At 47.2% G+C, this 141511-nt stretch overlaps 5 protein-coding genes, 2 long non-coding RNA genes and 1 pseudogene across 11 annotated transcripts; 4 read left to right on the forward strand and 4 right to left on the reverse strand.

Moving 5' to 3' along the window:
- Nucleotides 1-10263: 10263 nt before the first annotated feature.
- On the reverse strand, nt 10264-34309 carry GML (glycosylphosphatidylinositol anchored molecule like). Of its 3 annotated transcripts, none has more exons than XM_081505145.1 (4): nt 34198-34309; nt 18049-18127; nt 17339-17446; nt 10264-10726 (listed from the first exon to the last, which is right to left on the reverse strand). In XM_081505145.1, exons 2-4 carry the CDS (start codon nt 18107-18109, stop codon nt 10428-10430), a joined length of 468 nt encoding a protein of 155 aa, XP_081361271.1. In that variant the 5' UTR covers nt 18110-18127; nt 34198-34309; the 3' UTR covers nt 10264-10427. The 3 variants fall into 3 exon arrangements, with proteins under 3 accessions (XP_081361271.1, XP_081361269.1, XP_081361270.1); XM_081505143.1 differs by having other exon boundaries at nt 34188-34309; XM_081505144.1 differs by having other exon boundaries at nt 34171-34309.
- Nucleotides 34310-40993: 6684 nt separating this feature from the next.
- LOC145508752 (cytochrome P450 11B1, mitochondrial) lies at nt 40994-48675 on the forward strand. Its single transcript, XM_081496055.1, has 9 exons — nt 40994-41275; nt 41636-41791; nt 42611-42810; nt 42904-43107; nt 43378-43532; nt 44958-45124; nt 45475-45553; nt 45629-45826; nt 45957-48675. Exons 1-9 carry the CDS (start codon nt 41037-41039, stop codon nt 46068-46070), a joined length of 1512 nt encoding a protein of 503 aa, XP_081352181.1. The 5' UTR covers nt 40994-41036; the 3' UTR covers nt 46071-48675.
- Nucleotides 48676-57396: 8721 nt separating this feature from the next.
- Nucleotides 57397-73972, forward strand: LOC145511598 (glycosyl-phosphatidylinositol-anchored molecule-like protein). 2 transcript variants are annotated; one of them, XM_081505146.1, is made up of 4 exons: nt 57397-57518; nt 65531-65609; nt 66202-66309; nt 73512-73972. In XM_081505146.1, exons 2-4 carry the CDS (start codon nt 65549-65551, stop codon nt 73805-73807), a joined length of 465 nt encoding a protein of 154 aa, XP_081361272.1. In that variant the 5' UTR covers nt 57397-57518; nt 65531-65548; the 3' UTR covers nt 73808-73972. The 2 variants fall into 2 exon arrangements, with proteins under 2 accessions (XP_081361272.1, XP_081361273.1); XM_081505147.1 differs by having other exon boundaries at nt 57397-57508.
- Nucleotides 58711-59256, reverse strand: LOC145511597 (ubiquitin-ribosomal protein eS31 fusion protein pseudogene; annotated as a pseudogene). Its single transcript, XR_014057983.1, has one exon. The product of XR_014057983.1 is annotated as a ubiquitin-ribosomal protein eS31 fusion protein pseudogene (transcript).
- Nucleotides 73973-76668: 2696 nt separating the features above from the next.
- On the reverse strand, nt 76669-84307 carry LOC145508624 (cytochrome P450 11B1, mitochondrial). The gene is made up of 9 exons (XM_081495612.1): nt 84069-84307; nt 83553-83708; nt 82534-82733; nt 82237-82440; nt 81812-81966; nt 80220-80386; nt 79791-79869; nt 79518-79715; nt 76669-79387 (listed from the first exon to the last, which is right to left on the reverse strand). Exons 1-9 carry the CDS (start codon nt 84305-84307, stop codon nt 79274-79276), a joined length of 1512 nt encoding a protein of 503 aa, XP_081351738.1. The 3' UTR covers nt 76669-79273.
- Nucleotides 84308-89139: 4832 nt separating this feature from the next.
- Nucleotides 89140-93622, reverse strand: LOC145511602 (uncharacterized). Its single transcript, XR_014057985.1, has 2 exons — nt 91739-93622; nt 89140-91391 (listed from the first exon to the last, which is right to left on the reverse strand). It is a non-coding gene; the product is annotated as an uncharacterized LOC145511602 (long non-coding RNA).
- Nucleotides 91277-118505, forward strand: LOC145511599 (glycosyl-phosphatidylinositol-anchored molecule-like protein). The gene is made up of 4 exons (XM_081505148.1): nt 91277-91348; nt 105940-106030; nt 106624-106731; nt 118009-118505. Exons 1-4 carry the CDS (start codon nt 91334-91336, stop codon nt 118299-118301), a joined length of 507 nt encoding a protein of 168 aa, XP_081361274.1. The 5' UTR covers nt 91277-91333; the 3' UTR covers nt 118302-118505.
- On the forward strand, nt 93681-96150 carry LOC145511601 (uncharacterized). Its single transcript, XR_014057984.1, has 2 exons — nt 93681-93736; nt 94229-96150. It is a non-coding gene; the product is annotated as an uncharacterized LOC145511601 (long non-coding RNA).
- Nucleotides 118506-141511: the final 23006 nt, after the last annotated feature.

Consider the following 141511-nt stretch of genomic DNA (forward strand, 5'->3'; position numbering starts at 1 on the left):
CGGATCCTTGTTGGCTCCTCAGAGAGCAGGTGGCAACCAAGCGGAGTAGGCGTGGTGGTCCCCAGGGTGTGGACTGTAGCCAGAGCTTGCTGACTCTAGATCGAGCCTTTGTCTGCCACTGGTCTAGTGGCTCACATTCCATGTGCTCGCTGTGCAGTCTGTCTTCAGTCTCTGGCCGGGAACTGAAGCCCTGCTTCAAGCTGCTGCAGGTCAAGGCCACCTGAGATCACCAGTACAAGACACACTGACTCCTCACCCCGTTTAGAAATAAAGCGCATGACAACTACAGCCCAAAGTAGAAGAGGTAATAGAATTGAGATGTGGAAATGGCTCCGTTTGTATCAGCTAGTGTGAACTTCAAGGTGAAAAAATGCTGCGAGAGATAAAGGAGGATGGAGATTTTGCATACAGAAGGGATTTTGAAACTCAGAGTACCATTCCTAAATGTATTAAGTAAGAAAAGAGTCATTTCCACTGGTTGCAAATTAAGAACACAATTTCAGATATCAATACCATCCCTATTTCCCACCCCCATTATTCCCTGTAGAAATAGAAAATGTTTGGGAAACGTGATAAGAAAAGTATTACAAAACGAAACCAGACCTTGCAGGATAAGAAGGAAAACAACCATACAGAAATGCTACAGACCAGGGATCTCATTTCCCAACTCAGAAAAACCAGGAAATTGACAGCAAATTCAACCCAAAACAAAGGGCCTAAAACAGAAACAGCAGAGAATGGAATAGGGACGTATCGCCATGTGTCAGGTGGAGGTTCCTGTACCCAGGGGTGGGGCTGCTAGATGGACTGGGGAAGCACAGGAACCCCATGGGTGGGGGTGCTTTGGGGTTTGGTTAGCAGGGTTGTGTCGGCAGAATTCTGCAACCTTGTTCTAGGGGAACAGGGTCAAATACTAGGATCTGAAAACACTGATCTGAGGCCAAGTCTGGGGCTCTAGCCCCCTTCCACCCTTGACCTGCCCAACTTTCTAGAACATTCGACACTCCTCGTGTTCTGCCCAGAACTTCTGGGACCTACCCCCTCCCCAAGCCCCTGACTCACTCCCCCTAACCCCTTCCATCCTCTTTTCCAGAGCATCTATAATATTTTGTCTCCCTTTTCTGCCCAGATCTTGTGGAAGTTTTCCCATGGCAACCATATCTTGCCCCACATTCTGGAAACTTCCCAGTTGTGTTTGCTCAGATTACTGACCTTCCCTGTGGCCTCGGTTTCTGCTTAGACCTTCTGTAACATTTTCCAACACACCCTTCCACCCCTATTCTCCCATGTCCTACCTGGCCTTCTGAAACCTTCTCCAGGATCTGTGTTCTTTGAAGACCTTCTGGAGCCTTCCTTGAGACGCATCCTGCCAAGAACTCTGGATCCTTCTGGTCATCCCATGTCCTTCCCAGACTTTGGAACTTCCTATCGCCACCCCCTACCCCGTGTCTTGCCCAGACCTCTTGTAAATTTGCCTGCCTCAACGTCCTGCCCAGACCTTCTGGAAACTTCTGGACATGCAAGCCTTCACCGAGCCCTAGAACCTAGGCATTAACCTCCACGTCCTCAGTAGACCTGCTTTCCAGTTTTCCTTCACAGTAATCATCACGGGATCTTTTCACTCTTCGACATCTCATCCTATTTGAAACAGTTTTCTTTGGTGCATATAACTGTCTAGTTCAGTCCAGATACAAAGTGTGTTATGACGTTGCAAACTTCTGATATGTGTTCTCATTCATTCAATATTGTCTTGCTAGCTAGTCCTTCTATCTTTGGTCATCCTTCTCATTGTGTGTCCTGTGGTAATTCTGTCCACCGTTAGAAATTCAACTGTATGATTGTAAGCAAAGGGGACATGTTCTCTCTGTTCATATTTATTGAGCTAATATGTGAATGAAAGGTAAACTGTCGTTTATGTCACTCATACAATTCAATTGGGTGAATGTCCCACTTTCTAAAAATTGGAGTGGATGTATGATACCACTTAAGTTACAGGTGTACAATATAGTGACTGAAAATTTTTAAATGTATAGTCCGTTCGTGGTTACTATAAAATATTGCCTCCATCTTCCGTCTTGTACAATATATGTCCCTGTAGCTTACTGTATACAGAAGAATTTCTATCGCCAGTCCCCCACCTCTATACTGCCCCTCTCCTTCCCTCTTCCCACTGGTAACCACTAGATTGTTCTGTATATCTGTGAGTTGGTTTCTTTTTTGTTGTCGTCACAAGTTTGTTTTATTTTTCAAATTCTGCATATGAGTGACAACATAACAGTATTTGTCTTATTCTGTATGACTTCCTTCTCTAGCACAATGGCCTCCAAGTGTATTCATATTATTTCACGTGGCAACATTTCATTGTTTTTTTACGGCTGAGTAGTATTTCACACATAGTTCTGGTGGCTCAGGCAGTAAAGAATCTTCCTGCAATGCAAGAGACCTAGATTGGATACCCTAAGTTGGGAAGATGTCCTGGAAAAGGGGCATGGTAATTCCAGTGTTCTTCTCCGCAGAATTCTATGGACAGAGGAGCCTGGTGGGCTTCAATCCATGGGGTGGAAAGAGTCCGACACACTGAGTGACTAACACTTTCACTTTCTATATATAGGTTATATATATATTCGTATATATATATATTCATATATATTTCTATATATTCATATATATCCACATATGTGTGTCTGTGTATATATATAAGTATGGATATACGCCACATGTTCCTCATCCATTCATCTGTTGATGGACGCTCATGCTGCTTCTTTATCTTGGCAGCTGTAAATAATAGCTGTAACATCTTCCCAAATTAGTGTGTTTCCTTTTCTCAGATATGTACCCAGGAGTAGCAATCCTGAGACATTCCTCATGTTTTTCTATTGCACACAGACTGTTACTAACAGCATGGACCTTGCAGATGCTGAGGTCTGTGAGGTCCAGTGCATCAAGAAGGGGGCCCCTGCCTCCTCGAGGAGGTGCCCCTGGCTATCCTGGCTGGGCTCACACTGCGGTTGGCAGTCCAGCCCCCTCAGGGGACAGCAAAGAGTTCAGATATCTGGGCCAGAGGATCCTGGGGCTCTACCTGCGTGGGCAGGTTGAGGCAGGGGCTGGGCCACTGCTGGGGTTCTGGTTGACTTCCCAAGGCCAGGGAAAGAGGGGAAGGAGTTTGAGAACTTTATTGGGGCACAGGCTCTGAGCCTGGAGTGGGGATAGGAAGTTCCAGGGATGAAGTGTGGAGAATTCCGGACGCAGCACGCGGGGGAGGAGAAGGGTTCCGCTTGGGAACTGCCTCTGGATCCGGGCTCCCGGGCACTGACCTTACCCTGGGACGCCCACTGACCGGCGCTCTTCTCCGCAAGACCCTGGCCTGGGCCCACAGGGGGAGACCATCAGGGCAGGGGCGCCCCTCTCAAGACCCTGGGCCTTCTGGGGCCGGGCTGAGTCCTCACCCACAGCTGTGTCTTGGGGGAGACAGCCTGGCTGGCTGGCCCTCAGCACAAGAGGCAGTCTGCGGGGAGGGGCTGCCAGGCCCCTGCGGGAGGCAGAGCCCCAACATCGGCGACATGGGGACCAGGGGCCCTGAGAGCGCTCTCAGGTCTTCCTCTGTGCGGAGTCATTGCGTGACGATTCCCCTGGGACCTGCACCCCGCTCTCAAGCTTGGGAGGTCTAGGAGGTACCAAGAGCTCGGCACAAGTTCAGGAGCCTTTGGTGCTAGTGCAGGCGGAGGGCACACAAGCAGGAACAGGTTCAGGAGGCTGGCCTGGGCTGAGGCAGCGGCACCCCAAGGGCAGGCTGGGACTCCAGGCTGCGTCTCAGCCCGAGGACAGCTCTTTCGCCACCTATGGCTGAGACCCATCGTGCATCTCGGCTGGATGAGGGGCCTTGGCAGTTCTGACTCATGGCGACAGCTGACTATCCCCCAAGGAAGTGTCAAGAGAGGGAATGAGTGAAAGTAGAAGGACAAGGAACACTCAGATCTTCAGCCACCCTACTAAAAGCCCCACACACTCCCTGTGCAACCTCCAGAGCCTGCACGGCAGTGTCTTCAGGGCACCATCCCCAAATCAGGGCCAGGGCTGCTGGGCACCTCTGCAGAGGCCCAAGCATGAGGGCCCTGGGGCCCCTCTGACACGTGGTGGGCCTGGAAGGGCACAGAAGACCTGCTGTCCATCTCCTGCTTGAAAGTGGGGCCAGGGACAGCAACACTGACCTCCCGGGAGAGCTGCCAGGGGCGGGTGAGGCGACACGGGGTCTGAAACTATGGACCCCAAGCACAGGGAGGGCTCCAGCTGTGTGCCTGCTGGGTCCCTGGGAGGGTGGGGGGCCCAGGACCACGCCCCTGTCATAGACTTTCCCCACCCTGGGAGCTGCTCATGTTCCAGGAAGAAAGAAGGATGCGGGCCTTGAGCACACACCCCACGGGGGCCGGGTCCTCTCACCTTTCTGACTGAGGAGGGGCTTGCAGGCCACCCTCGCCCTCCCTGCCGGTGACCCCGTCTTCTGGGTTCTCTGCTCCTCAGCTCGATCAGCCAGGCCAGACGGAAAGGCCCTCGGCCACAAACTGCCCTGGCCGACAGTGTGCCAATGGGGTCTTTGGATTCCCCCAAGTGCTCCCCGTGGGACTGAAAGCCCCCATTGGGAGGGAACCTGCATGGCTCCTGCCTCCACCCCTGGACCCAGCATCTGGCCTGGCCAAGAGTAGGCAAAACCCGGGGCTGCAGGAGATGAGAGCCCAGCCCTTCCCACTGCTCCCCGCTCTGGTCCTTGTAGAAGAGAGAGGGACATACCCAAGGTCCCCTTTCATCCCTTGCGCAGATAAGGCACCCATCCATCTTGCGCGTGTCCCGCGCTGGTGGGGGAGGGGGCCTCTTGCCCCCACCACCGCCCCTTTGGCTCCCTGCTCCAACCCTGCCCTGCTCCCAAGAGCCACCCGCCAGCAGGCCTGCGTCACTGCCGGACCCGGCGCCATCCATCTCCCTCCTCCCGCTGGAGGCCTTCAGCCTGACAGCCGCCCCGGGCTTCCTGGTCTGGCCCAGAGCCAGCCTGGCCTGTGACGTGATTGGGTCGCCTGGGCCAGCAGGCCCAGTGAGATAAAAGAAAGGGGCTGAGGGGGCGAGGGGCAGCAGGATGGCGCTGTGGGCAAAGGCCAGAGTGCGGGTGGCAGGGCCCTGGCTGTCCCTGCACGGGGCACGCCCACTGGGCGCCAGAGCTGCTGCAGCCCCCAAGGCAGTGCTGCCTTTCGAATCCATGCCCCAGTGTCCTGGCAACAAGTGGATGCAGATGCTGTAGATCTGGAAGGAGCAGGGCTCTGAGAACACGCACCTGGACATGCATCAGACCTTCCAGGAGCTGGGGCCCATCTTCAGGTAAAGCTCCCCCCGCTCACGTCAGTGAGAACACCCTCACGTTCGGTCCCCCTGGTGGCTGAGTTCCACTGGGCCAGGGCTGTGCGACATCCCGGTGGGGGCACCCGGGGCTTGGGAAAGGGGCAGGGAGGGGGCTCCTTGGGGCAGGTGTGCACCTCGGCTGCCACAGACTGGGGCCCTTGGTGAGCAGGAGCCCTAGGCAGCTTGCTGCTGGGAGTACAGAACGCAGACCCCAGAGGAGGGGAGGCTTCAGGGAGACCGTGGGAGGGCCCGCCTGCTCTGAGCCAGCGCCTGGCTCTGTGGAGCAGGGGCCAGGGCAGGACACGGCCCCCCAGCAGGCCGCAGAGCTCTGCCCCACAGGTACGACGTGGGAGGGAGGGTGTTTGTGACGGTGTTTGTGATGCTGCCCGAGGACGTGGAGAGGCTGCAGCAGGTGGACAGCCGTCACCCCCAGCGGATGCTCCTGGAGCCCTGGCTGGCCTACCGACAGGCTCGCGGCACAAGTGTGGCGTGTTCTTGCTGTGAGGGCCGGTGGGGGTGCGGAGGGAGGGGCTGGGCGGCCTGGGTGCAGAGAGCATGGGGGACGGGGAAGGACCTCAAAGCGAGCCTGCCTGGGGCCCACGTGGGTGTGTGGGCAAGAGTGCCCACTGTCTCCGGATCGGGCCCGTGCCTGGGGCAACCTGTGTGCCCTGGAGCTGGGTAGGGGGCAGGCCACGGTGGGGACCCTCCCTGCAGGGCTAGAGGAGGGAGGTTGACGCTTGCAGGGGCCTCCGAGGGGCCTGCCGGCAGGGTGGACTTCTCCCCTCCTCCAGGCCCCCGGAGGCCCTGCCAGCAGCCCCCCAAGGGCACTGGGCTCTGTGTGGGGAACACCAGGAGAGACACGATTGGATTCTGCCATGAGGGGCAGGGGCTGTGAGGGGAAGGGAGCAGGCGGGCAGCATGGCAGAGGCCTCGCCCACGCTGGGGTGCCATGAGAGCAAGCTGGGCCAGCTCCTAGGGGCTCGGCCTCCTTCCTCACAGAAGAAGCCTCCAGGCCCGGAGGGGGCCTGGAGGGGCGGTTTGTGTAGCAGGCAGGGGGCCTGTCAGTCTGCAGACACCCTGGCAGCAGGCTCAGCCAGAGGCCCCTATCTCAGGAGGCAGGGAAGCCACTCCAGGGGAGGGCCGGGCCCAGGGTGTGCGGTGCAGCCGAAGCGTCCTGCCTCTAGATCGAGCCTCCCTCTGCCAGGGTCTCTGAGGACCAGGCAGCCAGGCCCTGAGCAGAGGCGCGGGCTCGTGGTGGAGACACTCCCTGAGCCAAGGCTGTGATGCAGCCATAAGGTGAGAGAGGGCGGCCAGGCACGTGCCTGCTCTGGGAAGCCTTCCCGGAGAAGGAGGACTTTCACTGCAATTGCAGGGACCACACAGAAGAGGAGGCCTGGAGGGCAGAAGGCCAGGCCCTGCAAGTGCGGAGCGTGACGAAAGGCTGCTTTCCAGATCCTCTCCTGGATTTCTCTGTTTCTCCAGATTTCCGCTTTCAAGTCTGTGGAGGGGTCCCTTTCTCTTCATCTGGCTTGGAATTTCCCGTGTCTTCCAGCGTGAAGCTCCGTCCGGCTCTTTCTGAACACCTTCCAGGTTATTACCGTCTCGACAGTCTACTGTGTGATCCTCATGATTCTTACGCCTCTTCGTGTCTTTCAGTGTAGCAGTAGTATTGCCTTTAAGAAGCCCGATGCCAGGAACCGGAACGCCCTCTATGTTCCCCGTGCCACTGAGGTCTGGTTTGAGGCCGTGTCATCTCTTGCCCAGGAGCTGTCGCTTTCCTAGAGCCACTCTTTGTGTTCATTGCTCATCCCCGGGTTTCCTCTGGGGCGTGAGTAGTGTAAATCCTAAACCACCTTGAGGGCCTCGTCCCGGTTCCCGGGAGGGATCGGGGATTTGGGGGTTCGTCCTCATCCCACCTTGGAAAGCTAAGCTCGCTGCTCACCGCCTGACAGTGCTGAGGGCAGTCTGCCGTGTCAGTGTAGTGCTTTCAAGGTCTCGCCTCCAACATGGGGCTCTGTGACAGCCTAGAGGCGAGGGAAGGGAGGAGGTGGGAGGAGGTTCAAGAGGGGGGGAACCGTGGATACCTGTGGCTGATTCGTGCTGAGGTATGGCAGAAGCCAATGCAACACTGGAAAGCAAGTATCCTCCAATTAAAAATAAATAACATTAAAAAATACATGCAGCTGACAGGCATTTCAAGCTCAGCCCTCTTTTAAAAGCCTTGCCTCTCTGCGGGGTTCCAGTTGCAATTTCTAATCTTACTTTTGTCCTGTGCTTCAAGCCTTTCCCTGGGAACTGGGGCCAGCAGACCATCAGGCTCGGTGGCTTGGAGCCAAGCCTCCCCTGGTGGCGCTGTACTGGCTTCCGTGCTCCCTCCTCCCTGCTCCTGGTCCCGCGTTGCTTCCGGATCCTGAAGACATCCTGCCCTTTTCCAAGCACGGAAATGCACTTTCCACATGTTCTGGATTGTGTAGAGTTGCTGGAGTGGGGGTATTTTCAGAGTATTAGCTCGGGAACCTTGCTCGAACCCGAGGACCCTCAGGGGCTCCCTTAAGCACACAGTTGGTGTCTGGAAGCTTTCTGTCTGTGGCCGCCCTGGGGGATGACCGAACATCCCACAACTGTCAAGTCTCCACAAAATGTTCCTCAGCTTTCTTGCGGGAGGAGTTGCCTACCTTGCAGGAGGGGTCTTAGGTGCTTGTAGAACACTGGACACCAGTCGGATTGTGGGCCAGTTTCAAATGGCTAAGTAGCCCCTTTCATTGATCACTTAACACGTGCCTATCAAGATCCAAAGGTCCGCTCATCATAAGAGGACAATGACCCCATTAGTAGCATAGAAAAGAAAATTCACGTCCTCCCCACCTCTGTAGACACAGAGGTGCATTTAACCAAATCCATTACCATTGTTGTGCTAAGAGATACGGCACAAACCAGGAGTGGAACAAGGGCATCTATGGAGAACCCAGGGCTAACACCATACTTCACTGTGAAAAACAGGCTGTTTTCCTCCTCAGACCAGGAACAGGATGTCTGCTCTCACCACTGCCAGTCAGCTCAGTCCTGGAGGTTCTACCAGAGCAGTTTGGCAACTAGAAGTCATCCAGACTGAAGAGGAAGGACAACTGTCTGTACGGATGGATCAGATGATCTAGTTTACAGACTATCCTAAGGAAATCACTTCAAAAGGATTATTTCTAATAAAGCTGTGCAGCAACATTTCAAGATCCACGTGCAGGGTATAAAAATCTATTGCACTTCTCTTCACTTGTAATGATGAAGGAAATCCGTTCCATTTACAAGAATGTCAAAAAGAGGGAAACACCTAGGAATTAGTTCAGCAACAGATGTTCAAATCTGTCCTGGGAAAACCACAAAGCACCCCTGAAGAAATGAAAGATGGCTAGAGTTGTAAAGCCTCCTGCATCCATGGATCAGAAGAGAGCATATTGGTACCAGGACAATTCTCCTCACATCACTCTCCAGATTTGATGTAGTCCCAGTGAAATTTCCAGGCTTCCGGAATGGCAGCTCAGGGGTAAAGAATGCACTTGCAATGCAGGAGATGCAAGTTAATTCCCTGGTTTGGGAAGATCCCCTAGAGGAGGGCAGGGCAACCTACTCCAGTATTCTCGCCTGGAGAATCCCATGGACAGAGGACCCTGATGGCCTACAGTTCACAGGGTCGCAAAGAGTCGGACACGACTGAAACTACTGAGCACGCACGCATGCTCTGAAAATTCCATGTCCTTCTGTGTAGAAAGTGCCAAGTTGATTCTGAAATTCACATGGAATGCAAGGAACCTAGATAGCCAGTGTAATCCTAAAAAAGAACGACAAGGCAGGAGGACTCACGTTTGCAGATTTCTAAGCTTACTGCATAGCAAAACTGTTCAAGACAGGATGGTACTGGCACAAGGACAGACAGACCAATGGACTTGAACTGAGAGTCCAGAAATGAAATGATAGGTCTGTGGTCACTTGAGTTTTTACAGAGGTGCTACGGCCACTCAACAGGGAGCATCTGTTTTCGAGGAATGTTGCTGGGACAACTTTCTACATGTGGGAAAAAAAGAAGTTGGACCTTTATCTCATTCAGACAAGAACCGACTCAAATACCCAAAGACCTAATTATAAGAGCTAACAGTGTAAGAGCCTCAGAAGAATACATGAAGCGAATTCTTCATGATCCTGGATTTGGCGAAAGATTCTTAAACATGGCAGAGAGTGCTGTTAAAATGTGAATTTGAGGCACTGTTTTATCTGTCATTCCAACTCAGGTTGATTTAAAGGAGTAGAAGGAGGAAGAGAACAGAGATGGTCTGAGTTTCTGTTCTGTCAACACCTTTTTCTGATACTGACCTTGGGAGCACGGAGCGTGACAGCAGTCGCCTGGACATCTGTAGCTGCCACTTCAAGGCAGTCAGAAGCTGGCCTTAGGGCCCTCACCCTTCTCAAATGGCAGCATCTGGAGAAACGTCCTGTCACTCTTAGGAAGCCAGGCGCCACCGTGGAAGACGGCTCGAGTCCTGCAGAAGGTGTCTCATGGCACCACGCAGGGCGATGCACAGTCTCCGTGGCAGCTCTGACTGTCCTCATTCCACTGCATCGCCAAGCACACTCTCGACTTCCGCCATCCCCACCTGAACACTGGGAGCGTGCAGGCTCGGGTGCCTCAGGGGCATGTGGTCTGAGCAAACCTGGGGCCACTCTTTAGGTGGGCATGTAGACTAGGCCCTGTGACGCTTTTGCTGTTATTAAAATACTCCGCCTCTGCTCCCTAAAGTGGCAAGAGGTTGTTGATTATGTGTGAGGTGACACCTACTGAGGGGAAGAAAGATCAAATGTTAAAACCACAAAGAAATCTCCGAATCCATAGTATCTGAACAATTCTGATGTTTATTTCTTTCTTGAAACAATTCCTAAATGGGGAAATCATCAACCGGGGACTCTAGGGGTCAGTGTCTTTGGCTCACAAGAGAGTAAAGGACAGCTAACTTGTGAGAGACGGGGAGATGATCAGCCCCTCCAAAGGGGGCTTCTCAGGTCAGCGTGTTGCTGACTAGGATGGAGACAATGCTCAGAAACAAAGTTGATTCCCCCAATCGCACAGTTCCTTCGATATCCTCTTCAAGTGTATAATCGATTGTGATGTCCCTTTCCAGATTAGTAGGTCCATGGTAATTGCACTGGTTCCCGCCACAACAACTAACCCAATAGAAACTGTTAAATCTATGAGTAGTCTTTCTTCTTGGGGCTTCCGGAGGCTCTTGGGCTCTATACAGAAATGTGCAGTTCCATGTACAGTTCTTGAGAACGAATATTTCCCGAGAATTCAAACCTAAAAAGAAATAGAAATGAAAATCACAGATTTCATGCTTTCAACATCCAAATATCAAAGCACAGTTATCTTAACTAGCTCCATCCCTAAATATTGTTGTTGTTGTTCTGTCATGCAGTCATATCTGACTCTTTTCGACCCCATGAAGGCAGCATGCCAGGCTTCCCTGTCCTTCATTATCTCCTGAAGTTCGTTCAAACACCTGTCTACTGACTGATGATGCCATTCAAACCATCTCATCCTCTATCCCCTTTCTCCTCCTGCCTTCAATCTTTCCAAGCATCAGGGTCTTTTCCAATGAATCGACTCTTTGCATCAGGTGGCCAAAGTACTGGAGCTTCAGGGTCAGTCCTTCCAATGACTATTTAGGGTTGATTTCCTTCAGGACTGACTGGTTTGATCTCCTTGCCATCCAAGGGACTCGCAAGATCTTCTGCAACACCACAGTTCAAAAGCATCAATTCTTTGGTGCTCAGCGTTCTTTATGGTCTAGCTCTCACATGCATACATGACTATTGGAAAAACCATAGCTTTGACTATAAGGACTTTTGTCAGCAAAGTGATTTCTCTGCTTTTTAATATGCTGTTTTAGGTGTGTCACACCTTTTCTTCCAAGGAGCAAGCGTCTTTTAATTTCATGGCTGCAGTCACCATTCTCAGTGACTTTGGATTCCAAGAAAATAAAATCTGTCACTGTTTCCATTTTCCCCCCATCTATTTGCAATGAAGTGATGGGACTGCAGGCTATAATCTTCATTTTTTGAATGTTGAGTTCTAAGCCAGCCTTTTCACTCTTCTCTTTCACCTTAATCAAGAGACTCTTTAGTGCCTCTTTACTTCCTGCCATTAGGGTGGTGCCACCTGCATATCTGAGGTTGCTGATATTTCTCCTGGCAATGTTGATTCCAGTTTGTGATTCATCCAGCCTGGTAGTTTGCATGATGTAATCTTTGAATAAATTAAGTAAGCAGGGTGACAATATACAGCCATGATGTATTCCTTTCCCAATTTTGAACCAGTTCGTTGTTACGTCTGGTTCTAACTGTTGCTTCTTGACCAGCATACAGGTTTCTCAGGAGGTGGGTAAAGTGGTCTGGTATTCCCATCTCTTTAAGACTTTTCCACAGTTTGTTGTGATCCACACAGTCAATGGCTTTGATGTAGTCAATAAATCAGAAGTAGATGGTTTTCTGGAACTTTGTTGCTTTTTCGATGATCCACCAGATGTTTCTAAATACACCTTGTTAAAATCTTTAAAACAAAAAAAACCCCCAACTCTCAAATGTTAACTAAACAGTTACCCAACTTGGATGAGAGAAGATTTAATACTTTCTATAGACCACCAGTAACTACTGATCTATTTATTCCTATTTTTTATGAATCAGGAACCACTTTTTAGGTTGCAGATAAAAAAAAAAATAAATAAATAAATAAATACACCTTGTATATCTGGAAATTCTGGGTTCCTGTAATGTTGAAGCCTAGCTTGAAGGATTTTCAGCATCAACCTGCTAGCATGTGAAATGAGTGAAATTGTGCAGCAACTTGAACATTCTTTGGTGTTGCCCTTCTCTGGGACTGCAGTGAAAACTCCCCTTTTCTAGTCCTGTGACTACTGCTGAGTTTTCTAAATTTGCTGGCATATTGAGTGTAGCACATCAACAGCATCATCTTTTAGGATTTGAAATAGCTCAGCTGGAATTCCATCATTTCCAGTAGCTTTGCTCGTAGTAATGGTTGCAAAGCCCCACTTGATCACACTCTTGCATGTCTGGCTCTAAGTAAGTGACTATGCCATTGTGGTTATCCGGGTAATTAAGACCTGTTTTGTATAATTCTTCTGTGTATTCTTGACGCCTCTTCTTTGTCTCTTCTGCTTCTGTTAGGTCCTTGCTATTTCTGTCCTTTATTGTGCCCAGCTTTGCCTGCAATGTTCCCTTGGTATCTCTAATTTTCTTGAGGAGATCTCTAGTCTTTCCCATTCTGTTGTTTTCCTCTATTTCTTTGCATTGTTCACTTAAGAAGGCTTTATTATCTCTCTTTGCTATTCTTTGGAACTCTGCATTCAGGTGGATACATCTTTCTCTTTCTCCTTTGTCGTTCACTTCTCTTCTCTGTTGTTTGTAAGGCCTCCTCAGACAAACATTTTGCCTTCTTGCATTTGTTTTTCTTGGGGATTGTTTTGTTCACCACCACCTGTACAATGTTATGAACCTCCGTCCATAGTTCTTCAGGGACTTGGTCTTTCAGATCTAATCCCTTGAATCTATTTGTCTCTTCCACTGTACAAAGGATTTTCTTTAGCTCACACCAGAATGGCCTAGTGGTTTCCCCTAGTTTCTACATTTTAAGTCTGAATTTTCCAATAAAGAGTTCATGATCTGAGCCACAGTCAGCTCTGGGTCTTATTTTTACTGATCGTATAGAGCTTCTCCAACTTAGACTGCAAAGAATGTAATCAATCTGATTTTGGTATTGATCATCTGGTGATGTCCATGTGTGGAGTCACCTCTTGTGTTGTTGGAAAGAGGGTGTTTGCTATGACTAGTGCATTCTCTTGGCAAAACTCTGTTAGCCTTTGCCCTGCTTCATTTTGTACTCCGAGGCCAAAGTTGTCTATTACTCCAGGTATCTCTTGACTTCTTACTTTTGCATTCCATTCCCCATGATGAAAAGGACATCTTTTTATTTGTTAGTTCCAGAAGGTCTTGTGGGGCTTCCCAGATGGCACTAGTGGTCAAGAACCTGCTGCCAATGTAGGTGATGTAAGAGATGTGAGTTTGATCCCTGGGTCAGGAAGATCCCCTAGAGGAGGGCCCAGCAACCCAATCCAGTATTCTTGCCTCAATAATCCAATGAACAGAGGAGCCTGGCAGACTACAGTCCACAGAATTGCAAAGAGTCAGACACAACTGAAGCAACTTAGCACACACATATGCTAGAAGGTCTTGTAGGTTTTCATAAAACAGTTCCACTTCAGCTTCTTGGGCATTAGTGGCTGGGACATAGACTTGGATTACTGTGATGTTGAATGGTTTGTCTTGGAAACAAACCAAGATCATTCTGTCACTTTTCAGACTGCCCCTAAGTACTGCATTTCAGACTATTTTGTTGACTATTGGGGCTACTCCATTTCTTCTAAGGGATTCTTGCCCACAGTAGTAGATATAATGGTCATATGAATTAAATTCTCCCATTCCCATCCATTTTAGTTCACTGATTCCTAAAATGTCAATGTTCACTCTTGCCATCTCCTGCTTGACAACATCCAATTTACCTTGATTCATGGACCTAACCTTCCAGGTTCCTATGCAATAGTGTTTGTTACAGCATCAGACTTTCACTGCCAAACATCTATAACTGAGGGTTGTTGCTGCTTTCGCTCAGCCTCTTCATTCTTTCTGGAGCTATTTCTCTGCTCTTCCCAGTAGGATATTGGATACTAACCTAGGAGGTTCATCTTTTAGTATCATATCTTTGCCTTTCCATACTGCTCATGGGGTCCTCAAGGCAAGAATGGTGAAGTGGTTTGCCATTCCCTTCTCCAGTGGACCACGTTTTGTCAGAACTCTCCACCCTGACCTGTCCATCTTGGGTGGCCCTGCACTGCATGGCTCATAGTTTCATTGAGATACACAAGGCTGTGATGCACGTGATCTTTTTGATTAGTTTTCTATGATTGTGGTTTTCATTCTGTCTGGCCTCTGATGGATGGAGATGAGAGGCTTGTGCAAGCTTCCTGATGGGAAGGACTGGCTGTGGGGAAAACCTGGTCTTGCTCTGGTGGGCAGGGCTTTGCTCAGTAAATCTTTAATCCAATTTTCTGCTGATGGGTGGGGCAGTGCTCCCTCACTGTAGTTTGGCCTGAGGCAGCCCAGTCCTGGAGTCTGTAGTGTCTATGATAGGCTGCAGGCTCTATGGTCAGGCTAATGGTGAGCTCCTCCAAGAGGACTTATGCCAACATGCTACACCTCCCAGGACTGCTGCGGCCTGTGCCCCTGACCCCACAGCAGGCCACTGTCAACCCACACCTCCGCCAGAGACTCTCAAACATTCACAGGCAAGTCTGCCTTGGTCTCTTATGGGGTCACTGCTCCTTTCACATGAGTCCTGATGCGCACAAAATTTTATTTATTCAGTTCAGTTGCTCAGTCATGTTCGACTCTTTGCGACCCCATGGACTGCAGCATGCCACGCTTCCCTGTCCATCACCACCTCCCGCTGCTGCTGCTGCGTCGCTTCAGTCGTGTCCGACTCTGTGCGACCCCATAGACAGCAGCCCACCAGGCTCCCCCGTCCCTGGGATTCTCCAGGCAAGAACACTGGAGTGGGTTGCCATTCCCTCCTCCAATGCATGAAAGTGAAAAGTGAAAGTGAAGTCGCTCAGTTGTATCCGACTCTTAGTGACCCCATGGACTGCAGCCTACCAGGCTCCTCTGTCCATGGGATTTTCCAGGCAAGAGTACTGGAGTGGGTTGCCATTGCCTTCTCCACACCACCTCCTGGAGCTTGCTCAAACTCATGTCCATTGAGTCAGTGATGTTATGCAACCATCTCATCCTTTGTCGTCCCCTTCTCCTCCCATCTTCAATATTTCCCAGCATCAGGGTCTTTTCCAATGAGTTGGTTCTTCACATCAGGTGACCAAAATATTGGAGTTTCAGCTTCAGCATCAGTCCGTCCAATGAATATTCAGGACTGATTTCCTATAGGATGGACTGGTTGGATCTCCTTGCAGTCAAGGGACTCTCAAGAGTCTTCTCCAACACCACAACGCAAAAGCATCAATTCTTAGGTGCTCAGCTTTCTTTATAGTCCAACTCTCACATGCATACATGACTACTGGAAAAACCATAGCTTTGACTAGGTGGAACTTTGTTGGTAATGTCTCTGCTTTTTAATATGTTGTCTAGGTTGGTCATAGCTTTTCTTCCAAGGATCAAGTGTCTTTTAATTTCACGGCTGCAGTCACCATCTGCAGTGATTTTGGAGCCCCCAAAAATAAAGTCTTTCACTGTTTCCACTGTTTTCCCATCTATTTGCCATGAAGTGATGAGACCAGATGCCATGATCTTGGTTTTCTGAATGCTGAGTTTTAAGCCAGCTTTTTCACTCTCCTCTTTAACTTTAATCAAGAGGCTCTTTAGTTCTTCTTCACTTTCTGCCATAAGGGTGGTGTCATCTGCATATCTGAGGTTATTGATATTTCTCCTGGCAATCTTGCTTCTAGCTTGTGCTTCATCCAGCCCAGTGTTTCTCATGATGTACTCTGCATATAAGTTAAATAAGCAGGGTGACAACATACAGCCTTGACGTACTCCTTTCCCGATCTGGAACCAGTCTGTTGTTCCATGTCCAGTTCTAACTGTTGCTTCTTGACCTGCATACAGATTTCTCAAGAGGCAGGTCAGGTGGTCTGGTATTCCCATCTCTTTAAGAATTTTACACAGTTTGCTGTGATCCACACAGTCAAAGGCTTTGGCATAGTCAAGAAAGCAGAAGTAGATGTTTTTCTGGAACTCTAATTTTTTCAATGATCCAGCGGATGTTGGCAATTTGATATCTGGTTCCTCTTTATTTGTTACAAGGCCCTAAATACTTTTGAAAAATGTTTATGTATCACATGCTTTTGGCCACATCAGGTCTTAGATGCAGCATGTGGGAGCTTTCCTTGCATCACCCAAGCTTCTCTCTCCTTGTGGCCCATGGGCTCCAGAGGATGAGGGCTCAGTAGTTTTAGAAGATGGCCTTAATTGCCCTGCCACATGTGGGATCTCAGTTCCCAACCAGGGACTGAGCCTACGTCCCATGCATTGAAAGCAGATTCTTAACACTGGACGACCAGGTAAGTCCTCAGTGCCTAAACTTCTTGAGTAAGCAAGAATATTCAAGTCCACTAGAATTTTCATTACTCCATGAACAACTTCACCTGGGGATGATTTTCCATCTACACTGCCAACTTATCTAGGCATCTGGCCTCCCTAAGTAAATGTACAGTCCCTTGTCAGGAAGCTATACAAAGGAGTCGCTCTGTTCATTATTTGTGGTAAGGAATCTAGGGACCTAGAAAAGAATGGAGACCAGGAAATACATTTTTGCTGACGTCCCAAAGATCAAACAGACCATCAACCAGCAAGTCCCTATAGTATGGCCTTCAGCTGATATTCTGCAGTTGCCATGGCCCTTCTACATCAGCTCCTTGTGCGGTAAGCCCTTTCCTGAGGGATCTAAGGTGCATTCATGTTTTGGGCCTGCTTTGTTGGAAAACCTTGCCAGAGGACCATGCTCCTATGGAAAACAAGGAATTGGCTAAGCTGCACTGGGGAATCTACCTACTTGACGAGGGATGGCCAAGGAGTCAAGGCCTTGAGTGGCAGCAGTCCTTCCAGCCCCTGGAGACGCGGCAGGACACCTACGGACACAAGGGCTCACGTGGCAGGCTATGTGTCTCTCCAAGAGGCTATTACTACCTGCCCTTTCCTGGGGCTGAGCTTTGTCCTAGAAACATGCTCTCAGGATGGGTACAGAGAGAGAAAAGAGTGGCCCTGTCCCCTGAAACTGCCGATGTGGCGTGACTCATTAATAGGAGTAAGAAGGTAATCTGGTACTTACGCATGGAGACAGTAAAACAACGCCTAATTTCATAAGGACACGTTCTAAGAAGTGGACAATTGAAGGTGTTTTTCACTGCACACTCATAGCACTGTACGTTATAGGTCCCTAGATAAAAGAGAGCAGAGTCAGACTCCTTCATTGCCACTCACTGCATCTGCCCAGCAGCCGGCCCCTTCCCTCGGCCTCAAGGACTCCCTGAGGCTGCACAGCTCAGTCACCAGTGGGCTCTGAGCCTGGGCAGCACGAGCTTCCTGGACACCAAGAAGTTTTAGGTACACTCCAGGTACACCCAGGAGTTTTCTTCTCCTCAGAGACAGGTTCTCAGGAAAGCTCCCAGGCGGCCAGGTGTGTGAGCCTCTGCTCTGTTGATGGACCCACCTTTTCACGCAGGGCCTGTAGTCATAAGGGGCCAAAGCCTCCCTGAGTTCCCTGTACCCAGCCATGCCTGCCTGTTCCAATGAGGAAGGGCCACAGCCAGAGACTCCCCCGGGTCCACCCTGCGGCCCCTGCGTCCATTGGTCCTTAGAGGAGCCTTCCTCCATTCTGACCCTCCCCCTGCTCCTGGACACCTTGTGCTCACCAACTGCACAATTGCTAGATGGAGATCTCAGCTGGCTAAGATGGCAAAAATTCCATTCAGACCCTTAAAATGACCCCGATTAAGTCAAGTCTCATCTTCTTCAAGAAACAGAAGCACTGATACTCACAGGGCTCAACGAAGCCCAGTGGCCATCCCATGAAGAGGAGGAAGGCAAAGAGGAGCATCATCCCTGTGGGGGCTTGAACCTGTAGGTGAGGAAAGCCGGGGCACAAGTCAGCAAGTGTGTGGTTCTTGTAGCCACTTCTGGTCTCTCATCTGAACAGCACAAGTCCTGGCCACCCTTCCCACCTTCCAGCACCTCTGGCTCTTGGCTGAGCACGGCTCTGGGCAGTGACGGGCTTGCAGCCTTTTCCCACACACAGTGGCTTCGCCCCGCTCAAGCCTTCATCCTAGATGAAGACATGCTCCTGCTCTCCAACAGGCAGAGCACGAGGCTCAGAGTGATCTGGGGCTGTCTCCATGTGGCCCTCACACTCCACATGGGTCCCCTGATCTCCCTGTGGTGTCCCGATCTCAAGGCTGACCTGTGTGAAGAGCTGGAACATTCTCCATTCAGGGACTTCTAACTTGTCTGAGCTCTGAGACAAATGTAGAGGGCAGTGACAAGAGCAGAGGAACTAGTGGAGAAGAAGCCAGAAGCCCAGTGCCTGTGCTAGGGAGCATGGACCACATGCCATCATGTCTCCCGGGGACTGGGCATAACATGGCCCCATATTACTAAAGGGGAGGCTCTAGGGCTCGTCACCTGAGCCCACACACCAGCACTTGCTGGAGGGAAAGCCCCCCAGCCCCAGGAGTGCTCGCATCTGAAACATTTCCTTGTGGGAACTCAGCAGCACCCTTGAAGCTGCCAATGTCTAGGGTCCTTCTGGAAATTCTCTCCCCGCCCCCAGGGGCCCCGTCTCCCTTGTCAACCGGGGGATTTGCCCTTTCTGCTCAAGGGCTCCTGTCTGAGGGACATGCCTCGCCTGTTGCTGCCTGTCACCCTGAGGAGACCCAGGGGCAGCCCCTGACAGGTACCTGCCACGGGACCAGCTGAGGCCTAGGATGGGGGCTGACTGTGCACCAGCCAGCCATGCCCCTCGGGTGAGGACCATCAGTGTCCTGCCCCTGGGCCCCTGGCTCTCTTCACGTGTGCTCTCTCAGGGATGGCTGGCCCTCAACGTGCTTATGGCCAAAGGTCCTCCCACTCGAGGTGAACACTGGCCAAAGCACCGGGGTGCAGAGGACCAAGACTGAGGAGGGGGTCAGAGCCAGCGCCCTCAGGGGCTGCTGATCTTCCAGCCAGTCAGCCTCCCACGTGGTACCACCCTCTCCATGTCCAGACCCCTTCCCACGCGGTGCTGTCTGCTCTTCTTACATCTGTCCCTTCCCTCAGGCCACCCATGCTCCCACTGCCAGTCTCGAGAGCAGCTCAGACCCAGAACCACCCCAAGTGCTCCTGGAATAGCAGCCTCAGATAGAGAAACTGAGGAGCCTGTCCTATCTACCATCTCATCAGGACAGTGAGGGAGAGAACAAGATGGTGGAGGAGTAGGTGGCCCTGGAGTACGTCTCTCTCCACAGATACATCAGGAATACACCTTTAGACACAGAAATGCGTCCAGAACACCAGCTGAGAGTGGACAGGAGTGCCTGACCAGTGGAAAAGAATATACAAAGCCACGCAAAACTCAGTAGGACAACGGAACTAGAGGGATAAACAGGACTGTTAGCAGGTCTGGACCTGCTCTCAGCCAGTGGGGGAACTGAAGCAGGGGTCTAATCCCCACACTGGGGCAACTGTCTGAGTCAGAGCAGAAACATTTAAGGCTGAGACTGAAACAGCTGATCTGTGGCAGCCTAAATGGAATGAGAATCAGACAGTCCTTGCCACAGCCATACATACCCCGGACAAGGACGCAGGTCCCCTGGAAGGTGCATCAGCTGGGAGCTGGAGCTTAGGGATTGTGTAGAACCCCAGGGCGAGGACTGCTGTTGACTGTGCGAAACATAGCGAGCAGATGTGAGGGGGGGAGACTGTGGTGGGAAACGCCTGTGGAAGAAAGTCAGGCAGCCATGGAAGCAAGGCGATACTGGTGAGTCAAATGTAGGGGATGAAGCCATCACCATAGCCTCTCTCTCTCCACACACCAGCATCGGCACCTCAACAATAGAGAGGTTGGCCCATCTAATGCCTGACGCACTGAACCACAGAGTAGGACCCCACCCAGGGTGCCTCTCTAAGTGCCTGAAGTGCTGATCTACAGAGTAGGACACCAGCCAGGGGGGTCCCTCTATGTGCGTGATGCGCCAAACGAGAGAGTAGGACCCCAAGCAACAGAGCCCTCTAAGTGCCTGAATGGGCAGAGCCACGGAGAAAGACTGGTCAAAGAGGCCTTCTGATCGCCAGCTACAAGAGGATGTAACAGAAGACTCTGATAGGGCTATAACTCCTGCGGCAGAGGCAGTCCATGTCCCTGCACACTTGGCGCTTTCAGGGTCATCGCAAGCCATGCAGCTGTGCCACCTTCATGTTCAATTGTTATTGGGGCAGAGCTGCCGCAGGCCAAAAAATCTTGCGTCTACACACATAGGGTCACATCGGTAGTTTCCAACTCTTTGTGATCCTGTAGACTGTGGCATGCCAGGCTTCTCTGTCAAGGACGAGGGTTCTCTAGGCAAGAATACTGGAGCGTACGGGCTAATACTGGTTGCCATACCCTTCTAGAGCACTATGTTTTCTGCTGCCCTAGCCGCCAACTCCCCTGAGTACCTGGTGCTACCAGGACCCCTGTGGCCCAAGTAGCTGCACCACCTCCACACCTGGCCCTCATAGGGGCAAACCCAAGTCCTCCAGGGCAGCCTCAGGAGCAAACCCCAGTGGACAACCCACATACAGAGGTGGAAATGAAACCACAAATGAAACCCAGGGGCAGTGTGGCTAAGGAAGAAGACCCACAACCTTCCCACCAGCCTTACAAGCTGCAGATCAAATCCACACGATCAACTAGCCAGACTCTGTGTCTCTAGAATATATAAAAGGACACTGAGAGCTCCTACAAAAGAAAATGCACTAGTTCTGATAGCTGTGGACATTGAAGGCAAGAACACACAGGAGTAGGACCAGACTAGAATCTGATCTGCCCCCACAGCAGGTCCAGAGACCAGCACAGTCTTGGAGGGCATCCTAGGGAGGTGAGGTGGACTGTGACTCCCAGCAAGGGAAAGGATTCTGACAGCAGTGATTCAAGAAAGACATTTATTATTCTGATGTTTTGACTTCTTCTGTAGATTCTTTTGGATTTTTCTTCTTTTTTTCTTTTCCTTCCCCTCTCTCCATTGTAGCTGTCGATTTTGTTGGCACTATGAAATCTAATTAACCTCTTGAGCTTTTTTTTAGTCAGTCACATTTCTTTATAGTTGTTATAAACCTCTGCCTCTACATTGGGCTTTTGCAGTTCTGTGGTGTTTTCTTTTCTTTTTTCTTATCTTTTTCTAATTTTAATTTTTTTAATCTATTATTATATTTTCTACATTTATTCCTTTGCTTTTCCTACTATTCTTTTTCCCTTGCAGTTCATCTTTAATGTATATAAATCTTCTTCATCTACCTCTGTTTAACTTTGCACATCTATTCTTTCTTTCTTTCTTTCCTTTCCTCTCAACATATGTGTTAGCTTTATTTTCATTGCTTTATTCCCCAATTGGCACCTTGATTTAGTTTTGCTTTCCAGTTTGTGCTTTAGTTAGTTTTGTTCTGTTAGATATAATTTTTGGTTTCCTTTATTTGCTAGGTATATCTATTGTACTTTATATTTGTTAGACTGTTTTGTTTATGAGTGTATATGTACATGTGTATATTCAGTCACACTTTTTATTGTTGTTATAAACCTCTGCTTCTATGTTGGGCTTTTGCAGTTCTATGGAGATTTCTTTTTTTTCTTTTTTCCTTTTCCCTTTTTTATAATTTTAAATTTTAATTTTTTTAAACCTATCATATATTGTCTACATTTATTCTTTGTCTTTCCTACTATTCTGTTCCCCTTGCAGTTAATCTTTAATGTATATAAATCTTCTTAATCTACCTCTATTTAACTTTGCATATATATTCTTTTTTTTCTTTCTTTCCTTTCCTCTCAACATATCTGTTAGTTTTGTTTTCATTGCTTTATTCCCCACTTGACACCTTACTTTAGTTTTGTTTTCCAGTTTGTGCTTTAGTTAGTGTTGTTCTTAACTGGTAAATATAATTTTTGATTTCGTTTGCCGGGTTAACCTACTGTACTTTTTGTTGGACTGTTTAGACTTTGCTCATGGGTGTATATGTATATGTGTACATTCCAATATTTTAATCATTATTTGCCTGATTTTGTAACTGCCAAACCCCATTTGTCTGGGGTTCATCTTTGGTTTCTTGTTTTTGGATATTTGCTTTAATCTCACTGAATGCCATAACAAACCACTTGTGGAATCATTGTTCCTGACCAGAGATCAAGCCCTGAGCCTTTGGAGTGGGAGCACTGACTCCAAGATCTTAGATTACCAGAGACCTAACCCTAGGGAGTGCCAAATAGTGAGAATTCACACAAAGGAAACCACTTGAATACAAGACCAAGCATTACCCAACCACCAGTAGCACCATGTGCAGGATGTCTCATCTATACAACAAACAAAACAAAAATACAACCCAATCATCAGCAGACAGGATTACCATCTCACTCAGGCTTGCCCATCAGAGGCAAAACAAACAAACAAAAACTCAGCACAAATCTCACCCTAATCAAAGCTTACACAAACCACTGGACCAACCTTAGCAGGGCAGAAACCAAAAGGAAGAAAGAATTCAACCTTGAAGCCTGGGAAAAAGAGACTTCAAACACAATAAGTTTAAAAAAATAATGAAAAGGCAGAGAATACTACACAGATGAAAGAACAAACTAGAAACACAGAAGTCCAAATAAATGAAGAAGAAATAGGCAAACTACCTGAAAAAGAATTCCAAATAATGATAGTAAAGATGATCCTTGAAGACACAATGGAGAAGATGTAAGATTCAATCAACAAAGACCCAGAAGAATTAAAGAATAAACATATAGAGACAAACAACACAATACTGAAATTAAAAATTCTCTAGAAGGAATTAACAGCAGAATATCTGAAGCAGAAGAACGAATCAGTGAGCTGGAAGACAAAGTGGTGGAAATAACTTCTAAAGAGCATAATAAAGTAAAAAGAATGAAAACAACTGAGGACAGTCTCAGAGACATCTTGGACAACATCAAACTCACCAACATTCAAATTATAGTGGTCCCAGAAGAAGAAGAGAAAAAGAAAGGGTATGAGAAAATTTTTGAAGAGATTATAGTTGAAAATTTTCCCAACATTGAAAACGAAATAGTGAATAAAGTCCAAGAGGCACAGAGCCCCATACAGGATAAACCCAGGAGAAACACACCAAGACACATTCTAATCAAACTAACAAAGACTAAACACAAAGAAAGAATATTAAATGCAGTAAGGGAGAAGCAACAAGTAACATAGAAAGGAAACCCCACACGCTTAACAGCTGATCTTTCAGCAGAAACTCTGCAGGCCAGAAGGGAATAGCAGGATATATTTAAAGTACTGAAAGGAAAAAAAATCTATGACCAAGATTACTGTACCTGGAAAGGATCTCATTCAAAATTGATGGAGAAATAAAAAGCGTTTCAGATAAGCAAAAGTTAAGAGAATTCAGTACCCACAAACCAGCTCTACAATAAATGTTAAAGGGACTTATATAGTCAAGAAATACAAGAGAAGAAAAAAGATCTACAAAATCAACCCCAAACAATTAAGAAAATGGCAATAGGAACATATATATCAATAATTGCTGCTGCTGCTGCTAAGTTGCTTCAGTCGTGTCCGACTCTGTGTGACCCCATAGACGGCAGCCCACCAGGCTCCGCCATCCCTGGGATTCTCCAGGCAAGAATACTGGACTGGATTGCCATTTCCTTCTCCAGTGCATGAAAGGGAAAAGTGAAAGTGAAGTCGCGCAGTCGTGTCCGACTCTTAGCGACCCCATGGACTGTAGCCTACCAGGCTCCTCCATCCATGGGATTTTCCAGGCAAGAGTACTGGAGTGGGGTGCCATTGCCTTCTCTGATATCAATAATTACTTTAAATGTAAATGGATTAAATGCTCCAATCAAAAGATACGGACTGGCTGAATGGATACAAAAAGAAGACCCATATATATACCATCTACAAGAAATGCACTTCAGACCTAAAGACACATACAGACTGAAAGTGAGAGGATGGAAAACTATATTCCATGCAAATGGGAAGCAAAAGAAAGCTGGAGTAGCAATCCTCATATCAGACAAAACAGACCTTAAAATAAAGAAGATTACAAGAGATAAGGAAGGATACTACATAATGATCAAGGGATCAATCCAAGAGGAAGACATAACAGTTGTAAATATCTATGCACTCAACATAGGAGCACCTCAACACATAAGACAAACACTAACAGACATAAAAGGAAAAATTGACAGTAACACAAGAATAGTAGGAAACTTTAACACCCCACTCTCACCAGTGGACAGATCCTCAAAACATAAAACTAACAAGGAAACACAAGTCTTAAATGATACATTAGATGAGACAGATCTCATTGATATCGTCAGGACATTCCATCCAAATGCAGAAGAGTACACCTTCTTCTCAAGTGCACATGGAACATTTTCCAGGATAGACCACATCTTGGGTCACAAATCAAACCTCAGTAAATTTAAGAAAATTGAAATCGTATCAAGCATCTTCCCTGACCACGACACTTAAGACTAGATGTCAATTAAAAGAAAAAAACTGTAAGAAACATAAACACACGCAGATTAAACAACACGTTTCTAAATAACAACCAGGTTACTGAAAAAATCAAAAGGGAAATCAAAAAATTTCTGGAAACAAATGACAATGAAAACACAACTCAAAACCTATGGGAGGCAGCAAAAGCAGTTCTAAGAGGGAAGTTTATAGCAATACAATTCTACCTCAAGAAACAAGCAAAACCTCGAATAGACAACTTAACTTTACACCTAAAACAACTGGAAAAAGAAGAACAAAAAAACCCCAGAATTAGTAGAAAGAAAGAAATCATAAAGATCTGAGCAGAAATAAATAAAAACGAAATGAAAGAAACAATATAAAGATTAATAAAACTAAAAGCTGGTTCTTTGAGAAGATAAACAGAATTGACAAACCTTTAGCCAGATTCAACAACAAAAAAAAGAGAAGAATCAAATCAACAAAATTAGAAATGAAAAAGCAGAGATTACAACAGACAATGCAGAAATAAAGGATTATAAGAGACTATTATGAACAAGTATAGGCAATAAAATGGATAACCTGGAAGAAATGGAGAGATTCTTAGAAAACTTCAATTTTCCAAGACTGAACCAAGAAGAAATAGAAATTATGAACAACCCAGTAATAAGCACTGAAACTGAAGCTGTGATCAAAATCTCCCAAAAAACAAAAGCCCAGGACCAGATGGCTTCACAGGAGAATTTATCAAACATTTAGAGAGGAGCTAATGCCTATCCTTCTAAAACACTTTCAAAAAATTGCAGAGGAAGGAACACTTCCAAACTCTTTCTACAAGGCCACCATCACCCTGATACCAAAACCAGATAAAGACAAGACAAAAAAAGAAAACTACAGGCCAATATCATTGATGAACATAGATGCAAAAATCCTCAACAAAATTTTAGCGAACAGAATTCAGCAACACATCAAAAAGCTCATACACCGTGACCAAGTTGGGTTTATTCCAGGGATGCAAAGATTCTTCCATATATGCAAATCAATCAATGTGATACACCATATTAACAAACTGAAAGATAAAAATCATATGATCACCTCAATAGATGCAGAAAAAGTCTTTGACAAAATTCAGCACACATTTATGACTGCTGCTGCTGCTACTAAGTCGCTGCAGTCGTGTCCGACTCTGTGCGACCCCATAAATGGCAGCCCACCAGGCTCCACCGTCCCTGGGATTCTCCAGGCAAGAATACTGGAGTGAGTTGCCATTTCCTTCTCCAGTGCATGAAAGGGAAAAGTGAAAGTGAAGTCGCTCAGTCGTGTCCGACTCTTAGCGACCCCATGGACTGTAGCCTACCAGGCTCTTCCGTTCATGGGATTTTCCAGGCAAGAAGTACTGGAGTAGGGTGCCATTGCCTTCTCCTCATTTATGACTAAAACTCTTCAAAAAACAGGCACAGAAGGAACCAAGCTCAACATAATAAAGGCCATATATCATAAGCCTACAGCAAACATTATTCTTAATGGGGAAAAACTGAAAGCATTCTCCATAAGATCAGGAACAAAACAAGGGTGTCCACCTTCACCACTATTATTCAACATAGTTTTGGAAGTCCTAGCTGCAGCAAACAGAGAAAGAAAAGAAATAAAAGGAATCCAGATGGGAAAAGAAGGATTAAAGCTCTCACTGTCTGCAGATGACATAATACTGGACATAGAAAACCCTAAATATAGTATCAGAAAATTACTAGAGCTGATCAGTGAATTTAGCAAAGTTGCAGGATACAAAATCAACACACAGAAATCACTTGCATTTCTATATACTAACAATGAAAAATCAGAAAGAGAAATTAAGGAATCAATCCCACTCACCATTGCAACAAGAAGAACTAAGTGTCTGGGAATAAACTTACCTAAGGAGACAAAAAACTCTCTACTGAAAATTATAAGACACTGATGAAAGAACTCAAAGATGACATAAAGAGATGGAGAGATATTCCATGTTCCCCGGGAGGAAGAATCAATAATGTGAAAACGACTGTACTACTAAACGCAAACTACAGATTCAATGCGATCCTTACCAAATTACCAATGGCACTTTTCCACAGAACTAGAACAAAAAATGTCACAATGCATATGGAAACACAAAAGACCCCGAGTTGCAAAAGCAGTCCTGAAAAAGAAGAATGGAGCTGGAGGAATCAACCTTCCTGATGTCAGATTATATTACAAAGCCACAGTCATCAGGACAGTATGGTACTGGCACAAACACAGAAATACAGACCAATGGAGCAAGATAGAAAGCCCAGAAATAAACCCATGCACCTATGGGTAACTTAGTTTTTGCAAAGGAGGCAAGAATACAGAATGGGGCCAAAACAGCATCTTCAATAAATGGCGCTGGGAAAACTGGACAGCTACATGTAAAAGAATGAAATTAGCACACTTTCTAACACCATACACAAAGATAAACTTAAAATGGATTAAAGACCTAAGTGTAACACCAGAAACTATAAAACTGTTAGAGGAAAACAAAGGCACAACACTCAATGACATAAACCAAAGCAAGATCCTCTATGACCCACCTCTTAGAATAACAGAAATAAAAACAAAAGTAAACAAGTGGGACCTGATTAAACTTAAAACCTATTGCACAGCAAAGGAAACTATAAGCAAGGTGAAAAGACAACCATCAGAATGGGAGGAAAATAATACCAAATGAAACAACTGGAAAAGAATTAATTTCCAAAATATACAAGCAGCTCATACAACTCAATACCAGAAAAACAAACAACCCAATCAAAAAGTGGGAAAAAGACCTAAACAGACCTTTCTCCAAAGAAGACATACAGATGGCTAACAAACACATGAAAAGATGCTCAACATCACACATTATTAGAGAAATGCAAATCGAAACTACATTGGAGATATCATCTCACACCACTCAGAATGGCCATCATCAAAAAGTCTACAAGCAATAAATGCTGGAGAGGGTGTGGAGAAAAGGGAACGCTCTTGCACTGTTGGTGGGAATGTAAATTGATACAGCCACTATGCAAGACGGTATTGAGACTCTTTAAAAACCTAGGAATGAAGCCACTATATAACCCAGCAATCCCACTCCTAGGCATGAACCCTGAGGAAAGCAAAATTGAAAAAGACACATGTATCCCATTGTTCATTGCAGCACTATTTACTATAGCTAGAACGTGGAAGCAACCTAGATGTCCATTGACAGATGAGTGGATAAAGAAGTTGTGGTACATATACACAATGGAATATTATCCAGCCATTAAAAGGAACACATTTGAGTCAGTTCTGAGGAGGTAGATGATCCTAGAACCTATTATACAGAGTGAAGTGAATCAGAAAAAGAAAGATAAGTATTGTATCCTAAAACATATACACGGAATCTAGAAAAATGGTACTGAAGAACTTTATGCAGGGCGGCAATGGAGAAACAGACATAGGGAATAGACTTATGGACATCGGGAGAGGAGAAGAGGGTGAGATGTATGGAAAGAGTAACATGGAAACTTACATTACCATATGTAAAATAGACAGCCAACGGGAATTTGCTGTATGGCTCAGGAAACTCAAACAGAGGCTTTGTATCAACCTAGAGGGGTGGGATGGGGAGGGAGATGGGAGGGAGGTTCAAAAGGGAGGGAATATATGTATACCGATAGCTGATTCATGTTGAGGTTTGACAGAAAACAACAAAATTCTGTAAAGCAATTATCCTTCAGTAAAAAAAAAATTGAAAAAAAAAAAAAGACAATGACACACCAGGGCTTCCGTGGTGGCTTAGGGAGTAAACGGTCCACCTGCCTATGCAGGAGAAACAAGTTCAATCTCAGGTCCAGGAAGATCCCGCATGCCACAGAACAGCTAAGCCTGTGTGTGCCACAATTACTGAACCTGTGCTCTAGAGACCAGGAGCGGCAACTACTGAACTCTTCCAGACCAAGAGCCCGTGCTCTGTAAGAAGACATGCCACTGTAATGAGAAGCCGATGTACGACAACTAGAGACTAGCCCTCCTTGATGCACCTATAGAAAAGTCTGCAAAGGGACTAAGACCCCATACAGTCAAAAAGAATAAAATAACAGTGAGAAAAATGAGAATGAAAATCCTAGGAATAAACATACCTAAGGAGACAAAAGACCTCTACTTTGAAAACTGTAAGACCCTGATGGAAGAAACCAAAGATGACACAAACAGATGGAAAGATATGACCATGTTCTTGCTTTGGAGGAATCAATATTGTCAAATTGACTCTCATACCCATCTACGTATCCAATACAATCCCTAGAAAATTACTAATGGTATTTCTCAGAGAACTAGAACAAAAAATGTTTGAAATCTGCATGGAAATACAAAAGTTCTGGAACAGCCAAAGCAATCTTCAGAAAGAACAGTGGAGCTGGAGGAATCACACTCCCAGACTTCCCACACTCCCAGACTGTAACCATACGTCAAAGCTACAGTCGTCACAAAGAGTAAGGTACTGGCAGAAAAAGAGAAATACAGATCAGTGGAAAAGTATAAAAATCCTGAAATACAGCCATGCACCTATGGTAAATAGGTGTATATTATACAGTGTAAGTGGAAAGGATATAAAATGGAGAAAAGACAGTCTCTTGACTAAGCGGTGCTGGGCAAATGGGACAGTTACATGTAAAACAATGGAATTAGAACATTTTCTCATACCGTATACAAAAATAAATTCAAAATGTATTCATGACCTAAATATAAGACCAGACATTATAAAACTTCCAGAAGAAAACATAGGCAGGACACTTTTGACATCAATCACAGCGATACATTGTGGATCTGTCTACTAGAGTAATGGAAATAAAAACAAAATTAAACAAACCAGGCCAAATTAAACTTAAAAGCTTTTACACGACAACTGAAGCCACAGTCAAAATGAAAAGACAATCTAGAGAATGGGAGAAAACATTTGCAAACAATGAGACAGAGAAGAGGTTAATCTCCAAAATGTACAAACAGAATCAACATCGCAATATAGATATTAAAAAAAGAAAAATGGGCCGAAATCCTACAAAGGTATTTATCCAAAAAAAATAAAGGTGGCCAAAAGGCACATGAAAGATGTTCAACATCACTAATTATTACAGAAATGGAAACCAAAACTCTAGTGAAGAAATATCACATCACACTTGTCAGAAAGGCCATCATACAAAAATCTACAAATATTACATGCTGGGGAGGGTGTGGAGAAAATGGAAGCCTCCTACACTGTTGATGGGAATGTAAATTGATGCAGCCACTCAGGAGAACAGAATGGAGGTTTCTTAAAAAATGAAAATCACAGCTGTATATCATCCTGCAATCCCCCTTCTGGGCATAGATCTGGGAAAACCTGTAAGTCAAAGAGATATATGTACCCTAATGTTCACTGCCGCACTATTTACAATAGCTAAGTCATGGAAGCGGCCTAAATGTCCATTGACAAAGGAAGAGGTGAAAAAGATGATGCAATATTACTCAGCCATAGAAAGAACTAAATAACGCCATCTTCAGCAATAGAGATGGACGGAACTAGAGATGATCATGAGGTTTCCTTGGTGGCTCAGCGGAAAAGAATCCACCTGCCAATGCAGGAGATGTGTGTTTGATCCCTGAGTCAGGAAAATCCCCTGGAGAAGGAAATGACAACCCACTTCAGTATTCTTGTCTGGGAAATTCCATGAACAGAGGAGCCTGGAGGGCCACAGTCCACGAGATTGCAAAGAGTTGCATGTGCCAGAACGACTGAGCCTGCACCCAGCTTGCTTACAGGCTTCTGGCAGTCTCCTCAGGTCATTAAGGAAGGTTACTTCCTGACAAGCAAAGGAACCTCAGGATGATCTGGGACCCTCGAGAAAGGACAAATTCACCCAAACCTTAGGTATTGCAGACAACGTCTGATGGCAAATATCTGATCTGGATCCTCAGCCTCGAGCGAGCTTTAGAAGTCCAATCAGTCACTCCTTATGAAAAGTTCCAGAAAAACAGTGTTTTAAATTCTACATGGTCGACCTCTATTCTTCTTGCACTCATTGGAATGATCAAGACAAGTTGATTGCAACTAGACTAACTGGCAAACACAGTCTCACTATGGTTGTCTCCAATACAAATGGGGTAAATGAGGAGAGAAAAAACTATGTTTTGGTAATACAGCTGAATGAATATCAGGTTCTACTTCTGCTGTCTACCTTTAAGATTATGTTTCTGAACTGTAAACTGGACTAAACCCTGAATTCTTCTACTCTTGTTCCCTCAAAATTTGGCTACATCCTTCCAAATGAAAATTTCGTGTTTTCCTCCAACCCTCTTTTTTTTTTTAACTTTATATTTTATTATTTTTTTAATTTTAATTAGTTTATTTTCTATTTTTTAACTTTACAATATTGTATTTGTTTTGCCATATATTGAAATGAATTCCCACCCTCTTGACTTGCAGTCGTTAAGAACTAAAGCTGCCCTTTTTTGAAAGCCATGCAATATAGATGGACAACTCTGTCTAAACTTCTCAGAAATTACCACAACAGCTCATGTATAGACAGTCATGGTGCCTGTTGCCATGTGGCCCATTCAGGAACATCACTCAAGGCCTTCAAACTGCAATCCAGGAAAACCTGATAATTTGCCACCACCTGCCCTCTAGGTAAAGGCTTCAAATCTGATATGAGAGCTCTGCTACCCTGGCCGCCCTCAACACTCAGAAACTGATTTATCATTGGCTCCCATCATTCACCATTACTTCCTTTTGTTTCCATGGCAATGCCTCATCAAGTACCCAGCTTCTCTCACAATGTAGGACTAACTTAGAATGTCAGCTGCATCACTACATCCTAGAATGAGACACAATGACTTAAGTGACTTCTGTTCAAGATTAAGAGAGTAATTCAATAAAAATTGTGGTGACCTACCACCTCAGCTTTAATGTGTGAACATTCCAGGGAAGGTGAAGAGGGTAGTAAGAGGGCTCGAGGCAGGTCTTCACAAAATACATCAACTCTGCATAATGATTACGCTGGTTTAATATGACTTGAGAGATACCTAGTATAAGAGGAAATGCTCTGACCCTATGTTCCCCAGAAATCAATAGGCAAAATTCCCAGGGGAAGGTATTCCACCTATGTGAGGAGGATTGGAGAGCATCCATATTGTTGAAGACAGGGAGATACTGAGACTGAGCAGGGGCACAAACAAACTTTGTTACTTCTTCATTAATGTGGTACACCAAGGAGAAATCCTTCTCTCTTCTCAATTCTTCTCAAATAATTAATTCTTTATCTAAACGGTTACATAAACAGCTTTCTGTGGTCACTTCTTAAGTCCTATAGCTGTGGGGCCTCCATACCTACAAAATTAAATTGGTTTTCCTTCTGTTAATATCATGGCTGACATCAACTTAATTAGACCAGGCAAAGAAACCTAGAAGGCATTACAACCTCCAGAAAGAGAAAGAAATGAACATCCTAAGATAAAAACACAAAATATCTGAAAATGAAAACTCACTGAATGGGATGAACAGCTAAATGGATGCTAGAAAACAGAGCAATAGGAAATGTGAGGAAAGGTTTACACAAAATAGCCAAACTGATACCCAGAGAAACAAAAATAAAGGAATGAACAGAAGTACCAAAGGGGGACTCATAGGTGAGAGTCCCACACCTGGTATCCATGTAACCAGAATCCTAGAATGAGAGGACAAAGAGAGAGAGCCAATCTCTGAAAAAATAATGCCAGACACGACAATTTCCCAAGATGACTTGGGCCATCAGCCCACAAACCAGAAAGTTCAGTGTGGCAGGTCAATAGTAAATCTCACACAAGAAACATCAATCTTAGACGGACCACAGCTGAACTGTGGAAAACGGTTTTTAGTCAGGGACAATCTGAACGTGAGCCAGAGAAAACCCAGGCAGTACCTAAGGCAGCAACCATCTCAGCCGTGTCTGGTCTTTCCACAAAAAGCCAGGAGAAACAGAAATCCTCAGGGACAATCGCTTCCAAATGCTGTAGAGTGAAGACACTGAGCACCAGGACCTCTGCTAATGAGGCAAATGATACTTCAAAATGAAGGGAAAATGAATATGCTTCAACACAAGAAGCGTTCCCCTGTCTACTTAACCAGCAGATCCCACTGCTGCTGCTGCTGCTGCTAAGTCGTTTCAGTCGTGTCCGACCCCTAGCGACCCCAGGGCTGCAGCCTACTAGGCTCCTCCGTCCGTGGGATTTTCCAGGCAAGAGTACTGGAGTGGGGTGCCATTGCCTTCTCCGCAGATCCCACTACAATACATGTTAACTGCACATCCCAGTTAGAAATAAAACACATGAAACTAGAGCCCGAAGCACAGAGTGTAATAGAGCTGAGATGCGGAAACTGCTCCATTAGCATCAGTCAGTGTGAACTTGAAGGCAAAAAAGATAACAGGAGAAAAGACAGTAAGAGATGAAGGAGGATGGCGATTGCATGTCCATATGGGACTGTGAACCTCAATCAGAGTACCATTCCTAACTACAGGGATATTAAGCAAGACAGGCGTCATTTCCCCTGTTTGCAATTTAAGAACACAGTTCCAAAATAATAATGCCCTCCCTACTTCCCACCCCCTTCATTCCGTGTAGAAAACCGAACCTATTTTGGGCACCACGATAAAAAAAATATTACAAAACAAAACCAGACCTAGACAGCCTCAAGACCTGGCAGGAAGAGTAGGGAGACAAGCATCCATCAGAAATGCTGCAGACACGGGATCCCATATTCCATCTCAAAACCCAAGAAAGTGACAGCCAATTCAACCCGACACGAAGGCCCTGAAAGCAAAACGAGCCGAGAATGGAAAGGGGAGGGAGTGTTATGTGTCAGGTGGAGGTTCCTGTACCTAGGGTTGAGGCTGCTAGATGGATTGGGCAGCCGATGGGCGCGGGGTGCTTTGGGGTTCTGCGGTGGGAATGGCGCCAGCAGGATCTCACAACCTTGTTCTAGGGCGCAGTGCCAAATCCCAGAATCTGCCGACACTGATCTGAGGCCGACTCCGGGCCTGTAGCACAGCCCCCACCTCCCGTTCGTTGCGCAACCTTCCAGAACCTTCAACACTCCCCGTGTTCAGCCATGAGCTTTGGAGACCTATCTCCTCCACAAGCCCCTGACTCCACCCATCGTCTTGTTCTGTGCTACAACTGTCGTGTGCTGCTAGAAACGTCTCCACGCTCCATGCCCTTCCCAGGCCTCCCTATCGTTCCCCGGGGGCATTCCATGTACCGGCGGACCTTCTGGAACCTTCAACCCGGTGCTCTGTGAAGACCTTCTGGAGTCTTCCCTGACACTCGCGTCCTGCCAAGAACCGTGGAACTTTCCCGCCCCCGTGTCCCAGCCAGACCGTGGAATTTCCTTTCCACTTCTTCCTGAACCAACCCTTGTCTTGTCCAAACCTTCTGGCACCTTCCCGGACACGACCTCCAGGGGGTTCCACAGGCTATACGTAATGTAACCGCCACGGGTGTGTGAGAAGAGTTCGCTCAGGCTCGGCGCCTACACTCCACCCGGAAGCACTGAGCGGCCTCTCCCATCAGGCCTTGCGCGGCTTCCAGAAGGTTTCGCCGCGTTCGTGGGAGGGAGCGGCAGTCTTGTCAGAGCGCCTGGCAGAGGTCAATGCCCGAAAATGTTAGAGGACACGGAGCGGGGAGATGGTTCCAGAAGGTCTGGGCAGGAGCAGGGGTGGCGGAGGCGGTTCATGCCATGACATACCCCAGCATCACGAGTGTCCCATGACTGACAGTACTAGTGTTCCTTCTCTGTTACAGTGAAACTGAGGGAGAATCATTACTCAAGAGAGAACCAGCAAATCCCCAAATTCTTAGTAACTAGTCCTAAACCATTTACACAGAAGAGAAGCCCCAGCAGAAACTGGGTAATAGTAAGGTCTAAAGGACTGTGAGGTTATCGCAAGTTAAAAGTACAGGGAAAGGAGCGAAAAAGGTCCTAGTGAAAATATATCACGTTGCAGGCATCTAGTAGAAGATCAGGGTGAAAATTTTCTCAGCCTGCATTCAGGAAGTAAGATAAGAATAGAATACCTACCCAAAGAAATGACGAAGTCAGTATAAAGAGGATAAGAGAAGTGAAAAGGAGGTAAACCCACAAAGCCAAAGTTGGTTATGTGGAGGGATTCAAAGTATTGGCAAAATAGAAGATGACATAACAAAGAAGAAAAGTAAATTCTCATTCTCAATATCAGAAACGGAAAGGGAAGCATCAATCAGCTGTCACCCACCTTATAAAGAAAATGAGTGGCTGCGATGAGGAGGCTTCCTGTGATAAATGTCACATTCCTGATGAAATGGACTAAAACCTGAAGAACACTGGGAACCAAAGCTGACTCACAATGAGAGTGTAGGCTGAAATAATCAGACTCCATTTTGAAAAACTAAGTACCAGGTCTTTTGTTGACGTTAAATCCTGAAAAAATAGAAGGATAACCGAGCTGATGAATGCTAATTCCCAATACAGTATGGATAAATCTACAAATTCATTGAAATTTCATTCTGAGGCTCAGCAGGGTGTAGGTGTGTTTGTGTGTGAATCTATGTGTGTGTATGTGTTTATCCGAGATGTAGAAGCGGGAGGGGGAGGCTCTGGGGTGTGACAGAAGCCCAGGGCATCCATTACTTCCTTGAAAATGGGAATGGTGACACCAACATGCACCTTCTGGGAAAGCTGCCAGGGGACGGTGAGACAACTCGTGACCCCAAACTATGGATCCCCCATACTATGGCTCTCCCAAGCACAGGGAGGGCTCCATCTGTGTGCTTGCTGCGTCCCTGGGAGAGTGGGGAGCGCACGACCACACTCCTGTAATAGACTTTCCTCACTCTTGGAGCTCATGTTCCTGCAGGAAAGGAGGATGTGGACCCTGAGCACACACTCCATGGAGGTGTGAGGGGCTGGGGGTGAGTGTGCTTGGCATCTCTCACTTTTCTGACTGAGAAGGAGCTTGCAGGCCACCTTCCCACTCCCTGCCAGAGACTCTGTTTTCTGGATTCTCTGCTCCTCAACTGGATAAGCCAGGCCAGACAGACAGGGCTTCAGCCACCTTACTGCCCTGGCCACCAGTGTGCCAATGGAGTCTCTGAAGTGTCCTCCCGTGGGATGCAAGCCCCCATTGGAACGGATCCTTGTTGGCTCCTCAGAGAGCAGGTGGCAACCAAGCGGAGTAGGCGTGGTGGTCCCCAGGGTGTGGACTGTAGCCAGAGCTTGCTGACTCTAGATCGAGCCTTTGTCTGCCACTGGTCTAGTGGCTCACATTCCATGTGCTCGCTGTGCAGTCTGTCTTCAGTCTCTGGCCGGGAACTGAAGCCCTGCTTCAAGCTGCTGCAGGTCAAGGCCACCTGAGATCACCAGTACAAGACACACTGACTCCTCACCCCGTTTAGAAATAAAGCGCATGACAACTACAGCCCAAAGTAGAAGAGGTAATAGAATTGAGATGTGGAAATGGCTCCGTTTGTATCAGCTAGTGTGAACTTCAAGGTGAAAAAATGCTGCGAGAGATAAAGGAGGATGGAGATTTTGCATACAGAAGGGATTTTGAAACTCAGAGTATCATTCCTAAATGTATTAAGTAAGAAAAGAGTCATTTCCACTGGTTGCAAATTAAGAACACAATTTCAGATATCAATACCATCCTATTTCTCACACCCATCATTTCCTGCACAATATAGAAAATATTTGGGAAATGTGATAAGAAAAGTATTACAAAACAAAACTTGCAGGATAAGAAGGAAAACAACCATACAGAAACGCTACAGACCAGGGATCTCATTTTCCAACTCAGAAAAACCAGGAGATTGACAGCAAATTCAAACCAAAACAAAGGGCCTAAAACAGAAACAGCAGAGAATGGAATAGGGACGGATTGCCACGCGTCAGGTGGAGGTTCTTGTACCCAGGGATGGGGCTGCTAGATGGACTGGGGAAGCACAGGAACCCCATGGGTGGGGGTACTTTGGGGTTTGGTTGGCAGAGTTGTGTCAGCAGGATTCTGCAACCTTGTTCTAGGGGAACAGGGTCAAATACCAGGATCTGAAAACACTGATCTGAGGCCAAGTCTGGGGCTCTAGCCCCCTTCCACCCTTGACCTGCCCAACTTTCTAGAACATTCGACACTCCCCGTGTTCTGCCCAAAACTTCTGGGACCTACCCCCTCCCCAAGCCCCTGACTCACTCCCCCCAACCCCTTCCATCCTCTTGTCCACAGCGTCTATAATATTTTGTCTCCCTTTTCTGCCCAGATCTTGTGGAAGTTTTCCCATGGCAACCATATCTTGCCCCACATTCTGGAAACTTCCCAGTTGTGTTTGCTCAGATTACTGACCTTCCCTGTGGCCTCGGTTTCTGCTTAGACCTTCTGGAACATTTTCCAACACACCCTTCCACCCCTATTCCCCCGTGTCCTACCTGGCCTTCTGGAACCTTCTCCAGGATCTGTGTTCTTTGAAGACCTTCTGGAGCCTTCCTTGAGACGCATCCTGCCAAGAACTCTGGATCTTTCTGGTCATCCCATGTCCTTCCCAGACTTTGGAACTTCCTATCCCCACCCTCTACCCCGTGTCTTGCCCAGACCTCTTGGAAATTTGCCTGCCTCAGCGTCCTGCCCAGACTTTCTTGAAACTTCTGGACATGCAGGCCTTCACTGAGCCCTAGAACCTAGGCATTAACCTCCACGTCCTCAGTAGACCTGCTTTCCAGTTTTCCTTCACAGTAATCATCACGGGATCTTTTCACTCTTCAGCATCTCATCCTATTTGAAACAGTTTTCTTTGGTGCATATAGCTGTCTAGTTCAGTCCAGATACAAAGTGTGTTATGACGTTGCAAACTTCTGATATGTGTTCTCATTCATTCAATATTGTCTTGCTAGCTAGTCCTTCTATCTTTGGTCATCCTTCTCATTGTGTGTCCTGCGGTAATTCTGTCCACCGTTAGAAATTCAACTGTATGACTGTAAGCAAAGGGGACATGTTCTCTCTGTTCATATTTATTGAGCTAATATGTGAATGAAAGGTAAACTGTCGTTTATGTCACTCATACAGTTCAATTGGGTGAATGTCCCACTTTCTAAAAATTGGAGTGGATGTATGATACCACTTAAGTTACAGGTGTACAATATAGTGACTGAAAATTTTTAAATGTATAGTCCGTTCGTGGTTACTATAAAATATTGCCTCCATCTCCCGTCTTGTACACTATATGTCCCTGTAGCTTACTGTATACAGAAGAGTTTCTATCGCCAGTCCCCCACCTCTATACTGCCCCTCTCCTTCCCTCTTCCCACTGGTCACCACTAGTTTGTTCTGTATATCTGTGAGTTGGTTTCTTTTTTGTTGTCGTCACAAGTTTGTTTTATTTTTCAAATTCTGCATGTGAGTGATAACATAACAGTATTTGTCTTATTCTGTATGACTTCCTTCTCTAGCAGAATGGCCTCCAAGTGCATTCATATTATTGCACATGGCAACATTTCATTCTTTTTTTTGGCTGAGTAGCATTTCCCACATAGTTCTAGTGGCTCAGACGGTAAAGAATCCGCCTGCAATGCAAGAGACCTAGATTGGATACACTAGGTTGGGAAGATGTCCTGGAAAAGGGGCATGGTAATTCCACTATTCTTGCCTGCAGAATTCTATGGACAGAGGAGCCTGTTTGGCTTCAATCCATGGGGTGAAAAGAGTCCGACACACTGAGTGACTAACACTTTCACTTTCTATATATAGGTTATATATATATTCATATATGTTTCTATATATTCATGTATATCCACGTTTGTCTGTATATATATATATATATATATATGGATAGACGCTACATGTTCCTCATCGATTCATCTGTTGATGGACGCTCATGCTGCTTCTTTATCTTGGCAGCTGTAAATAATGGTTCTAACATCTTCCCAAATTAGTGTGTTTCCTTTTCTCAGATATGTACCCAGGAGTGGCAATCCTGAGACATTCCTCGTCTTTTTCTATTGCACACAGACTGTTACTAACAGCACGGACCTTGCAGATGCTGAGGTCTGTGAGGTCCAGTGCATCAAGAAGGGGGCCCCTGCCTCCTCGAGGAGGTGCCCCTGGCTATCCTGGCTGGGCTCACACTGCGGTTGGCAGTCCAGCCCCCTCAGGGGACAGCAAAGAGTTCAGATATCCGGGCCAGAGGATCCTGGGGCTCTACATGCGTGGGCAGGTTGAGGCAGGGGCTGGGCCACTGCTGGGGTTCTGGTTGACTCCCCCAGCCCAGGGAAAGAGGGGAAGGAGTCTGAGAACTTTATTGGGGCACAGGCTCTGAGCCTGGAGTGGGGATAGGAAGTTCCAGGGATGAAGTGTGGAGAATTCCGGACGCAGCACGCGGGGGAGGAGAAGGGTTCCGCTTGGGAACTGCCTCTGGATCCGGGCTCCCGGGCACTGACCTTACCCTGGGACGCCCACTGACCGGCGCTCTTCTCCGCAAGACCCTGGCCTGGGCCCACAGGGGGAGACCATCAGGGCAGGGGCGCCCCTCTCAAGACCCTGGGCCTTCTGGGGCCGGGCTGAGTCCTCACCCACAGCTGTGTCTTGGGGGAGACAGCCCGGCTGGCTGGCCCTCAGCACAAGAGGCAGTCTGCGGGGAGGGGCTGCCAGGCCCCTGCGGGAGGCAGAGCCCCAACTTCGGCGACGTGGGGACCAGGGGCCCTGAGAGTGCTCTCAGGTCTTCCTCTGTGCGGAGTCATTGCGTGACGATTCCCCTGGGACCTGCACCCCGCTCTCAAGCTTGGGAGGTCTAGGAGGTACCAAGAGCTCGGCACAAGTTCAGGAGCCTTTGGTGCTAGTGCAGGCGGAGGGCACACAAGCAGGAACAGGTTCAGGAGGCTGGCCAGGGTGGCCTTGGCCGAGGCAGCGGCACCCCAAGGGCAGGCTGGGACTCCAGGCTGCGTCTCCGCCCGAGGACAGCTCTTTCGCCACCTATGGCTGAGACCCATCGTGCATCTCGGCTGGATGAGGGGCCTTGGCAGTTCTGACTCATGGCGACAGCTGACTATCCCCCAAGGAAGTGTCAAGAGAGGGAATGAGTGAAAGTAGAAGGACAAGGAACACTCAGATCTTCAGCCACCCTACTAAAAGCCCCACACACTCCCTGTGCAACCTCCAGAGCCTGCACGGCAGTGTCTTCAGGGCACCATCCCCAAATCAGGGCCAGGGCTGCTGGGCACCTCTGCAGAGGCCCAAGCATGAGGGCCCTGGGGCCCCTCTGACACGTGGTGGGCCTGGAAGGGCACAGAAGACCTGCTGTCCATCTCCTGCTTGAAAGTGGGGCCAGGGACAGCAACACTGACCTCCCGGGAGAGCTGCCAGGGGCGGGTGAGGCGACACGGGGTCTGAAACTATGGACCCCAAGCACAGGGAGGGCTCCAGCTGTGTGCCTGCTGGGTCCCTGGGAGGGTGGGGGGCCCAGGACCACGCCCCTGTCATAGACTTTCCCCACCCTGGGAGCTGCTCATGTTCCAGGAAGAAAGAAGGATGCGGGCCTTGAGCACACACCCCACGGGGGCCGGGTCCTCTCACCTTTCTGACTGAGGAGGGGCTTGCAGGCCACCCTCGCCCTCCCTGCCGGTGACCCCGTCTTCTGGGTTCTCTGCTCCTCAGCTCGATCAGCCAGGCCAGACAGACAGGGCCTCGGCCACAAACTGCCCTGGCCGCCAGTGTGCCAGTGCGGTCTTTGGATCCCCCCAAGTGCTCCCCGTGGGACTGAAAGCCCCCATTGGGAGGGAACCTGCATGGCTCCTGCCTCCACCCCTGGACCCGGCATCCGGCCTGGCCAAGAGTAGGCAAAACCCGGGGCTGCAGGAGATGAGAGCCCAGCCCTTCCCACTGCTCCCCGCTCTGGTCCTTGTAGAAGAGAGAGGGACATACCCAAGGTCCCCTTTCATCCCTTGCGCAGATAAGGCACCCATCCATCTTGCGCGTGTCCCGCGCTGGTGGGGGAGGGGGCCTCTTGCCCCCACCACCGCCCCTTTGGCTCCCTGCTCCAACCCTGCCCCGCTCCCAAGAGCCACCCGCCAGCAGGCCTGCGTCACTGCCGGACCCGGCGCCATCCATCTCCCTCCTCCCGCTGGAGGCCTTCAGCCTGACCGCCGCCCCGGGCTTCCTGGTCTGGCCCAGAGCCAGCCTGGCCTGTGACGTGATTGGGTCGCCTGGGCCAGCAGGCCCAGTGAGATAAAAGGAAGGGGCTGAGGGGACGGGGGGCAGCAGGATGGCGCTGTGGGCAAAGGCCAGAGTGCGGGTGGCAGGGCCCTGGCTGTCCCTGCACGGGGCACGCCCACTGGGCACCAGAGCTGCTGCAGCCCCCAAGGCGGTGCTGCCCTTCGAAGCCATACCTCAGTGTCCTGGCAACAAGTGGATGCGGATGCTGCAGATCTGGAAGGAGCAGGGCTCTGAGAACATGCACCTGGACATGCATCAGACCTTCCAGGAGCTGGGGCCCATCTTCAGGTAAAGATCCCCCTGCTCACCTCAGCGAGTACACTCTCATGTTCTGTCCCCCTGGTGGCTGAGTTCCACTGGGCCAGGGCTGTGCCACATCCTGGCGGGGGCACCCGGGGCTTGGGAAAGGGACAGGGCGTTGACTCCTTGGGGCAGGTCTGTGTTTCGGCCACCGCAGACTGGGGCCCTTGGTGAGCAGGAGCCCTAGGCGGCTCGCTGCTGGGAGCACAGAACGCAGACCCCAGAGGAGAGGAGGCTTCAGGGAGACCGTGCGAGGGCCCGCCTGCTCTGAGCCAGCGCCTGGCTCTGTGGAGCGGGGGCCAGGGCAGGACACGGCCCCCCAGCAGGCCGCAGAGCTCTGCCCCACAGGTACGACGTGGGAGGGAGACACATGGTGTTTGTGATGCTGCCCGAGGACGTGGAGAGGCTGCAGCAGGTAGACAGCCGTCACCCCCAGCGGATGCTCCTGGAGCCCTGGCTGGCCTACCGACAGGCTCGAGGGCACAAGTGTGGCGTGTTCTTGCTGTGAGTGCCGGTGGGGGTGTGGAGGGAGGGGCTGGGCAGCCTGGGTGCAGAGAGCATGGGGGACGGGGAAGACTTCAAAGCAAGCCTGCCCGGGACCCACGTGGGTGGTTGCGCAGAGAGTGCCCACCGGCTCCAGATGGGGCCTGTGCCCTGGGCAACCTGTGTGCCCTGGAGCCAGGTAGAGGGCAGGCCACGGTGAGGACCCTCCCTTCAGGGCCAGAGGAGGGAGAGTGATGCCTGTAGAGGCGCCTGAGGGGCCTGCCGGTGGGGTGGACCTCTCCCCTCCTCCAGCCCCCCGGAGGCCCTGCCAGCAGCCCCCCACGGGCACTGGGCTCTGTGTGGGAAACACCAGGAGAGACCGGAATGGATTTTGCCATGAGGGGCATGGGCTGTGCGGGGAGGGGAGCGGGCGGACAGCATTGCAGGGGGCCTGCCAGTCTGTAGACTTCCAGGAAGCAGGCTCAGCCACAGGCCCCTGTCTCAGCGTGGGTGAAGTCCATGACGCTGCCCCAAGGAAAGTGGGTGCCACCATGATCCCCACCGGAGAAGGCAATGGCAACCCACTCCAGTACTCTTGCCTGGAAAATCCCATGGATGGAGGAACCTCGTAGCCTGCGGTCTGTGGGGTCTCTAGGAGTTGGACACGACTGAAGCGACTTAGCAGCAGCAGCAGCAGCATGATCCCACAGGGTCAGCCTGCCCCTAAGGACCCACAGGCATCTCCCCTGTCTGGCCCGTTTCGCTCTGGGGAGAGGAAGGTGGTAGCAGGATGGGGCCACTGCTGACTGACACCCTGATGCTCTGCTCCCTGCTCTATAGCAACGGGCCCCAGTGGCGTTTGGACCGACTGAGGCTGAACCCAGACGTGCTCTCGTTGCCAGCCCTGCAGAAGTACACGCCCTTGGTGGATGGTGTGGCCAGGGACTTCTCCCAGACCCTGAAGGCCAGGGTGCTGCAGAATGCTCGGGGAAGTCTGACCCTGGACATCATGCCCAGCGTCTTCCGCTATACCATCGAAGGTGTGGGCTGGCGAGGCGGTGCGCCTCAGGGTGCGGGGGGAGCTGGCCCTGAGGCCTGGGCTGCCCGGGGCTCAGGGACCCCTCCTCCCGCAGCCAGCACCTTAGTCCTGTATGGAGAGCGGCTTGGCCTTTTGACCCAGCAACCGAACCCTGACAGCCTGAACTTTATCCATGCGCTGGAGGCCATGTTCAAGTCCACCGTGCAGCTCATGTTTGTGCCCAGGCGCCTGTCACGTTGGACGAGCACCAACATGTGGAGGGAGCATTTTGAGGCCTGGGACTACATCTTCCAGTATGGTGAGGGCTGAAGACCAGGCAGCACGGTGACTAGGGACCCCAGGGCCCCCTCCACTCACCACAGTTGGGGAAGGACTGAGGTCCCGGGAGGGGCTTGTGGCTTCCTCGTGGTCCCAGACACCATCGGCAGTGATGCTGGCCTGGGCGGGCCTGAGACCTGAGGGCAGGACGTGGAGACTTGGGGGCATGGAGGGTAAAAGGCAAGAGGATGACAAAGAGCAGTGCTTCCCAGCGCCAGACCCAGGACTTCTGTCGCTGTGCATCCTGCAGCCAACAGAGCCATCCAGAGAATCTATCAGGAGCTGGCCCTCGGCCATCCGTGGCACTACAGCGGCATTGTAGCAGAGCTGCTGATGCGAGCAGACATGACCCTGGATACCATCAAGGCCAACACGATCGACCTCACTGCTGGGAGTGTGGACACGGTCAGGCCAGCACCCAGCCCTTCCCATAGAGCAGGGAGCTCTCCTGCCTCCAGGCGGCCTCCTCCCATGGCAAATGTCTCCTCCACGCCCCTCCCCAATCTATGCCTCCAGCTTCCCAAAAGGAAGGAGTTTGTGGTGACTCACATGGGAAACCAGGCTCCAGACAGAGTGTAGAGTGGCCAGAGGCCCGGGTACCTGCAGCATCAGAGGTCCCTGGGGTCCTGCGGGGAGGGGGGAAAGGCTGAGGCCTGGCTGCAGGGTCACACTAGAGACCTTTTCCAGGGACAGAAACGATCCTTTGGAGGTGACAGGCTAATGGGAAGGGCAGCAAGGGGCTCCAGCGTGTGGGGGAGAGAGCAGGTGGCAGGGAAGCCAGCCCAGGGGCGGGCCGGGCACAGGGTGTGCAGTGCAGCCGAAGCGTCCTGCCTCTAGACCGAGCCTCCCTCTGCCAGCGTCTTTGAGGACCAGGCACCCAGGCCCTGAGCAGAGGCGCAGGCTCGTGGTGGAGACACTCCCTGAGCCGGGGCTGTGAGGCAGCCATAAGGTGAGAGAGGGCAGGCCAGGCATGTGCCTGCTCTGGGAAGGCTTCCTGGAGAAGGAGGGCTTTCACTGAAATTGCAGGGACCACAAAGAAGAGGAGGCCTGGAGGGCAGTAGGCAAGGCACTGCAAGAGCTGACAGTGAGGAAAGGCCATGAGGCTGAGTGGAGGGAACTGGGCAAGTGGGCAGAGGAGGGCAGACAGGGTCAGGGCCTCTGTCAGGAATGGCCTTGCACACCCGGCCTGTATCCCAGGCTAGAGGAAGCCAGTGTGGGGAGTGTCTTGCTCAGCCATCCAGTCCCTCACAGGCCACAGGGCAGAGAGCAGCATGGACTACAGCTCAGGGAGCCGCGGGAAGCCCGGATCTGCAAGGCAGGGGATGCCAGGGGCAGGTTACCTTGGGGACGACATTTAGGAGATACCGAGCTGCCCAGATCTCCAGCTGGATAGCAGGCACCGCTCTTTGCACATGAAAATGATCCAGGAGGAGGAAACAGTTGGAGTCTGGGCGGCTGGTTCCTGCTAGGACCCTGTGAACAGACCTGCCTGTGGATGCCCAGATGGACCTCAGCTCCTCAACTCTCCCCACTGAGTAGATGCCAAGAGTGAACCCCTGCTGGACCCAGAGGAGGAAGAGAACCTCAGGTTCTGAGGTGGTCCGAGGAGGCCTGGGTCTCAGTGACATTGGGGATGCATCCCCTGAGGGATTCAGGGAAAGCTGACGAGCTGGTTTTAGAATCTCCAGGACTCGAGGCTCTGGGCTTTGTGGTCTCTGAGTGTGCAAGTCCCCTGCCCCAGGGGACCACCATCTTTCTGGGAGGGGCTCGGGAGTGGAGGGGCATGGCCTGCGCCAAGGTCTGAGCCCTGGCCCTCTGCGCCCCCTGCAGACAGCCTTCCCCTTGCTGATGACTCTCTTTGAGCTGGCTCGGAACCCAGAGGTGCAGCAGGCCCTGCGCCAGGAGAGCCTGGTGGCTGAGGCCCGGATCTCAGAAAATCCCCAGAGGGCCACCACAGAGCTGCCTTTGCTGCGGGCGGCCCTCAAGGAGACCTTGAGGTAGGCAAGGTGGACCTGGACTTCCCAGCAGCCCCGGCCCCGTGTCTGCAGAGCCCTCTTGCTGAGCTTGACAACCGCTCCTGGGGCTGACAGCTCCTTTGCCCAGGGGTGCATCCCCCTGTACCTCCTCTTCTTCTCCCTGGAGGGAGGCTGGTGCTTCTTCCAGCTTTGGCTAACTCAGGAGATGGAAGGAAGGAGCGCCTCAGGATCTGGGCTTCCCAGAGCCAGGAGCGACCTGTGAGGGCCACGGGGGACTGCCCTCAGGCTGTGTGCATTGGGCTAGGAAGGCTGCAGAGGGTGTCCGGGGCCCGGTCACAGCTGAGGACCCTGATGGATGCCCCTGTGCGCAGGCTCTACCCCGTGGGTATCACCTTGGAGCGGCAAGTGAGCTCAGATCTGGTGCTGCAGAACTACCACATCCCGGCCGGGGTGAGTGAGGCCCTGTAGTTCCCCCGACCTTCACCCAGGGGCCAGCTGACATCGGCCCCTTCCCACTGCCTGCAGACGCTGGTGAAGGTCCTACTCTATTCCCTGGGTCGAAACCCCGCCGTGTTCACCAGGCCCGAGAGCTATCATCCCCAGCGCTGGTTGGACCACCAGGGCTCTGGAAGCAGGTTCCCGCACCTGGCCTTTGGCTTTGGCGTGCGCCAGTGCCTGGGGCGGCGTGTGGCTGAGGTGGAGATGCTGCTCCTGCTGCACCATGTGAGTGGGCCATGAGGGGCATGGGTGAGCAGCCTGACTGGGGACCCCTGGCTTCATCCTGGGGCGCCCAGCCTCAGGGCCCTGGGAGGCAGGGCAGGCTGGGCCAGGTGGAACCCTGCCTCTGTCCTAGGTGCTGAAGAACTTCCTGGTGGAGACACTGGTGCAAGAGGACATAAAGATGGTCTACCGCTTCATACTGATGCCCTCTACCCTCCCCCTCTTCACCTTCCGGGCCATCCAGTAGTCCTGTCACCACACTGTTGGGCCACTCACGCTAAAGCCCCTCTGCCAGCCACCCCTCTGTTCTCCTATGGGCCCTGCCCTTTGAGTCACACCACTGCACAGCCAGCACTTTGCATACATGGAACAACACAGGCCCCCGCGGGTCAGGCTTGCCGGCCTGTGCAGCAAGGCCAGGGCAGAGCTGGGGATGAACCTTGGTGGCAGGTCCTGGTCACATGCCCAGTCCCACCAGCACCTTCTCCAGCAAGGTGACACCGTCTGAAGGCCTTTGACCCCAGTCACCCCAGCACTAGCCCCAGGCCCCTCATGTGGCCATCCAAGCAATGGGCCTCAGACCACACCCTATGCCTCCCTGTCCAGTCTTTATACTGCCTGTGCTAAACTCTGCTCCCATGCAAGAGCTGACAACTTGGGCAAGCCCTGTCCTGATGGTTGCCATTTCAAGTGCCGTCCCCTTTGCCTCCAGTGCTCTGGCACAGACTTGCCTTCAAGCTGGGTTGTTATCTGTCTACCTAGCCTCTTGGGCTCACCCTGGCAGTGCCGGTCCTCTGTGATTGTGGCTGAATTGCCCAGCCCAGGCCTGGACAGGCAGGTTCGGGAGTCAGGTTTCCTAGAAGAGACACTGCCAAAAGCCAACCTGGATATCAGGGTCAATGATACTCATCTGAGAGCAGGAGGGATGGTGAACCCCTCTGGCACGAGGCAGGCTGACCATAGGGAAGCCTCTAGAAGAAGGGTGTGGGGCCACCTCACACTCCCTTCAATAGAGCCAGTCTGAAGTGCCCACTACCCTCTCACAGTGACCCACAGCAGAGGGATCACCCTGATCTCAAGGCCGGAAGAAGCTTTGAACCACAGAGAGCCAACTGGGATCCCCTCATTGGCAGGAGCAAGCAGTCTGTCCCATCCCACCTAGGGCCAGGTGACACCCCAGGTAGAAAATGGGCCCAGAGGCAGGAAGAGGGGCGGTGGGGTCTCTCCACTCTCCCGCCCTCCCCACCCCCACTGCGTCTGCTGAGGAGCAGGCAGGTGGAGGAAGGCAGCAAGGTGGGAGAAGTCGTGTTTCTGGCTGCACCAGCCCTGCCCCTACTGAGGGGTAGAGGGTCTCTCCACTCTCCCTGCCCCCACTGAACCGCCCCCCAAGGCATCTGTTCGGTGCCAAGATCCCTGGAGGAGGACAAGAGCCGCATACCCCATCACCACTCCAGTCCATCCGCAGCGAAAGAGGCCTGCAGCTGCCAGTGTGATCTTCTCCCACCCCAGACAGGACTGTTGAAAGGGACCCAGAGATTCATGGAGGAGGAAGGAGGTTCCAGACTCTGTGATCACACAGGCACAAGCTGGAGCCCTCGCCCAGCACACAGGCCCTGTCTTCATTTCCTCTGAGCTCTGAGTTCTTCTTATGGGAATTCTGTAGAATTACCATTTCACCGGGCCCACTGAGGCACAATGAGATGGGTATTCGGGAAGTGCCCAGTTTTCTGGCTCAACTGGCACTCAACATATCCGATCCTTCTCCCACCACTCAGTGGCCCTACTCTGCAATGAGTGGAGCAAGTGTGATGACAGGAATGGAATGAAAACCTAGTCCCCTTGTGGTGAATGTGTGTCATTCTGTGGAGCTTGGTGCATGTGGCTGCTTGATCTTCACAGCAGCCCTAAGAGGCATGTGCTACCCTCATCCCCATTTTGCAGGTGAGAAAACCGAGATTTAGAGACTTCACTCATCTGGCAGAGTCTCATGGCGCTTCCATGGAAGGGTTACTGCCTGAAGCCATGAGGACCGTCCGATCTCTAAGGCCCTCATTAAGGAACCTGGGTTTGGTAGTGCTCATGAACATTGTGGAGACAAACTCCAGCTGAGCATCTCTGGCTGCTTTCCAGATCCTCTCCTGGATTTCTCTGTTTCTCCAGATTTCCGCTTTCAAGTCTGTGGAGGGGTCCCTTTCTCTTCATCTGGCTTGGAATTTCCCGTGTCTTCCAGCGTGAGGCTCCGTCCGGCTCTTTCTGAACACCTTCCAGGTTATTACCGTCTCGACAGTCTACTGTGTGATCCTCATGATTCTTACGCCTCTTCGTGTCTTTCAGTGTAGCAGTAGTATTGCCTTTAAGAAGCCCGATGCCAGGAACCGGAACGCCCTCTATGTTCCCCGTGCCACTGAGGTCTGGTTTGAGGCCGTGTCATCTCTTGCCCAGGAGCTGTCGCTTTCCTAGAGCCACTCTTTGTGTTCATTGCTCATCCCCGGGTTTCCTCTGGGGCGTGAGTAGTGTAAATCCTAAACCACCTTGAGGGCCTCGTCCCGGTTCCCGGGAGGGATCGGGGATTTGGGGGTTCGTCCTCATCCCACCTTGGAAAGCTAAGCTCGCTGCTCACCGCCTGACAGTGCTGAGGGCAGTCTGCCGTGTCAGTGTAGTGCTTTCAAGGTCTCGCCTCCAACATGGGGCTCTGTGACAGCCTAGAGGCGAGGGAAGGGAGGAGGTGGGAGGAGGTTCAAGAGGGGGGGAACCGTGGATACCTGTGGCTGATTCGTGCTGAGGTATGGCAGAAGCCAATGCAACACTGGAAAGCAAGTATCCTCCAATTAAAAATAAATAACATTAAAAAATACATGCAGCTGACAGGCATTTCAAGCTCAGCCCTCTTTTAAAAGCCTTGCCTCTCTGCGGGGTTCCAGTTGCAATTTCTAATCTTACTTTTGTCCTGTGCTTCAAGCCTTTCCCTGGGAACTGGGGCCAGCAGACCATCAGGCTCGGTGGCTTGGAGCCAAGCCTCCCCTGGTGGCGCTGTACTGGCTTCCGTGCTCCCTCCTCCCTGCTCCTGGTCCCGCGTTGCTTCCGGATCCTGAAGACATCCTGCCCTTTTCCAAGCACGGAAATGCACTTTCCACATGTTCTGGATTGTGTAGAGTTGCTGGAGTGGGGGTATTTTCAGAGTATTAGCTCGGGAACCTTGCTCGAACCCGAGGACCCTCAGGGGCTCCCTTAAGCACACAGTTGGTGTCTGGAAGCTTTCTGTCTGTGGCCGCCCTGGGGGATGACCGAACATCCCACAACTGTCAAGTCTCCACAAAATGTTCCTCAGCTTTCTTGCGGGAGGAGTTGCCTACCTTGCAGGAGGGGTCTTAGGTGCTTGTAGAACACTGGACACCAGTCGGATTGTGGGCCAGTTTCAAATGGCTAAGTAGCCCCTTTCATTGATCACTTAACACGTGCTTATTGGGACTTTTTATGTTTCAGGCACTGTGTCATACGTTATTGAGAAGGACAAGTATTTGACTCCAGTGGGATTGTATCCTGTGAGTCTCTACTACAGAAAGGGGTATTTATTTCGATCTTTTTCATAATGTCAAAAATGTACACAACACAATTTTTTTTTAAGAGGAGGATTGTTCTCTTCTGGCGTGTCTCTTCATGAGAACCCTAGCCATCTGTGAAATGAAAAAGTGAGGTACATATAAAAGCAGTTGTATAGTGTGATGCTCACCAGGTATTAACTAAGAAGGCAAGGCACAGAGTTCTACCAGTATCTGGATGGGCCCACACGTTGTTGCAGATACACCTGCAGCCCCACAAAGACATGCAACCATAGTGTAAACCTGTATCCTACTGTATTTTAGGCAGCACATTAACAGTGAAGAGAAACAGCAAAAAGCCTCCAGAAATCAAAGACAGATGTCCAATAGATTTGTCATGACCACACTATTATGGCAGAAAAACAATAGAACAGAATACTCGAGGTGTTATGGGAAAATGGCCATCAATATAGGATTTCAATCTGCTCCATGTCCATTCAAAAACAGCAGCTAAGTGAAACATTTTCAAAGAAACCACGAGTGACAAAAGCAGACCTTCACTGAAAGAGCTCCCCAGGATTTGCTTCTAGAGACGGAACGTAGACCCAAGAGAGAGATGAGGGATTTGAGGTGGGAGTGTGAGCAAGAAGCTGGCACAATCACGTGGCTACATTGGCATCAGCACTGCCTGTGGGCAGGCCCCTTGGCACAGGTCCTGTGAGGGGCAGGGATGTGAACCCTGTCCCCTCAGGACTTAGCTCTGAAATATTTGGGACAGTCCCGAGACAGCTCCCTGCAGTGATGTGCATTCTTCCTCAGCTCTCAGAACCAGCCCCTCTGAATGCTCAGCACGTGCCACAGCCCTTTTATACCCAGCACCAGATACTCCCGTACCGCGTTGGATGCCTGCAAGTATGGCCCTGTCTCCTTGCAGTCATGCACTTCAATGCTGGGAAGACCCTGGTGCTTGAGTCTCCCTTTCAGTGATAACCTTGGAAAAGCAGCGAAAAGCGTATGAGCTTGGAAAAGCAGTGGGACTCCTTCAGGTGCTCTGGATTTTCCTTACTCTGCAGGGACAAGGAAAAACAACAGCATAGTCTTGGTAGTATGGCAATAACACATCAACTGCTAGCAGTCGGGGGCACTTCCCTGGGGCCTGCTCTGTATTTTGTATTAGTCCCATCTAGCTGCGGCTGTGAGTGAGGCGCTGTCACCATTCCAGCTTGTCCATCAGCAAAGGGGAGCCCAGAAAACGAGGGTCTTTGTCCGAGGATTCAGGCTACTGCACGAGACAGAGGGGATTGGAACCCTTGTCCCCAGGACCACAGGGCCTGAGCTCCACCCGGGCTTGCCCGCAGTGCCAAGCAGGGGAGAAGCTTCCTGTGTGTGGAGGGTCGGAGGTCAGGGGGCACGAGGAGGAACAGTCCTGGGGAAGCTGACCCCAGGAAGACAGGCTGAAGGACTCCAGACCCCAGCTGGGACCAAATCTGGAATTTGGTGAGTCTAGAGGCTGAGTCCAGCATTCCATCTGTGCCTCAGCAGCTGAAAGAGAGGCATCCAGGCTCCCCATGTCCCAGCAAAGAGGGTGCTGCCCACATGATCACACTTCTCCCTGAAGGCTGGCAGCACCCCATGTGCATGCACAAGGAGAGCCCCGACACTGTCCACACCATGCTCAAGGGCGCTGTGCTAGGAGGATGTGCAGGGATCACTGGTAGCAAATTCTCAAGCAACAGAGATGGCCACTGGCCTCAGCGCCTCCATCCCTGGAACCCTTTGGGTGCCCCTGTGGCTTCTTACACTGAGTGGAATGTCCAGGTGGCCCTCATCACGGGTCTGGAGCTCAGGGGTACAACATTCACAGCCCTCCTCCTTCCAGCACCTGCCACACAGCCATCACCTTGAATCCTCAGGCCTCCTTCCCCTGAGATCTGGGCCAGCAGCCAGCACTGAAGCCCAGATCTGCCTGGAAAGCAGACATGGGGCAGCAGGCCTCACCCAACACAAGCCCCTGCGACCCTGACCAAAACGCCTCATGGTAGATACCACTGGGTTGAAGACATAGCTGTGGGCAGGACTGACCTGGTCTCTGCTGAGGTGGTGCGCCTGGCTGGGGCTTGCCTAGTCACCACGGAAGATTGCAGAAGGACCCAGGCTGATCTCTGTGGCAGGAGGGAAAGGCACTCATGAATCAGCAGCCCTCCACTGGGGGAACAGTGAACCCCAATCACAGGGAGCCAGATGAGCACGAGGGGCCCTGGTGTTTCAGAACAGTCCAGACCAGGTACTGGCCTTGGTCCAGAAGGACAGGGTGTCCTCACAGTTCCCCACAAAGTGACCTCCCCATCTTGGGACACAGAAGTGCCTGTCCTCACTGAGGCAGTGGTCAGGGCACGGCAGATGAGGCGACATGGACACTCTCTGGGGACCTCAGCACTGTGGCCACCACTCTGTCTGCCTTGGAGTAGGTTTCAAGGAGGGTGACCAATGCACCCTTTTAGAGACCGGCGACCTGACGCCCAGCTGGCTTTGATATGGAGCTCAGAATCCAGTGCAACCAAGAGACTCAAAGTACTAAGTAAGAAATGTGCCTCTCATTGCCCCCCGCCCCGCCCCCCCTTCACCTCCTGCAAAGCATGTGATGCCAGTGGCTCCCCTAGCCAGAGGATAGCTTCTGACCCACTTCCTGATAAACAAATAATATGTGCTGTGTGCCACAGACACCTCTGAGCACTTTGCAGACACTGACTCCTCTCTTCCCTTCAACCCCGCTGCTCTCCACTTGATGGGAGCAGCTGGGGCCTGCAGTCATGCAACTTGCCAAGGCTGCACAGGTGGTAATCAGTCATATTTCTCTTCACTTGTAGTGACAAATCTGAACATAAAATAAATCTATTCCATCTACAAGAGTGTTAAAAAGAGTGAAACAGGGAGGAATTAGTTAAGCAAGAGATGTTGAAGATCTGTACTTAGAAAACTACAAAGGACCATTGAAGAAATGAAAGGAGATATTTAGAGTTTTAAAGCATTCTGCATCCATGGATCAGAAGAGGTAGATCACTACGATGACAATATTCCTCATGTCGGTCTCCAGATTTGACGTAATCTCTATGAAATTCCAGCTGCTTCTTTGTAGAAAGTGCTAAGTTGATTCTAAAATTCACATGGAAAGGCAAGAACCTAGATAGCCAATGTATTCTTTTAAAACATGACATGGTAGAAGAACTCATGTTAGTCGATTTCTAAGCTTACTGCAAAGCTTTATTGTTCAAGACAGGATGGTACTGGCACAAGGACAGACAGATAAACCAATGGACTAGAACTGAGAGTCCAGACATGAAATGATACATCTGTGGTCACTTGATTTTTTACAAAGGTGCCAAGACCCTCCAATATGGAGCATTTATTTTTCAAGGAATGTTGTTTAGACAACTTTATAGCCACTTGGGAAAAAATGAAACTGGGCCTTTACCTCACCCAGACCATATACAAAAACCAACTCAAATGTCTCAGAGATTTAATCATAAGAGTTAAAACTGTAAAAACCTTAGAAGAATACATAAAAATTATTCTTCATGATCCTGGATTTGGCAAAAGATCCTTAAACATTACAGCAAGGGCAGGAGGGCCTAAAGAAAAACTCGATAATTTGGATTTCATCAAAATTGATAAAGTTCAGTCTTCAGAGGACGCTTCCAAGAGAGTGAAAAGACAATCCACAGAATAGGAGGAAGTGTTTGCAAATCGTATGCCTGATTAAATGCTTGCTTTCTGAATATATAAAGCATGCTCATGCTAGAAAGCATGAGCATGAGCTCTAAAGCTCTTAGAGGAAAACATAGGCTGTATACACTTTGATATACATCATTGCAAGATCCTGTTTGACTCACCTCCTAGAATAATGAAAATAGAAACAAAAGTAAACAAATGGGACTTCATTAAACTTAAAAGGTTTTTCACAGCAAAGGAAAAAATAAGCAAGATCAGAAGGCAGCCCTCAGGATGGGAGAAAATAATTGCAAATAAAACAATTGACAAAGAATTAATCTCCAAAATATACAAGTAGCTCATGCAGCTCAATACAAGAAAAACAAACAACCCAATCAAACAAAGGGGTGGAAGACCTAAATAGACATTTCTCCAAAGAAGACATACAGATGGCCAACAAACACATGAAAAGATGCTCAACATCACTCATTATTAGAGAAATGTAAATCAAAACTATAGAGAGGTCAAAACCTCACATGGGTCAAAATAGCCATCATTAAAAAAATCTACGAACAAAAATGCTAGAGAGGGTGTGGAGAAAATGAAACCCTCTTGCACTGTTGGTGGGAATGTAAATTGATACAGCCACTATGGAGAACAGTACAGAGATTCCTTTAAAAATTAGGAAAAGAGCTACTGTATGAGCCAACAATCCCACTACTGAACATATACCCTGAGAAAACCAAAATTGAGAGAGACACATATACCCAAATGTTCGTTGCAGCACTTTTTATAATAGCTAGAACATGGAAGCAACTTAGATGTCCATCAACAGATGAATGAATACAGAAATTGTGGTGCATATATACAATGGAATATTACTCAGCTATAAAAAAGGATACATTTGAGTCAGTCCTAATAAGTTGGATGAACCTAGAACCTATTGTACAGAGTGAGGTAACTCATAAAGAGAAAGACAGATATTGTATATTAACACATGTGTATGGAATCTAGAAATATGGTACTGATGAACCTATTTGCAGGGCAGCAGTGGAGACTCAGATATAGAGAACAGACTTGTGGACACAGTGTGGGAAGGAGAGGGCAAGATGAATTGAGAGTAGCATGGAAACATATACATTACTATATGTAAAATAGATAGCCAGTGGGAATTTGCTGTGTGACACAGGGAGCTCAATTCAGTGCTCTGTGACAACCTAGAGGGGTGGGATGGGATGGGAGATGGGAGGCAGGTTCAAGAGGAACGGGATATATGTATACCTGTGACTGATTCATGTTGATGTGTGGCAGAAACCAGTACATTATTGTAAAGTAATCAACCTCCAATAAAAAAAAAGTTTAAAAAAAAGAATGCTCAAAACTCGATCATAAAAAGACAATTTTTAATTGGGCAAAGCATTTGAATGGATATGTCTCCAAGGAAGATGCACTCACAGATGACCAACACACATGTGAAAAGATGTGCCACTTCATGAGTCACCAGCAAAATGCAAATCAAACCACAGTGAGATGCCACTGCACACCCACTGGGAGGGCTAGAATCATAAAAAATCAGAAAATAACAAGTACTGCTGAGGATGTGGTGAAACCAGAGCCCTCAAGCACTGCTGGAGGGGATGCAAAATGGTGAAGCCACTTTGGGAGCAGCCTGACAGTTCTTCCAATGGTTAGAGAGTGATGGTAGGACCCACGACTCCACTACTAGGCATCTTCCCAGGAGAGGTAAAAATGTAGCTCCACATAAAGATATTTACGTAGATGCTGACAGCAGTATTATCTGTAATGACCAAAGGTGAAAACAACCCAAATGTCTATCAGCTGATGAACGGATAAACAAAATGAGGTATAATGATACAATGGAATATTATCAAGCAAAGAAAAGGAAGTACTGAAACACACCACAAGATGGATGAAGCTGGAAAGCACTGCGGCAAGCTAAAAAAGCCAGGGTTGTATGATTCCATTCATAGAAAATGTTCAGAATAGGGGACAGAAAGTACACTTGTGGTTGCCTAGTGCTGGGGGTGGGGTGAGCCTGGGCAGTGTAAAGGGATAACCATGAATGGGTATGGGGTTTCAGTTCAAGGTGAAGTCATTATTGGACTATAGTGATGGTTGACATAGCTGTGAATATAATAAAAATTATTGACCTGTGCACATTAAATGAGTGAATCCCATGGTATGTAAATTAATATCTCAGTAAATTTATTTAAATACACAAATAAACAAGGTAACGACACATGTTACAACATGAAGGAAACTTGAAATATGACACCAACTGAAGAAGCCAGACACAAAAGGCCAATTAATGTAGGAGACCTTTTCTTTGAAATATCCAGAGTGATGGGTGATTTTGTATGTCAACTTACCTAAGCTGTGGTGTTCAAATTCTGGGCCAAACACCAATCTAGATGTTGCTATGAAGAGATTTTTCAATGTGATGAGCTCTTTCGTCAAGAGACTTTGAGTAAAGCCAATTATTCTCCATAAAGTGGGTGGGCCTCATCTAATCAGTTGAAAGTCTAAAGAGTAAAGACCAAGAATCCTCAAGGTAGAAGAAATTCTCCTTGGAAGACTACAGCACAGACCCCTGCCTGAGTTTCCAGCCTTCAGCCTTGTGGAATTCAGGCTCAAGGCTGCAACAGAGTTCTTTGCTGAATTTCTAACCTGCCAGCCTGCCCCACAGATTCTAAACCTGCCAGAACCTACAACTATAAGAACCAATTCCTGAAAATAGTTGCCTCCTTCAAAGGTCTTCTCTTTCTCTCTCCTGTCATCACTCTCTCCTTCCCTCCCTCCTTGCATCAGAAAGCCTGTAACTGGACATTTGTGCTTTCTGACTTTGCTTTTCTCCTCTATTGGTCTATTTTTCCACTCTGAGCCCAACACCACACTCTCTTAATAAATGAGAAGGCATAAATGCTCTTGGCAGTTGAGAGAGCAAGTCCTCCAGCGTTTTCCTTCTCATAGTAGATTACATTCGCTACTCCTAGCCCTTTTCATTTGCATAAACATTTAAACATTTGAAATCAAATTCATGCACACGCACAAACACCCAGACACACAACACACACACACACACACAAAATACACATGCGCGCGCACATACCCGCACCACCAGCTGAGATTCGAACTGAATTTCATTTAACTTGTAGATTAATCTTCACTCTGTTGGGAATCAACATTCATAAACTTGGTGTATCCTTACTGTTCTAAGGATTTAACTTCAATAGAAAACCTGGTTCGTAGGTTTTTCAGAAAGGATTCAGGATATTCTAGTCTCCCGATCTCACTGTGAGTCAGTCAGAGTTCACAGTGTTTTTCAGGTTTTAGTCATTTCATCAAGATTGTGTCATTTATCACATTTATAACATTTGACTTCTCATCAAATAAATTCTTTAATAACTTCAGTGAAAGGGCTAATTGATGTCTCCCATTCCATTTCTGATATCGGTTTTGAGAATTTTATTTTTCTTCTTTGGTGGCTCTTTTTCTGTTTTACCATACTGTGATTCCCTCACAAAGTTGTTTATATATAAACAACTTTGGCTTTGTGGATTTACCTCCTATTCACTTCTCCTCTCCTCTTTATATTTCCTTCGTCATTTCTTTGGGTGGATAATCTATTCTTTTCCTAACCTCTTGAATGGAAGTTGAGAAAATTTTCACCCTGTTTTCTCTTCTGCTACATGCATGTAAGGTGATATATTTTCACTAAGCACCTTTTCCGCTCCTTTCCCTGCACTTTTAACTTGTGATAACCCCACAGTCCTTTAGACCTTACTATTACCCAGTTTCTGCTGGGGCTTCTCTTCTGCGTAATTGGCTTAGGACTGCTACTGCTGCTGCTGCTAAGTCGCTTCAGTGGTGTTCGACTCTCAGCGACCCCATGGACTGCAGCCTACCAGGCTCCTCCATCCATGGGATTTTCCAGGCAAGAGTACTGGAGTAGGGTGCCATTGCCTTCTCCGTGGTTTAGGACTAGTTACTAAGAATTTGGGGATTTGCTGGTTCTCTCCTGAGTAATGATTCTCCCTCAGTTTCACAGTAACAGAGAAGGAACGCTAGTACTGTCAGTCATGGGACACTTGTGATGCTGGGGTATGTCACAGCGTGAACCTCCCCCGCCACCCCTGCTCCTGCCCAGACCTTCTGGAACCATCTCCCCGCTCCGTGTCTTCTTAACACTTATGGGCATCGACCTCTGCCAGGCGCTCTGACGAGACTGCCCCTGGGGGCGCTCCCACCTACCAACAAGGCGAAACCTTCTGGAAGCCACGCAAGGCCTGATGGGAGAGGCTGCTCAGTGCTTCCGGGTGGAGTGTGCGTGCCGAGCCTGAGCGGACTCTTCTCACACACCCGCGGCAGTTGCACTACGTATAGCCTGTGGAACCCCCTGGAGGTCGTGTCCGGGAAGGTGCCAGAAGGTTTGGACAAGATAAGGGTGGGGTCGGGAGGAAGTGGAAAGGAAATTCCACGGTCTGGCTGGGACACGGGGGCGGGGAAGTTCCATGGTTCTTGGCAGGGAGCGAGTGTCAGGGACGATTCCAGGTCTTCACAGAGCACCGGGACTGAAGGTTCCAGAAGGTCTGCCGGTAGATGGGATCCCCCGGGGAACGTTAGGGAGGCCTGAGAAGGACATGGAGTGCAGAGACGTTTCTAGCAGCACATGACAGTTGTAGCACAGAACAAGACGATGGGTGGAGAGTGAAGTCAGGGGCTTGTGGAGGAGATAGATCTCCGAAGCTCTTGGCCGGACACGGGGAGTGTTGAAGGTTCTGGAAGGTTGGGCAATGAATGGGAGGTGGGGGCTGTAAGGTAAAGTAGTTAGAGAAGACGAGGTTCAGAAAAAGAACGAGACTGGCACTTTACAGGAACAGATCACCTTTAATGAGGGGAGAAGGGGCAGCAGTCAGATTAGCGAGCTGCTGCGCTAACCTAAGAAATGATTAACTATATATAGGCATGTATGTGGAAAGTTATTGTCTTAAGGGGACCTATGCTTCTCCAAGGTTGCTCGGAGTAGTTATCTCTTAAACGGCTGGGGCAAGAAATTTTGGAGATCGGCCAGACGCTGGACCAGCTGGGAGCTGGGCATAATCAACCTTAATGTCCATTTTTTCTTTTGGGTGAGAGAGTTCTTTGTTTTGCGTAGAATGGTGGGGAGGACCTGGAGGGGAGCTTTAACTCAGGCTATTTTGAGCCATGTAACTTTCCTTCAGGGGCTGTGCTACAGGCCCGGAGTCCGCCTCAGATCAGTGTCGGCCTCAGATCAGTGTTGGCAGATTCTGGGATTTGGCACTGCGCCCTAGAACAAGGTTGCGGGATCCTGCTGGTGCCACTCACAGCGCAGAAGCCCAAAGCACCCCGCGCCCGTGGGCTGCCCCAATCCATCTAGCAGCTTCAACCCTGGGGACAGGAACCTCCACCTGACACATAGCACTCCCTCCACTTTCCATTCTCGGCTCGTTTTGCTTTCAGGTCCTTCGTGTCGGGTTGAATTGGCTGTCACTTTCTTGGGTTTTGAGATGGAATATGGGATCCCGTGTCTGCAGCATTTCTGATGGATGCTTGTTTCCCTACTCTTCCTGCCAGGTCTTGAGGGTGTTTAGGTTTGGGGTTTTTTTTGGTTGTTGTTTTTTTAGCTCATATCTTTATTAACCAATATACAATTACTTGTCTTCTGGTTTGTTGAAACAATAGGTCAGACAACATTTGCCACAATAATGTCTGTGGAAGTGACTGGTCATAAAAACTCCAGCACCACATTCATCTGAGGAACACTCCCGGCGAAGGCGACTGATTTTGCCATTCTCATCCACCTTATAGTACTTCAGAACAGCCAGTTTAACCTTCTTTCTCTTATGCTTGTTCCTCTTGGGAGTGGTGTAAGACTTCTTCCTTTTCTTAGCACCACCACGAAGTCTCAACACTAGATGAAGAGTGGACTCATTTTGAATGTTGTAGTCAGACAAAGTACGTCCATCTTCCAGTTGCTTGCCAGCAAAGATCAGTCTTTGCTAGTCAGGAGGAATTCCTTCTTTATCCTGGATCTTGGCCTTTACATTTTCTATTGTATCCGAGGGCTCGAACTCGAGAGTGATGGTCTTCCCTGTCACGGTCTTCACAAAAATCTGCATCTTGGCAGCGGTTCCACCACAGATGGCGGATCCGAAAGGCTAGGTCTGGTTTTGTTTTGTAATATTTTTTTATCGTGGTGCCCAAAATAGGTTTGGTTTTCTACACAGAAAGAAGGGGGTGGGAAGTAGGGAGGGCATTATTATTTTGGAACTGTGTTCTTAAATTGCAAACAGGAGAGATGACTCCTGTCTTGCTTAATATCCCTGTAGTTAGGAATGGTACTCTGATTGAGGTTCACAGTCCCTTATGGACATGCAATCGCCATCCTCCTTCATCTCTTACTGTCTTTTCTCCTGTTATCTGTTTTGCCTTCAAGTTCACACTGACTGATGCTAATGGAGCAGTTTCCCCATCTCAGCTCTATTACACCCTGTGCTTCGGGCTCTAGTTTCATGTGTTTTGTTTCTAACTGGGATGTGCAGTTAACATGTCTTATAGTGGGATCTGCTGGTAAGTAGACAGGGGAACGCTTCTTGTGTTGAAGCATATTCATTTTACCTTCATTTTGAAGTATCATTTCTCTTCATTAGAGTAGAGGTCCTGGTGCTCAGTGTCTTCACTCTACAGCATTTGGAAGCGATTGTCCCTGAGGATTTCTGTTTCTCCTGGCTTTTTGTGGAAAGACCAGACACGGCTGAGTTGGTTGCTGCCCGAGTTACTGCCTGGGTTTCCTCTGGCTCACGTTCAGATTGTCCCTGACTAAAAATCGTTTTCCACAGTTCAGCTGTGGTCCGTCTAAGATTGATGTTTCTTGTGTGAGATTTACTATTGACCTGCCACACTGAACTTTTTGGGTTGTGGGCTGATGGCCCAAGTCATCTTGGGAAATTGTCGTGTCTGGCATTATTTCTTCAGAGATTGGCTCTCTGTCTTCTCATTCTAGGACTCTGGTTACGTGGATACCAGGTGTGGGACTCTCACTTATGATTCCCGCTTTGGCACTTCTGCCCATGCCTTTGTTTTTGTTTCTCTGGGTATCAGTTTGGCTATTCTGTGTAAACCTTCCCTCACATTTCCTATTGCTCTGTTTTCTAGCATCTATTTAGCTGTTCGTCCCATTTAGTGAGTTTTCATTTTCAGATATTTTGTGTTTTTATCTTAGGATGTTCATTTCTTTCTCTTTCTGGAGGTTGTAATGCCTTCTAGGTTCCTTTGCCTGGTCTAATTAAGTTGATTCAGCCATGATGTTAACAGAAGGAAAACCAATTTAATTTTGTAGGTATGGAGGCCCCACAGCTATAGGACTTAAGAAGTGACCACAGAAAGCTGTTTATGTAACTGTTTAGATAAAGAATTAATTATTTGAGAAGAATTAAGAAGAGAGAAGGATTTCTCCTTGGTGTATCACATTAATGAAGAAGTAACAAAATTTGTTTATGCCCCTGCTCAGTCTCAATATCTCCCTGTCTTTGATGATAAGGATGCTCTCCAATCCTCCTCACATAGGTGGAATACCTTCCCCTGGGAGTTTTGCCTTTTGCTTTCAGGGGAACAAAGTAGGGTCAGAGTGTTTCCTCTTGTACTGGGTATCTCTCAAGTCATATTAAACCAGCGTAATCATTATGCAGAGTTGATGTATTTTGTGAAGACCTGCCTCGAGCCCTCTTACTGCCCTCTTCACCTTGCCTGGAATGTTCACACATTAAAGCTGAGGTGGTAGGTCACCCCAATTTTTATTGAATTACTCTCTTAGTCTTGAACAGAAGTCAGTCAAGTCATTGTGTCTCATTCTAGGATGTAGTATGCAGCTGACGTTCTAAGTTAGTCCTACATTGTGAGAGAAGCTGGGTACTTGATGAGGCATTGCCATGGAAACAAAAGGAAGTAACAGTGAATGATGGGAGCCAATGATACACCAGTTTCTGAGTGTTGAGGGCGGCCAGTGTAGCCTCATATCAGATTTGAAGCATTTACCTAGAGGGCAGGTGGTGGCAAATTATCAGGTTTTCCTGGTTTGCAGTTTGAAGGTCTTGAGTGATGTTCCTGAGTGGCCCACATGGCAACAGGCACCATGACTGTCTATATATGAGCTGTTGTGGTAATTTTTGAGATTTTAGACAGAGTTGTCCATCTATATTGCATGGCTTTCAAAAAAGGGCGGCTTTAGTTCTTAATGACCGCAAGTCAAGAGGGTGGGAGGAAAAGAGGAAATTTTTGTTTGGAAGGATGTAGCCAAATTTTGAGGTAACAGGTCTAGAAGAATTCAGGGTTTAGTCCAGTTTACAGTTCAGAAACATAACCTAAAAGGTAGACAGCAGAAGTAGAACCTGATATTCATTCAGCTGTATTACCGAAACATAGTTTTTTCTTTCCTCGTTTACCCCATTTGTATTGGAGACAACCATAGTGAGACTGCGTTTGCCAGTTAGTCTAGTTGCAATCAACTTGTCTTGATCATTCCAATGAGTGCAAGAAGAATAGAGGTCGACCATATAGAATTTAAAACACTGTTTTACTGGAACTTTTCATGAGGAGTGACTGATTGGACTTCTAAAGCTCGCTCGAGGCTGAGGATCCAGATCAGATATTTGCCATCAGACGTTGTCTGCAATACCTAAGGTTTGGGTGAATTTGTCCTTTCTCGAGGGTCCCAGACCATCCTGAGGTTCCTTTGCTTGTCAGGAAGTGACCTTCGCTAGTGACCTGGGAAGACTGCCTGAAGCCTGTAAGCAAGCTGGGTGCGTGCTCAGTCGCTCTGGCACGTGCGACTCTTTGCAGTCTTGTGGACTGTGGCCCACCAGGCTTCTCTGTTCATGGAATTTCCCAGACAAGAATACTGAAGTGGGTTGTCATTTTCTTCTCCGGGGGATCTTCCTGACTCAAGGATCAAACACACATCTCCCGCATTGGCAGGTGGATTCTTTTCCGCTGAGCCACCAAGGAAGCCTCATGATCATCTCTAGTCCATCCATCTCTAATTGCTGAAGATGGCATTATTTAGTTCTCTCTATGGCTGAGTAATATTGCATCATCTTTTTCACCTCTTCCTTTGTTGAGGAAGAGGGTGCAGAGGACCAAGACTGAAGAGGGGGTCGGAGCCAGCACCCTCAGGGGCTGCTGATCTGCCAGCCAGTCAGCCTCCCACGTGGTACCACCCTCTCCATGTCCAGACCCCTTCCCATGTGGTGCTGTCTGCTCTTCTTACATCTGTCCCTTCCCTCAGGCCACCCATGCTCCCACTGCCAGTCTCGAGAGCAGCTCAGACCCAGAACCACCCCAACTGCTCCTGGAATAGGAGCCTCAGGTAAGAGAAACTGAGGAGACTGTCCTATCCACCTATTTCACCTCTTTCAATGGACATTTAGGCTGCTTCCACGTCTTAGGTAGTGTAAATAGTGCAGCAGTGAACATTAGGGTACATTTATCTCTTTGACTTATGGGTTTTCCCAGATCTATGCCCGGAAGGGGGATTGCAGGATGATACGCAGCTGTGATTTTCACTTTTTAAGGAACCTCCATTCTGTTCTCCTGAGTGGCTGCATCAATTTGCATTCCCATCAACAGTGTAGGAGGCTTCCATTTTCTCCATACCCTCCCCAGCATGTATTATTTGAAGATTTTTGTATGATGGCTTTTCTGACAAGTGTGTCGTGATATTTCCTCACTAGAGTTTTGGTTTCCATTTCTGTAATAATTAGTGATATTGAACGTCTTTTATGTGACTTTTGGCCACCTGTATGTTTTCTTTGGATAACATATATGTAGGTCTTTGGCCCATTTTTCATTTCTTTATATCTATTGTGATGTTGATTCTGTTTGTACATTTTGGAGATTAACCCCTTGTCTGTCTCATTGTTTGCAAATGTTATCTCCAATTCTCTAGATTGTCTTTTCATTTTGACTATGACTTCAGTTGTCGTGCAAAAGCTTTTAAGTTTAATTTGGCCTGTTTTGTTTAGTTTTGTTTTTATTTTCATTACTCTAGTAGACAGATCCATAAGGTATTGCTGTGATTGATGTCAAAAGTGTCCTGCCTATGTTTTCTTCTGGAAGTTTTACAATGTCTGGTCTTATATTTAAGTCATGAATACATTTTGAATTTATTTTTGTATATGGTATGAAAAAATGTTCTAACTCCATTCTTTTACGTGTAACTGTCCTGTTTGCCCAGCACCGCTTAGTCAAGAGACTGTCTTTTCTCCATTTTATATTCTTGCCTCTTTCAATGTACATTAGTCTACCATAGGTACATGGCTTTATTTGGGGATTTTTATCCTGTTCCATTGATCTGTATTTCTCTTTTTCTGCCAGTACCTTACTCTTTCTGAGTACTGTAGCTTTGAAGTATAGCTTGAAGTCTGGGTATATGATTTCTCCAGCTCCACTATTCTTTCTGAAGATTGCTTTGGCTGTTCAGGAGCTTTTATATTTTCATGCAGATTTCAAGCATTTTTTCTTCTAGTTCTCTGGGAAATACCATTAGTAATTTGCTAGGGATTGCATTGGGTAGGTAGATGGTTCAGGGTATTAGAGTCAATTTGACAATATTGATTCCTCAAAAGCAAGAAGACGGTATATCTTTCCCTATGTTTGTGTCATTTTTTATTTCTTCCGTCAATGTCTTACAGTTTTATAAGTAGAGGTCTTTTGTCTCCTTAGGTATGTTTATTCCCAAGTTTTTGATCCTTATTTTTCTCACTGTTATTTTATTATTTATTTTTGACTGTACTGGGTCTTAGTTCCTGCACAGACTTTCTCTAGTTGCAGCTAGGGGGGCTACTCTCTAGTTGTGGTACATGGGCTTCTTATTACAGCAGCATCTCTTCTTACCTCTGGTCTGGAGGACTGGAGCAGTTGTGGCTCATGGGATCAGTAGTTGCCACTCCTGGCCTCTCGATCACAGGCTCAGTAATTGTGGCATACAGGCTTAATTGTTCTGCGACATGTGGGATCTTCCTGGACCTGGAATTGAATTGGTGTCTCCTGCATAGGCAGGTGGACCCTTTACTCCCCAAGCCACCGGGGAAGCCTGGTCTGTCGTCTTGATGAGGTGGTGGATAGGACAGTCTCCTCAGTTTCTCTTACCTGAGGCTCCTATTCCAGGAGCAGTTGGGGTGGTTCTGGGTCTGAGCTGCTCTCGAGACTGGCAGTGGGAGCATGGGTGGCCTGAGGGAAGGGACAGATGTAAGAAGAGCAGACAGCACCACATGGGAAGGGGTCTGGACATGGAGAGGGTGGTACCACGTGGGAGGCTGACTGGCTGGCAGATCAGCAGCCCCTGAGGGTGCTGGCTCCGACCCCCTCTTCAGTCTTGGTCCTCTGCACCCTGTGCTTTGGCCAGTGTTCACCTCGAGTGGGAGGACCTTTGGCCATAAGCACGTTGAGGGCCAGCCATCCCTGAGAGAGCACGCGTGAAGAGAGCCAGGGGCCCAGGGGCAGGACACTGATGGTCGCCACCTGAGGGGCATGGCTGGTTGCTGCACAGTCAGCCCCCATCCTGGGCCTCAGCTGGTCCCGTGGCAGGTACCTGTCAGGGGCTGCCCCTGGGTCTCCTCAGGGTGACAGGCAGCAACAGGCGAGGCATGTCCCTCAGACAGGAGCCCTTGAGCAGAAAGGGCAAATCCCCCGGTTGACAAGGGAGACGGGGCCCCTGGGGGCGGGGAGAGAATTTCCAGAAGGACCCTAGACATTGGCAGCTTCAAGGGTGCTGCTGAGTTCCCACAAGGAAATGTTTCAGATGCGAGCACTCCTGGGGCTGGGGGACTTTCCCTCCAGCAAGTGCTGGTGTGTGGGCTCAGGTGACGAGCCCTAGAGCCTCCCCTTTAGTAATATGGGGCCATGTTATGCCCAGTCCCCGGGAGACATGATGGCATGTGGTCCATGCTCCCTAGCACAGGCACTGGGCTTCTGGCTTCTTCTCAGCTAGTTCCTCTGCTCTTGTCACTGCCCTCTACATTTGTCTCAGAGCTCAGACAAGTTAGAAGTCCCTGAATGGAGCATGTTCCAGCTCTTCACACAGGTCAGCCTTGAGGTTGGGACACCACAGGGAGATCAGGGGACCCATGTGGAGTGTGAGGGCCACATGGAGATAGCCCCAGACCTCTCTGAGCCTTGTGCTCTGCCTGTTGCAGAGCAGGAGCATGTCTTCATCTAGGATGAAGGCTTGTGCGGGGCGAAGCCACTGTGTGTGGGAAAGGGCTGCAAGCCCGTCACTGCCCAGAGCCGTGCTCAGCCAAGAGCCAGAGGTGCTGGAAGGTGGGAAGGGTGGCCAGGACTTGTGCTGTTCAGATGAGAGACCAGAAGTGGCTACAAGAACCACACACTTGCTGACTTGTGCCCTGGCTTTCCTCACCTACAGGTTCAAGCCCCCACAGGGATGATGCTCCTCTTTGCCTTCCTCCTCTTCATGGGATGGCCACTGGGCTTCGTTGAGCCCTGTGAGTATCAGTGCTTCTGTTTCTTGAAGAAGATGAGACTTGACTTAATCAGGGTCATTTTAAGGGTCTGAATGGAATTTTTGCCATCTTAGCCAGCTGAGATCTCCATCTAGCAATTGTGCAGTTGGTGAGCACAAGGTGTCCAGGAGCAGGGGGAGGGTCAGAATGGAGGAAGGCTCCTCTAAGGACCAATGGACGCAGGGGCCGCAGGGTGGACCCGGGGGAGTCTCTGGCTGTGGCCCTTCCTCATTGGAACAGGCGGGCATGGCTGGGTGCAGGGAACTCAGGGTGGCTTTGGCCCCTTATGACTACAGGCCCTGCGTGAAAAGGTGGGTCCATCAACAGAGCAGAGGCTCACACACCTGGCCGCCTGGGAGCTTTCCTGAGAACCTGTCTCTGAGGAGAAGAAAACTCCTGGGTGTACCTGGCATCCTGGTGTCCAGGAAGCTCGTGCTGCCCAGGCTCCGAGCCCACTGGGGACTGAGCTGTGTGGCCTCAGGGAGTCCTTGAGGCTGAGGGAAGGGGCCGGCTGCTGGGAAGATGCAGTGAGTAGCAACGAAGGAGGAGTCTGACTCTGCTCTCTTTTGTCTAGGGGCCTTTAGCTTGAAGTGCCATGGTTGTGTGACCATAAACTCCTTCAATTGTCGAGATATTACAAATTGTCCTGAGGAACTTAGGCGCTGTCTGACCATCTCCATGCGTAAGTACCAGATTATCTTTCTTATGCCTACAAACTAGTCACCCCACCTGAGCAGTTTCAGGGGACAGGGCCACTCTTTTCTCTCTCTGTACCCATCCTGAGAGCATGCTCCCAGGACAAGCCTTAACCCCCAGAGAAAGTGCAGTAATAGCTTCTTGCAGAGACAGATTGCCTGCCAGGTGGGCCCTTGTGTGCACTTGTGTCCTGCCCTGTTTCCAGGGGCTGGGCAGACTGCTGCACCTCAAGGCCTCCACTCCTTGGCCATCCCTGCTCAAGGTAGGTTGATTCCCCAGCAGAGCCTAGGCAATTCCTTGTTGCCCATAGGAGTGTGGTCCTCTGTCAAGGGTTTCCAGCAAAGCAGGCCCAAGAGGTGTATGTACCTTAGACCCCTCAGGAAAGTACTTACCACACAAAAGTTCTCCCCGGCTTCTAGATGCTGGGGCAAGAAGACAAAACTTAGCACAGCAGCAGACCATGTTCATCAGAGAATGTTTCCAGCTTTATTGGCTGCCTAGTCTCTGTCAGTACTACAAAGCGTTGTCTTGTGAGAGTAGAAAGAGCTATAGAGGATAAGTAAGCATATGATCGTCCCTGTGTTCAAATAAAGCTTTATTTACAGACACAGATTGTGAACTGGGTTTGTCCCATGGGAACCAGTGTTCCAACCTCTGCTATAGAAGGACCGAGCAGCTGTGTTAACCAAAGAGGAACATATATAGCAGATGACCCAGGAGTGGCCACATACGATTCTTACAGGGTCAGTTTGTGCCATAGGTAACCCAGTGTCAGGAAGTCTCAAATGACTGACATTACTTACCGTTCTTTCTTTATTACACTGACGCTAAGGTAGAATCATTACTCACAATAGAACCAGGAAATTCTCAAATCCTTAGTAATTATTCAGGAGATTTCTACACCAATACACAGAAAAGAAGCCTCAGCAGAAACTGGGAAAGAGTAAGGTCTGAATGGTCATGAAGTTATGACAACTTAAAAGTTCAGGGAAAGCAGCTTAAAGGTGTTCAGTGAAAATATATCACATCACAGGCATCTAGTAGAAGAGAGAAGAAGTTGAAAATTCCTCAGCTTTCATTCAAGAAGTTGGAAACTGAGTAGATTATCCACCTGAACAAATGATGAAGGACACATAAAGAGGAGAGCAGAAATGAACAGAAGGTAAACCCACAAAGCCAAAGTTGATTTTCTGGAGGGATTCAGAGTATTAATGAAACAGAAGAAGGGACAACAAAGAAGAAAAATAAAATTCTTGTTGCCAGTGTCAGAAATGAAAATAGAGTCATCAATTAACCCTCACTGACCTGATTAAAAAATGAGGGACTGTGATGATTTGGCCTCCTGGGATCAATGTCACATTCCTAATGAAATAAATTAAAACCTGGAGAACACTGTGAACCATAACTGATACACAATGAGATCGAGAGGTTGAAATTTCCAGACTCCTTTTTGGAAAACCTAGGCACCCAGTCGTCTATTGAAGTTAAATTCTTAAATTACAGTAGGATACACCAAGCTTATGAATGGTGAGTCTCAATAGAGTGAAGGTTAATCTGAGATGCTTTCGAGCTGTGGTGTTGCAGAAGACTCTTGAGAGTCCCTTGGACTAGAAGGAAATCAAACCAGTCAATCCTACAGGAAATCAACCCTGAATATGCATTGGAAGGTCTTATGCCGAAGCTGAAGCTCCAATATTTTGGCCACCTGATGCAAAGACCCGACTCATTGGAAAAGACTCCGATGCTGGGAAAGGTTGAAGGCAGAAGGAGAAGAGGACAACAGAGGACAAGATGGTTGGATGGCATCACCAACTCAATGGACGAGTTTGAGTAAGCTCCGGGAAATGGTGAAGGACAGGGAAGCCTGGTGTGCTACAGTCCATGGGATCACAAAGAGTCTAATACGACTGAACGACAACAATGAAATTACAGTCCACATCTCACCAGGTGGGGTGTGTGTGTGTGTGTGATATTTGTGTGTGTGTGTGCTTATGCCCATGCATGAAGTTGATTTTAAATGTTTATGAAAATGGAAAGGACTAGGAGCAGCCAAGGCAATCTATTGGGAGAAGAAAAACGATGGAGGACTTGCACTCTGAACTGCCAAGAGCATTTATATCTTGTCACTTATTAAGAGAATATGGTGTTGGGCTCCGGGTGTAAAAATAGACCGATACAGGAGAAAATCCAAGCCAGAAACACAAATATCAAGGTAGAGGCTTTCTGACAAAGATGCCTCTGCCCTGGAGTGGAGAAAGGCTCTTGTGTGCCTTGATGAGTGGTGGATAGACTTGTACACAGTACTCATACCACACAAAAAAAGCAGTTCAGTTCCTCTGTGTGTTAGTCACTTAGTTGTATCCGAATCTTTGCAACCCTACGGAGTGTAGCCCACCAGGCTCCTCTGTCCGTGGATTCTCCAGGCAAGAATACTGGAGTGGTTAGCCATTCCCTTCTCCAAGGGATCTTTCTGACCCAGGGATTGAACCCAGATCTCCTGCATTACAGACAGATTCTTTACCATCTGAGCCACCAGTGAATACTCAAAAATGAAGTTGTTCAAAAGGAAAATGTACAAACCTATCCTTATGTCAGTTGGAAAATTAATAATTTTAACGATAACCCTATATGCGAGACAGAATAAGAGACACAGATGCATAGAACAATTTTATGGACTCTGAGGGAGAAGGTGAGGGTGGGACGTTCTGGGAGAATAGCATTGAAACATGTATATTATCATATGTGAAACAGAACACCATTCCATGTTCGATGCATGAGACAAGGGCTCAGGGCCGGGGCAATGGGATGACCCAGAGGGATGGGATGGGGAGGGAGGTGGGTGGGGGGGTCCAGGAAGGGGAACACATGTAAACCCATGGCTGATTCATGTCAATGTATGGCAAAAACTATTACAATATTGTAAAGTAATTAGCCCCCAACTAAAATAAATAAATTTATAAAAAAAAAAAAAAAACTGAACAAGATACTCCTGGTCACATGAGAAAAAATAATACATGGCTTTATGTAAACAAAAGGCTACAAAAGAGTCCAAAATGCGGTACTTGAATGCATTCTCAAAAATGAGAGAATGATCTTTGTTCATTTTCAAGGCAAACCACTCAATATCACAGTAATCCAAGTCTGTGCCCCAACCAGTAATGCTGAAGAGGATGAAGTCAAATGGTTCTATGAAGATTTACAAGATCTTCTGGAACTAACACCCCAAAAGATGTCCTTTTCATCATAGGGGAGTGGAATGCAAAAGTAGGATGTCAAGAGATTAGTGGAGTAACAGACAAGTCTGGCCTTGGAGTACACAGTGAAGCAGGGCAAAGGCTAACAGAGTTTTGCCAAAAGAACGCACTGGTCATAGCAAACACCCTCTTCCAACAACACAAGAGACGAGTCTACACATGGACATCACCAGATGATCAATACCAAAACCAGATTGATTATATTCTTTGCAGTCAAAGATGGAGAAGCTCTATACAGTCAGCAAAAAGAAGACTAGGAGCTGATTGTGGCTTGGATCGTGAACTCCTTATTGCCGAATTCAGACTTAAATTGAAGAAAGTAGGGGAAACCGCTAGACCATTCAGGTAAGACCTAAATCAAATCCCTTACAGTTATACAGTGGAAGTGATAAATAGATTCAAGGAATTAGATCTGAAAGACAGAATGCTTTACGAACTATGGATGGAGGTTCATAACATTGTACAGGAGGCAGTGATCAAAGCCATCCCCAAGAAAAATGCAAAAAAGCAAAATGGTTGTCTCAGGAGGCCTTACAAATAGCTGAGATGAGAAGTGAAAGGCAAGGGATAAAAGGAAAGATATATCCATTTGAATGCAGAGTTCCAGAGAACAGCAAGGAGAGATCAGAAAGCCTTCCTAAGTGAACAATGCAGAGAAATAGAGGAAAATGATAGAATGGGAAAGAGGTCTCTTCAAGAAAATTAAGAGATACCAAGGGAACATTTCATGCAAAGATAGGCACAATAAAGGATGAATGGTATGGACCTAACAGAAGCAGAAGATATTAAGAAGAGGTGGCAAGAATACCCAGAACTACAAGAAAAAAAAGATCTTAATGACCAGGATGGATAACCATGATGGTGTGATCACTCATCTAGAACCAGACATCCTGGAATGCAAAGTCAAGTGGGCCTTTGGAAGCATCTCTATGCACAAAGTTAGTGGAGGTGATGGAATTCCAGGTGAGCTATTTCAGATCCTTAAAAATGATGCTGTTAAAGTATTGCACTCAATATGCCAGAAAATTTTGAAAACTCAGTGGTAACCACAGGACTGGAAAGGGTCAGTTTTCATTCCAGTCCCAAAGACAGACAATGCAAAGAATGTTCAAGTTACCACACAATTGCACTCATTTCACATGCTAGAAAGGTCATGCTCAAAATCCTCCAAGCTAGGCTTCAACACTGTGTGAACCGAGAACTTTCAGATGTACAGGGTGGACTTAGAAAAGGCAGAAGAATCAGTGATCAAATTGCCAACATCCATGAGATCATAGGAAAAACAAGAGAATTCCAGGAGAACATCTGCTTCATTGCCCACACTAAACCCTTTGACTGGGTGGATCACAACAAAGTAGAAAATTCTTAAAGAGATGGGCATACCAGACCACCTGACCTGCCTCCTGAGAAACCTGTGTGCAGGTCAAGAAGCAACAGTTATAACCATACAGGGAACAACTGTCTTGTTCAAAATTGGGAAAGAAGTATGTCAAGGCTGTATATTGTCACCTTGTTCATTTAACTTATATTCAAAGTACATCACATAAAATGCTCAGCTGGATGAATCACAAGCTGGAATCAGTATCTCTGGGAGAAGTATCAATTACCTCAGATATGCAGATGACACCACCCTTATGGCAAAGAGCAGACATGTAGGAAAAGAGCCTGATGCTGGGAAAGATAGAAGGCAGGAGTAGGAGACGACAGAGAGTGAGTTGGTTGGATGGCATCACCGACTAAATGGACATGTGTATGAGCAAGCTCCGGGAGATGGTGAAGGACAGGGAAGCCTGGCGTGCTTCAGTCCATGGGGTCGCAAAGAGTCGGACATGACTGAGTAACTGAACAACAATAGCAATGTAAAAATTCACATCTGCCCTTGAGAAGGTACTGACAAGACAGTGAATTGTGCATGCCAAGGGTGAGGAGAAAGCACTTAAACTCATATCTGCTAAATGACCCATATTCAGAATATAGTTACTACCAACCAGTAACTGAAAGAGCAGATCGTCCAATAGAAATCAAGCAAAAGCCATGAAGGCAGTTTACCAGATAGGAAATTTGTGTGGGTACTAAATATAAGACAAGTGGTTGAACACAATTTCTCTTGGTGGAAATGTAACTTGAAACTACAATATGATGACCCCAAAAGGGATGATTAAACATTCAAAGATGACCACAATATGTCTTGGTGAGATTTTGAAGTCTGCGGGCTCCTGTAGAGTAGGTACAGTCAGTGGCAGTGTCTTCCACAGCCTCTGGCAGAGCGGTACTTAAGCATGTCAGAGCCCCAACATTACAACTCCTGGGCACTCAGCTCCTGAAATGCTCACATGGCCCCACCTCAAGACAAGGACAAGCACATTCACTGCAGCACTACTTGGAGTAGATTACAACCAGAACCAGCCTTAATGTCCACCAACAATAAACTGGGGTGTATTCATCAATGGAAAGTATACTGCTAGGAAAGTGAAGAACATAAAACTGTGCACAAAGGCAGGGATGCGTTTCACAAACATCAGCAGAGAAGAGAAAGCAGCAGCAAAAACCTGCAAAGGATTTCATTGTCATTGATTCAGAAGCAGGCAAACTCATGTGTGGGCTCAGGATCCAGTCTGTTTCTTACCTTTGGCCTTGTCTCCTTCTAGTGCCTGAATGGAGAGACTGAGGGAGCAGTTTGAGGCTCTCCACCCAGTTCTGTTTCCTGAGCTGGATACTGGAATGGGGTTATGTGCATTTGGTGAAAATCCATTAAGCTGTCGACCTAGGGTTATGCACTTTCTGTAGAATGTTGAACTTTAATGAAGTCGTCACATATGGAGCATGAAGCTCCATATTTGGAGCAAATGACTGGAGCATAGTCTTTAGTTCCTCCTGATGTGTTTGAAGAGGCAACCTCAGAGGCATGAATGGTAAATTCAACCTGGTGAGTCCCAGGTGGAAATATTTGTGCACAAGCTGTGACGCAGAAGGGAAAGAGAACAGGTGAAGGAGGCCTGTGGAATTTAACCCCGGGGATTTTCGAGGGCAGTCTCGGGGGACCCCTGATCAGGTAGCATTGGTTGGTCGAGGCCACTGGCGAGCCCTTCAGCTGAGGTCATCACAGTAGTCATGAGGGATGATGCATCATGTCTGCCTTAGGAAGCAGGTGAGTCTTAACGGGGCATGAATGTTTCTTTGTTGGGCCAGAAGCTGAGAACAGCAGGCAGAGGAGCTTGGCAAGAGCTCATCTAGAGTGGCCATGCCAACTGCAGAAAGTCAGCTGAAGGCCATACTATCGGGGTGTCTCCTTGAGGGTCTGTGTGATCTTGGGACATCAGCAAAACATATATCCTGGTCTCCATTCATTTCTGGGTCCCTGGAATCCTTATGACAAATAATGAACAGAACTTCTTTGTATAGCTTCCTGACGAAGGACCATAAAACCACTTAGGGAGGCCCGATGCCTAGATAAATTGGCAGTGTAGTTGGAAAATCATCTCCAGGAGAAGTTGTTCATGGAGTAATGAAAATTCTACTGGACTTGAATACTCTTACTTACTCAGGAAGTTTAGATACTGGGGACTTCCCTGGTGGTCCAGTGGTTAAGAATCTACCTTCGAATGCAGGAGTCGAGGGTTCAACCCCTGGTCAGGGAACTCAGACCCCAGATGAGGCAGGGCGGTTAAGGCTGTGTTCTGCAACTACTGAGCCCTCATGCTCTGGAGCCCATGGACCACAAGGAGAGAGAAGCCTGGGTGCTGCAAGGAAAGTTCCCACATGCTACATCTAAGACCTGATGTGGCCAAAACTATGTAAAGAAACAAATATCTTTAAAAAATAATTTTAGGCACTGTAACAACATTTGGGAATGGAGCTGGTTAAGGTAAACGTGCTTTGATATTTGCAGTTAGAAAATATGTGACCTGTGATTTTCATTTGTACCTTTTTTTAGGTGTGAATTCTCGGGAAATCATCATTTACAAAAACTGTACATATAATTGCACATTTGTATATAAATCTGAAGAGCCCCCTGAAGCACCCAGAAGAAGATATTTTCGTACTAACAGTTTCTATTGGGTTCGCTGTTGTAATACTGAGCTGTGCAATTCTGGTGGACCTACCAATCTTGAGAGGGACATCGAGCCGGATTATACGATTGAGGAGGACATTGAAGGAACTGTGCGATTGGGGGAATCAACTTTGTTTCTGAGCATTGTCTCCATCCTAGTCAGCAACACGCTGACCTGAGAAACCCCTTTTGGAGGGGGGCTTATCATCTCCCCATCTCTCACAAGTTAGCTGTCCTTTACTCTCTTGTGAGCCAAAGACATTGACCCCTAGAGCCCCCGGTTGATGATTTCCCCATTTAGGAATTGCTTCAAGAAAGAAATAAACACCAGAATTGTTCAGGTACTGTGGATTCGGAGATTTCTTTGTGGTTTTAACATTTGATCTTTCTTCCCCTCAGTAGGTGTCACCTCACACAACCTCTTGCCACTTTAGGGAGCAGAGGCGGAGTATTTTAATAACAGCAAAAGCGTCACAGGGCCTAGTCTACATGCCCACCTAAAGAGTGGCCCCAGGTTTGCTCAGACCACATGCCCCTGAGGCACCCGAGCCTGCACGCTCCCAGTGTTCAGGTGGGGATGGCGGAAGTCGAGAGTGTGCTTGGCGATGCAGTGGAATGAGGACAGTCAGAGCTGCCACGGAGACTGTGCATCGCCCTGCGTGGTGCCATGAGACACCTTCTGCAGGACTCGAGCCGTCTCCCACGGTGGCGCCTGGCTTCCTAAGAGTGACAGGACGTTTCTCCAGATGCTGCCATTTGAGAAGGGTGAGGGCCCTAAGGCCAGCTTCTGACTGCCTTGAAGTGGCAGCTACAGATGTCCAGGCGACTGCTGTCACGCTCCGTGCTCCCAAGGTCAGTATCAGAAAAAGGTGTTGACAGAACAGAAACTCAGACCATCTCTGTTCTCTTCCTCCTTCTACTCCTTTAAATCAACCTGAGTTGGAATGACAGATAAAACAGTGCCTCAAATTCACATTTTAACAGCACTCTCTGCCATGTTTAAGAATCTTTCGCCAAATCCAGGATCATGAAGAATTCGCTTCATGTATTCTTCTGAGGCTCTTACACTGTTAGCTCTTATAATTAGGTCTTTGGGTATTTGAGTCGGTTCTTGTCTGAATGAGATAAAGGTCCAACTTCTTTTTTTCCCACATGTAGAAAGTTGTCCCAGCAACATTCCTCGAAAACAGATGCTCCCTGTTGAGTGGCCGTAGCACCTCTGTAAAAACTCAAGTGACCACAGACCTATCATTTCATTTCTGGACTCTCAGTTCAAGTCCATTGGTCTGTCTGTCCTTGTGCCAGTACCATCCTGTCTTGAACAGTTTTGCTATGCAGTAAGCTTAGAAATCTGCAAACGTGAGTCCTCCTGCCTTGTCGTTCTTTTTTAGGATTACACTGGCTATCTAGGTTCCTTGCATTCCATGTGAATTTCAGAATCAACTTGGCACTTTCTACACAGAAGGACATGGAATTTTCAGAGCATGCGTGCGTGCTCAGTAGTTTCAGTCGTGTCCGACTCTTTGCGACCCTGTGAACTGTAGGCCATCAGGGTCCTCTGTCCATGGGATTCTCCAGGCGAGAATACTGGAGTAGGTTGCCCTGCCCTCCTCTAGGGGATCTTCCCAAACCAGGGAATTAACTTGCATCTCCTGCATTGCAAGTGCATTCTTTACCCCTGAGCTGCCATTCCGGAAGCCTGGAAATTTCACTGGGACTACATCAAATCTGGAGAGTGATGTGAGGAGAATTGTCCTGGTACCAATATGCTCTCTTCTGATCCATGGATGCAGGAGGCTTTACAACTCTAGCCATCTTTCATTTCTTCAGGGGTGCTTTGTGGTTTTCCCAGGACAGATTTGAACATCTGTTGCTGAACTAATTCCTAGGTGTTTCCCTCTTTTTGACATTCTTGTAAATGGAACGGATTTCCTTCATCATTACAAGTGAAGAGAAGTGCAATAGATTTTTATACCCTGCACGTGGATCTTGAAATGTTGCTGCACAGCTTTATTAGAAATAATCCTTTTGAAGTGATTTCCTTAGGATAGTCTGTAAACTAGATCATCTGATCCATCCGTACAGACAGTTGTCCTTCCTCTTCAGTCTGGATGACTTCTAGTTGCCAAACTGCTCTGGTAGAACCTCCAGGACTGGGCTGACTGGCAGTGGTGAGAGCAGACATCCTGTTCCTGGTCTGAGGAGGAAAACAGCCTGTTTTTCACAGTGAAGTATGGTGTTAGCCCTGGGTTCTCCATAGATGCCCTTGTTCCACTCCTGGTTTGTGCCGTATCTCTTAGCACAACAATGGTAATGGATTTGGTTAAATGCACCTCTGTGTCTACAGAGGTGGGGAGGACGTGAATTTTCTTTTCTATGCTACTAATGGGGTCATTGTCCTCTTATGATGAGCGGACCTTTGGATCTTGATAGGCACGTGTTAAGTGATCAATGAAAGGGGCTACTTAGCCATTTGAAACTGGCCCACAATCCGACTGGTGTCCAGTGTTCTACAAGCACCTAAGACCCCTCCTGCAAGGTAGGCAACTCCTCCCGCAAGAAAGCTGAGGAACATTTTGTGGAGACTTGACAGTTGTGGGATGTTCGGTCATCCCCCAGGGCGGCCACAGACAGAAAGCTTCCAGACACCAACTGTGTGCTTAAGGGAGCCCCTGAGGGTCCTCGGGTTCGAGCAAGGTTCCCGAGCTAATACTCTGAAAATACCCCCACTCCAGCAACTCTACACAATCCAGAACATGTGGAAAGTGCATTTCCGTGCTTGGAAAAGGGCAGGATGTCTTCAGGATCCGGAAGCAACGCGGGACCAGGAGCAGGGAGGAGGGAGCACGGAAGCCAGTACAGCGCCACCAGGGGAGGCTTGGCTCCAAGCCACCGAGCCTGATGGTCTGCTGGCCCCAGTTCCCAGGGAAAGGCTTGAAGCACAGGACAAAAGTAAGATTAGAAATTGCAACTGGAACCCCGCAGAGAGGCAAGGCTTTTAAAAGAGGGCTGAGCTTGAAATGCCTGTCAGCTGCATGTATTTTTTAATGTTATTTATTTTTAATTGGAGGATACTTGCTTTCCAGTGTTGCATTGGCTTCTGCCATACCTCAGCACGAATCAGCCACAGGTATCCACGGTTCCCCCCCTCTTGAACCTCCTCCCACCTCCTCCCTTCCCTCGCCTCTAGGCTGTCACAGAGCCCCATGTTGGAGGCGAGACCTTGAAAGCACTACACTGACACGGCAGACTGCCCTCAGCACTGTCAGGCGGTGAGCAGCGAGCTTAGCTTTCCAAGGTGGGATGAGGACGAACCCCCAAATCCCCGATCCCTCCCGGGAACCGGGACGAGGCCCTCAAGGTGGTTTAGGATTTACACTACTCACGCCCCAGAGGAAACCCGGGGATGAGCAATGAACACAAAGAGTGGCTCTAGGAAAGCGACAGCTCCTGGGCAAGAGATGACACGGCCTCAAACCAGACCTCAGTGGCACGGGGAACATAGAGGGCGTTCCGGTTCCTGGCATCGGGCTTCTTAAAGGCAATACTACTGCTACACTGAAAGACACGAAGAGGCGTAAGAATCATGAGGATCACACAGTAGACTGTCGAGACGGTAATAACCTGGAAGGTGTTCAGAAAGAGCCGGACGGAGCCTCACGCTGGAAGACACGGGAAATTCCAAGCCAGATGAAGAGAAAGGGACCCCTCCACAGACTTGAAAGCGGAAATCTGGAGAAACAGAGAAATCCAGGAGAGGATCTGGAAAGCAGCCAGAGATGCTCAGCTGGAGTTTGTCTCCACAATGTTCATGAGCACTACCAAACCCAGGTTCCTTAATGAGGGCCTTAGAGATCGGACGGTCCTCATGGCTTCAGGCAGTAACCCTTCCATGGAAGCGCCATGAGACTCTGCCAGATGAGTGAAGTCTCTAAATCTCGGTTTTCTCACCTGCAAAATGGGGATGAGGGTAGCACATGCCTCTTAGGGCTGCTGTGAAGATCAAGCAGCCACATGCACCAAGCTCCACAGAATGACACACATTCACCACAAGGGGACTAGGTTTTCATTCCATTCCTGTCATCACACTTGCTCCACTCATTGCAGAGTAGGGCCACTGAGTGGTGGGAGAAGGATCGGATATGTTGAGTGCCAGTTGAGCCAGAAAACTGGGCACTTCCCGAATACCCATCTCATTGTGCCTCAGTGGGCCCGGTGAAATGGTAATTCTACAGAATTCCCATAAGAAGAACTCAGAGCTCAGAGGAAATGAAGACAGGGCCTGTGTGCTGGGCGAGGGCTCCAGCTTGTGCCTGTGTGATCACAGAGTCTGGAACCTCCTTCCTCCTCCATGAATCTCTGGGTCCCTTTCAACAGTCCTGTCTGGGGTGGGAGAAGATCACACTGGCAGCTGCAGGCCTCTTTCGCTGCGGATGGACTGGAGTGGTGATGGGGTATGCGGCTCTTGTCCTCCTCCAGGGATCTTGGCACCGAACAGATGCCTTGGGGGGCGGTTCAGTGGGGGCAGGGAGAGTGGAGAGACCCTCTACCCCTCAGTAGGGGCAGGGCTGGTGCAGCCAGAAACACGACTTCTCCCACCTTGCTGCCTTCCTCCACCTGCCTGCTCCTCAGCAGACGCAGTGGGGGTGGGGAGGGCGGGAGAGTGGAGAGACCCCACCGCCCCTCTTCCTGCCTCTGGGCCCATTTTCTACCTGGGGTGTCACCTGGCCCTAGGTGGGATGGGACAGACTGCTTGCTCCTGCCAATGAGGGGATCCCAGTTGGCTCTCTGTGGTTCAAAGCTTCTTCCGGCCTTGAGATCAGGGTGATCCCTCTGCTGTGGGTCACTGTGAGAGGGTAGTGGGCACTTCAGACTGGCTCTATTGAAGGGAGTGTGAGGTGGCCCCACACCCTTCTTCTAGAGGCTTCCCTATGGTCAGCCTGCCTCGTGCCAGAGGGGTTCACCATCCCTCCTGCTCTCAGATGAGTATCATTGACCCTGATATCCAGGTTGGCTTTTGGCAGTGTCTCTTCTAGGAAACCTGACTCCCGAACCTGCCTGTCCAGGCCTGGGCTGGGCAATTCAGCCACAATCACAGAGGACCGGCACTGCCAGGGTGAGCCCAAGAGGCTAGGTAGACAGATAACAACCCAGCTTGAAGGCAAGTCTGTGCCAGAGCACTGGAGGCAAAGGGGACGGCACTTGAAATGGCAACCATCAGGACAGGGCTTGCCCAAGTTGTCAGCTCTTGCATGGGAGCAGAGTTTAGCACAGGCAGTATAAAGACTGGACAGGGAGGCATAGGGTGTGGTCTGAGGCCCATTGCTTGGATGGCCACATGAGGGGCCTGGGGCTAGTGCTGGGGTGACTGGGGTCAAAGGCCTTCAGACGGTGTCACCTTGCTGGAGAAGGTGCTGGTGGGACTGGGCATGTGACCAGGACCTGCCACCAAGGTTCATCCCCAGCTCTGCCCTGGCCTTGCTGCACAGGCCGGCAAGCCTGACCCGCGGGGGCCTGTGTTGTTCCATGTATGCAAAGTGCTGGCTGTGCAGTGGTGTGACTCAAAGGGCAGGGCCCATAGGAGAACAGAGGGGTGGCTGGCAGAGGGGCTTTAGCGTGAGTGGCCCAACAGTGTGGTGACAGGACTACTGGATGGCCCGGAAGGTGAAGAGGGGGAGGGTAGAGGGCATCAGTATGAAGCGGTAGACCATCTTTATGTCCTCTTGCACCAGTGTCTCCACCAGGAAGTTCTTCAGCACCTAGGACAGAGGCAGGGTTCCACCTGGCCCAGCCTGCCCTGCCTCCCAGGGCCCTGAGGCTGGGCGCCCCAGGATGAAGCCAGGGGTCCCCAGTCAGGCTGCTCACCCATGCCCCTCATGGCCCACTCACATGGTGCAGCAGGAGCAGCATCTCCACCTCAGCCACACGCCGCCCCAGGCACTGGCGCACGCCAAAGCCAAAGGCCAGGTGCGGGAACCTGCTTCCAGAGCCCTGGTGGTCCAACCAGCGCTGGGGATGATAGCTCTCGGGCCTGGTGAACACGGCGGGGTTTCGACCCAGGGAATAGAGTAGGACCTTCACCAGCGTCTGCAGGCAGTGGGAAGGGGCCGATGTCAGCTGGCCCCTGGGTGAAGGTCGGGGGAACTACAGGGCCTCACTCACCCCGGCCGGGATGTGGTAGTTCTGCAGCACCAGATCTGAGCTCACTTGCCGCTCCAAGGTGATACCCACGGGGTAGAGCCTGCGCACAGGGGCATCCATCAGGGTCCTCAGCTGTGACCGGGCCCCGGACACCCTCTGCAGCCTTCCTAGCCCAATGCACACAGCCTGAGGGCAGTCCCCCGTGGCCCTCACAGGTCGCTCCTGGCTCTGGGAAGCCCAGATCCTGAGGCGCTCCTTCCTTCCATCTCCTGAGTTAGCCAAAGCTGGAAGAAGCACCAGCCTCCCTCCAGGGAGAAGAAGAGGAGGTACAGGGGGATGCACCCCTGGGCAAAGGAGCTGTCAGCCCCAGGAGCGGTTGTCAAGCTCAGCAAGAGGGCTCTGCAGACACGGGGCCGGGGCTGCTGGGAAGTCCAGGTCCACCTTGCCTACCTCAAGGTCTCCTTGAGGGCCGCCCGCAGCAAAGGCAGCTCTGTGGTGGCCCTCTGGGGATTTTCTGAGATCCGGGCCTCAGCCACCAGGCTCTCCTGGCGCAGGGCCTGCTGCACCTCTGGGTTCCGAGCCAGCTCAAAGAGAGTCATCAGCAAGGGGAAGGCTGTCTGCAGGGGGCGCAGAGGGCCAGGGCTCAGACCTTGGCGCAGGCCATGCCCCTCCACTCCCGAGCCCCTCCCAGAAAGATGGTGGTCCCCTGGGGCAGGGGACTTGCACACTCAGAGACCACAAAGCCCAGAGCCTCGAGTCCTGGAGATTCTAAAACCAGCTCGTCAGCTTTCCCTGAATCCCTCAGGGGATGCATCCCCAATGTCACTGAGACCCAGGCCTCCTCGGACCACCTCAGAACCTGAGGTTCTCTTCCTCCTCTGGGTCCAGCAGGGGTTCACTCTTGGCATCTACTCAGTGGGGAGAGTTGAGGAGCTGAGGTCCATCTGGGCATCCACAGGCAGGTCTGTTCACAGGGTCCTAGCAGGAACCAGCCGCCCAGACTCCAACTGTTTCCTCCTCCTGGATCATTTTCATGTGCAAAGAGCGGTGCCTGCTATCCAGCTGGAGATCTGGGCAGCTCGGTATCTCCTAAATGTCGTCCCCAAGGTAACCTGCCCCTGGCATCCCCTGCCTTGCAGATCCGGGCTTCCCGCGGCTCCCTGAGCTGTAGTCCATGCTGCTCTCTGCCCTGTGGCCTGTGAGGGACTGGATGGCTGAGCAAGACACTCCCCACACTGGCTTCCTCTAGCCTGGGATACAGGCCGGGTGTGCAAGGCCATTCCTGACAGAGGCCCTGACCCTGTCTGCCCTCCTCTGCCCACTTGCCCAGTTCCCTCCACTCAGCCTCATGGCCTTTCCTCACTGTCAGCTCTTGCAGTGCCTTGCCTACTGCCCTCCAGGCCTCCTCTTCTTTGTGGTCCCTGCAATTTCAGTGAAAGCCCTCCTTCTCCAGGAAGCCTTCCCAGAGCAGGCACATGCCTGGCCTGCCCTCTCTCACCTTATGGCTGCCTCACAGCCCCGGCTCAGGGAGTGTCTCCACCACGAGCCTGCGCCTCTGCTCAGGGCCTGGGTGCCTGGTCCTCAAAGACGCTGGCAGAGGGAGGCTCGGTCTAGAGGCAGGACGCTTCGGCTGCACTGCACACCCTGTGCCCGGCCCGCCCCTGGGCTGGCTTCCCTGCCACCTGCTCTCTCCCCCACACGCTGGAGCCCCTTGCTGCCCTTCCCATTAGCCTGTCACCTCCAAAGGATCGTTTCTGTCCCTGGAAAAGGTCTCTAGTGTGACCCTGCAGCCAGGCCTCAGCCTTTCCCCCCTCCCCGCAGGACCCCAGGGACCTCTGATGCTGCAGGTACCCGGGCCTCTGGCCACTCTACACTCTGTCTGGAGCCTGGTTTCCCATGTGAGTCACCACAAACTCCTTCCTTTTGGGAAGCTGGAGGCATAGATTGGGGAGGGGCGTGGAGGAGACATTTGCCATGGGAGGAGGCCGCCTGGAGGCAGGAGAGCTCCCTGCTCTATGGGAAGGGCTGGGTGCTGGCCTGACCGTGTCCACACTCCCAGCAGTGAGGTCGATCGTGTTGGCCTTGATGGTATCCAGGGTCATGTCTGCTCGCATCAGCAGCTCTGCTACAATGCCGCTGTAGTGCCACGGATGGCCGAGGGCCAGCTCCTGATAGATTCTCTGGATGGCTCTGTTGGCTGCAGGATGCACAGCGACAGAAGTCCTGGGTCTGGCGCTGGGAAGCACTGCTCTTTGTCATCCTCTTGCCTTTTACCCTCCATGCCCCCAAGTCTCCACGTCCTGCCCTCAGGTCTCAGGCCCGCCCAGGCCAGCATCACTGCCGATGGTGTCTGGGACCACGAGGAAGCCACAAGCCCCTCCCGGGACCTCAGTCCTTCCCCAACTGTGGTGAGTGGAGGGGGCCCTGGGGTCCCTAGTCACCGTGCTGCCTGGTCTTCAGCCCTCACCATACTGGAAGATGTAGTCCCAGGCCTCAAAATGCTCCCTCCACATGTTGGTGCTCGTCCAACGTGACAGGCGCCTGGGCACAAACATGAGCTGCACGGTGGACTTGAACATGGCCTCCAGCGCATGGATAAAGTTCAGGCTGTCAGGGTTCGGTTGCTGGGTCAAAAGGCCAAGCCGCTCTCCATACAGGACTAAGGTGCTGGCTGCGGGAGGAGGGGTCCCTGAGCCCCGGGCAGCCCAGGCCTCAGGGCCAGCTCCCCCCGCACCCTGAGGCGCACCGCCTCGCCAGCCCACACCTTCGATGGTATAGCGGAAGACGCTGGGCATGATGTCCAGGGTCAGACTTCCCCGAGCATTCTGCAGCACCCTGGCCTTCAGGGTCTGGGAGAAGTCCCTGGCCACACCATCCACCAAGGGCGTGTACTTCTGCAGGGCTGGCAACGAGAGCACGTCTGGGTTCAGCCTCAGTCGGTCCAAACGCCACTGGGGCCCGTTGCTATAGAGCAGGGAGCAGAGCATCAGGGTGTCAGTCAGCAGTGGCCCCATCCTGCTACCACCTTCCTCTCCCCAGAGCGAAACGGGCCAGACAGGGGAGATGCCTGTGGGTCCTTAGGGGCAGGCTGACCCTGTGGGATCATGCTGCTGCTGCTGCTGCTAAGTCGCTTCAGTCGTGTCCAACTCCTAGAGACCCCACAGACCGCAGGCTACGAGGTTCCTCCATCCATGGGATTTTCCAGGCAAGAGTACTGGAGTGGGTTGCCATTGCCTTCTCCGGTGGGGATCATGGTGGCACCCACTTTCCTTGGGGCAGCGTCATGGACTTCACCCACGCTGAGACAGGGGCCTGTGGCTGAGCCTGCTTCCTGGAAGTCTACAGACTGGCAGGCCCCCTGCAATGCTGTCCGCCCGCTCCCCTCCCCGCACAGCCCATGCCCCTCATGGCAAAATCCATTCCGGTCTCTCCTGGTGTTTCCCACACAGAGCCCAGTGCCCGTGGGGGGCTGCTGGCAGGGCCTCCGGGGGGCTGGAGGAGGGGAGAGGTCCACCCCACCGGCAGGCCCCTCAGGCGCCTCTACAGGCATCACTCTCCCTCCTCTGGCCCTGAAGGGAGGGTCCTCACCGTGGCCTGCCCTCTACCTGGCTCCAGGGCACACAGGTTGCCCAGGGCACAGGCCCCATCTGGAGCCGGTGGGCACTCTCTGCGCAACCACCCACGTGGGTCCCGGGCAGGCTTGCTTTGAAGTCTTCCCCGTCCCCCATGCTCTCTGCACCCAGGCTGCCCAGCCCCTCCCTCCACACCCCCACCGGCACTCACAGCAAGAACACGCCACACTTGTGCCCTCGAGCCTGTCGGTAGGCCAGCCAGGGCTCCAGGAGCATCCGCTGGGGGTGACGGCTGTCTACCTGCTGCAGCCTCTCCACGTCCTCGGGCAGCATCACAAACACCATGTGTCTCCCTCCCACGTCGTACCTGTGGGGCAGAGCTCTGCGGCCTGCTGGGGGGCCGTGTCCTGCCCTGGCCCCCGCTCCACAGAGCCAGGCGCTGGCTCAGAGCAGGCGGGCCCTCGCACGGTCTCCCTGAAGCCTCCTCTCCTCTGGGGTCTGCGTTCTGTGCTCCCAGCAGCGAGCCGCCTAGGGCTCCTGCTCACCAAGGGCCCCAGTCTGCGGTGGCCGAAACACAGACCTGCCCCAAGGAGTCAACGCCCTGTCCCTTTCCCAAGCCCCGGGTGCCCCCGCCAGGATGTGGCACAGCCCTGGCCCAGTGGAACTCAGCCACCAGGGGGACAGAACATGAGAGTGTACTCGCTGAGGTGAGCAGGGGGATCTTTACCTGAAGATGGGCCCCAGCTCCTGGAAGGTCTGATGCATGTCCAGGTGCATGTTCTCAGAGCCCTGCTCCTTCCAGATCTGCAGCATCCGCATCCACTTGTTGCCAGGACACTGAGGTATGGCTTCGAAGGGCAGCACCGCCTTGGGGGCTGCAGCAGCTCTGGTGCCCAGTGGGCGTGCCCCGTGCAGGGACAGCCAGGGCCCTGCCACCCGCACTCTGGCCTTTGCCCACAGCGCCATCCTGCTGCCCCCCGTCCCCTCAGCCCCTTCCTTTTATCTCACTGGGCCTGCTGGCCCAGGCGACCCAATCACGTCACAGGCCAGGCTGGCTCTGGGCCAGACCAGGAAGCCCGGGGCGGCGGTCAGGCTGAAGGCCTCCAGCGGGAGGAGGGAGATGGATGGCGCCGGGTCCGGCAGTGACGCAGGCCTGCTGGCGGGTGGCTCTTGGGAGCGGGGCAGGGTTGGAGCAGGGAGCCAAAGGGGCGGTGGTGGGGGCAAGAGGCCCCCTCCCCCACCAGCGCGGGACACGCGCAAGATGGATGGGTGCCTTATCTGCGCAAGGGATGAAAGGGGACCTTGGGTATGTCCCTCTCTCTTCTACAAGGACCAGAGCGGGGAGCAGTGGGAAGGGCTGGGCTCTCATCTCCTGCAGCCCCGGGTTTTGCCTACTCTTGGCCAGGCCGGATGCCGGGTCCAGGGGTGGAGGCAGGAGCCATGCAGGTTCCCTCCCAATGGGGGCTTTCAGTCCCACGGGGAGCACTTGGGGGGATCCAAAGACCGCACTGGCACACTGGCGGCCAGGGCAGTTTGTGGCCGAGGCCCTGTCTGTCTGGCCTGGCTGATCGAGCTGAGGAGCAGAGAACCCAGAAGACGGGGTCACCGGCAGGGAGGGCGAGGGTGGCCTGCAAGCCCCTCCTCAGTCAGAAAGGTGAGAGGACCCGGCCCCCGTGGGGTGTGTGCTCAAGGCCCGCATCCTTCTTTCTTCCTGGAACATGAGCAGCTCCCAGGGTGGGGAAAGTCTATGACAGGGGCGTGGTCCTGGGCCCCCCACCCTCCCAGGGACCCAGCAGGCACACAGCTGGAGCCCTCCCTGTGCTTGGGGTCCATAGTTTCAGACCCCGTGTCGCCTCACCCGCCCCTGGCAGCTCTCCCGGGAGGTCAGTGTTGCTGTCCCTGGCCCCACTTTCAAGCAGGAGATGGACAGCAGGTCTTCTGTGCCCTTCCAGGCCCACCACGTGTCAGAGGGGCCCCAGGGCCCTCATGCTTGGGCCTCTGCAGAGGTGCCCAGCAGCCCTGGCCCTGATTTGGGGATGGTGCCCTGAAGACACTGCCGTGCAGGCTCTGGAGGTTGCACAGGGAGTGTGTGGGGCTTTTAGTAGGGTGGCTGAAGATCTGAGTGTTCCTTGTCCTTCTACTTTCACTCATTCCCTCTCTTGACACTTCCTTGGGGGATAGTCAGCTGTCGCCATGAGTCAGAACTGCCAAGGCCCCTCATCCAGCCGAGATGCACGATGGGTCTCAGCCATAGGTGGCGAAAGAGCTGTCCTCGGGCGGAGACGCAGCCTGGAGTCCCAGCCTGCCCTTGGGGTGCCGCTGCCTCGGCCAAGGCCACCCTGGCCAGCCTCCTGAACCTGTTCCTGCTTGTGTGCCCTCCGCCTGCACTAGCACCAAAGGCTCCTGAACTTGTGCCGAGCTCTTGGTACCTCCTAGACCTCCCAAGCTTGAGAGCGGGGTGCAGGTCCCAGGGGAATCGTCACGCAATGACTCCGCACAGAGGAAGACCTGAGAGCACTCTCAGGGCCCCTGGTCCCCACGTCGCCGAAGTTGGGGCTCTGCCTCCCGCAGGGGCCTGGCAGCCCCTCCCCGCAGACTGCCTCTTGTGCTGAGGGCCAGCCAGCCGGGCTGTCTCCCCCAAGACACAGCTGTGGGTGAGGACTCAGCCCGGCCCCAGAAGGCCCAGGGTCTTGAGAGGGGCGCCCCTGCCCTGATGGTCTCCCCCTGTGGGCCCAGGCCAGGGTCTTGCGGAGAAGAGCGCCGGTCAGTGGGCGTCCCAGGGTAAGGTCAGTGCCCGGGAGCCCGGATCCAGAGGCAGTTCCCAAGCGGAACCCTTCTCCTCCCCCGCGTGCTGCGTCCGGAATTCTCCACACTTCATCCCTGGAACTTCCTATCCCCACTCCAGGCTCAGAGCCTGTGCCCCAATAAAGTTCTCAGACTCCTTCCCCTCTTTCCCTGGGCTGGGGGAGTCAACCAGAACCCCAGCAGTGGCCCAGCCCCTGCCTCAACCTGCCCACGCATGTAGAGCCCCAGGATCCTCTGGCCCGGATATCTGAACTCTTTGCTGTCCCCTGAGGGGGCTGGACTGCCAACCGCAGTGTGAGCCCAGCCAGGATAGCCAGGGGCACCTCCTCGAGGAGGCAGGGGCCCCCTTCTTGATGCACTGGACCTCACAGACCTCAGCATCTGCAAGGTCCGTGCTGTTAGTAACAGTCTGTGTGCAATAGAAAAAGACGAGGAATGTCTCAGGATTGCCACTCCTGGGTACATATCTGAGAAAAGGAAACACACTAATTTGGGAAGATGTTAGAACCATTATTTACAGCTGCCAAGATAAAGAAGCAGCATGAGCGTCCATCAACAGATGAATCGATGAGGAACATGTAGCGTCTATCCATATATATATATATATATATATACAGACAAACGTGGATATACATGAATATATAGAAACATATATGAATATATATATAACCTATATATAGAAAGTGAAAGTGTTAGTCACTCAGTGTGTCGGACTCTTTTCACCCCATGGATTGAAGCCAAACAGGCTCCTCTGTCCATAGAATTCTGCAGGCAAGAATAGTGGAATTACCATGCCCCTTTTCCAGGACATCTTCCCAACCTAGTGTATCCAATCTAGGTCTCTTGCATTGCAGGCGGATTCTTTACCGTCTGAGCCACTAGAACTATGTGGGAAATGCTACTCAGCCAAAAAAAAGAATGAAATGTTGCCATGTGCAATAATATGAATGCACTTGGAGGCCATTCTGCTAGAGAAGGAAGTCATACAGAATAAGACAAATACTGTTATGTTATCACTCACATGCAGAATTTGAAAAATAAAACAAACTTGTGACGACAACAAAAAAGAAACCAACTCACAGATATACAGAACAAACTAGTGGTGACCAGTGGGAAGAGGGAAGGAGAGGGGCAGTATAGAGGTGGGGGACTGGCGATAGAAACTCTTCTGTATACAGTAAGCTACAGGGACATATAGTGTACAAGACGGGAGATGGAGGCAATATTTTATAGTAACCACGAACGGACTATACATTTAAAAATTTTCAGTCACTATATTGTACACCTGTAACTTAAGTGGTATCATACATCCACTCCAATTTTTAGAAAGTGGGACATTCACCCAATTGAACTGTATGAGTGACATAAACGACAGTTTACCTTTCATTCACATATTAGCTCAATAAATATGAACAGAGAGAACATGTCCCCTTTGCTTACAGTCATACAGTTGAATTTCTAACGGTGGACAGAATTACCGCAGGACACACAATGAGAAGGATGACCAAAGATAGAAGGACTAGCTAGCAAGACAATATTGAATGAATGAGAACACATATCAGAAGTTTGCAACGTCATAACACACTTTGTATCTGGACTGAACTAGACAGTTACATGCACCAAAGAAAACTGTTTCAAATAGGATGAGATGCCGAAGAGTGAAAAGATCCCGTGATGATTACTGTGAAGGAAAACTGGAAAGCAGGTCTACTGAGGACGTGGAGGTTAATGCCTAGGTTCTAGGGCTCGGTGAAGGCCTGCATGTCCAGAAGTTTCGAGAAGGTCTGGGCAGGATGCTAAGGCAGGCAAATTTCCAAGAGGTCTGGGCAAGACACGGGGTAGGGGGTGGCGATAGGAAGTTCCAAAGTCTGGGAAGGACATGGAATGACCGGAAGGATCCAGAGTTCTTGGCAGGATGCGTCTCAAGGAAGGCTCCAGAAGGTCTTCAAAGAACACAGATCCTGGAGAAGGTTCCAGAAGGCCAGGTAGGACACGGGGGAATAGGGGTGGAAGGGTGTGTTGGAAAATGTTCCAGAAGGTCTAAGCAGAAACCGAGGCCACAGGGAAGGTCAGTAATCTGAGCAAACACAACTGGGAAGTTTCCAGAATGTGGGGCAAGATATGGTTGCCATGGGAAAACTTCCAGAAGATCTGGACAGAAAAGGGAGACACAATATTATAGACACTGTGGACAAGAGGATGGAAGGAGTTGGGGGGAGTGAGTCAGGGGCTTGGGGAGGGGGTAGGTCCCAGAAGTTTTGGGCAGAAAACGGGGAGTGTCGAATGTTCTAGAAAGTTGGGCAGGTCAAGGGTGGAAGGGGGCTAGAGCCCCAGACTTGGCCTCAGATCAGTGTTTTCAGATCCTGGTATTTGACCCTGTTCCCCTAGAACAAGGTTGCAGAATCCTGCTGACACAACCCTGCCAACCAAACCCCAAAGTACCCCCACCCATGGGGTTCCTGTGCTTCCCCAGTCCATCTAGCATCCCCACCCCTGGGTACAGGAACTTCCACCTGACGCATGGCAATCCATCCCTATTCCATTCTCTGCTGTTTCTGTTTTAGGCCCTTTGTTTTGGGTTGAATTTGCTGTCAATTTCCTGGTTTTTCTGAGTTGGAAAATGAGATCCCTGGTCTGTAGCATTTCTGTATGTTTGTCTTCCTTCTTATCTTGCAAGGTCTGGTTTTGTTTTGTAATACTTTTCTTATCACATTTGCCAAATATTTTCTATTTTCTACAGGGCATGACTGGGGTGGGAAATAGGGATGGTATTGATATCTGAAATTGTGTTCTTAATTTACAACCAGTGGAAATGACTCTTTTCTTACTTAATACATTTAGGAATGGTACTCTGAGTTTCAAAATCCCTTCTGTATGCAAAATCTCCATCCTCCTTTATCTCTCGCAGCATTTTTTCACCTTGAAGTTCACACTAACTGATATGAATGGAGCCATTTCCACATCTCAATTCTATTACCTCTTCTACTTCGGGCTGTAGTTGTCACGTGCTTTATTTCTAGACGGGGTGAGGAGTTAGTGTATCTTGTACTGGTGATCTCAGGTGGCCTTGACCTGCAGCAGCTTCAAGCAGGGCTTCAGGTACCGGCCAGAGACTGAAGACGGGCTGCACAGTGAGCACATGGAATGTGAGCCACTAGACCAGTGGCAGACGAAGGCTCGATCTAGAGTCAGCAAGCTCTGGCTACAGTCCACACCCTGGGGACCACCGCGCCTACTCCGCTTGGTTGCCACCTGCTCTCTGAGGGGCCAACAAGGATCCCTTCCAATGGGGGGTTGCATCCCACAGGAGGGCACTTCAGAGACTCCATTGGCACACTGGTGGCCAGGGCAGTGATGTGGCTGAGTCCGTGTCCGTCTGGCCTGGCTGATTCAGTTGAGGAGCAGAGAATCCAGAAAACAGGGTCTCTGGCAGGGAGTGGGAGGGTGGCCTGCAAGCCCCTTCTCAGTCAGAAAAGTGAGAGATGCCAAGCACACTCACCCCCTATCCACCGACCCCCCTCCATGGAGTGTGTGCTCAGGGTCCACATCCTCCTTTCCTGCAGGAACATGAGCTCCAAGGATGGGGAAAGTCTATGACAGGCGTGTGGTCCTGGGCTCCCCACTCTCCCAGGGACCCAGCAGGCACACAGATGGAGCCCTCCCTGTGCTTAGGAGAGCCATAGTTTGGGGGATCCATAGTTTGGGGTCACGAGTTGTCTCACCGTCCCCTGGCAGTTTCCCAGAAGGTGCATGTTGGTGTCACCATTCCCATTTTCAAGGAAGAAATGGATGCTCTGGGCTTCTGTCACACCGCAGAGCCTCCCCCTCCTGCTTCTACATCTTGGATAAACACACACACACACACACACACACACACAGATTCACACACAAACACACTCACACCCTGCTGAGCCTCAGAATGAAATTTCAATGAATTTGTAAATTAATCCATACTCTATTGGGAATTAGCATTCATCAGCTCGGTTATCCTTCTATTTTTTCAGGATTTAACGTCAACCGAAGACCTGGTACATAGATTTTCAAAATGGAGTCTGATTATTTCTGCCTACACTCTCATTGTGAGTCAGCTTTGATTCCCAGTGTTCTTCAGGTTTTAGTCCATTTCATCAGGAATGTGACATTTATCACAGGAAGCCTCCTCATCGCAGCCACTCATTTTCTTTATAAAGTGGGTGACAGCTGATTGATGCTTCCCTTTCCATTTCTGATATTGAGAATGAGATTTTACTTTTCTTCTTTGTTATGTCATCTTCTATTTTGACAATGCTTTGAATCCCTCCACATAACCAACTTTGGCTTTATGGGTTTACCTCCTGTTCATTTCTCTCATCCTCTTTATATTGCCTTCGTCATTTCTTTGGGTAGGTAATCTATTCTTATCTTACTTCCTGAATGCAGGCTGAGAAAATTTTCACCCTAATCTTCTACTAGATGCTTGTAATGTGATATATTTTCACTAAGCACCTTTTCCGCTCCTTTCCCTGTACTTTTAACTTGCGATAACCTCACAGTCCTTTAGACCTTACTATTACCCAGTTTCTGCTGGGACTTCTCTTCTGTGTAAATGGTTTAGGACTAGTTACTAAGAATTTGGGGATTTGCTGGTTCTCTCTTGAGTAATGATTCTCCCTCAGTTTCACTGTAACAGAGAAGGAACGCTAGTACTGTCAGTCATGGGACACTTGTGATGCTGGGGTATGTCACGGCATGAACCGCCTCCGCCACCCCTGCTCCTGCCCAGACCTTCTGGAACCATCTCCCCGCTCCGTGTCCTCTAACACTTTCGGGCATCGACCTCTGCCAGGTGCTCTGACGAGACTGCACTTGGGGAAGCTCCCACCCACGAGCGCGGCGAAACCTTCTGGAAGCCGCGCAAAGCCTGATGGGAGAGGCCGCTCAGTGCTTCCGGGTGGAGTGTAGGCGCCGAGCCTGAGCGAACTCTTCTCACACACCCGTGGCGGTTACACTACGTATAGCCTGTGGAACCCCCTGGAGGTCGTGTCCGGGAAGGTGCCAGAAGGTTTGGACAAGACAAGGGTTGGTTCAGGAAGAAGTGGAAAGGAAATTCCACGGTCTGGCTGGGACACGGGGGCGGGAAAGTTCCATGGTTCTTGGCAGGACGCGAGTGTCAGGGAAGACTCCAGAAGGTCTTCACAGAGCACTGGGATGAAGGTCCAGAAGGTCCGCCAGCACTTGGGATCCCCCCGGGGAACGTTAGGGAGGCCTGGGAAAGACATAGAGTGCGGAGACGTTTCTAGCAGCACACGGCAGTTGTAGCACAGAACAAGACGATGGGTGGAGACTGAAGTCAGGGGCTTGTGGAGGAGATAGGTCTCAGAAGCTCTGTGCCAGACATGGGAGGTGTTGAAGGTTCTGGAAGGTTGGGCAACGAACGGGAGTTGGGAGCTGTGCTACAGGCCCGGAGTCGGCCTCCGATCAGTGTCGGCAGATTCTGGGATTTGGCACTGCGCCCTAGGACAAGGTTGAGGGATCCTACTTGCGCCACTCACAGCGCAGAAGCCCAAAGCACCCCGCGCCCATGGGCTGACCCAATCCATCTAGCAGCCTCACCCCTGGGTACAGGAACCTCCACCTGACATATAGCACTCCCTCCCCTTTCCATTCTCGGCTCATTTTGCTTTCAGGTCCTTCGTGTCAGGTTGAATTGGCTGTCACTTTCTTGGTTTTGAGATGGAATATGGGATCCCGTGTCTGCAGCATTTCTGATGGATGCTTGTCTCCCTACTCTTCCTGCCAGGTCTTGAGGCTGTCTAGGTCTGGTTTTGTTTTGTAATATTTTTAATCTTGGTGCCCAAAATAGGTTTGGTTTTCTATGCGGAATGAAGGGAGTGGGAAGTAGGGAGGGCATTATTATTTTGGAACTGTGTTCTTAAATTGCAAACAGGGAAGATGACTCCTGTCTTGCTTAATATCCCTGTAGTTAGGAATGGCACTCTGTTTCAGGTTCACAGTCCCTTATGGACATGAAATCGCCATCCTCCTTCATCTCTTAAGGTCTTTCCTCCTGTTAATCTGTTTTGCCTTCAAGTTCACATTGACTGATGCTAATGAAGCAATTTCCCCATCTCAGCTCTATTACACCCTGTGCTTCGGGCTCTAGTTTCATGTGTTTTGTTTCTAACTGGGATGTGCAGTTAACATGTCTTGTAGTGGGATCTGCTGTTAAGTAGATAGGGGAACACTTCTTGTGTTGAAGCATATTCATTTTACCTTCATTTTGAAGTATCATTTCTCTTCATTAGAGTAGAGGTCCTGGTGCTCAGTGTCTTCACTCTACAGCATTTGGAAGCGATTGTCCCTGAGGATTTCTGTTTCTCCTGGCTTTTTGTGGAAAGACCAGACACGGCTGAGTTGGTTGCTGCCCGAGTTACTGCCTGGGTTTCCTCTGGCTCACGTTCAGATTGTCCCTGACTAAAAATCGTTTTCCACAGTTCAGCTGTGGTCCGTCTAAGGTTGATGTTTCTTGTGTGAGATTTACTATTGACCTGCCACACTGAACTTTTTGGGTTGTGGGCTGATGGCCCAAGTCATCTTGGGAAATTGTCGTGTCTGGCATTATTTCTTCAGAGATTGGCTCTCTCTCTTTGTCTTCTCATTCTAGGACTCTGGTTACATGGATACTAGGTGTGGGACTCTCACTTATGATTCCCGCTTTGGCACTTCTGCCCATGCCTTTGTTTTTGTTTCTCTGGGTATCAGTTTGGCTATTTTGTGTAAACCATTCCTCACATTTCCTATTGCTCTTGTTTCTAGCATCCATTTAGCCCTTTGTCCCATTCAATGAGTTTTAATTTTCAAATACTTTGTGTTTTTGTCTTAGGGTATTAATTTCTTTCTCTTTCTGAAGGTTGTAATGCCTTCTAGGTTCCTTTGCCTGGTCTAATCAAGTTGATATCAGCCATGATGTTAACAGAAGGAAAACCAATTTTGTAGGTATGGAGGCCCCACAGCTATAGAACTTAAGTAGTGACCACAGGAGGCTATTCATGAAACCTTTTAGATGAAGAATTAATTATTTGAGAAGAATTAAGAACAGAGAAGGATTTCTCCTTGGTGTACCACATTAATGAATAAGTAACAAAGGTTGTTTATGCCCCCGCTCAGTCTCAATATCTCCCTGTCTTTTGACGATGATAAGGATGCTCTCCATCCTCCGGATGTAGGTGGAATACCTTCCCCTGAGAGTTTTGCCTTTTGCTTTCAGGGGAAGAACGTAGAGTCGGAGTGTTTCCTCTTGTACTGGGTATTTCTCAACTCATATTAAACCAACGTAATCATTATGCAGAGTTGGTGTATTTTGTCGTGGCCTGCCTCGAGCCCTCTTACTGCCCTCTTCACCTTGCCTGGAATGTTCACACATTAAAGCTGAGGTGGTCGGTCACCCCAATTTTCATTGAATTACTCTCTTAGTCTTGAACAGAGGTCAGTTAAGTCATTGTGTCTCATTCTAGGATGTAGTGATGCAGCTGACATTCTAAGTTAGTCCTACATTGTGAGAGAAGCTGGGTACTTGATGAGGCATTGCCATGGAAACAAAAGGAAGTAATGGTGAATGATGGGAGCCAATGATAAACCAGTTTCTGAGTGTTGAGGGCGGCCAGTATAGCAGAGCTCTCATATCGGATTTGAAGCCTTTACCTAGAGGGCAGGTGGTGGCAAATTGACAGATTTTCCTGGTTTGCAGTTTGAAGGTCTTGAGTGATGTTCCTGAGTGGCCCACATGGCAACAGGCACCATGACTGTCTATACATGAGCTGTTGTGGTAATTTCTGAGAAGTTTAGACAGAGTTGTCCATCTATATTGCATGGCTTTCAAAAAAGGGCAGCTTTAGTTCTTAATGACTGCAAGTCAAGAGGGTGGGAAAAACAGGAAATTTTTGTTTGGAAGGATGTAGCCTAATTTTGAGGGAACAGGTCTAGAAGAATTCAGGGTTTAGTCCAGTTTACAGTTCAGAAACATAACCTAAAATCTGGATAGCAGAAGTAGAACCTGATATTCATTCAGCTGTATTACCGAAACATAATTTTTTCTCTCCTCAGTTACCCCCATTTCTATTGGAGACAACCACAGTGAGACTGCGTTTGCCAGTTAGTCTAGTTGCAATCAACTTGTCTTGATCATTCCAATGAGTGCAAGAAGAATAGAGCTCGACCATGTAGAATTTAAAACACTGTTTTGCTGGAACTTTTCATGAGGAGTGACTGATTGGACTTCTAAAGCTCGCTTGAGGCTGAGGATCCAGATCAGATATTTGCCATCAGACGTTGTCTGCAATACCTAAGGTTTGGGTGAATTTGTCCTTTCTCGAGGGTCCCAGATCATCCTGAGGTTCCTTTGCTAGTCAGGAAGTGACCTTCCTTAGTGACCTGGAAGACTGCCAGAAGCCTGTAAGCAAGCTAGGTGTGTGCTCAGTCGCTCTGGCACGTGCGACTCTTTGCAATCTCGTGGACTGTGACCCTCCAGGCTCCTCTGTTCATGGAATTTCCCAGACAAGAATACTGAAGTGGGTTGTCATTTTCTTCTCCGGGGGATCTTCCTGACTCAAGGATCAAACAGAGATCTCCTGCATTGGCTGGTGGATTCTTTTCCGCTGAGCCACCAAGGAAACCTCATGATCATCTCTAGTTCCATCCATCTCTATTGCTGAAGATGGCATTATTTAGTTCTTTCTATGGCTGAGTAATATTGCATCATCTTTTTCACCTCTTCCTTTGTCAGTGGACATTTAGGCTGCTTCCATGACTTAGCTATTGTAAATAGTGCGGCAGTGAACATTAGGGTACATATATCTCTCTGACTTACAGGTTTTCCCAGATCTATGCCCAGAAGGGGGATTGCAGGATGATATACAGCTGTGATTTTCATTTTTTAAGGAATCTCCATTCTGTTCTCATGAGTGGCTGCATCAATTTACATTCCCATCAACAGTGTTGGAGGCTTCCAGTTTCTCCACACCCTCCCCAGCATGTATTATTTGTAGATTTTTGTATGATGGCCTTTCTGACAAGTGTGACGTGATATTTCTTCACTAGAGTTTTGGTTTCCATTTCTGTAATAATTAGTGATGTTGAACATCTTTCGTGTGCCTTTTGGCCACCTTTATTTTTTTTGGATAAATACCTGTGTAGGATTTTAGCCCATTTTTCTTTTTTTAATATCGATATAGCGATGTTGATTCTGTTTGCACATTTTGGAGATTAACCCCTTGTCTGTCTCATTGTTTGGGAATGTTTTCTCCCATTCTCTAGATTGTCTTTTCATTTTGACTATGGCTTCATTTTTCATGCAAAAGCTTTTAAGTTTAATTTGGCCTGGTTTGTTTAATTTTGTTTTTATTTCCATTACTCTAGTAGACAGATCCACAAGCTATTGCTGTGATTGATGTCAAAAGTGTCCTGCCTATGTTTTCTTCTGGAAGTTTTATAATGTCTGGTCTTAAATTTAGGTCATAAATACATTTTGAATTTATTTTTGTATACGGTATGAGAAAATGTTCTAATTCCATTCTTTTACGTGTAGCTGTTCCGTTTGCCCAGCACCACTTAGTCAAGAGACTGTCTTTTCTCCATTTTATATTCTTTCCTCTTTCACTTTACATTAATTTACCGTAGGTGCATGACTTTATTTCGGGATTTTTATCCTTTTCCACTGATCTGTGTTTCTCTTTTTCTGCCAGTACCTTACTCTTTGTGACGACTGTAGCTTTGAAGTATGGCTACAGTCTGGGAGTGTGGGGAGTCTGGGAGTGTGATTCCTCCAGCTCCACTATTCTTTCTGAAGATTGCTTTGGCTGTTCCAGAACTTTTGTATTTACATGCAGATTTCAAACATTTTTTGTTCTAGTTCTCTGAGAAATACCATTAGTAATTTTCTAGGGATTGTATTGGATACGTAGATGGGTATGAGAGTCAATTTGACAATATTGATTCCTCCAAAGCAAGAACATGGTCATATCTTTCCATCTGTTTGTGTCATCTTTGATTTCTTCCATCAGGGTCTTAACAGTTTTCAAAGTAGAGGTCTTTTGTCTCCTTAGGTATGTTTATTACTAGGATTTTCATTCTCATTTTTCTCACTGTTATTTTACTCTTTTTGACTGTATGGGGTCTTAGTTCCTTTGCAGACTTTTCTCTAGGTGCATCAAGGGGGGCTAGTCTCTAGTTGTCATACATCGGCTTCTCATTACAGTGGCATGTCTTCTTACAGAGCACGGGCTCTTGGTCTGGAAGAGTTCAGTAGTTGCCGCTCCTGGTCTCTAGAGCACAGGTTCAGTAATTGTGGCACACACAGGCTTAGCTGTTCTGCGGCATGCGGGATCTTCCTGGACCTGAGATTGAACTTGTTTCTCCTGCATAGGCAGGTGGACCGTTTACTCCCTAAGCCACCACGGAAGCCCTGGTGTGTCACTGTCTTTTTTTTTTTTCAATTTTTTTTTTACTGAAGGATAATTGCTTTACAGAATTTTGTTGTTTTCTGTCAAACCTCAACATGAATCAGCTATCGGTATACATATATTCCCTCCCTTTTGAACCTCCCTCCCATCTCCCTCCCCATCCCACCCCTCTAGGTTGATACAAAGCCTCTGTTTGATTTTCCTGAGCCATACAGCAAATTCCCGTTAGCTGTCTATTTTACATATGGTAATGTAAGTTTCCATGTTACTCTTTCCATACATCTCACCCTTTCTTCTCTCCCGATATCCATAAGTCTATTCCCTATGTCTGTTTCTCCATTGCCACCCTGTATAAAGTTCTTCAGTACCATTTTTCTAGATTCCGTGTATATGTTTTAGGATACAATACTTATCTTTCTCTTCCTGATTCACTTCACTCTGTATAATAGGTTCTAGGATCATCTACCTCCTCAAAACTGACTCAAATGTGTTCTTTTTAATGGCTGGATAATATTCCATTGTGTATATGTACCACAACTTCTTTATCCACTCATCTGTCAATGGACATCTAGGTTGCTTCCACGTTCTAGCTATAGTAAATAGTGCTGCAATGAACAATGGGATACATGTGTCTTTTTCAATTTTGCTTTCCTCAGGGTTCATGCCTAGGAGTGGGATTGCTGGGTTATATAGTGGCTTCATTCCTAGGTTTTTAAAGAGTCTCAGTACCGTCTTGCATAGTGGCTGTATCAATTTACATTCCCACCAACAGTGCAAGAGCGTTCCCTTTTCTCCACACCCTCTCCAGCATTTATTGTTTGTAGACTTTTTGATGATGGCCATTCTGAGTGGTGTGAGATGATATCTCCAATGTAGTTTCGATTTGCATTTCTCTAATAATGTGTGATGTTGAGCATCTTTTCATGTGTTTGTTAGCCATCTGTATGTCTTCTTTGGAGAAAGGTCTGTTTAGGTCTTTTTCCCACTTTTTGATTGGGTTGTTTGTTTTTCTGGTATTGAGTTGTATGAGCTGCTTGTATATTTTGGAAATTCATTCTTTTCCAGTTGTTTCATTTGCTGTTATTTTCTTCTCATTCTGAGGATTGTCTTTTCACCTTGCTTATAGTTTCCTTTGCTGTACAGAAGGTTTTAAGTTTAATCAGGTCCCACTTGTTTACTTTTGTTTTTATTTCTGTTACTCTAGGAGGTGGGTCATAGAGGATCTTTCTTTGGTTTATGTCATTGAGTGTTGTGCCTTTGTTTTCCTCTAACAGTTTTATAGTTTCTGGTGTTACACTTAGGTCTTTAATCCATTTTGAGTTTATCTTTATGTATGGTGTTAGGAAGTGTGCTAATTTCATTCTTTTACATGTAGCTGTCCAGTTTTCCCAGCACCATTTATTGAAGACACTGTTTCGGCCCCATTCTATATTCTTGCCTCCTTTGCAAAAACTAAGGTACCCATAGGTGCATGGGTTTATTTCTGGCTTTCTATCTTGCTCCATTGGTCTATATTTCTGTGTTTGTGCCAGTACCATACTGTCCTGATGACTGTGGCTTTGTAGTATAATCTGACATCAGGAAGGTTGATTCCTCCAGCTCCATTCTTCTTTCTCAAGACTGATTTTTGCAACTCGGGGTCTTTTGTGTTTCCATATGAATTGTGACATGTTTTTTTCTAGTTCTGTGAAAAAGTGCCATTGGTAATTTGGTAAGGATCGCATTGAATCTGTAGTTTGCATTTATTAATACAGTTATTTTCAGAGTATTGATTCTTCCTCCCTGGGAACGTGGAATATATCTCCATCTCTTTTTGTCATCTTTGATTTCTTTCATCAGTGTCTTATAATTTTTGGTATAAAGTTTTTTGTCTCCTTAGGTAAGTTTATTCCCAGACACTTAATTCTTTTTGTTGCAATGGTGAGTGGGATTGATTCCTTAATTTCTCTTTCTGATTTTTCATTGTTAGTATATAGAAATGCAAGTGATTTCTGTGTGTTGATTTTGTATCCTGCAACTTTGCTAAATTCACTGATTACCTCTAGTAATTTTCTGATACTATCTTTAGGGTTTTCTATGTACAGTATTATGTCATCTGCCGACAGTGAGAGCTTTACTTCTTTTCCTATCTGAATTGCTTTTATTTCTTTTCCTTCTCTGTTTGCTGTAGCTAGGACTTCCAAAATTATGTTGAATAATAGTGGTGAAAGTCGACGCCCTGTCTTGTTCCTGATCTTAGGGGGGATGCTTTCCGTTTTTCACCATTGAGAATAATGTATGCTGTAGGCTTATCATATATGGCCTTTACTTGTTGAGGTAGGTTCCTTCTGTGCCCATTTTTTGAAGAGCTTTAGTCATAAACTGGTGCTGAATTTGGCAAAGACTTCTTATGCATCTATTGAGGTGATCATATGATTTTTATCTTTCAATTTGGTAATATGATATATCATATTGATTGATTTGCCTATATTGAAGAATCTTTGCATCCCTGAAATAAACCCAGCTTGATCACGGTGTATGAGCTTTTTGATGTGTTGCTGAATTCTGTTTGCTAAAATTTTGTTGAGGATTCTTGCATCTATGTTCATTGTGATATTGGCCTGTAGTTTTCTTCTTTTGTCTTGTCTTTATCTGATTTTGGTATCAGGGTGATGATGGCCTCGTAGAATGAGTTTGGAAGTGTTCCTTCCTTTGCAATTTTTTGAAAGTGTTTTAGAAGGATAGGCATTAGCTCTTCTCTAAAAGTTTGATAAATTCTCTTGTGAAGCCATCTGGTCCTGGGCTTTTGTTTTTTTGGGAGATTTTGATCACAGCTTCAGTTTCAGTGCTTGTTACTGGGTTGTTCACACTTTCTAGTTCTTCTTGGCTCAGTCTTGAAAGATTGAAATTTTCTAAGAATCTGTCCATTTCTTCCAGGTTATCCATTTTATTGCCATATAGTTGTTCATAATAGTCTCTTATAATCCTGTGTATTTCTGCATTGTCTCTTGTAATCTCTGCTTTTTCATTTCTAATTTTGTTGATTTGATTCTTCTCTTTCTTTTCTTGTTGAGTCTGGCCAAAGGTCTGTCAATTCTGTTTATCTTCTCAAAGAACCAGCTTTTATTTACTTTCATTTCATTTTCATTTATTTCTGCTCAGATCTTTATGATTTCTTTCCTTCTACTAATTCTGGGGGTTTTTTGTCCCTTCTTTTTCCAGTTGTTTTAGATGTAAAGTTAGGTTGTCTATTCGAAGTTGTTCTTGTTTCTTGAGGTAGAATTGTATCGCTCTAAACTTTCCTCTTAGAACTGCTTTTGCTGCATTCTATAGGTTTTGAGTTGTGTTTTCATTGTCATTTGTTTCCAGAAATTTTTTGATTTCCCTTTTGATTTCTTCAGTAACCTGCTGGTTATTTAAAAATGTGTTGTTTAATCTCTGTATGTTTGTGTTTCTTACAGTTTTCTTTTTCTTGTAATTGATATCTAGTCTCAAGTGTCGTGATCAGGGAAGATGCTTGACACGATTTCAATTTTCTTAAATTTACTGAGGTTTGATTTGTGACCCAAGATGTGGTCTATCCTGGAAAATGTTCCATGTGCACTTGAGAAGGTGTACTCTTCTGCATTTGGATGGAATGTCCTGACGATATCAATGAGATCTGTCTCATCTAATGTATCATTTAAGACTTGTGTTTCCTTATTAACTTTCTATTTTGATCATCTGTCCATTGGTGAATGTGGGGTGTTAAAGTCTCCTACTATTCTTGTGTTACTGTCAATTTCCCCTTTTATGTCTGTTAGTGTTTGTCTTATGTATTGATGTCCTCCTATGCTGAGTGCATAGATATTTACAACTGTTATGTCTTCCTCTGGGATTGATCCCTTGATCATTATGTAGTGTCCTTCCTGATCTCTTGTAATCTTCTTTATTTTAAGATCTATTTTGTGTGATATGAGGATTGCTACTCCAGCTTTCCTTTGCTTCCCATTTGCATGGAATATAGTTTTCCATCCTCTCACTTTCAGTCTATATGTGTCTTTAGGTCTGAAGTGGGTTTCATGTAGACAGCATATATATAGGTTTTGTTTTTGGACCCATTCAGCCAGTCCGTGTCTTTTGGTTGGAGCATTTAATCCATTTACATTTAAAGTAATTGTTGATATATATGTTCCTATTGCCATTTTCTTAATTGTTTGGGGTTGATTTTGTAGATCTTTTTTCTTCTCTTGTATTTCTTGACTATGTAAGTCCCTTTAACATTTATTGTAAAGCTGGTTTGGGGGTACTGAATTCTCTTAACTTTTGCTTATCTGAAATGCTTTTTATTTCTCCATCAATTTTCAATGAGATCCTTGCCAGGTACAGTAATCTTGGTCGTAGATTTTTTTCCTTTCAGTACTTTAAATATATCTTGCCATTACCTTCTGGCCTGCAGAGTTTCTGCTGAAAGATCAGCTGTTAAGCGTATGGGGTTTCCCTTGTATGTTACTTGTTGCTTCTCCCTTATTGCTTCTAATATTCTTTCTTTGTGTTTAGTCCTCATTAGTTTGGTTAGTATGTGTGTTTCTCCTTGGGTTTACCCTGTATGGATTTTTTTCTGCATCTTGGACTTGACTGACTATTTCATTTTCCATTTTGGGAAAATTTTCAACTGTAATCTCTTCAAAAATTTTTTCATACCTTTTCTTTTTCTTCTTCTGGGACCCCTATAATTCAAATGTTGGTGAGTTCGATATTGTCCCAGAGGTCTCTGAGACTGTCCTCAGTTGTTTTCATTCTTTTTACTTTATTTTCCTCTTCAGAAGTTATTTCCACCACTTTATCTTCCAGCTCACTGATTCATTCTTCTGCTTCAGATATTCTGCTATTGATTCCTTCTAGAGAATTTTTAATTTCAGTAATTGTGTTGTTTATCTCTGTATGTTTATTCTTTAATTCTTCTGGGTCTTTGTTGATTGAATCTTACATCTTCTCCATTGTGTCTTCAAGGTTTTTGATCATCTTTACTATCATTATTTGGAATTCTTTTTCAGGTAGTTTGCCTATTTCTTCTTCATTTATTTGGACTTCTGTGTTTCTAGTTTGTTCTTTCATTTGTGTATTTCTCTGCCTTTTCATTATTTTTTTAAACTTATTGTGTTTGAGGTCTCCTTTGCCCAGACTTCAAGGTTGAATTCTATCTTCCTTTTGGTTTCTGCCCTGCTAAGGTTGGTCCAGTGGTTTGTGTAAGTTTTGATTTGGGTGAGATTTATCCTGAGTTTTTGTCTGTTTTTCTTCTGATGGGCAAGGCTGAGTGAGATGGTAATCCTGTCTACTGATGATTGGGTTGTATATTTGTTTTGTTTGTTGTTTAGGTGAGACGTCCTGCACATGATGGTACTTACTGGTGGTTGGGTGATGCTTGGTCTTGTATTCAAGTGGTTTCCTTTGTGTGAATTCTCACTATTTGGCACTCCCTAGGGTTAGGTCTCTGGTAATCTAAGATCTTGGAGTCAGTGCTCCCACTCCAAAGGCTCAGGGCTTGATCTCTGGTCAGGAACAACGATTCCACAAGTGGTTTGTTATGGCGTTCAGTGAGATTAAAACAAATATCCAAAAACAAGAAACCAAAGATGAACCCCAGACAAATGGGGTTTGGCAGTTACAAAATCAGGCAAATAATGATTAAAATATTGGAATGTACACATATACATATACACCCATGAGCAAAGTCAAAACAGTCCAACAAAAATAAAGTACAGTAGATTGACCCGGCAAACAAAGGAAATCAAAAATTATATTTATCAGTTAAGAAAAATCTAACTAAAGCACGAACTGGAAAACAAAACTAAAGCAAGGTGTCAAGTGGGGAATAAAGCATTGAAACCACAGCTAACAGATATGTTGAGAGGAAAGGAGAGAAAGAAAAGAAAGAATATATATGCAAAGTTAAATAGAGGTAGATTAAGAAGATTTATATACATTAAAGATTAACTGCAAGGGGAACAGAATAGTAGGAAAGGCAAAGAAAGGAATAAATGTAGAAAATATATGACAGGTTTTAAAAAATTGAAATTTAAAATTATAAAAAAGAGAAAGGAAAAAATGAAAGAAGAAAGAAAAAAGGTGGGGGGGGGGGGAAATCTCCACAGAACTGCAAAAGCCCAACGTAGAGGTAGAGGTTTATAACAATTATAAAAAAATGTGACAGAGATAAAAAAAAAAAGCTCAACAGGTTAATTAGATTTAATAGTGCCAACAAAATCGACAACTACAATGAGGAGGGTTGAAGGAAAAGAAAAAAAGAAAAATCCAAAAGAATCTACAGAAAAAGTCAAAACATCAGAATAATAAATGTCTTTCTTGAGTCACTGCTGTCAGAGTCCTTTCCCTTGCTGGGAGTCACAGTCCACCTCACCTCCCTAGGATACCCTCCAACACTGTGCTGATCTATGGACCTGCTATGGGGGCAGATCAGATTTTAATCTCGTCCTCCTCTTCTGTGTTCTTGCCTCCAATGTCCATAGCTATCAGACTTGTGCATTTTCTTTTGTGGGAGTTCTCAATGACCTTTTATATATTCCAGAGACACAGGGTCTGGCTAGTTGATCGTGTGGATTTGATCTGCAGCTTGTGAGGCTGGTGGGAAAGTTTTGGGTATTCTTCCTAAGCCACACTGCCCCTGGATTTCATTTGTGGTTTTATTTCCACCTCTGTATGTGGGTTGTCCACTGGGGTTTGCTCCTGAGGCTGCCCTGGAGGACTTGGGTTTGCCCCTGTGAGGGCCAGGTGTGGAGGTGGTGCAGCTACTTGGGCCACAGGGGTCCTGGCAGCACCAGGTACTCAGGGGAGTTGGCGGCTAGGGCAGGAGAAAATATAGTGCTCTAGAAGGGTATGGCAACCAGTATTAGCCCATACACTCCAGTATTCTTGCCTAGAGTACCCCCTTCCCTGACAGAGAAGCCTGGCATGCCACAGTCTACAGGATCGCAAAGAGTTGAACACTACCCAAGTGACCCTATGTTCGTAGACGCAAGACTTTTTGGCCTGTGGCAGCTCTGCCCCAATGACAATTGAACGTGAAGGTGGCACAGCTGCATGGCTTGCAATGACCCTGAAAGCGCCAAGTGTTCAGGGACATGGACTGCCTCTGCTGCAGGAGTTATAGCCGTATCAGAGCCTTTTTTTTCGAGCCTCTGGTAGCTGGCGATCAGAAGGTCTCTTTGACCAGTCTTGCTCCGTGGCTCTGCCCATTCAGGCACTTAGAGGGCTCTGTTGCCTGGGGTCCTACTCTCTCGTTTGGCACATCACACACATAGAGGGACCCCCCCTGGCTGGTGTCCTACTCTGTAGATCAGCACATCAGGCACTTAGAGAGGCACCCTGGGTGGGGTCCTACTCTGTGGTTCAGTGCGTCAGGCGTTAGATGGGCCAACCTCTCTATTGTTCAGCTGCCGATGCTGGTGTGTGAAGAGAGAGAGGCTATGGTGATGGCTTCATCCCCTACATTTGACTCACCAGTATCGCCTTGCTTCCATGGCTGCCTGGCTTTCTTCCACGGGCGTTTCCCACCACAATCTCTCCCCTCACATCCGCTCACTATGTCTCGCACAGTCAACAGCAGCCCTCGCCCTGGGGTTCTCCACAATCCCTAAGCTCCAGCTCCCAGCTGATGCTCCTTTCAGGGAACCTGCATCCCTGTCCGGGGTATGTATGGCTGTGGCAAGGACTGTCTGATTCTCATTCCATTTAGGCTGCCACAGATCAGCTGTTTCAGTCTCAGCCTTAAATGTTTCTGCTCTGACTCAGACAGTTGCCCCAGTGTGGGGATTAGACCCCTGCTTCAGTTCCCCCATTGGCTGAGGGCAGGTCCAGTCCTGCTAACAGTCCAGTTTACCCCACTAGTTCCTTTGTCCTACTGAGTTTTGCATGGCTTTGGATATTCTTTTCCACTGGTCAGGCACTCCTGTCCACTCCCAGCTGGTGTTCTGGACGCATTTCTGTGTCTAAAGGTGTATTCCTGATGTATCTGTGGAGAGAGACATACTCTAGGGCCACCTACTCCTCCACCATCTTGTTCTCTCCCTCACTGTCCTGATGAGATGGTAGATAGGACAGTCTCCTTAGTTTCTCTATCTGAGGCTGCTATTCCAGGAGCACTTGGGGTGGTTCTGGGTCTGAGCTGCTCTCGAGACTGGCAGTGGGAGCATGGGTGGCCTGAGGGAAGGGACAGATGTAAGAAGAGCAGACAGCACCGCGTGGGAAGGGGTCTGGACATGGAGAGGGTGGTACCACGTGGGAGGCTGACTGGCTGGCAGATCAGCAGCCCCTGAGGGTGCTGGCTCCGACCCCCTCCTCAGTCTTGGTCCTCTGCACCCGGTGCTTTGGCCAGTGTTCACCTCGAGTGGGAGGACCTTTGACCATAAGCAGGTTGAGGGCCAGCCATCCCTGAGAGAGCACACGTGAAGAGAGCCAGGGGCCCAGGGGCAGGACACTGATGGTCCTCACCCGAGGGGCATGGCTGGCTGGTGCACAGTCAGCCCCCATCCTAGGCCTCAGCTGGTCCCGTGGCAGGTACCTGTCAGGGGCTGCCCCTGGGTCTCCTCAGGGTGACAGGAAGCAGCAGGCGAGGCATGTCCCTCAGACAGGAGCCCTTGAGCAGAAAGGGCAAATCCCCCGGTTGACAAGGGAGACGGGGCCCCTGGGGGCGGGGAGAGAATTTCCAGAAGGACCCTAGACATTGGCAGCTTCAAGGGTGCTGCTGAGTTCCCACAAGGAAATGTTTCAGATGCGAGCACTCCTGGGGCTGGGGGACTTTCCCTCCAGCAAGTGCTGGTGTGTGTGGGCTCAGGTGACGAGCCCCAGAGCCTCCCCTTTAGTAATATGGGGCCATGTTATGCCCAGTCCCCGGGAGACATGATGGCATGTGATCCATGCTCCCTAGCACAGGCACTGGGCTTCTGGCTTCTTCTCCATTAGTTCCTCTGCTCTTGTCACTGCCCTCTACATTTGTCTCAGAGCTCAGACAAGTTAGAAGTCCCTGAATGGAGCATGTTCCAGCTCTTCACACAGGTCAGCCTTGAGGTCAGGACACCACAGGGAGATCGGTGACCCCTGTGGAGCGTCAGGGCCACGTGGAGACAGCCCCAGACCACTCTGAGCCTTGTGCTTTGCCTGTTGGAGAGCATCTAGGATGAAGGCTTGAGCGGGGCGAAGCCACTCTGTGTGGGAAAGGGCTGCAAGCCCGTCACTGTCCAGAGCCGTGCTCAGCCGAGAGCCAGAGGTGCTGGAAGGTGGGAAGGGTGGCCAGGACTCATGCTGCTCAGATGAGAGACCAGAATTGGCTACAGGAGCCACACACTTGCTAACTTGTGCCCTGGCTTTCCTCTCCTACAGGTTCAAGCCCCCACAGGGATGATGCTCCTCTTTGCTTTCCTCCTCTTCATGAGATTGCCACTGTGTTTCGCTAACACCTGTGAGTATCAGTGCTTCTGTTTCTTGAAGAGGATGAGACTTGACTTAATCGGGGTCATTTTAAGGGTCTGAATGGAATTTTCCCCATGTTAGCTAACTGAGATCTCCATCTAGCAATTGTGCAGTTGGTGAGCACAAGGTGTCCAGGAGCAGGGGGAGGGTCAGAATGGAGGAAGGCTCCTGTAAGGACCAGTGGATGCAGGGGCTGCAGGGTGGGTGCGGGGGAGTCTCTGGCTGTGGCCCTTCCTCATTGGAACAGGCGGGCATGGCTGGGTGCAGGGAACTCAGGGTGGCTTTGGCCCCTTATGACTACAGGCCCTGCGTGAAAAGGTGGGTCCATCAACAGAGCAGAGGCTCACACACCTGGCCTCCTGGGAGCTTTCCTGAGAACCTGTCTCTGAGGAGAAGAAAACTCCTGGGTGTACCTGGAGTGTACCTAAAACTTCCTGGTGTCCAGGAAGCTCGTGCTGCCCAGGCTCCGAGCCCACTGGGGACTGAGCTGTGCAGCCTCAGGCAGTCATTGAGGCTGAGGGAAGGGGCCGGCTGCTGGGAAGATGCAGTGAGTAGCAACGAAGGAGGAGTCTGACTCTGCTCTCTTTTGTCTAGGGACCTATAACGTACAATGCCATGAGTGTTGGTCAATAAACACCTTCAATTGTCCAGCAATTAAAACGTGTCCTTATCATATTAGGCGCTGTCTGACCATCTCCATGCGTAAGTACCAGATTATCTTTCTTATGCCTACAAACTAGTCACCCCATCTGAGCAGTTTAAGCCACGTTCCCAGGACAAGCCTCTGCCCCAGAAAGGACAGTGACTGCCTCTTGCAGAGACACACAGCCTGCCAGGTGGGCCTTTGTGTACACTGGTATCTTGCACTGTCTCCAGAGTCTATGAGAACTGCTGCACCTCAAGGCCTGTGCTCCTTGGCCACCCCTGGTCTAGTAGGTTGATTGCCCAGTGGAGCCTAGGCAATTCCTTCTTGCCCATAGAAGTGTGGTCCACTGTGGTCCACCCTTTGCTGGCAAGGGTTTCCAGTAAAGGAGGCCCAAGAAGTGCATGCACCTTAAACCCCTCAGGAAAGTACTTACCACACAAAAGTTTCTCCCCAGCTTCTAGCTGCTGGGGCAAGAAGACAAAACTTACCTCAGCAATAGACCATGTTCATCAGTCTCATTTCCTGAAAGGACCGGATAGTGAATGTTTTTAGCTGTAGGCTGTCTAGTCTCTGTCAGTACTACAAAGCATTGTCTTGTGAGATTAGAAGGAGCTATAGAGGATAAGTAAGCATATGATCATCCCTGTCTTCCAATAAATCTTTATTTATAGACACAGATTGTGAACTGGGTTTGTCCCATGGGATCCAGTGTGCCAGCCTCTGCTATAGAAGGACTGAGCAACTCTGTTAACCAAAGAGGAAAATATATAGCAGATGACCCAGGAGTGGCCACATACAATTTTTACAGGGTCGCATATAACTCTACAAGGCAGAGTTTCTGACATAGGTAACACAGCGTCAAGAAGTCTCAAATGATTGACATACTTACCCTTCTTTCTTTATTACACTGACACTAAGGTAGAATCATTACTCACAATAGAACCAGGAAATCCTCAAATCCCTAGAAATTACTCAGGAGATTTCTACACCAGTACACGAAGAAAAGCCCCAACAGAAACTGGGAAATAGTAAGGTCTGAATGATTATGAACTTATGACAACTTAAAAGTGCAGGGAAAGCAGCTTAAACATGTTCAGTGAAAATATATCACATCACAGGCATCTAGTAGAAGAGAAAAGAGGGTGAAAATTCCTGAGCTTCCATTCAAGAAGTTGGAAACTGAATAGATTATCCACCTGAACAAATGATGAAGGAAATATAAAGAGAAGAGAAGAAATGATCAAGAGGTAAACCCACAAAGCCAAAGTTGGTTTTCTGGAGGGACTCAGAGTATTAGCGAAACAGAAGAAGGGACAAAAAAGAAGAAAAATAAAATTCTCATTGCCAGTATCAGAAATGGAAAGAGAGTCATCGATTAGCCCTCACTGACCTGATTAAAAAATGAGGGACTGTGATGATTTAGCCTCCTGGGATCAATGTCACATTCATAATGAAATAAATTAAAAGCTGGAGAACACTGTGAACCATAACTGATCCACAATGAGATCGAGAGGTTGAAATTTCCAGACTCCTTTCTGGAAAACTTAGGCACTCAGTCGTCTATTGAAGTTAAATCCTTAAACTACAATAGGATACACCAAGCTTATGGTGAGTCGCAATAGAGTGAAGGTTAATCTGAGATGCTTTCGAACTCTGGTGTTGCAGAAAACTCTTTAGAGTCCCTTGGACTGCAAGGAAATCAAGCCAGTCAATCCTACAAGAACTCAACACTGAATATTCATTGGAAGGACTGATGCTGAAGCTGAAACTCCAATACTTTGGCCACCTAATGCAAAGACCCAACTCATCTGAAAAGACTCTGATGCTGGGAAAGGTTGAAAGCAGAAGGAGAAGAGGATGACAGAGGACGAGATGGTTGGATGGCATCACCAACTCACTGGATGAGTTTGAGCAAGCTCCAGGAGATGGAGAAGGACAGGGAAACCTAGTGTGCTACAGTCCATAGGATCACAAAGAGTCAAACACGACTGAGCGACTGAACAACAACAATAAAGTTATAGTCCACGTCTCACCAGATGGGGTGTATGAGTATGTGTGTGTGTGCTTGTGCCGATGCATGAAGTTGATTTTAAATGTTTATGAAAATGGAAAGGACTAGGAGCAGCTGAGACAATCTATTAGGAGAAGAAAACCGATGGAAGGCTTGCACTCTCAACTGCCAAGAGCATTTATATCTTGTCACTTTAAAGAAAATACGGTGTTAGGGTCAGGGTGGAAAAATAGACCCATAGAGGAGAAAATCAAAACCAGAAAACATACATATCAAGTTACACGCTTTCTGACAAAGGCGCCTCTGCCCTGGAGTGGTGAAAGGCTCTCGTGTGCCTTGATGAGTGGTGGATAGACTTGTACACAGTACTCACACCACACAAAAGAAGCAGTTCAGTACATTTGTGTGTGTTAGTCCCTTAGTTGTGTTCAAATCTTTGCAACCCCATGGAGTGTAGCCCAGCAGGCTCTTCTGTCCATGGGATTCTCCAGGCAAGAATACTGGAATGGTTAGCCATTCCCTTTTCCAAAGAATCTTCCTGACCCAGGGATCGAACCCAGATCTCCTGCATTACAGACAGATTCTTTACCATCTGAGCCACCAGTGAATACTCAACAATGAAGTTGCTCGAAAGGAAAATGTGCAAAGCTATCCTTATGTCAGTTGGAAAATTAACAATTTTAAAAACAGAACAAGATACTCCTGGTCACATGAGAAAAAATAATACATGGCTTTATGTAAACAAAAGGCTACAAAAGAGTCCAAAATGCGGTACTTGAATGCATTCTCAAAAACGACAGAATTATCTTTGTTCATTTCCAAGGCATACCACTCAATATCACAGTAATCCAAGTCTGTGCCCCAACCAGTAATGCTGAAGAGGCTGAAGTCAAATGGTTCCATGAAGACTTACAGGATCTTCTGGAACTGACACCCAAATAGATGTCCTTTTCATCATAGGGGACTGGAATGCAAAAGTAGGACGTCAAGAGATACATGGAGTAACAGACAAGTTTGGCCTCGGAGTACACAGTGAAGCAAGGCAAAGGCTAACAAAGTTTTGCCAAGAGAACACACTGGTCATAGCAAACACTCTCTTCCAACAACACAAGAGACAACTCTACACGTGGCCATCACCAGATGATCAGTACCAAAAACAGATTGATTATATTCTCTGCAGTCAAAGATGGAGAAGCTCTATACAGTCAGCAAAAAGAAGACTAGGAGCTGACTGTGGCTTAGATCACGAACTCCTTATTGCCAAATTTAAACTTAAATTGGAGAAAGTAGGGGAAACCACTAGACCATTCAGGTAAGACCTAAATCAAATCCCTTATGACTATACAGTGGAAGTGACAAATAGATTCAAGGGATTAGATGTGAAAGACAGAGTGCTTTGCAAACTATGGATGGAGGTTCATAACATTGTACAGGAGGCAGTGATCAAAGCCATCCCCAAGAAAAATGCAAAAAGGCAAATTGTTGTCTGAGGAGGCCTTACAAATAGCTGAGAAAAAAAGAGAAGTGAAAGGCAAAGGAGAAAAAGAAAGATATATCTATTTGAATGCAGAGTTCCAAAGAATAGCAAGGAGAGATAAGAAAGCCTTCCTAAGTGAATAATGTGGAGAAATAGAGGAGAACAATAAAATGGGAAAGACTAGGGATCTCTTCAAGAAAATTAAAAATTCCAAGGGAACATTTCATGCAAAGATGGGCTCAATAAAGGACAGAAATGGTATGGATCTAACGGAAGCAGAAAACATGAAGAAGAGGTGGCAAGAATACACAGAAGAGCTATACAAAAAAGATCTTCACAGCCCAGATAATCACGATGGTGTGATCACTCACCTAGAGCCAGACATCCTAGAATGTGAAGTCAAGTGGGCCTTAGGAAGCATCACTACAAACAAAGCTAGTGGAGGTGATGGAATTCCAGTTGAGCTATTTCAAATCCTAAAAGATGACGCTGTGGAAGTGCTACACTCCATATGCCAGCAAATTTGGAAAACTCAGCAATGGCCACAGGACTGGAAAAGGTCAGTTTTCATTCCAATCCCAAAGAAAGGCAATGCCAAAGAATGCTCAAACTACCACAAAATTGCACTCATCTCACACGCTAGTAAAGTAATGCTCAATATTCTCCAAGCCAGGCTTCAACAGTACGCGAACCATGAACTTCCAGATGTTCGAGCTGGTTTTAGAAAAGGAAGAGGAACCAGAGATCAAATTGCCAACATCCACTGGATCATCGAAAAAGCAAGAGAGTTCCAGAAAAGCATCTATTTCTGCTTTATTGACTATGCCAAAGCCTTTGACTGTGTGGATCACAATAAACTGTGGACAGTTCTGAAAGAGATGTGAATACCAGACCACCTGACCTGCCTCTTGAGAAATATGTATGCAGGTCAGGAAGCAACAGTTAGAACTGGACATGGAACAACAGACTGGTTCCATATAGGAAGAGGAGTACATGAAGGCTGTATATTGTCACCCTGCTTATTTAACTTATATGCAGTGTACATCATGAGAAACGCTGGGCTGTATGAAGCACAAGCTGGAATCAAGATTGCCAGGAAAAATATCAATAACCTCAGATGTTGAAGCTGAAACTCCAGTACTGTGGCCACCTGATGCGAAGAGCAAATACATTTGAAAAGACCCTGATGGTGGGAAATATTGAAGGTGGGAGGAGAAGGGGACGACAGAGGATAAGATGGTTGGATGGCATCACTGACTCAATGGACATGAGTTCCAGTAACTCCCAGAGTTGGTGATGGACAGGGAGACCTAGCATGCTGCAGTCCATGGGGTCACAAGAGGCAGACATGACTGAACGATTGAACTGAAATGAACTGAATCAAAGCTTACACAAACCATTGCACCAACTTTACCAGGGCAGAAACCAAAAGGAAGAAAGAATCAAACCTTCTTCAAGGAAAGAATTCAACTTTCCTTGAAGCCTGGAAAAAGGAGACCTCAAATACAATAAGTTAAAAAAAAATAATGAAAAGGCAGAGAAATACTACACAAATGAAGGAACAAACTATAAACACAGAAGTCCAAATAAATGAAGAGGAAATAGGCAAACTACCTGAAAAAGAATTGTGAATAATGATAGTAAAGATGATAAAAAAAAAAAAACTTGAAAACAAAATGGAGAAAATGCAAGAATCAATCAGCAAAGACCTAGAAGAATTAAAGAATAAACATACAGAGACAAACAATACAATTACTGAAATTAAAAATACTCTAGAAGGAATCAATAGCAGAATATCTGACGCAGAAGAACGAATCAGTGAGCCGAAAGATAAAATGGTGGAAATAACTTCTGAAGAGCAGAATAAAGTAAAGAGTGAAAAGAACTGAGGATAGTCTCAGAGACCTCTGGGACAATATCAAATGCAACAACATTCGAATTATAGGGGACCCAGAAGAAGAAGAGAAAAACAAAGGGCATGAGAAAATTTTTGAAGAGATTATAGTTGGAAATTTTCCCAAAATGGAAAATGAAATAGTCAATCAAGTCCAAGATGCAGAAAAAAATCCCATACAGGATAAACCCAAGGAGAAACACACATACTAATCAAACTAACAAATACTAAACACAAAGAAAGAATATTAGAAGCAGTAAAGGAGAAGCAACAAGTAACATACAAGGGAAACCCCATACGCCTAATGGCTGATTTTTCAGCAGAAACTCTGCAGGCCAGAAGGTAATAGCAAGATATATTTAAAGTACTGAAAGGAAAAAAATCTACGACCAAGATTACTGTACCCGGCAAGGATCTCATTGAAAATTGATGGAGAAATAAAAAGCATTTCAGATAAGCAAAAGTTAAGAAAATTCAGTACCCCCAAACCAGCCTTACAATAAATGTTAAAGGGACTTATATAGTCAAGAAATACAAGAGAAGAAAAAAGATCTACAAAATCAACCCCAAACAATTAAGAAAATGGCAATAGGAACATATATATCAATAATTACTTTAAATGTAAATGGATTAAATGCTCCAATCAAAAGATATAGACTGGCCGAATGGGTACAAAAACAAAGCCCATATATTTGCTGTCTACAAGAAACCCACTTCAGACCTAAAGACACATATAGACTGAAAGTGAGAGGATGGAAAACTATATTCCATGCAAATGAGAAGCAAAGGAAAGCTGGAGTAGCAATCCTCATATCAGACAAAATATAGACCTTAAAATAAAGAAGATTACAGGAGATCAGGAAGGACACTACATAATGATCAAGGGATCAATCCAAGAGGAAGACATAACAGTTGTAAATATCTATGCACTCAACATAGGAGCACCTCAATACATAAGACAAACACTAACAGACATAAAAGGAAAAATTGACAGTAACACAAGAATAGTAGGAGACTTTAACACCCCACTCTCACCAATGGACAGATCATCAAAATAGAAAGTCAATAAGGAAACACAAGTCTTAAATGATACATTAGATGAGATGGATCTCATTGATATCTTCAGGACATTCCATCCAAATGCAGAAGAGTACACCTTCTTCTCAAGTGCACATGGAACATTTTCCAGGATAGACCACATCTTGGATCACAAATCAAGCCTCAGTAAATTTAAGAAAATTGAAATCGTATCAAGCATCTTCCCTGACCACGACACTTGAGACTAGATATCAATTACAAGAAAAAAACTGTAAGAAACACAAACATACGGAGATTAAACAACAGCAGGTTACTGAAGAAATCAAAAGGGAAATCAAAAAATTTCTGGAAACAAATGACAATGAAAACACAACTCAAAACCTATAGAATGCAGCAAGAGCAGTTCTAAGAGAGAAGTTTATAGCAATACAATTCTACCTCAAGAAACGAGAAAAACCTAGAATAGAAACAACTGGAAAAAAAAAACAACCCCAAAATTAGTAGAAGGAAAGAAATCATAAAGATCTGAGCAGAAATAAATGAAAACAAAATGAAAGAAACAATAGTAAAAATTAATACAACTAAAAGCTGGTTCTTTGAGAAAATGAAATTGACAAACCTTCAGCCAGACTCATCAAGAAAAAGAGAAGAATCAAATCAACAAAATTAGAAATGAAAAAACAGAAGTTACAACAGACAATGCAGAAATACAAAGGATTGTAAGAGACTATTATGAACAACTATATGGCAATAAAATAGATAACCTGGAAGAAGTGGGCAGATTCTTAGAAAAATTCAACCTTCCATGATTGAAACAGGAAGAAATAGAAATTATGAACAATGCAATTACAAGCACTGAAATTGAAGCTGTGATCAAAAATCTCCCAAAAAACAAAAGCCAGGACCAGATGGCTTCACAGGAGAATTTATCAAACATTTAGAGAGGAGCTAATGCCTATCCTCCTAAAACACTTTCAGAAAATTACAGAGGAAGGAATACTTCCAAACTCATTCTACGAGGTCACCATCACCCTGATACCAAAACCAGATAAAGACAAGACAAAAGAATTAAACTATAGGCCAATATCACTGATGAACATAGATGCAAAAATCCTCAACAAAATTTTAGCAAACAGAATTCAGCAACACATCAAAAAGCTCATACACCATGATCAAGTTGGGCTTATTCCAGGGATGCAAAGATTCTTCAGTATATGCAAATCAATCAATGTGATACACCATATTAACAAACTGAAAGATAAAAACCATATAATAATAGATGCAGAAAAAGTCTTTGACAAAATTCAGCAAGCATTAATGACTAAAACTCTTCAAAAAATGAGCACAGAAGGAACCTACCTCAATGTGGAAAAGGCAATATATGTTAAGCCTACAGCAAACATTATGCTCAGTTTTGAAAAACCAAAAGCATTCCCCATAAGATCAGGAAGAAAACAAGGGTATCCACTTTCACCACTATTATTCAACATAGTTCTGTAAGTCTTAGCTACAGCAACCAGAACAGGAAAAGAAATAAAAGGAATCCAGATAGGAAAAGAAGTAAAGCTCTAACTGTTTGCAGATGACATGATACTGTACATAGAAAACCCTAAAGATAGTATCAGAAAATTACTAGAGATAATCAGTGAGTTTAGCAAAGTTGCAGGATACAGAATCAATAAACAGACATCACTTGCATTTCTATATACTAACAATGGAAAATCAGAAAGAGAAATTAAGGAATCAATCCCATTCACTATTGCAACAAAAAGAATTGAATAGGAATAAATTTACCTAGGGAGACAGAAGAACTGTACACCAAAATTATAAGACACTAATGAAAAAATCAAAGATGACATAAAGAGATGGAGAGATATTCCATGTTCCTGGGTAGGAAGCATAAATATTGTGACAATGACTGTACTACTAAACACAATCTACAGATTCAATGTGATTCTTATCAAATTAGCAATGGCATTCTTCACAGAACTAGAACAAAAAATTTCACAATGCATATGGAAACACAAAAGACCCCGAATAGCAAAAGAAGTCTTGAGAAAGAAGAATGGGGCTGAAAGAATCAGCCTTCCTGACTTCAGATTATACTACAAAGCCACAGTCATCAAGACAGTATGGTACTGGCACAAAAACAGAAATACAGACCAATGGAACAAGATAGAAAGCCCAGAAATAAGCCCATGCACCTATTGGTACCTCGTTTTTTTAACAAAGGAGGCAAGAATATACAATGGGGCAAAGACAGCATCTTCAATAAATGGTGCTGGGAAAACTGGACAGCTACATGTAAGATAATGAAATTAGAACACTTCCTAACACCATCAGTTCAGTTCAGTTCAGTCACTCAGTCGTGTCCGACCCCATGAACCGCAGCACTCCAGGCCTCCCTGTCCATCACCAACTCCCATACACAAAGATAAACTCAAAATGGATTAAAGACCTAAATTTAAGACCAGAAAGTATAAAACTCTTAGGGGAAAACATAGGCACAGCACTCGATGACATAAACCAAAGCAAGATCCTCTATGACCCACCTCCTAGAGTAACAGAAATAAAAACAAAAGTAAACAAGTGGGACCTGATTAAACTTAAAACCTTTTGCACAGCAAAGGAAACTATAAGCAAGGTGAAAAGACAATCCTCAGAATGAGAAGAAAATAACAGCAAATGAAACAACTGGAAAAGAATGAATTTCCAAAATATACAAGTAGCTCATACAACTCAATACCAGAAAAACAAACAACCCAATCAAAAAGTGGGAAAAAGACCTAAACAGACCTTTCTCCAAAGAAGACATACAGATGGCTAACAAACACATGAAAAGATGCTCAACATCACACATTATTAGAGAAATGCAAATCGAAACTACATTGAGATATCACCTCACACCACTCAGAATGGCCATCATCAAAAAGTCTACAAACAATAAATGCTGGAGAGGGTGTGGAGAAAAGGGAACGCTCTTGCACTGTTGGTGGGAATGTAAATTGATACAGCCACTATGCAAGACGGTATTGAGACTCTTTAAAAACCTAGGAATGAAGCCACTATATAACCCAGCAATCCCACTCCTAGGCATGAACCCTGAGGAAAGCAAAATTGAAAAAGACACATGTATCCCATTGTTCATTGCAGCACTATTTACAATAGCTAGAACACGGAAGCAATCTAGATGTCCATTGACAGATGAGTGGATAAAGAAGTTGTGGTACATATACACAATGGAATATTACTCAGCCATAAAAAAATGCACTTGAGTCCGTTCTAATGAAGCGAATGAACCTAGAACCTATTATACAGAGTGAAGTACGTCAGAAAGAGAAAGATAAATACCATATTCTAACACATATATACAGAATCTAGAAAAATGGTACTGAAGAATTTATTTACAGGGCAACAGTGGAGAAACAGACACTGAGAGTAGATTTATGGGCATTGTTTGAGGGGAGGAGAGGGTGAGATGTATGGAAAGAGTAACATGGAAACTTATATTACCATATGTAAAATAGATAGGAAGTGGGAAATTGCTGTATGGCTCAGGAAACTCAAACAGGGGTCTGTATCAACCTAGAAGGGTGGGATGGGGAGGGAGATGGGATGTTCAAAAGGGAGGGGATATATGTATACCTATGGCTGATTCACGTTAAGGTTTGACAAAAACAGCAAAATTCTGTAAAGCAATTATCCTTCAATAAAAAATAATTTAAAAAGAAAATTAGAGATACCAAGGAAACATTTCATGCAAAGATAGGCGCAATAAAGGGCGAATGGTATGGACCTAACAGAAGCAAAAGATATTAAGAAGAGACGGGAAGAATACACATAACTATACCAAAAAAAAAAAAAAAAGATCTTAATGACCAGGATAACCATGATGGTGTGATCACTCACCTAGAACCAGACATTCTGGAGTGCAAAGTCAAGTGGACCTTCGGAAGCATCTCTATGAACAAAGCTAGTGAAGGTGATGGAATTCCAGATGAGCTATTTCAGATCCTAAAAAAATGATGCTGTTAAAGTACTGCATTCTAGATGCCAGCAAATTTGGAAAACTCAGTAGTGACCACAGGACTAGAAAGGGTCAGGGTCATTCCAATCCCAAAGAAAGACAATGCCAAAGAATGTTCAAATTACTGCACAATTGCAGTCACTTCACATGTTAATAAGATCATGCTCAAAATCCTCCAAGCTAGGCCTCAACAGTATGTGAACCAAGAACTGCCAGATGTACAAGCTGGACTTAGAAAAGGCAGAAGAATGAGTGATTAAATTGTCAACATCCATTGGATCATAGGAAAAGCAAGAGAATTCCAGGAGAACATCTACTTCTGCTTCATTGCCCACACTAAAGCCTTTGTTTGTGTGGATCATTGCAAACTGTAGAAAATTCTTAAAGAGATGGGAATACCAGACCACCTTACCTGCCTCCTGAGAAACCTATATGCAGAAGAAGTTGTTCATGGAGTAATGAAAATTCTAGTGGACTTGAGTGCTCTTACTTACTCAAGAAGTTTAAGTACTGGGGACTTCCCTGGTGGTCCAGTGGTTAAGAATCTACCTTCCAATGCAGGAGTCGAGGGTTCAATCCTTGGTCGGGGAACTCAGACCCCAGATGAAGCAGGGCGGTTAAGGCCGTGTTCTGCAACTACTGAGCCCTCATGCTCTGGAGCCCGTGGACTACAAGGAGAGAGAAGCCTGGGTGCTGCAAGGAAAGCTCCCACATGCTGCATCTAAGACCTGATGTGCCAAAACTATGTAAAGAAACAAATATCTTAAAAAAATAATTTTAGGCACTGTAACAGCATTTGGGAATGGAGCTGGTTAAGGTAAACGTGCTTTGATATTTGCAGTTAGAAAACATGTGATCTATTACTTTCATTTCTACTTCTTTTTAGGTTTGAATCCTCGGGAAATGCTCATTTACAAAGACTGTACGTGGAATTGCACATTTGTATATAAATCCGAAGAGCCTCCTGAAGCCCCAAAAAGAAAATATTTTTTTACTAACAGTTTCTATTGGGTTTACTGTTGTGGTTCTTCAACTTGCAATTTTGGTGGACCTACCAATCTTGAGAGGGATATCCCGGACGATGATGTAATTGAGGAGCTAGAAGGAACTGTGCGATTGGGGGAATCAACTTTGTTCTTGAGCATTGTCTCCATCCTAGTCAGCAACACACTGATCTGAGAAGCCCACTTTGGAAGGGTTAATCATCTCCTCATCTCTCACAAGTTAGCTGTCCTTTACTCTCTTGTGAGCCACACTGACAAGAACACACTCTCTTGTGTCCTTTACTCTCTTACTCTCACTGACCCCTAGAGCCCCCGGTTGACGAGTTCCCCTTTTAGGAATTGTTTCAAGAAAGAAATAAACACCAGAATTGTTCAGGTACCGTGGACTCAGACATTTCTTTGTGGTTTTAACGTTTGATCTTTCTTCCCCTCAGTAGGTGTCACCTTACACATAATCAACAACCTCTTGCCACTTTAGGGAGCAGAGGCGGAGTATTTTAATAACAGCAAAAGTGTCACAGGGCCTAGTCTACATGCCCACCTAAAGAGTGGCCCCAGGTTTGCTCAGACCACATGCCCCTGAGGCACCCGAGCCTGCACGCTCCCAGTGTTCAGGTGGGGACGGCGGAAGTCGAGAGTGTGCTTGGTGATGCAGTGGAATGAGGACAGTCAGAGCTGCCACGGAGACTGTGCATCGCCCTGCGTGGTGCCATGAGACACCTTCTGCAGGACTCGAGCCGTCTTCCACGGTGGCGCCTGGCTTCCTAAGAGTGACAGAACGTTTCTCCAGATGCTGCCATTTGAGAAGGGTGAGGGCCCTAAGGCCAGCTTCTGACTGCCTTGAAGTGGCAGCTACAGATGTCCAGGCGACTGCTGTCACGCTCCGTGCTCCCAAGGTCAGTATCAGAAAAAGGTGTTGACAGAACAGAAACTCAGACCATCTCTGTTCTCTTCCTCCTTCTACTCCTTTAAATCAACCTGGCTTCCTAAGAGTGACAGAACGTTTCTCTAGATGCTGCCTACTTAGGAGGGTGAGGGCCCTAAGGCCAGCTGTTGACAGACTTGAAGTGGTAGTGTTTTTGAAAGAGTATGTGTGTCGGTCTGGCTGCTCACTGCTCAAAAGCCAATAAACAGGCCAGGTTGGTGGAAAGGAAAGTTTGCTTTATTTCAGATGCCAGCAGCTCAGTGGAGGAAGTTGGCAGACATCTATCCAAAGGCTGACTGCCATCCCCCTCACACACACATGCAGAGGGTGAGAGTTTTTATAGACAGATTGAGGGAAGGGTCTTACATGCAGAAAAAGCATAGTCATCTCTAAGAGTCAACTTCAAATTGTTCATCAGTGGTCTGACCAGCATCATCTTGGTTGTTTTAGGTACAGTTAATCTCCAGTTCCTGGGTCCGCTTGTTCCCATTTCTTTGCTGTCAAGTGTCAGAGTCATGGCAGCTCATGTCCTGGCTACAGTCTGGTCATCATGTAGTTAACTTCTCTACCTGGTATTTTGGTATGTATCTAGTTTTGTACAGTTCACAGGATATGGCTAGAATATTATCTATAGCCTTTGAGAAAGAACTAAAGGTCCTTGACTATGCTTCATGACTGCATTATTGTTATTTAGTCTCCTTATTTATTTTTGTTTGTTTCAGCATTTGTCACTGCTCTGATTAAATTTATTCTTTTACTAAAGTTTTCTACAGATGAAAGGCAGGCAGAGCACATGGTCGGGGAGGGGGGTGGCAAGGACCATATGGTCCTGCTCCTTTTCAGTAGGGACAGAGGTCCAGATGGCTGCTGTCCAGCTCCATAGTTTCATGGTTGGTAAGAAGCTATTCTCTGGCTAGGGGAGGCACTGGCATCAAATGCCTCACGGAGCAGGGTAGAGGGGCAGGAGGGGAGGGATGAGAAAATCACATTTCTTACTTAGTACTTTGAGCTGCACTGAATTCTGAGCTCCATATCAAAGCCAGGTGGGTACCTAGAAGAGTGCAATGGTCACCTTTGTTGAAACCTACTCGAAGGCAGGTGGAGTAGTGGCCACCAGGGTGAGGTTGCCAGAGGGTATCTGTGTTGTCTCTGGTGCCACACTGCCACACCCTGACCACTGCTTCAGTGTGGACAGGCCTTTCCTGCCTTTCCAGATGGGGGTCACTTCCTGGGGGGCTGTTAGTACACCTTGTCCTCCTCCTGGACTGAGGCTCTTGCAGGAAGGGGGACCTTTTCCAGGGCCCAAAAGAAGGCTCTTTATCTATCACTGAGCAGTGAACTCTGTGAGACATAGGTGCTAACAAAGCAAGAGACTTTGTTGGGAGAGTGCCTGGATGGGGAGCAGGTGGGTAAGGGACTCCAAGAGAGCTACTCTGCTATATGGCTCACAGTCCCAGGTTTTATGCTGATCAGATTAGTTTCTGGGTTGTCTTTGGCCAATCAGTCTGACTATTCTGACTCAGGGTCCTTCCTGGTGGTGTACATATTGCTCAACCAAGATGGATGCCAATGAGAAGGATTCTGGGAGGTGGTAGGACACATGCCATCTCCATTTGACCTTTCCCAAACTCTTCAGGTTGTGAAGTGAAGTCGCTCAGTCGTGTCCGACTCTTTGCGACCCCATGGACTGTAGCCTACCAGGCTCCTCCGTCCATGGGATTCTCCAGGCAAGAATACTGGAGTGGGTTGCCATTTCCTTCTCCAGGGGATCTTCCCCACCCAGGGATCAAACCCGGGTCTCCGGCATTGGAGGCAGATGCTTTAACCTCTGAGCCACCAGGGAAGTTCCTTCAGGTTGGTGCTGGCTTATTAGATCTTTGTTCCTTGCCAAAACTTCCTGTCACAAAATAGCTCATGCAAATGGTTTCTGTGGTGCCTGTCCAGGGTGGGCAGTTTCAGTCAGTGTTTCACCTAATGACCCCCCACCCCTGCTGAAAGACTTCATACTCAGGATGCTTCTTGGGAATTGGGGTGGAGGTCTCTATCTTCTGTAACTACTTCCTGCTCCAGTGGGCATAGTCCTACCTAGCAGAGCAGAAATCTCTCCCTATCTGGTCTAAGTCAAGGTATTCTGTATGTGAAACCAGGATTCACCCATGTAATAAGAGCAGTTTAACCTGAAACTCTTGGACCCTGTCAGGGATGAAACAGAACAGAGGCCAAACAGAAGGCCAAACAGGATGGTCATCACCAGGCCCAGAAAAGGCAGCAAATGTGGGGTGAGGGCTGCAGGGTCTGTGACTTTCTTCTGATTGGTTGGTGGTGAGGTAACAGGGCGGTGCTCCTGGAAATCTTGTGCTCAGCCTGAAATACCATCCTCCCCTTGGATGGGGGCTCTGGTTCTGCAGAAAGATTCAAAGGTATTGTTATGCATATTCCTTGAGTAGGAAAAAGGACCCTGCCCCAAGTTTGTACCACAACTTGACTGCTCCCCCTGTTTCTGTATCCCCTCCCTTCTCTGATTAGCAACTGTTTGAATCTGCCCTTAAGAACTCAGGGAAGGTCAAGGAAGCTGAATGAAGCCTACATTGGTTTTGTCAGGCGAGTGTATGCTCCTGTCTCGTCACAACAAAGATTTGGAGTGACGGACATTAAAGCCCTCGGCGTATCACAGCTCTCGGGTCTTGGACAGACCGTGTTATAGCTCTCAGGTCTTGAACGGACCGTGTTATAGCTCTTAGACAAATCAGTGTTACAGCTTCGTGTTACAGCTCTGTTTTATTTAGATAATAGCAGGAAAATCCATCCTCAAGGCATGAGGCCATGTCGACAGTCGACCCAAAGACATGAAGAGAAGAACGCCCCAGCACAGGAGAGAGAGAGCGTGCTTTGGCTCCTCTTTTTGTATGTTTTTTTCCTCCCCCTGGGCCTGCCCTATGTAAATTGGATTAGCCAGGAGTGTTGTTCTACCTGAAGTCCTCACTCCGGTCCTCGGACCTTCCTTTGACCTTCCTTTGCTCTATTTTCGCTGGCTTTTCCTTTCCTTGTCTTTTAGCCACTGCCATTTTGGACTCCTGTTTCCTGTTCTAACTACCTAACATTCCCCCCTCAAGAGATGGGAGGCCCAATTCTTTGGGAATAGGGGCGCCGAGGTCTTTCTGGCTACTTCCTGCTGAATTGGGATGGTGAGGGATATTGGGCCTCCCCCTCTTGCTAGTCTCAGGCCTCAGAGTCCTCATAGTGGTGTCCATCTAAGGGTGAAATATTTTCCACAGTTGGCTGTAGTTTCATATCTTAGTTGAACTGGCACTGCACGTTGTAGCTTGTTGACTGGAGCAGAGACAAAACAGGATAGACAATTGATAATACATGGAACAATCATAAGCAGCATCAATATGGCATAACAAGGACTAGTAGGGGCATTAGCCAATTCTAAATTCCCATCTCCAGGAAGGCTCAAGTCCCTCCTTGTTCAGGGATCAGAAGATCTATCTCCTGTCTGTTTTGGAGTACAATCTCTGTCAAGCTGTGTTGGCTCTTTAGAACTACCCTGAGAAATCTTATCCCCAGAAATCAGATTTGGGGGGTGTTCATTAGAATGGCACTCATTTGTAGTTCTGAATAGGTATCTGAGATCTCCCAGGGGCTCACAGGTGTATTGAGTGTCCTCTTCTGTTTTCTTCCACGGCTTGACTCGTGAGTAGTGAATCCAGGAGTCGTGTCCCGGTACCTTGACTGCTGTGGGGGTAGAAAGTATTACAGGGTAGGGGCCCTACCATGTGGGCTGGAGTTGAGCCTTTAGGGACCCATTTTTCCAGACTTTAATTAGGACTTGAGCCCCTGGAGCATACAGTGGTGACTCCTTAGAATCTTTTGGGTCCTGGGTTCATACCCCACAAGCGTATATCCTGTTGGAATTGCCCAATGGCTATGGTATAATAAGACTGGAGGGTCTGAACCTCTGGATCTAGGAAGAGGTCATTGACATAAACAAAAGGTCTCCCATAGAGCATCTCATAAGGACCAAGGCCAACCTGTTCCTTAGGGGCAATACGCATGTGGAAAAGGCCTTTGGTAAAGCCTCCTTCCATCCCAGGGAGGTCTCCTGGGTTATCTTTTTTATCGCTGATTTTAAGAATTGGTTGTCTCTTTCTACTTTTCCTGAAGACTGAGGTCCCCAGGCACAATGGAGATAATAAGTAATGCCCAATGCTTTAGAGACCCCTTGGGTGACCTTAGAAGTAAATGATGTCCCATTGTCGCTTTGTAATGACCTGGGCAGACCAAATCTTGGAATGATTTCATGGAGCAGTTTTTTTTTTTACCACCTCCTCAGCCTTCTGAGTCTGGGTGGGAAAGCCTCAATCCATCCTGTGAATGTATCTGTCATAACTGATAGGTATTTATACCCTTGAGAAACTGGCACCTGTGTGAAGTCCATCTGCCAGTCCTCTCCTGCATAGGTCCCACGTCGTTGGACGGGCTGGGCCAGCTGGAGTCTTCGAGCTCCTTGGGGGTTGTTTAACTGGCAAGTGGGACAAGAGAAGACCACTTGCCTTATAGTTGTTTGGAGGCTTGTTCCTCTGAAGGACCTTTCTAGTAATCTTTGGAGGGTCTTTTCTCCTAAATGAGTGGTGGCATGTAAGGAGTTAACCAACTTCCATTGGAGGCTTCCAGGCAGAAAAAGGAGTCCTTCCTTTTGCAACCACCCTGTGTGATCTTGAAAGCCCTCACTCTTAGTTTTAAGAGTCTCACCTTCAGTATATGAAGGAGTTTCTGGCAAATTAGTCTGTGGAGCTAAGGTGGCAATCCCTATTAGGTTATTGTTCTGTAGTGCTGCTCTCTTAGCTGCCTGATCAGCTGCTTGGTTTCCTCGTGCCACTTTCGTGCTCCCTTTTTGGTGTCCTTTACAGTGGGAGACTGAAACATCAGTGGGCAGATGGACTGCTTCCAAGAGTCTAAGGATTTGATCACCATACTTGATTGGGGACCCTCGGGTGGTCAAGTGGTCCCTTTCTTCCCAAATAGCCATATGTGCATGTAGCACCAGAAAGGCATACTTGGAGTCAGTGTAAATGGCTATTCTCTTTCCTTTTCCCAGTTCTAAAACTCGAGTCAGGGCTATGAGCTCAGCTAATTGGGCTGAAGTACCCAGTGGCAGAGGCTTAGCCTCTGTGGTCTCAAAATTGGAGACTACTGCATACCCGGCTCTTCTTTTTCCATCTAAGACAAAGCTGCTTGCATCAGTGTACCAGATTTCCTCAGGATTGGTCGGAGGATCCTCCAATAATCCCTCTCGGGGTTTTGTCCAGTGGTCCAAGATTTCTAGACAAGAGTGAAAGTGGAGAGAGCCCTCGGGGGTAGGCAGGAGGGTGGCTGGGTTAAGAACCTCACAAGGGGATATAGTGAGGCCTGGATTTTCCATCAGCATTACTTGATAGCTGAGGATTCTTTGATCAGACATCCATAAATGGTCTCTCCCATTTAGGAGTTGTTTTACTTGGTGGCTGGTAAAAATAGTTAGATTGCCCCCAAAGGAGAGTTTTAAAGCATCTTCTATCATGATTGCAATAGCTGCAAGATTTCGAAGGCAGGGAGGCCAGCCTTGGGCGGTTGGATCAAGTCTCTTGGATAAGTAAGCTACAGGCCGGGGCTCAGACCCCCAGCCTTTGAGTTAACACTCCCAAGGCTATTCCCTCTCTTTCATGGTCATAAAGTTGGAATGCTTTTTCTGGGTCTGGCAACCTCAAGGCATGTGCCTGAGTTAAGGCTTGTTTTAATGTAGCCTCTGCCTTCTTTTGAGGAGTTCCCCACATCAGTGGGATTGAATCATCCCATCCCTTTAAGCTTTCATATAAGGGCTGGGCAATTAGACCATAGTTGGGTATCCAGATTGTACAATACCCAGTTAGCCCCAGGAAAGCTCGCAATTGTATTCGAGTCATGGGAGAGGGCAACTGGAGGATTCCTTGTACCCAATCAGAGGACAGCCTCCTAAACCCGTGTGTAATCTGAACTCCCAGGTAAATGACCTTTGTCTTGATCATCTGTACCTTAGCACGGGAGACTTTATATTCCCTTTCTGCCAAAAAGTCTAGAACCTGAATTGCATGTTGGGCATTTTTCTCATCTGGAGAGCAGATTAGTAGGTCATCTACATACTGTAATATTTTCCCATTAGGCCCCAGGTCTAGATATAGGAGATCCCGGCTAAAGGCCTGTCCAAACAGGTGGGGGCTATCTCTGAATCCCTGAGGTAATACTGTCCAAGTCATCTGTTGGTGTTTTTCTCCTGGGGCTTCCCACTCAAAGGCAAAAAGATATTGGGGTTCTTTAGCCAGTGGTATGCAAAAAAATGCATCTTTGAGATCCAAGACTGTAAACCACTTGGCAATGGGTTGGATTTCTCCCAAGATTACATAGGGATTGGGTACTGTGGGATGGAGGGGGACTAGAGCTTCATTTATGATCCAGAGATCTTGAACCATTCGCCAGGTTCCGTCTTTTTTCTTTACTGAAAGGATTGGGGTGTTACATGGCGAATTGGTGGGGACCAATAGCCCACAAGAAAGGAATTTATTTATTAAAGGCTGTAGTCCCTCCCAAGCCTCTCTTTTGTGGGGATATTGTTTCCGGTTAGGAAATCGAGTGGGATCTCGGAGGACAATGATGACAGGGTCAGCTTGGTGGGCTCGTCCAAGAATTCCCTGGTCCCACACCTGGGGGTTAATTTTGTCCTCCCATAGTTTTTGGTCCCTCTCTATTGGAGAAGGCGTAATGGGTTCTTCAGTAGTAACCAGAAGCTGTAGGGCTCTAGGGGCTGAAAAGCTTCCCATCACAAGGGTGGTCCCCAAGTTAGTGAGTATATCTCTCCCCAATAAGGGAGTTGGATATTATACAGTATTTTCCTCCCAAGGCCAGCTATTTTCTGGTTGTCCCTCCAGAATATTGTAGAGGCAACATTGTGGCCTGGATGGAGCTGAGGAAAGGAGCATGAAACAGGAAGGAAGGAGGCAGAGTACAACCTTTGAAAGAATGACATAGCACAAGGGCATAACGTAAACCAATTAAAATCAACTGGGTCCAAGATGACAAGTCAAATTCAAGTAAACCTTAATCCCCAATCTGTAAGCCAAAAGACACACCCAGAGGTGGCAGGACAGCTCTAAGGCCTGTCAAAAGAGGAAGGAGTGGGTGGTTCCCCAATGGTTGGGATGATCCTCCCACTCATTAGCATATGAATTCACCCCACTCACAAAACCTAACCAGACCACATTCCATGGCCCAGCCCTTGCCCTCGGCACTGGCCCACACCCTGAAGAGTGGGATTCTCTCTGAATCCTAACAAACCCACCTCTTACTTATCCCTTTGTCTCTCAATGAGTTTTTGCAATGAGACCTCAGAGCCTGAGCTTCATGGGTTTTGGCCAGGTTTGAGTCCCGGGAGAGAGCTGAAGGACAGGAGGAAAAAGCAGCGGGAAAAACGTGCCAAGGGATCCCCTTCATAGCCTGCTGGAAAATCTGCTAAGTACCTGACCTGAGCTCATGGTTTTCATTGGCCTGATCCTTGGCACAAAGAAGAGTAAGGACAGAGGAACCCCCACCGGCTTGGGTAACAGCTACTGAGGCTCAGCAGACAGTGCCTTTGGGACATACCAAAGATTAGCCTCTCCAGAGTCCCTCAATTGCGCCCACTGCCGCCCGTCTGTTGGGGGGGGGGGGCGGGGTAGAGGAAACAAGAAACGAGAGATTGTAAAGGAATTAAGCTTTTGTTAGACATATTTCCCTCCAGCCATAGGAGCGAGGACCTTCTACCTTAACCAGAGGTCTTCTGAAATCTGAGGTCGAGCCGCGTGAGCTTTCTGCGGAGTTCGTTTTTAGGTGTCCCAGTTTCCAGCACGATGGGCCTCTTGTCAGTTCTCTTGAGCTGGGGTTTCTTCGGATTCCACTTCTACCGTGGAGCTTTCGCTGAGTTGGGCTCCTGCTGTGCTTGGCCTCCTCCTTTCAGGGGCCGCGCCAAGGTTGTTTCAGCCAGGTTAAACCCGAGTCACGGCACCATAGATGTCAGGCAAGTGTGTGCTCCTTGGTTCTGCCTCGTCACAACAAAGACTTGGAGTGACAGACATTAAAGCCCTCGGCGTGTCACAGCTCTTGGGTCTTGGACAGACCGTGTTATAGCTCTTAGACAAATCAGTGATACAGCTTCGTGTTACAGCTCTATTTTATTTAGATAATAGCAGGAAAATCCATCCTCGAGGCGTGAGGCCATGTCGACTGTCGACCCAAAGACATGAAGAGAAGAACGCCCCAGCGCGCGGGAGAGAGAGAGCATGCTTTGGCTCCTCTTTTTATGTGTTTTTTTCCTCCTCCTGGGCCTGCCCTATGTAAATTGGGTTAGCCAGGAGTGTTGTTCTACCTGAAGTCCTCACTCCGGTTCTCGGACCTTCCTTTGACCTTCCTTTGTTCTATTTTCGCTGGCTTTTCCTTTCCTTGTCTTTTAGCCACCGCCTTTTTGGACTCCTGTTTCCTATTCTACCTACCTAACAGTTTGAGCATGTTTCCCCTAATAAGGTCAGTGCCTGGTCTGGACCATTCTGGAACACCAGGGCCCCTATTGCTCATCTGGCTCCCTGTGATTGGGGTTCACTGCTCCCCCAATGGAGGGCTGCTGATTCATGAGTGCCTTTCCCTCCTGCCACAAGGATCAGCCTTGCTTATTCTGGATTCTTCTGTGGTGACTAAGCAAGTCCCAGCTGGGCACTCACTTCTCAACTGAGAATGAAATGCTTGTCAAGTTTTCATGAAGTCACATGCTTTCCTTTCTTCCACTTGTGTATCTGGAAGGGGAGCTACTGGGATGTAGGGTAGGATGGGGGGTAGGGAGGGTTGGTTTTGTGGTGGAAGCAGCCATACTGGCCTCCAAAGCAGTTTGGCATACCCCCACGCAAAGCACACTGAAGGGGAGCCAAATTTGTCACTCTCAAATATGTCTCCTTGGCATAGGGATTGATTACCTTGAGCTGGTTATTTTTAAGAATCTGCAGATGAAAGCTCTGAAAACTCAGTATGAGTTGTCCTTTTGTAAAAGACATTTACATTTGTAAGAGCAATCTCCATTTGTCTGGGCATCTCCCTCTCTGCACCAAGAAAAGGAGAATGACTAAATCTCTAGAAACTCTTATCAATGGAGAAGGAAGGGCCTTAAATCTGCAAAACTACCTGACAACCATTCACTGTGATTCTCCTGGTAACAGCCGCACAAAAGCATCCCCAGCAGCTTTTGTCTTTAGCTGGAGATGGAATTTAAGGAGAGGACTTGGGTATTTTCAGGGAGTTACTTAGTCTTTCTGTGTCTCTCCCAAGTAGAGGTGTACAAGGTGTGTACACGTTCCTAAACTTCACTTGGTTCTTCTCCGGTTAGTCTGTCTTTCATTACAGTGTTCTCAGCCCAGAACCTGGAAAGGGAGAAGAATTATTTCTCCTCCCCTACAATGTATTCCAATTGCTGCACATCAGTCCAGTGCTTGGGAGAGGCAGCTGTTTCTAGATTGTAGGGGACCCTGGGTCTGTGCCAGGCTCTGAGGGCATGGGGATAGTGTTGCCAAGTTTAGCAAAAATAAAGAAACTGGGGGACTTCCCTGTGGTACAGTAAGACTCCGCACTCTTAATGCAATGGGCCCTGGTTCAACCCCTGGTCAGGAAACTGGATCTCCCATGCCCCAACTAAGAGTTCACATGCTGCAACTGAAGATACCACATGCCCAAGCAAAGACTGAAGATCCCGCATGCCACAACTAAGACCTGGAGTGGCCAAATGAATAAACATGTTTTTTAAATGATCAAAATAAACTGGGGTGCTCCATTAATTTTGAGTTTTTAAAATGTTGTGTGAGACACTCATACTAAAAAGTTGTCTGTTGTTCATCTGAAATTCAAATTTAACTGGATGCCTCATCTCTGACCACCCAGCTCGTAAAAGGCAGCACTCAGGGGGCCACTCAGTGGCCCCAGTCCTCAATCCTTGCAGGAGGGGGCCCAGGAGCTAAGTCTTGAAGGTCAAGGCACAGAGGCACTCTCCATTCCCCGGGCTCTGCCCCATTTGGCCAAGGCCAGCCCCCGTGATTTCAGGACTTGCATGTAGGAGCATATGGCGCAGAAAGGGGTATCAGAACAGACAGCTCAAATACTTGAGCTTGCCTTGCAGAACAGCCCTCTGCTTGTAACCTGTCTTCACTGATTAAACTCACATTAACTATTTTTTCCATCTTTAATAGCACAACCTCCAAGTTTCAAGTAGCCTAGGTAATATTAATATATCACAAGACTCCTTAACTACCCCGGTAGATAACACCTCTGACATATGTTTGCTGTAGTAATGGGGCTTAAGTTGTTCTTTAGGAACTTAGAGTCAGCTCTTGACCAGTTTGAGCTGGCTAAGACTGGTTGGTGCCACGCCCTAAAACTGGGTCTGCACAGGTGTCCAGAGAACAACCTTTTGATGTCAGAGGGTCAAAAACTCCACCTTTGGATAAGGCTAAGCACCTCCATTTGTAAACATGCATCCCACAAAAAAGCAAGTAACTCAGATACACCTGTGCAGAGCACCAATCACCTCACCCTTTCCCATCACCTCTCCCCACACCTAAGACCACCCTGCTTCTTTACTCCACAAATATCCCAACTTCCTTACCTTTGAGGAAGGGGATCTGAGACTTACCCTCCCATCTCTTCACTTGGCTACCTTGTGGATAAACTCTTCTCTGCTGCAAACCTTGGTATCTCATCGTTTGGCTTGCTGTATGTCAGGTGTTAACACAGGGCTCTGTCAAAAATCAAACTCAGTGCATCGAATAAAATAGAGCAGAAAGATGAGTTTACTGCCAAGATTTTGACCTCCGAGCCAAGAGATTCAGGGGCACAGGAGCCTTGAGCTCTGAGTAGCTCACAAGCTGAGAGACTTTTGTGAGGTGAATACAGAAGTTATTTGTCTTTTCCAGCTAACTGGCTGCCTAATGGCCTTCTTTCTTAGTGGGATCAGGTTCGCTGAGTCAGGGAATCAGGAGACCCAATGGCATGAACAGACTTGGTGTTGGGGATTGGCTGATGTCCTTTGTTGATCCCAGGGAGAGTTGTAAATTCCTGCAACTTACATCCAGTGAGATGAGGTTTCATTTCTTTAATGTACCTGGACTGGCCAACTCCATTTTGTCCCTGACACAAGTGACTCCTTCTTAGTTTGGTTCTGCAGCCAATGTCCTTGGCCCAGGGGCCCCTTTAGAGGGAAGCCCACTCCTCCTGCCTGATGGGAGCCATCCTTGTGAACAGGTGTCTTGGACTCCTGCCCAGAAGAAGAGAAGATCCTGAGGAAAAAGGCACCCACCTGGGAGGTCCCAGAGGCAAAATGCCCCACCTGCAACCTCTGTTACCAAAACGTTTGCCTGACATACAGCAAGCTAATTGCTGAGATGCTGAGCTCTGCAGCAGAGAAAGGGACTTATTCACGAGGAGACAGGAGAAAACGTCTCAAACCCACCTCCCTGAAGGTGAAGAGGCTTGGCATATGTTCTCAGTGTATTCTCTGAGAGCAGAAATAACTGCAACAGAAGTAGACAAGAGTAGCCTTAACACTAATGGCTCAATTAAGTGTTCCACATGTACTAGTGAGGTAGAAATTACTAGGCAGTCAGTGTAGAACTCTGAGACCTCTGTCTTGATTTCAGTAAACATCCTGCTCCATTGTCCTGAATTCCTGGAATGTGTCTTTCAGTTCAGTTCAGTCACTCAGTCATGTCTGATTCTTTGCGACCCCATGGACTGCAGCATGCCAGGCTTCCCTGTCCATCACCAACTCCCGGAGCTTGCTCAAACACATCCATCGAGTCGGTGATGCTATCCAACCATCTCATCCTCTATAGTCCCCTTCTCCTCCCACCTTCAATCTTTTCCAGCATCATAGTCTTTTCTCTTGACTTCCTACTTTGCATTCCAGTCCCCTATGATGAAAAGGACACCTTTTTTTTGGTGTTAGTTCTAAAAGGTCTTGTAGGTCATCATAGAACTGTTCAGCTTCATCTTCTTCAGCATGAGTGGTTGGGGCGTAGACTTGGATTACTGTGATATTAAATGATTTGTTTGCCTTGGAAACGAACCAAGATCATTCAGCTGTTTTTGTGATTGCATCCAAGTACTCCATTTCGGACTCTTTTGTTGACTATAAGGGTTACTCCATTTGTTCCAAAGAATTCTTGCCCGCAGTAGTAGATTATAATGATCATCTGAATTAAATTTGCCATTCCAGTCCATTTTAGTTCACTGATTCCTGAAATGTTGATGTTCACTCTTGCCATCTCCATCTCTTGGGCCACTTCCAATTTACCTTGATTCATGGACCTAACATTCTAGGTTCCTATGCAGTATTGTTCTTTACAGCATCAGACTTTACTTCCATCACCAGTCACATCCACAACTGGGCATTGTTTTTGCTTTGGTTCCATCTCTTCATTCTTTCTGGAGCTATTTCTCCACTCTTTTCCAGTAGCATATTGGGCACCTACTGACCTGGGAAGTTCATCTTTCAGTGTCATATCTTTGCCTTTTCATACTGTTCATGGGGTTCACAAGGCAAGAATACTGAAGCTATTTGCCATTCCTTCCCCCACTAGGCCATGTTTTTTCAGAACTCTCCATGACCCGTCTTTCTTGGGTGGCCCTATACAGCATGGCTCATAGTTTCATTGAGTTAGACAAGGCTGTGATCTATGTGATCAGTTTGGTTAGTTTTCTGTGATTGTGGTTTTCATTCTGTCTTCCCTCTGATGGATAAGGATAAGAGGCTTGTGGAAGCTCCCTGATGGGAAGGACTGGCTCTGGGGTAATCTGGGTCTTGTTCTGTTGGGCAGGGCCATGCTCAGTAAATCTTTAATCCAGTTTTCTGTTGATGGGCAGGGCTGTGTTCCCTCCCTTTGTTTGCCCTGAGGCCAAACTACGGTAAGGTAGTAGGGGTAATGGCGACCTCCTTCAAAAGAACTTATGCCAGCACTGTTGTATTCAGTGCCCCTGACCCCACAGCAGGCCACTGTCAACCCATGCCTCTGCCAGAGACTCCTGGACACTCACAGGCAGGTCTGGCTCAGTCTGTTGTGGAGTTACTGTTCCTTTCTCCTGGATCCTGGTGCACATGAGGTTTTGTTTGTGCTCTCCAAGAGTCTGTTTTTCCAGTCCTGTGGAAGTTCTGTAATCAAATCCCACTGGCCTCCAAAGTCAAATTCCCTGGGGATTTTCAGTCTCTTTGCCAGATCTCCAGGTTGGGGAATCTGTTATGGGCCCTAGAACTTTTGTAACAGTCTGAGAACTTCTTTGGTATAATTGTTCTCCTGTTTGTGGGTTGTCTGCTCAGTGGCTCTATGGTGGGGCTAATGGCAATCTCCTTAGAGGACTAGGAAGACTTAGGCCACATGCTGTCTCTCCCAGGTCTGCTGCAGACCTGGGAGAAGATACACAGGACAAAGTTCTCACCTTGATAGCAGAAACATCACTTTCCCAGCACACCAGTGGGTTCAACAACCAGGAAGGTCTCCCAACTTCAACCTCAATAAAACTGGAGATGTTATTAAGGTTTTGTTACACACACATGATTGATTAACTCGTTGTCATACAATTGAGCTCAGTTTCTGGTCCATCTTCTCTCCCCAGAGGTCAGGGATCTGGTTAAAAGTTGTGACTCTTTAATCATGTGCTTGGCCTTCCTGGGGTGGCCAGCCACTTGCTTGAAACTATCTAAGGGCCCACCATAAGTCATCACATTAGCACAAACTCAGGCATGATTGAAAAGAGTTCATTATGAATAACAAGGCACTCCTATCACTCAGAAATTTCAAAGGTTTTTGAAGCTCTGTGCCTACAACTGGAGCCAGAGTCCAGATATATTCTTTCCTGTATCACAGGCTACCTTATCTTTGATCATGGATCTCTTATGGCAAAAAGAATGTACTTGTGTGAGCGTAATAGACAGAGCAACATTTGGTGAAGGCAGGAGGGGTAGGGCTAGGAAGCCTTTACTTCAGTTTCTTAATACATTTGACTATCAATATTCATATTATAATTTTACAGCAATACCAGTATAATACTATATTGCATTATGGTAGATGTGTTAAAGAAAAATTATTCTGATGCTTGTTAAAATGGTAAGGATTTTACTTAAGACTATTGCAATAAGGGTTAAGAGATGGAATTCAGCTTCAAATGTAGCAAAGACAGCTGGAGATTTATAGTCAATGAGCTGAGTGAAGGGTCAGTGGATGGAAAATTACTAAGAGAGATTCTGAGGGTAGGGGGATTCTTGCTAAATGATCTTACCATGATTCTTTGGTAAAACGACTTGGCAGGCCAAAGACAGGACTAGGGTCAGGGTGAGGCCTGGTCTAGAATTTGGTCAAGGATGAAGTCTTTGTGAGATCCTCCTCTTGTTCAAAGAAGAAGAGACATTTTTATTTACTCTGAACACTATGCATCCATTTCCCATTCAATTATCTTTTGTTTATTAAGGATCAGCTAAGACTGGCATATTGAGGCTTGTTAGTAGAGAATATATGATGGGTGGCATGAGCCATCAGGTATTTAATGAGGAGGATCTTTATGAAAATAAAAGAAAAAAAAAAAAGGCTAATGGTTTGAGCAGACTATAAACCCAGTTCCAGAGGACACTTAGTAGAGATGGTTTCTAAATGCTGGGCTCCAAATCTCTTTAGATGGTGGAATAAACATGGCAGTGGCGAACTGGCAGATTTACTTGTTTGCAGTTTGAATGCTTTTGGTGGTGGCAGAAACATCAGAGAGATTTTGGTAGAACTGCCCGCAGTCCCAGGGTTTTTCCTGGAGTGGAAGGCAAAAGATGTGGTGCATTCCCAGAGGTCCACACAGCAGCAGCTAAGGATGAAAGGTGCCCATCCATGACTGGCTGCGGTGCTGAGCTCTTGGCATTTAGCTGTCTGGCTGCTTCATAAGGCTTTGCTAGATTTTGAGGGAAAAGTTTAGCTCCAAGACAAGCTAGAGTCTTGGTAAGGATCTGGGCAGTCAGCTTTTAGTTCTCAGAGATGAGAGGGGGAGAAAAATTGGAAATGTTTGAAGAACTGTACCCAGATATTGAAGGAAACTAGAAAAATCAAGACTCTGGTATGGTCTGACAAATGGCAGGATTCCATCCAGTTAGCAGGTAACTTTCAAAGCCTCAAAGACGGTGAGCAGGACCAGAATCTGATACCCCACAGGGTGTGATATAGTTTTCCATTGAAATGTGAAATTTCTCTCCAAGTCACTCCCCTTCTCAATCAAAGATAATCAAAGTTAGATAAGCCTCATTTACAAAAGAGTCTACTCTCATTAGATTTGGCCTGATTGTTCACAAAAGTGCAGCAAGAATGGTAACTGGTCACATGGGCCTGTTGGGGTTTGCTTTGCTGGAACTTTCCACATGGGATCTCAAATTGGACTTTTAAAAGCCTCTTGAGGCTAGGAAGCTAAGCAAAGAACTTGATGTCAGGGGATGTCCCTAATGGTCCAGTAACTAAGATTTCATACTCCAAGTGCAGGGGACCCAGGTTCAATCCCTGGCCACAACTAAAAATTCTGTGTGCTGCAATGAAGATCAAAGATCCCACATGCTGCAGCTAAGATCTGCCTCAGCCAAATAAAAGTAGATAGAATATATATTTTTTTTAAAAGAGAGAAAAAAACTTGACACCAGAATTTCCCTGCAGTACCTGTAGAGCTGGGTGAATCCTTCTTTGAGAACACCAGAATATCCTGCTTCCTGGGCCTCCCAGGAAGTGATTTCCCCTCCAACCCTGTGAGCTGGGGACCAGGCAGGTTCTCCCAAGAGGGCTTCGTGAGCACTGGTCCATAAAGTCAACCTTGTGTGTGTGCTTAGTCACTCAGTCATGTCCAACTCTGCAAACCCATGGACTGTAGTCTGCCAGGCTCCTGTGTCCACAGGGATTCTCCAGGCAAGAATACTGGGGTGGGTTGCCATGCCCTCCTCCAGGGGATTCTCTCAACCTGGGGATCGAACCCAGATCTCCCTCATTGCAGGTGGATTCTTTACTGAGTCACCAGGGAAGCCCAAAGTCAAACTCAGTTCCTTCAAATTGGTCACATGTGAATCTGAGAACATTATTTCATATGACATTCCAATCAATGTCTTGACTTGGTTCTGTAACCAATGTTTCCAATTATGTCCTGTTACAAGGAGGATAGACTCTTATTGAACCTATGTAAATAATTATGTTGCCATGAAAATAAGAATATCCGACAGGAGTTTTTGCAATCTGGGAAGACCAGGCAGGAAGAAAAAAAATAAACATTTCATTTCTGTTTATAAAAGTACAGTCTACCAAATTGTTACGAGCCACAGATAAAAAGGAAATAGAAAAGAGTTCTTCCTTATGTCTAGAAACAAAACCATAATCATTTTTGTTTGTCCACTCTGTCCCATGTCATAATTTAAAAAAAAAAAAATATATATATATGTATATGTATATATATATTTAGTTGTGCCGGGTCTTAGTTGGGGCATGTGGGATCTTTAGCTTTGGCATTTGAACTCTTAATTGTGGCATGTGGGATCTAATTCCTTGATCAGGGATCGAACCTGTGCTCCCTGCATTGGGAGCTCAGAGTCTTAGCCACTGGACCCCCAGGGAAGTCCTCATGTCAGAATTTTTTGCTCTGTTTGCTCTTGGCTTAGACATTTCATAAACCCATCTGCTTCTCCACAAGAATTCTGGAGAGCTTCATTCAGCCACGTGGTACTGTCTTCATTAGGCAAGTGATGCCTTCAGACGACTACCCAGTGCAACTGTCAGAGTCCTTTCCATGGATTTCTGATGCCATCGTTTTTATTGAGGACAAAGCACTTTGGCCTGTAATTGATTAAAGATACTTTCAGGAAAGAATAGAGTGAAATAAAAACTATCAATGGAGGACAAAGACTTAGAATGCCTATTGGAGATCTGATGAGAGCACATTACAAAAACTGACACAAATGACAGGAAAATATGGTTATTTTTCTGTCATAAAACCTTTAAAAATAATAACAGGAATTATGACTGATAAGATTGTATTGTAGTTGTCTAATAGGCAAAGAAGTACTGGGGCATGTAACAGATAGGGAAGTAATTTCCTGGCAAATTTTTAGGAATATCAGACAATTTCTAAATTATTTATGTTAATAACATTTTATCCATACAGATATAACCTAGCGTAGGTTGCTGCTGCTGCTGCTGCTGCTAAGTCGCTTCAGTCGTGTCCGAGTCTGTGCGACCCCATAGACGGCAGCCCACCAGGCTCCGCCGTCCCTGGGATTCTCCAGGCAAGATTACTGGAGTGGGTTGCCATTTCCTTCTCCAGTGCGTGAAAGTGAAAAGTGAAAGTGAAGTCGCTCAGTCGTGTCCGACTCTTTGCGACCCCACGGACTGTAGCCCATCAGGCTCCTCCATCCATGGAATTCTCCAGGCAAGAGTACTGGAGTGGGTTGCCATTGCCTTCTCCAAGGGTAGGTTAAGTATCTCTTTTTATTTGACAATGCTTTCGTGCAACTTAACATATCAAATAAATCTCATTATTTTTGGCGTCTCTCTTTTTATGATGTGAAAGGATCAACCCATTCTGATTTTTCTGGGAAATTGCAATGTCTGTTTGAGAGCCACAAGATTTCTTTATGATTCGATTTGAAAAGGCAATGTTATTAAAAATGTCAAAAGGTTTGAACATTTGACTAACTAGGCTCACAAGACTCTGTGAAACAATACTTAGTTACCTGTTTAACCGAAGTGACTACTTAAGACTTTACAAATAAATATAAGAAGTAACACAAATGTAAAGAAAAAACACTCCCATGTGTGAAACAGTTAGTGGGAACCTGCTGTATAGCACTGGGAGCTCAGCTTGGTGCTCTGTGGTGACCTAGATAGGTGGGATGGGGTAAGGTGGAGGGAGGTCCAACAGGGAGGGGCTATATGTATACATATAACTGATTCACTTCGTTGTACAGCAGAAACCAACTCAATAGTATAAAGGAACTATACTCCAATTTAAAAAAAGAAAGAAAAAAAAAAACACCCTAGCTCTTAAAATGAGAAAACTTCATTCTCTTAAATAGTGAAGAATATGATAAGGTCAGAAAACTAAGATCATGGCATCTGGTCCCATCACTTCATGGCAAATAGGTAGGGAAACAGTGGAAATAGTGACAGACTTTATTTTGGGGGGCTCCAAAATCACTGCAGATGGTGACTGCAGCCATGAAAGTAAAAGACACTTGCTCCTTGGAAGAAAAGTTATGGCCAACATAGAGAGCATGTTAAAAAGCAGAGACATTACTTTGCCAACAAAGGTCCATCTAGTCAAGGCTGTGGTTTTTCCAGTGGTCATGTATGGATGTGAGCGTTGGACTATAAAGAAAGCTGAGCGCTGAAGAATTTATGCTTTTGAACTGTGGTGTTGGAGAAGACTCTTGAGAGTCCCTTGGACAGCAAGGAGATCCAACCAGTCCATCCTAAAGGAGATCAGTCCTGAGTGTTCATTGGAAGGACTGATGCTGAAGCTGAAACTCCAATACTTTGGCCACCTGATGTGAAGAACTGACTCATTTGAAAAGACCCTGATACTGGGAAATATTGAAGGCGGGAGGAGAAGGGGACAACAAAGGATGAGATGGGTGGATAGCATCACTGACTCAATGGACATGAGTTTGAGTAATCTCGAAGAGTTGGTGATGGACCGGGAAGTGTGGCATGCTGCAGGCCAGGGGGGTCGCAAAGAGTCAGACGCGACTGAGCGACTGAACTGAACTGAACTGATAAAAATCAACATCCAACACAGGAAAGTATTCTGATAAAACACAGAATTTTTGTTTCCTGGGTGGATTACAGATTCCTCACATGGTAAAGAATGTTCTTTTACAAACCAATACACGAATAAACTGAGAAAATGTCATTTTTTAACAGAGGAAAAACCAACTTCTAGTTTTATATTAGTGTACTACTGATACTAAGTTCACTTTAAATGTTATAAATGAACCCATCCATCCTTATTAGCCAGCTTTGACTGTGCAACATAAGATTTCTTTTGTTCTACACAGACAACTGTGCATAGCATTCAGTTTTGTAACAGTCTGTTCAAATTTACTTACAGTTAAAAGAAAATTTAAATCTATCTATATTTACATCTATACAATTCCTTTTCTACAAACCTGACATGTTCAGCACTCATCCAGGTTTTGTCTTACATCTTCCTCCTCTGTCTGGGACAATTAGACTTTTACCGTAGGGCAAGTTGCTTTTTACTTTCTTTTAAAGCATCTTACTTTCCTTGTGTACTTTTCCTTATCAAAGTCCATCCTACTTTCCATGCATACATTTTTATAAGAAATTAATTCCTTTCATCCTTACTGTTTCTAATAGTTTCATTTATATATATTGATCATTATTTTTAGCCTTTAACTTTTATTGTACAGAGAAAATTAGGGAGTAGACAATTGTGAACTGGCCATCATACACTAGTCTTCTGTAGCAGGCTAGCAAACTTTATGACCATACACACTGTCTCACAACTTTTATAGGTCTATGCTTCTTCACAGTGCAATTATTCAATGAAGCTGCTGCTGCTGCTAAGTCGCTTCACTTGTGTCCGAGTCTGTGCGACCCCATAGACGGCAGCCCACCAGGCTCCCCCGTCCCTGGGATTCTCCAGGTAAGAGTAGTGGAATGGGTTGCCATTTCCTTCTCCAATGCATGAAAGTGAAAAGTGAAAGTGAAGTCACTCAGTCGTGTCCGACTCTTAGCGACCCCATGGACTGTAGCCTACCAGGCTCCTCTGTCCATGGGATTTTCCAGGCAAGAGTACTGGAGTTAATTTATTAACTATATATATATATATATATATATACACATATGTACATATGTGTATATATATATATATATATATTTATAACTTCTGTAGTATTTAAAAGCAAGAAGTCAAAGTATACAAAAACAAAGTTATGCTTAGGCCTTAATATTTCAGCAGTTTCTACTTAAAAATAATCTGAGTATGTAATGAATATCTATTACTTAATTCAGCATGAGTCTAAAATTCCAAAGTGCCAAAAAGATTTTGGAAACTTTTTAAAGCAGACATTCTATAAGACATAATAATTGTTGAAAAAGTTCATTCATAAAATTTTATTTTATTTACATCAACTTAATACATGTGGTATTGACAAATATAATTGGAGTAATCATGAAAATATCATAAGATATTAAACTAAGCTCACCATCAACTCAATTCATTTTCCTGTTAAACCATTTTTACAGCACAGACATATTAGACAAGTACCTCCAAAATCTCCAAAACAGAAAAAAAGTTAAATGTAAAATATATATTTTTTGTTTTACTGCTGCATTTGATATACATTAACTGATGGACATCAAGAAATTCATTTTTAAAAACTCATTTTATTTATTTTTGGCTGTGCTGGATCTGTGTTTCTCTGTGGGCTTTGCCCTAGTGGGGGCTACTCTAGTTGCAGTGTGCAGGCTTCTTATGGTGGTAGCTTCCTTCATTGTGGAGCAGAGGCTCTAGGCACATGGACTGCAGTAGTTTTTGCTCATAGGCTTAATAGTTGTGGCTCACAGGCTTAGTTGCTCCATGGTGTGTGGGATCTTCCCAGACCAGGGATCGAACCCACGTTCCTGCATTGGCGAGCAGATTCTTTACCACTGAGCTACCAGGGAAGCCCAAGTAATTCATTTTTAGTACATTCTTTACTTTGTACCTTTGTTGAATTTATAATTTTTATAATCTTAAATGTCTAGTAGGTACAACACTGGCTTGTGCTGTGCTGTGCTTAGTCACTCAGTTGTGTCCAACTTTTTGCAACCCCATGGACTTTAGATGACCAGGCCCCTCTGTCCATGGGGATTCTCCAGGCAAGAATACAGGAGTGTGTTGCCATGCCTTCCTCAACATTAGCTTATTTGACTAGTAAATCTAAATAGAATAAAAATGTATGCTCATGTGAACCTTAATGCTGATAACTTGGATGACACAGCTATTTTTTCTTTTTCAATTAAACCAACAATATCAAACTTGTCTTATTTACCAAAGATTTATTCAAACCACATGAATTCAAATAGCATTTGGGTTAGTTTCTATATTTATGAGATTTAGGAATATTTCATTTATGTTAGTGTTAATTGGATCTTCCCTGTAGCTCAGACGGTAAAGAATCTGCCTGCAATGCAGGAGACCCAGGTTTGATCCCTGGGTCGGAAAGATCCTCTGGAGAAGGGAATGGCAATCCATTCCAGTATTCTTGCCTGGAGAATCCCATGGACAGAGGAGCCTGGCGGGCCACAGTCCATGGGGTCGCAAAGAGTTGGACACGATTAAGTGACTAACTCTAATACTACTACTACTAAGTATTGATACTTATTTATGTCTAAGTCAATTGTACTAGAACAAGCTTCTTTATGGATTTTATAAATTAATTAATAAAGTAATTTAATAAATAATATCATCTGGAAGTAGGGAAATACCATGTATATCTGGAGATCAAACTGCAGTCTCCTGCACTGCAGGCAGGTTCTTTACTCTCTGAGCCACCAAGGAAGTCTATATATGTAGCATACTACATACCTAAGCATACAGGAAGATACAAATAGAATCTTTGAGCTTTTATTCTGAAATCCTAGCTATGAATCAGGCATAAACACAGGGATGCAGACTTCACTGGTTATAAAAAGCATTGGCTCTTGTCACCACTTTCTATGTTTTACATGAATTGTGTTTCTGGCAGATGAGACCATCTGAGGAGAGACCACCTGCTCCCCATGAGGGTTAGAGCTTCCCACCAATGCTTGTGGAAGAGACTTTCAAGATTTTCTTTTGTGTGACATGTAGTCTTAAGGAGCTATGGGCCACATTTTGGTCAAGGTGCTGAGGGGGATTACAGGCAGCTTCCGGATGCCCCCAGAGCCCCTCCAAGGGGATAAAGCACTCAGTCTTTTTCACCTCCTCAGCCAGAGGGGGTTGCTTTTAGGGCCCCTTGTTCCTTCTGAGCCACCACTGGAGACAGGCAGCCTAAAATTTGAGCGACTGTAAGGAACTAAGGGCTGGAGTGGGAAAGGAAAGGTCCAACAGGCAAAGAAAGGAGGTTAGGGTTTGAAGAGGGATGTATCAGAGGTTTCAAGGAGCCTGAGGGAAGGGAAGAATGAAAGGAGGTGATGGGAAGGGAGAAGACTTGGATGAGCTCTGTGGGAGACCTTGTGTTTTCCAATGAGGACATTGAGGTTTCAAACCATTCTTAGTAAAAGTGAAGGTTTTTACTAATGAAGGATTTGCTAACAGGAGGGCAGTAGACTGATTTGGCACCATATTGGCCAACCATGTAGCCAGTGGGAGTCTGCAGAGGAAGACAAAAGAGT

The sequence above is a fragment of the Giraffa tippelskirchi genome, chromosome 6, assembly GCF_054371585.1.
Source record: "Giraffa tippelskirchi isolate mGirTip1 chromosome 6, T2T-mGirTip1v1.2.pri, whole genome shotgun sequence".
NCBI lineage: Eukaryota > Metazoa > Chordata > Mammalia > Artiodactyla > Giraffidae > Giraffa > Giraffa tippelskirchi.

Coding starts and splice junctions, on each gene's coding strand:
- GML (XM_081505145.1), bottom strand. CDS start 18,109: ATGATGCTCCTCTTTGCCTTCCTCCTCTTCATGGGATGGCCACTGGGC. Junction 17,447..18,048: donor ACTGGGCTTCGTTGAGCCCT/GTGAGTATCAGT, acceptor TCTTTTATCTAG/GGACCTATAACGTACAGTGC. Junction 10,727..17,338: donor TTGTTTTACTGTCTCCATGC/GTAAGTACCAGA, acceptor ATTTCTTTTTAG/GTTTGAATTCTCGGGAAATA.
- LOC145508752 (XM_081496055.1), top strand. CDS start 41,037: ATGGCGCTGTGGGCAAAGGCCAGAGTGCGGGTGGCAGGGCCCTGGCTG. Junction 43,533..44,957: donor CTGCTGGGAGTGTGGACACG/GTCAGGCCAGCA, acceptor CGCCCCCTGCAG/ACAGCCTTCCCCTTGCTGAT. Junction 45,125..45,474: donor GCCCTCAAGGAGACCTTGAG/GTAGGCAAGGTG, acceptor CCCTGTGCGCAG/GCTCTACCCCGTGGGTATCA.
- LOC145511598 (XM_081505146.1), top strand. CDS start 65,549: ATGATGCTCCTCTTTGCCTTCCTCCTCTTCATGGGATGGCCACTGGGC. Junction 65,610..66,201: donor ACTGGGCTTCGTTGAGCCCT/GTGAGTATCAGT, acceptor TCTTTTGTCTAG/GGGCCTTTAGCTTGAAGTGC. Junction 66,310..73,511: donor CTGTCTGACCATCTCCATGC/GTAAGTACCAGA, acceptor ACCTTTTTTTAG/GTGTGAATTCTCGGGAAATC.
- LOC145508624 (XM_081495612.1), bottom strand. CDS start 84,307: ATGGCGCTGTGGGCAAAGGCCAGAGTGCGGGTGGCAGGGCCCTGGCTG. Junction 83,709..84,068: donor GAGCTGGGGCCCATCTTCAG/GTAAAGATCCCC, acceptor TCTGCCCCACAG/GTACGACGTGGGAGGGAGAC. Junction 82,441..82,533: donor CTTCCGCTATACCATCGAAG/GTGTGGGCTGGC, acceptor CTCCTCCCGCAG/CCAGCACCTTAGTCCTGTAT.
- LOC145511599 (XM_081505148.1), top strand. Junction 106,031..106,623: donor TAACACCTGTGAGTATCAGT/GCTTCTGTTTCT, acceptor TCTTTTGTCTAG/GGACCTATAACGTACAATGC. Junction 106,732..118,008: donor CTGTCTGACCATCTCCATGC/GTAAGTACCAGA, acceptor ACTTCTTTTTAG/GTTTGAATCCTCGGGAAATG.